The sequence below is a fragment of the Camelus dromedarius genome, chromosome 33 (assembly GCF_036321535.1).
Source record: "Camelus dromedarius isolate mCamDro1 chromosome 33, mCamDro1.pat, whole genome shotgun sequence".
Taxonomy (NCBI): Eukaryota; Metazoa; Chordata; class Mammalia; order Artiodactyla; family Camelidae; genus Camelus; species Camelus dromedarius.
In genome coordinates this window covers 16,714,477-16,858,655 of record NC_087468.1, presented here as the reverse complement: position 1 = coordinate 16,858,655, position 144,179 = coordinate 16,714,477, and positions in this window count along the sequence as shown.

Below are 144,179 nucleotides of genomic sequence, written 5' to 3'. Positions count from 1 at the left end.
AACTATTGTTTTATCTCAAATCTATTCCATCCAAGAGTCAACTACAGTTTTTTCCCACACACAAAGGATCTTGCTTAATGTCTGAGGGAAGAAAGAAAGGTCAGCTTTGAATTGGGAGAACATGTTGTTGAAACAACATATTTATTGTTAATCATTCATTATGTATGTGAGGCAGAGAGTATGAAGATTCAGAAGATAAAGTTTGTGCCCTCGAGAAATGTAGAACCTGCCAAGGGACAGATTAAAAATATGTCCCAGGCCATAAGCCGTTTTAAATGGCATAAGCAAGAAACAAGCTACCTTGGCGATGCACAGAGGAGGGCAGTCACATTGGGTAGAGGTGATGGGTATGGTTTCAGCGAAGGGCTGATATTTGAGATGAGCTTTCAAGGATGGGTAGAATTCTGAGATGTGGGCAGAAGTAATAAGTAGACATTCCAGGTGGGAGGGAGGGGACTGAGCCGAAGCAAGAAGACTGAGAGTGCTAAAAATGCCTCGGTGGAAAGGTTTTTTGTACTTTATACTTTTGAATCATGTTCTTTCAAAATGATTGGATCTAATAACCATATGGATATAGACAACCATATGGAAGGTGATGACTCAGCTAGGCCAAAGGATGTCCAGGGCAGCCTCTGGTTGGGAGGGAAAAATAATGAGTAGTTTGGGCAGGACTGGAACAAAAATTAGTCAGCAGAACATTTATGTGTGAAGGACAGTTATCCTTATCATCATCATTTCTTAGTGTACTGTTATAAATTGTTACCGATAAGTCCTGCTGCCTGTCTGGCATTTTACTAGGCTCTCAGATATAGAGGGATAAAGAGGCAGAGTGCCTGGCCTTAAAGAATTTTTCACCGTATCAAGGAGACATGACTAGCTAAAGAAATCAGTATCAAAGTAGAAACTCACGTCTAAGGCCGTTTACTACATTATTGATATTTAAATAAGCACTTTAGTTTTTCAGAACTCTTTTGCATGTATCATCCCATTTAACGTTGTTAAAGCCATGTAGAAAGAGCAAGAATTGCCAATCCAGTTTGTCCTGTGGGAGAAAGGGTTCTGACAAGGGAGTGGGCTAACAGAGTGCATTCCTGAGAACTGAGGCAAGGTGGTGTGATCTGGGAACCAGGACCTTTGGGAAATCACTGGAAGATTTCCAGACTTTTCTCTAACCAATGAAACTTGATGGTGTGCATTGACTAAATTGACTTAAGTGAATAAAATTTGGGAAAGCCATTTCACAGCAAGAGAAATTGAAGAGAGGGTAAGTTGTGGTAACTAAACAATGCTCTAAGACAGGGTCTGGCAAGCTAAGCATTTTTTGGTTTTGTTTGTTTATTTCCGTTTTTAAATGATTGAAAAAGATCCAAAGGAGAATAATATTTTGTGACACATTGAACTCAGGTGAAATTTAAATGTCAGCGTCCATAAATAAAATTTTATCAGAACACAATCACATTCAGAGTTTATGTACCGTCTATGGTGGCTTTCACATTGCAATGGCAAATTGAGTTGCAGTGCCAGAGGCCATGTGGCTCACAAAGTTTAAAATACTATCTGGCCCTTTACAGAAAAAGTTTGCCAGCCCTGATCTAAAGCAGAAATAGATGCCAGCATCTTGTCAGTGACTGTTTGGCCTCACACAGTGCAGGGGAGAAGCTATTAAAAATGTCTGGTGTCCAAAGTGATAGGACAGGAATGGAGAGTGTCTCAGTCTGCTCCAGCTGCGTAACAAAATACCATAGATGGGATGGCTGAAAGGACAGAACTTCATTTTCTCACAGTTCTAGAAGCTGGAAGTCCAAGATCAGAGTGCTGGCAGGGTTGTTTCAGGAAAGGCCTCTGTTCCTGGCTGGCTGAGAGACAAGTCTCGCCCTGTGTCCTCCCTTTGTGTGCTCAGAAGAAAGAGATCTCTTTAGTGTCTTCCTCTTCTGATAAGGACAGCAGTCCCATCAGGTCAGGGCCCCACCCTTGTGGCCTCATTTCATCTTAATTAGCTCCACTGAAGCTGTCTCTACAAATACAGTCATATTAGGGGTTAGAGACTGAGTATGTAAATTGGGGGGAGGTGGGGATTCCGTCCGTAACAGGGAGGAGGTGGGACAGGGCACATCCGGTGCAGCTCACATTTTCACTTTGAAGTCTTATAATAATAATAATAATAGTAGTAGTAGTAGTAGTAGTAGTAGTAGTAATAATAGAAGTTAATTCACATCCTTAATATGCATCATCTGCTTTTCCTCCCAAGAAGTGTTACTCAGTCCAAACCTGTTCCGCTCGCCGCATGACAGGCCAATAAATCGAGAGACGAGGTGTTGGGGCGAGGAATAACGACTTTATCCGGAAAGCTCGCCTGCCGAGAAGATGGCAGACTAACATCCTGGAGAAGCATCTTCCCCCAAGTCAGAACTCAGGCTCCTTTTATTCTAAAAAGGGGAGGGGGTGTTGTTGGTTGTTGCAAACTCCTTGGTGTCGGAGGTCCTGCAGACTTCCAACGAACAAATGTTATTTTCCATTCTGCAGCTTTTTATCTTGTTGTGAATGGGAAGGTGTTACACCCTTGAAGGTCAGAGCCTTGAGAGCAGGGCACCCTGTGTATTTCGGGCTGCAGACAACACTGTTTTACAAAACGTGCAGAACCAGCAAGACTCAGCACAGGGGAAACAGAACAGGGTTAAAGTCAGAGGAGCGGAGCTCATATGCAGTCAGATTTATCCTTTTCTATTACACATGTACTCTTTCTGTTTTCAGATGTGGAAACAGACAGACAGAGACATTAATTACATGCCTGTTGTCCCAGGACAGCACCTGAGTGACCCCGGCTGTCTGACCCTGGGTTAATGCTCAGCCGTTTACCTTTCCCGTCTGAGGATGTTTTTTATGGTTCTGTCTGTACCTCCCAGTCTGGGAGTTGATTACGTGCCAATCAGGCAAACAGGATTCATTTCCTGTTCCCTTTCTTCCTAATAGGTAGCCTTGGGCTTGTCTTTTACTTCAAAACAAGAGGGGCCCAATTTGGCTTTTTCTTTCCTTTAAACCAAGAGAGTCCTGTTAACTCCCACTGATTATTTTGAAAGGAGGAGAGGAGGCAATGCCGTGTACCAGAAGAGCTGTGACGTGGAAATGACCAGCCTGTATGGTGGAAGTGAAGAAGGAGGCAGTTTGATTTGATATATTTCACTAATGATGTTTACTGTATTCGCTTGTCCTCAATTACCCATCTTAATATTTGATTTAAAGAAGTGGTGGATTAAATTTCTTAATACCGAGTTGCCGAAACTAGTGAAAAAGAGAAGCGCTAACTCTTTCATGGGGTATTTTCAGTTCCTAATGAAAAAATTATTCACCTAAGTTGGGGAAAAGTTCTGACTATGAGATTGCAAGTGTAAGTAAGATAAAGGGGAAGGGAAGTTTTGTAGATACAGTGATCTTGCTGAAAATCCAGGAATGACAGAATGGAATGACTCTGTGTATAAAATAGTGATGTGAAGAGGGAATGTTGCCTGCCGCTCCAGTAAACAACAAATGTTTCCGTCCATCAAGCCATCAGCCACCCCCCCCCCAGCACAGTACACCCTGATGGTATCTCAGGATGGAGAAAAACAGGACACATTCTGTGCTCTGGATACTGGCCCTAGATCGTTAAAAATGCGTATGTAAGGAATGATTTCATTTGTGTCTTTTTTTTTTTTTTGATTCCACATAGGAGTGATGTAAGATGATATTTTTCTTTCTTTTTCTAACTTCCTTCACTTAGAATGACGATATTCATGCCCATCCATGAGGAATGATTTCTGTGAGCCCAGATTCTTGCATCTTCCCAGAATTGCAAAAGCACTAAAATCATTGACTTGAGATGTCTCGTTTTTGTGATTAGCAGTAATCGTTTGATGTTCAATTACACGTTGGTTGTTTTTCTTTTTTCCCCTAGCAAAAATTCTTCTATATCCTGGCTCCTCTCCCAGCCTCGGAGCTCTCTGGGAGGCTGTCTCCTGGGCTGTGGTCCTCAGTAAGGTACCCAAATGAAATGTAACTCACAACTTTTAGGTTGTGCATTTTCCTTCATTTGACAGTTATAATGTAAATAAACAAAAAAGCTAAAACTCATTCTGGAAAATTATAGAGCAGTAATTCATAATAAATAAGTTATTTTTTTTCGCAAATGAAGATAACTTCTCTCCACTTTTTCACTCTGTGAAGAACTGGAGTTCCTGGTAGGTGTCTAATGCATTCTTTTTGAAGTTTTAAGAGAAATCATTTTCTTTTTAGAGTTTAAAAGAAATGTGCAGTGAAATTAGCTCACCGTCTCTACACTCAGTTCAGACATCCTGGTCCAAATTCTAAGTCAGTTCATTAATTTTTATGAGCCAAAGAAATTGTACAGATTTTAACCTATAAAACATCCGTTTGATGTCAGGGAGCACAGGTGGAGAACTGCAGCTGTATTTTACTATTTTGAAATTGGCTCCACAAGCCAAACACAATTTTTTATTAAACAATATTTGTGGAGATTTTTCAGAAAATTTCCATGGGTTTTAAAAAACATTTCGATAAGATCTACCTCATTTTGTGCAATTTACATTAAAAAAAAAAACCTCTAAGATTTCTAAATGGTCTTTTAAAATGTATATGTGTATCTGTGTATTCCACGTAACTAGGGGCTTAATATATATTAATTTATCAGATTAGTTGGGCTCCAAACCATTGTTAACCTTAATGGACTTGGAAAACGGAAGTATTAATGGGAAAGGGAAATAGATTGGTTGAAATGCTTTTAGTTGCCAGTAAAAGAGATTATGACTCCAAACGTGTTAAGCAACAAAGAGAATTTGTTGGTCACTGAAATAATAAAGTTGGAATCGGGCTGGCTTTCCTCTGATGGCTGGCTTCCCAAGTGGTGGTATTTGCAGAATCTGTCTATGCACGTTACCAGGCCAGGAGAGAGAGACAGAGAGACAGAGGCGGAGAGAGAAAGAAGGAGAGAGATCTCTTCCCACAGCTCCTGACAATACCGTGCAGGGCTGTGCGCTGCTCTGATCCCTGCCTGTGGCCGGGGAACGTCCAGTTACACCCACCTCTGAACCAGGCACAGTGTAAAGGAGATGAAGTGATTTGACTGGCCTAGCAGAGCAGAATTCCTGCAGAACAGGGTGGGTGTGAAGACTGGGATACAGAAGAAGGGACCCGAGAGAAGACACAAGTAGAGGCAGGGGAGCAGGGCCCTGGAGAAATGGAAGATGTGTCCTGATCCTGGTCTCTGGGCTGGAGGCACGGGGACCCTGAAAGACTGAACAGCTCTGAAAAGCAAGCACGTTTGCTTTTCATTTTAGTTGTGCTCATGACGAGGTCCCATTTGGCACTAAAACTCACCGGCAGCCCAGTACGTACATCTGTCTTGAAAACACAGCCCTGAGAGGGTTGCACTTATTTTTAATGTGATAGGAACAGGTGCATCTTACCGTAAACCAAACTATTATGAAACAAAAAAACCCTCCATTTTCATAAAAGGCTATTAAAGGGTGACTTTTTAGTTTGGAAATGATATTCGCCTAATGAAACAGTCACCATTACAGTTCTGAAGAATTAGGTTTATGGTTAATAATGATAGCTGGCGTTTGTTGAGTGCTTAGTATGTCCAAGCCTATAGTATTTAATACATATTAGCGTTCCTTTATTTTACAAAGCTATTGCATTTGTTTATTTATTTAAGTTATTTTTTTATTGAAGCCTAGTCAGTTACAGTGTGTCCATTTCTGGTGTGTTAGTGTTCGTAATCTTCACAGCCGTCTGATGAAATGGGTACCTCTGTTGTGTCTCTCTGTTTGTTTTAGGTGTTTTGAAGGATGACTTACAAAATCACTCTTTGTTAATGTGCAGTCCTTTGAACTTAGGTAAATACATAAATTATATGATCACATTTCAGCCAACAGTTTCGTTACCCCCAAAACGTTCCTCTTGCCATTTTGGAATCAATACCCTCTCCTCGCCCACAGCCCATGGTAACCACTGACTTGTATCATGTCCTTATGCTTCTGCCTTCCCGTAATATCATGCGAAGGAGATACACATCCTTTTATTGTGTCTTTTTAAAAAAATTTTGCATAATGCAGTCAAGATTCATCCATGCTGTTGCAAATGTCCGTTCCTTTTTATTCTTGAGTGGTGCCGTGTTATATGCAGGTACCACAGTTTGTCCACTCACAGGTTAATGGGCTCTGGTTGTTTTTTGGTGATTACCAATAAAAATACAGTCAGTATTCACGTCAGATTTCTTTTTGTACAGATACATGTTACTGAGACACATGCTTCCATTTCTGTCGCGATATTACCTAGGAGTGAAATTGCTGGGTTAAATCAGAGGCGTCTGCTTCTTTTAAGAATATGGAACTGAGCATATTAGTGAAGTAACTGGCGTAGGTTCACAGAGTCATTAGCAGATCTCAGATTTGAACAAAAGCAGTCTAACCCAGATGACATGGTTTCAACATACTTGACTTAAATGTATCATTTTAAGAAATTATTAGGACAAATAAGATAACTGCTTATTTTTCTGAATCGATTACTCTTTTCCCCCTGATTTTATTATACGTTCAGGCGTGACTGGATGAAGGAAGACCGTCGGGGGTTCAGGGACCAGGGTTTGCTCCTTCGTTGCAGATTCTTTTCCAGTACTTTCCTTTTCTAGAGTTAATTGCCTTCCTGTAAAACAAATTTTTAAATCTTCCTTTCAAAATCTGGAATTAAACGTTTATTTTGTTTATATATGAGGTGAACATCTCAAGGGCAGAGCCTATGCAGGAGCGTGCACACACACACACACATGCACACACGCTCAACCTCTGTGAACTGTTCTTTGTCTCTACTTGGCCACTCCAAATTTGGAAACTACACCATGCTGGAATAATAAAGACAAAAAAAAATGTTAGATATCTTGGGATCCAAACCTCTTGCCGTAAAATAGGAAAAAGAAGTGCCTATTGCAAGGTTACTGAACAAGCCTGTAGCAAAACAGAAAACTGAAGATTCCTATATGCCTCTCAGATTCAACACACTCCAAAATTCTTTGGAATTCCAAAATTCCAAAAAAGCGACTTCTCTTATTAAATTCAACATAAGTAAATATAATAAATAATTGTTAGTATCTATTTAATATGCCTCAAGTGTTGGCTACTTTGAAAAAGAAGTCATCATCATCGTTAATTATTATAATCATCTGATAATTTTGAGTCAGGAACTCCACTGTCAGTATTACAACATCTATTATTTACACTTTCCTGAGTCTGTCATTTCTGGGGAGGGCGTTTTCAGCTTCGTATTAATTGCTGTCACAGTCCCTGAATCTCCTGATGTACGTTCTTATTTCCAATCACAACGCATCCATCCAAGCAATGGCCTGTCTGCTTATTTGCTGTTTAGCAGCCTACATCTACTCACCATGGTTAAAAGTTCTACTTTTCAACTGATTTTTCCCCCAGCTGTATTGAGATACAACATTGACATGTTATTGACATATAATACTGTGTAAGTTTGAGGTGTACAATGTAATGATTTGATACAACGGATCTATAAAACTTGCCTTAGGAAACGTTTTGGAGCTAAAAATTCCTGCAGTCAATTTCCAAACTTCAATTTTCAGTGCTGGTTTCCTCTTTCCTTTTTTTTTTTTTTCTTCTTATTCTCCCAGAACATATCTCTTCCTCCTGCAGTCAGCTTTTGGCACATGGTCACTATCGAAAGACGAATCACTGCTCAAGTTTTACCCGATGAAAAATTACTTGCTATCTTTGCCCTCACTCTTAAAGGGATTTCTATATTATTTAAGAATCATTAAACCAGCAAAAGACTTAAAATCCCCTTAAGCATTAAAAACTATACTAAATTTGCAAGTAAATTATGAGTAGGCTTGGCAAACGTTCCTCGAGTTAGAAATCCACATCACGAAGATCAGGGGACATTTGGCTTTTAAGAAAGGCTCGACTCCTGTTCACTCTGGGCGTCCACCTACTTATGCAGGATTCCTGGAGGCATTTGCACATCATTAGCTTATCTGCCTGTTTACCAGCAGCTTAAGCTGTTTCTTCTCCTTCATATAAGTGCATTTTAAAGGACCTACTCTAATATTGTTCTTTTTGAACAGCTGATGAACTAAACCACCTCTGGATGAATTAAGGCAGTAACGGTTCTTAACAATTTCTTTGTTCTTCACCTTTTGTTCATGGTTCTGTTAAAGGCAATGATAACAAAAAATAATAATAAATGCTTGTGATTTAGGGTTTAGCAAATAAGCAGGATTTGTTCTAGATTTGGGACCACTGTTTCAGTCAGTGGAAATTTCTACTAACTCCTGAAAGATAGTAACACCTTTTGTGGAGCTGAGTCACTGGCCAGACTAAACTTATTTCTGCCCACGGTCTTTTTTTTTTTTTTTTTTTTTTCTGTCTGGAGTGACACTTTCTCAGTTTATCTCCTCATTTTGGGTATAGGGCAGCACATTTTATGAGAAACAGGTGGCAGATGTCTTGAGCAGATTAGCGTTCAGCCTGCTGGGGCATTTGTTTTGCTCCTGGTGTGTCCTGAACTTCATTTACGTTTTACCGTGGACTCAGAACTTTGTATCTGTTTGTATCTGTGGATACAAAGTGTGTCTGGGGTCATTGCATTTCTCTGCTTATTGCCATAACTAAATTACAAAGCAACCAGTTAACTATCATATAATGTAAGATCTGCATGTGTGTTTAGCACTGAGAGAACCGTAATAAGTGACTTGCTAGCTAGCATGGAAGATCCTGTGACCTTCCACCACATCAATGTTGAACTATGAACAGCCATCCCTTACGTAATGCCTGATGGGTCTGTGATGGTTTCGTGATTACAGAGCACTTGCTACTCCTACTTATAATACTTAGGAGTATATTGAGTTAAATAACCTGCGTGTGCACCTGTTTGGTCACCATGCTAAACGATTTACAAGCAGCATCTAAATGTCAAATTTAGAATCAGTACATAACGTTATGTCTCAAAATAGAATCATAATGTATCATAATGCAATATTATTATCCCCATTATAAACCTGGGGAAATTGAAACCAAGTAAATGTTGAAAATTTTGTGTGATGCTCGTAGAGATGGTAATGGTGTTACTGGAAAAGATAGACGGACCCAGGTCTTAATGGACCTAAAGCCATCCTTTTGAGCATCGAGGTCACTAGAAGGACGCAGTGACTCCACAGTCTCCTTCCTAACGCTTTCTGTGAATCTTACTAAGTACCAACGTTGAAGATCTGATTGTATTTATTTATGTATTTGCTTACTTTTTGTTCTTCCACATCAGAAAACATCCTGGTGGGAATAAAGACGCGTCTGAAAAATAAAGGCGTCTATTACAGAAAGAAACAAAGACGTGTAAAGAACTCTGTTCATGCTACTTTGGCTCCACCGGATTCTTGTCCTTCTTAACTTAAACTGTCCTTTATTGTCATTTCCCCCCGGCTTGTGCATTTTGAATGTGGGACACTAAATCAGTCCTGGGCCCTGCACGGCATCTTGGTCCCTTTCCCATCTAGAAAATTAATCAGTGTTTTGCTATTCCATTTTCTTTTGACGCCACTTTTATGTTTTCTGCCTTACTCAGTGTGTTGTTGGTGCCCCTAAACCAGCTTCAGGTTCTATGATTTGCTAGAAGAACTCAGAACAGCTATTATAGTCCAGTGAAAGAATGCAGATTAAAATTGGTAAAATAAAGAGTTGCCTAGGGCGGAGTCCAGGAAAAGCCAGGTTCGCGTCTGCAGCTGTCTTCTCCCAGAGGAGCTGTGAGGACAGTGCCTGATTCTTCTAGCCGTGATGTGTGGACTTACTTATCTTTTATTCTGTGATAGTAAATTTTAACATGTGAACTTTTGCATATCTGATTTTGTCTAGCTCTCAGTATTTTTGTCTAGCTCTCAATCTGGTTCCTGTTTTCCTGTTTTGTTTTGAAATTTTTGACTGTGATGTGCCAATTTTTCTTAGAATTTTATGTGTGGGGGGTAGACCTTTTTTTTTTTTTTTGGCCATTTCCTCTTGCTAACCCAGGACGATATTTTATAAATACGGGTTTTCTCCAGTGATGTGGATAACGTAAAACTCTTACTACAGACTTGCCCTTAAGCTGGCTTGTTATGTGTCCTCTGTTCTCAGTGGGGAGTTCTTTTTGCCCCAAACCCTTCTTTTAGGTTTACCTCCTGGCCAGGTGTCAGAACTTATTCTTTGTTCAACCTGCCATCCAGATAGCAGCTCGAGTCTTCTGTATTTAGAAATCCACAAGGTTAACTTTCCAGCTGTATCGAGAATACATTATAAATACTTGATTCTTTTTATTTGTAATTTTCACAGTGAAGAACTGGGTCACTAGTGTCTTGCAGTGGTTTGTGTAACTGTGTGTGAGTTAGCAATATCCTTGTGTCTGTGGAAGTTAACATAATTTGTGTGCTTCAATCCATTGCTGCCATTTTCCTCTGGATATCTGCTTATCCCATCGTTGGCCAGTAGACATTTCTCTATGGTGGTACCTGAATGTCAAACAGGATCCTAATAGTCTTTGATAATTTTTTTTCTTTCTGGTACCACAAGGTATTCTCAGCTTATTTTAAATATTTTCTTCCCCAATCAAGAACCAACCGTTTCTCCAAGGAACCCATAAATTATCATGTAGAAACTAACAGTAGCCATTACCATCAAATCACTCATTGTTTTTAGATATTACTAGATACCTATTTTACTAGCTATTTTAGATACTATTAGTCCTAATATATTGCTAGATATTGCCATTTTGAATTTAATTTTGCTCTAAAATTTTGTAAATTATTTACATGGTTACAAAGGCAAATCTCCAAAGCAAAGTATATTCTAACAAATCAAGCTTCTAAAGATATGATCCTCACCTCTCCTGTTCATTTCCTTTCTTATTGGTAGTATGCATTTTGTTTTGGGTTTAAACTTCTTTTAACTTTTTAGATAAATTGAAATATAAAAATTCTTTTGGATAATTTTAGCCTTCCATACATATTTTGTACACATAGCTTTTTTTTTAATCCAGGAGTATATTCTGAATGTAATCCACTGCAATACATAGAGCTATTCTTTTAATTTTTGTTTAGTTACTTGCTACTCTGTGATATGATTTTGCTATAATTTATTCAATCAGACCACCATTGGTTAAAATTAGAGATATCTAGAAGGTTTTTCAGTGAAAAATATCGTTCAGTAATGCATGGTTTTTGCATAGTATATGGCACTTTATTTGGATTTGATACAATTATTCTGGACGCATAATCCATCATAATGCAAGAAATGGAAGTTTAAATGTGGTGATAGTGAATGCATCCATCACGCATGTGAGGAAACTGAGCCTCAGTGAAACTTGCCTAAGTCATATATGTCTATGAGTGACTGGGTTTAATGCTGGAACCCGAATCTGATTCTGTAGGACTTCAAAATTCATTCAGCTTAATTTCTAACACAATAAATAGCAGTTTCTAAAGCATGAGTGGAACCGGGTGACATTCCAGCAACCAGCCAGCGACAACCAGCTGGGACGATAAGGTGGCTGACTTTTCAGCTTTATTTGAGAGCAGTTGCTTATGCTTATTCCCGTGAGAGTTTCTAAGGCTAAACCCACAGCTTTGAACTTTGTGTGTAGACCAGTTCATTTTGTCCAGGGACCCAGAAACTGCATCAAAACCTTGTCCCATCAGGCACATGCCACATGGGTGTGACAGTGCACTTGGAGGAGTCAGGAAGAGCTTCGGGTTTTCTCTTGTCAAAACTCATCAGCATTCTTAGCTTCAGACGCACATCAGCATAATAAAAAATTAACTTGTTCTATAACCTCAGGCTCTGCTCTGCAGTGAAGACTCTTGAAAGGGGGAGATGAATTGAGATCTGCGTCGGAATTTGCTTCCTTAATATTTTGGCTCGCTTGGCCAGTTTACAGAGGAAACCTGTTCATCTATATGAAATGTCTTTCCTATCTCTGTCTGCCATTGGCATTATTTTAGTTGAACAGAAATAGAAATAAACCCAGGAACAGAACAATACAAGATCTTAGCTTCTTTTCTACATAGCTCCGTTAGAGAGCAGAAACATTTGAAATAGATTTTTGTCTTTTCTACGTCACAGTAGAAACTTCATTGACTGGGCGGTCTTAATGCCCCTCAGGCTGGTCTGCAATTTGCTGGTGTTACAGAACCACGCAGCAGTTTGCAATGGTCAGAAACTCTGACTGCTTTCACTAGAGCGCCGCCTCCCTCCTCTCTCTCTCTCTCTCTCTCATATTTGCTTCTGCAAATGCTTTTACCACTCGCTGCCAAGTGATGATGCAGTTAGGCATTCTTCAGAGTGCCGTTCTTCATGAAACTCTTTCCCCCACGCAAATGTCTTTTAAATAAGCCATTAAACGTTACAAAGTTTCAGTAGATGGCACCCACATAGTCGCATTGGGCAATTATATTCTTTATGTTCCCTTGCTGAAAGTTATTTGTCTACTTGACACAAAGGTCCATATGAGATAAAATGTAGAAATATCCCCACATTATGGCATGTGGAAACTGTTCGTTGATCTGATAAATGTCTGGCAAGTACTCACCAGAATTCAGAGGTTTTCTTGCTTCATATTTTAGCCTGTGATTTTAGGTCTTGAACCATTGTCTCCATCCTCCAGTTGTGACACACACACACACACACACACACACACACACGTGCACACACACGGAAGAGACAAGTACCACTAAACTATACAGCTCAGTTCCTGACCACGTCTCAGAGATGTAAAGAAAGCTTGACTCAGGAGGTTAATTTTAGCCTGACATGTAATGAATATGATTTAACCAAGTGAAATAAAGGAGGTTGCTTATAAGAAGCACCCAGTCACAAATAACACTGGATTCTGGCTGTAGCTGCACAATTTCCATTAAAAAAAAAAGATCATCTCTATTAAAATCTTTATCTACCTTGACACAGGTCATGACTGCACCATGAACAGTAATCCTTCTAACAACTAATGGTGGCTAACCTATTAATTAAAAATTACCAGCAAAAATGATGTCTGCCCTTAACGTGACAGCAGACTAGAACCCCGCTCTGGCCTCACAGCCCTCCCCGGTTTTCAGTGACAAGTAAATAACCTACCTTGGATAAAATAAAGCACAATCAGAAGATCAGAAGCTCTCGTCTCGTTTAATTAACAACGTGTTCTCAGCGTTTGCTGTCCCAGTTCGTGTGGGCTGCTCTAACAAAACGGCCCAGATGGGGTGGCTTATAAACAACAGAAATTTATTTCTCACGGCTCTGGAGGCTGGGAGTCCAAAATCAGGGTGCCGTCTTGTGAGCCACAGCTTTCTGCTTCATGGATGGCACCTGTGTCTTCACATGTGTCGAAGAGAAAGAGGGAGCTCTCAGGAGCCTCATTTGTAAAAGCACCAAATCCCGTTCATGAGGGTCCTACCCTCAAGGCTTAAGCACCCCTCAAAGATCCCGCCTACTGCCATCACATCTGGGGGTTCGGATTTCAAAGTATGAACTCTGTGGGGACACAGACATTCAAACCAGAACAGTCCGACCATAACATCTGCTCTGCAGAAAGAACCACCAAGCGGATGCCATGGCAAAGAAGCCAGAGAGAAGCAGATCTATCCAATTTAAAAAAAAAATCAGTTTTCAACCTGCAATTAGAGGTGGTCTGGTCGGGAAAAGCAGACAGGCAGCCTAAGTGATAACGTGCACGTTTCCAGTCAAACAAGGCGTATGTTGGGTCCTCACCTACGACGACCCAGGTAGTTACGCACTTTGGCAGGTGGAACTTGCACACGAGTGCCGTATTGTAGCACCGGCCCAGCCCTGGTGGGCTGCTGCATCCTCCTGGAAACGCTAGACGTTTTCAGCCGTGGTCTTTCCTTGGCTTGGTGCATGACGTCAGTTCCATCAGTTTCCCCAGCCTCTCACTCGCCCCAGCTGTTTTTACTACAGTGTTCAGTAAAGGAGCTTGGTTTTCTGTGGGCTCTGATGTTGCTTCATCTTGATCTGCTTTTCTTGATTTATGAACATCATGGTCTTGGAAAGTGCTTTCTGGACCAGTATCTCTGGCTCATGTGTCATCACTCTGAGAGCTTCTAGAAGAAGCACACATTATCTAGACACTAGACTAAGCAGATGGATTGCCTCCCATTTCTGGAAGTCAGAAACCCAAAATTGGGTTTATGGGACTAGAATCAGAGTTGTGTTGCTCTGGAGGCATTAAGAGGGAGTCTGTTCCCTTACCTTTTCCAGTTTCTAGAGGCCACCTGCATTCCTTGGCTTGTAGTGCCTACGTCCATCTTCAGAGACCATCCCTGTGACCTTGTGTCCCTCATCGTATGTTCTGACTCTGACTGTATGTCTTCCTCCTATAAGGACCCCTGTGATCATATTGTGATTACCCAGGTGATCTTCTCCATCTCAGGGACCTCAGCTGGTTCACACCTGCAAAGCGCTTTCTGCCATGCAAGGTGATAAATCCGTGGGTTCTGGAGATGAGACCCATTTAAGGATCTGCCTTCCAAGTAAGGACAAACGATAGTTTTACCAGAGGACTTGCCTCTTCACTAACATGGAAGATGTCATCCTAGCCTTCCAAAAATCCATTTCCTTGTTCACTGTTTTCACTCTGGGACTCAGGCTGGTGGAGCACATGCTGCCTGGAATATCACCCGTGGCCTTGGCGGACAAAAACAGAGCTCAGGGAAGTTTTATGAGGGAAATAAAGGTCTCGGAAGTGATGAACATGACTTCTGCTCAAAAATTATTGGCCATGACTAACCTTAGGGTGCCCGGAAGTGGGCTCTTCCATGTGTTCAGAAGGGAAAACCAAAAATAAATAGGAAACTTCAGCAATGATCGCCCCACAAACGTGTCTTATTTCCCAGCAGGTATGGCTGATTCAGAGTGCAGTGATTAGCCTCTTAATGAATGATTTCTCTCAATTTATCACAATTTTACAGGTTATACATTTTGGAAAACTGGCGTGGGTGTAAGTCTGGGGAGTCTGAACTAAAGAACAGTTCGTAGCCTGTTCTTTTATTGAGCATCAATGAGTCTCTTTTATGGTCTTTGTAACATAAGATTAGACTGAGCTGGCTTCAGAGGGCGCCATTTTTCCTGGGGTAACTCCCGAAGGTCTGCCACCTGTAGAAATTTAGGACCAGTACTGTGTTCATCTTGTGTGTCTTTATTTAGACTTTTTAGAGGGAGGTGTATGCAATTTATTGAACTTCAGAGGTGCAAAGAAAATTAAAGATATTAAGATGGCCAAGCCTAGAGTAAGGTCATAAGGGTCTAAGTTAACTTAATTAACTCAATGAAATTATTTTATTTCAATTAATAAAATACCAATATAAGCCATTATAAGGGTCTTCTGGCACTTTATGCCCCCAAAGCAGCTTGTTCACCTAGGGTCCCAGAAAGATACCAACAGAACAGTGGTTTAAAATAATTCATCAAGGTAGAAACGGGTCTCTGAAAGCCTTTCTCCTTACCCAACAGACAGATCTATTTTGCTTGGCAGATAAAAGACGGAAGGAGATGTGAGGAAGTACTTATCCCTCACTTCTCTCCTCTCCCTGGAAGAGAATATATATATTTTTTTCATTTGGAGGACTCTCTGTCCTCTGCACCCTGCCTCACTCAGGAAAAAAGAGGGGATGGGCAGGGCTCAGGTTTTCTAAGAACTCTTTCAGACCAACAGATCTTCAAGTCATAGGCTTTTTTTTTTTTTTTTAATTTAATCTTGTCTCTGTAGAAAATTGTCTGGAACAAATACTATTTTCTTCGTGTTTGCCTAAATATATTTTTCAGACATAGGAACAAATAGTAGAGCTAATATATTCAGGATATTTTTCAAGCAAATAACTGTTGATTTTTGTTGAATCCTGCCATTCTAGAAAGCTTTCATATCTGCTATCGCATTTTATTAATCTACTTTTTATTGATGGACAGGCTGAGAACAAAAGCAGGAATAACAAGAAAGAGATAAAGAGCCCTCCTTCCTGACCCTCTTCAGCTGAAACTCCTTGTTCTGCCTACCCTGCCTCTGGCAGGCTGATGACACTAGGGTTTAATTTAAAAAAAAAAAAAAATGCTGTTTGCTGAAAACCAGCTAAGGCAAAATCCCAATTTCTCCTTAAATAGTTTGGTTATAAGAGCAGGTGTTTGCCATTCTCTATCTGAATTCCTGTCTTCCTTATGATCCTTTTGAAAATGTTTAGTTTTTTTTATCAACTTGCAACAAAGTACATTCTCTTCCCTCTTCTCCATTTCTAATAATGATCTTTTTTTTTTTTTTTTCATAAAGGGAGAAAGAGTCCAGAACCTTCCTTCTATCTTACCCACCTCCTGCCTTGCCCGGGTAACAGTTATATTCAGCTTAATTACATTGTTCAATTTCCACTGAAACAGAGATTTAAAAAAACTAGCTGTCATTTGTATACAGTCAGAAAAAATGTGGTTTACTCAGTACAAAGCGAACGCTTCATATAACGAAGCACCGCACATCTTCCACCTCGTACGGGGCTTCTCCGCCTCCGCACCGCTGGTATTTTGTTCTGGGTAACTCATTGCTGTGAGAGGCTGTACCGTGCGTCGTGTGATGCTTAGCAACATCCCTGCCTTCGACCCGCTTGATGTCAGCACCATCATCCCAATTGTCACACCGTAAATGTCCCTAGATTTCCAAATATCCCTGGAGGAAGAGGGGCAAAATGACCCCTGGTTGAGACCCCTGACCCCATGGGTATTGTGTCCTTCCTTATTCTGGATAGCAAGCCAGACTCCTAACAGAATACTGTGTTATCTTGACCTCATTTGTAAATAAAAATCGTCCTAACGTTCCACCACTGCAGCAATGCCTTCAATTGAAATGTAACTAGCAAAGCCTGGTGCATGTGGGGAGGAGGTAAAGCTTTAATTGAGTGCTTGCATATGGATGACAAAATTAATTAAAATTGCAGTTGTGTGTCATTAAAATCTCTCTGATGTGTTGAATCACTGAGACCGTTCCTAAGGAGGGTGAGGGTGAGAGGTCTTTGCTAATAACCCTTCAGCATCCTCGCCACGCTTGGAGACTTGCTTTCGCTCCTTCCTCCTTGTCTGATTGTTCTCCTGGAGTTCATTAAACACTCTTCCGACGCCTCCATAAACACTCTTTGAGGTATTTTATTTATTTTAATAATCAGCTCATCATGTTTTCCTTGGGCACTCTCATGCTCCGCACCGTAGTAAGTTCTGGCTGCCCTCCTAATTTCCCCATCAATTATAGATTTAGCAGGCCTGCAATTTGTGACGCTAAAAATTCAGGGGAGGAAAAAAGAGAAGACCAGCAAAACTAACTATGTATATAAATATTCAGACGTGGAACCAGCTTGGAAAATCTGCAGACATCTAGAAAAAGCGTGACCAAAGACATTAAAGCCAAGGAGCTCCAGGTGCACCTGCCACCAGACAGACACTGTAGACAGATGTGTCCCAAACCAACAGCTGGAAAAGCAGGACCTGGACTCCCCCAACAGAGCGTTAGTAATTTAAGGATTTGGGGCTTGATCTCAGACTGACGTTACTATTCTAGGAATATTGATCATAAGGCGGAGAGGCGGGGAAGAGCTAACAGGGCTAAAAAAACACAGTTTTTACCATGGAGAAGTTTATAGTTCAGAGAATATGACAGATATTTGGCATTTAGCTTTCATAACCGGCGCTAACACATCAGCTTTATTTTAATTTGTGTCTGTGTTCAGTCCGTGCCCTGCCCCTTATTTGCATCATTCTAACCAGGATCTTTTTACACACACATTATTTTATTATATCCAGTCTTTTCTACAGAGTTCTTCTTTTCATCCAAGTGGCTTTCTCCTTTTTTTTTTTTTTTTGCTTGTAATTTCTATATTTACCTTTTAAGAACAAAATTTAAATATACTATGGAATTATCTTTACCATCACATATTTATAAAGCCAACTATTGCATGATGATCTTATTATGTTAGTAATGATAATACATCTAAATATTACTGAGAATGGACTATTTACCATACACTATTCTTTTCTTTGTGTATGTATTTTTATTGACATGTAGTCAGTTTATAATGTGTTAGTTTCTGGTTATCAGCACCATGCTTCAGTCATACATGAACATACATATATTTGTCTTCATATTCTTTTTCACCATAACTTACTACAAGATATTGAATATAGTTTCCTATGCTATACAGTGTAAACTTGTTTATCTGTTTTAGTATATTAGTTACTATCTGCAAATATCGAACTCCCAATTTCTCCCTTCCCACTCCCTTCCCTTCCCGTAACCATGTTTGTTTTTTATGCCTGTGAGTCTGTTTCTGTTTTGTAAATAAGTTAATTTGTCTTTTTTTTTTTAGCTTCCACATATGAGTGATAGTATATAGTATTTTTCTTTCTCTGTCTGGCTTACTTCACTTAGAATGACAATCTCCAGGTCCATCCATGTTGCTGCAAATGGCATTATTTTATTCTTTTTTATGGCTGAGTAGTATTCCATTGTATAAATATTCCACAACTTCTTTATCTAGTCACCTGTCGAGGGACAGTTAGGTTGTTTCCATGTCTTGGCTATTGTAAATAGTGCTACTATGAACATTGGGTGCAGGTGTCTTTTTGAGTTAGGGTTCCCTCTGGGTATATGCCCAGGAGTGGGCTTGCTGGATCAGAAACCATACACTATTCTTAATAGTTGCATGTATTACATTTTTAATCTTTTCAAAAATTCTAGGAAGTAATTATCTCTCAAATACAGATGGCAAATTAGGCAGAGAAATATTAATTAATTTGTACAAGAGTTAATAAGCAGTGGGGATGGAATTCAAATGCAGACAGTGTTCCTGAGTTAGGATGGAGTTAGGGCACATCCTGAGACCTTAACTGCATCACTGTAGGGATATTTCCAGTCCATGGATTATACATTCAGTCTTAAACCAGAATTTGGTAAGCCTAAAGTTACTTTTTCTAATAGTGAATTAGTACGTTCGTCTGACAGGAAGCGGAAGGTTAGAGCAGGATTTCCAGAGTTGGTGCTTTGTTTTATTGCATTTGATTTGCATATTAGAGGCGACGTGTATATACTTGAGGATGACGGGAAAGATAGCGACAGCAAAGCGTTCTTACCGTGCTTCACACTTGGCAAATCACTCACATGTCTAATCTCACTCAGTCTGCTTTCACTGTATTTACTGTACTTGGGCCACCCGTTTTGAAGAAAAAATTGAGGCCTCATCTCTGTGACTTCAACAAGATCACACCATTCTGGAATTCTACCACAGACTGTCGTCATTATGGGACTTTTGTGAGTCAATGCCTAATTCATGTCCCTCTGTTTTTTTAAAACTACTTACTCCCCAAACAAATCCATACGCACACACACGGACAGTAACACATTCACCTCTCCCCTCCACCCGTGTGCGCACACACACACACTCACCCCCGCCACACACACATATACACACATGCTTGCGTCTGACACACATTCCTGCTGGATACCTCTCTTTTCTCTTAGGTCCTCTGCATATGAGCAACACACTGGTAGGTCTTTCTCAGCCCACAGAAGAGCATTTAGCTTTCTGGGTGCCTGGGTCCTTCTTGTTTACTCCCACAAACCCTAGGAGGGGATCATGGAAAGTGGAATTGGGGTGATAGATTCTCTGTTAGCGATATTCAAAGATAAATGATCAAAATAATAGTCAAAATCATCTGAAAGTATATTTATTGTGGAAATATCTGAAACTTTCAGTCAATATATTTAGCCTTGGTTCCCTCAGGAGCCTTTCTTGGGGGAAAGAAGGGATGGAAGGCAAGGGAAGGAAAGAAGGGAATGGAAGGGAAGGGAAGGGAGGAGAAGGCACTCCCATATTGTCCATTGACATGTCCTGGCCGACAACTCAAGTGTTCTTAGACCATTACCCACTGGAATGCCAAGCTGCATTTTCTTGTAAGTTCCATTCCATTACGGGTTGTTGGATTAAACTGAAAGGGACTAAGTCAGGGCCAGCTCAGGCCTGGGATGAGGAGAGAACTAAAAGTCTGCAAACAGGACCTCAGAGAAATCCGTATTTTTTTTCCCAAAGCACGAAGGTGCTCTTCCAGTATCACCAAACCTCTCACAACAAAGTACTCGTCCAAGTCTCCTGCTGTTTTTTAGGATCATTGCTATCACTATTAAGCAAGATATTTACTATAAAAACACTGTATTTTCTTATAACGATAGATGTCTTAAAGAGGACCTGGGAAAGACGGCTGGAGTGAATGGGGGCATTTTCAAATTGAATGATTTTTCTTTTTGCTGTAAAGGGACCCTCATCTCTCTTAGCTACCCCACATTTGTCAAATATAACGTAACACATCACATTCTTCAAACAGATGGCCCAAGTGAAATGGTCTTAGGCCGTTGCCTAGCCATTCCTGCTCCTCTGGACTCGGCACAGAGACGTCGCTGTCCAGCAGCTGGAAGCTTCCCACCCACCTTTTCTTTCTTGCAGCTGGAGACGCGTCACCAGACCAGCTGCACCAGATTTTAACATCCTCAGACTTTTCCCACCAAGCTCTGGGCACACCAGAAATATTCCTACGTGTCATAATTAGATGTGTGAAAGTCAGGAAAATCTGAAATAGTGCCTGAGTATTGAATCGGAGACATAGGGCTGTTTTGTAATTTTAAAGGCTCTTCCAAAGGCGTTTGGTGAGACTTTGCATTATGTTTGTCAAGTGTTTGATAAGTTAAATACAGGGATATGCACTGAAATTGCCCAGGTTTGTGGAAGAGCTCGAGCCAGAAGTCTGAGATCCAGAAATCAGATAACAGAAGGCCAAGAGGGTCCTGGAGGATGCCTGAAGCCTAGGAGACAAAGAGACGGACTCAGGACTCACTCTGGACTCATAAGAGTGTCAAGATTGTTTGAGTCAGACGTCCCTGGTGTTGAAGACTGACTTGCCTGCACATTAACTTTAATACCACGACGTCCACTGGTCCCACGAGAACCCACAGGTGCCTCACCCTGGGGCCCTGCCTCAGGATGGGTGCTCCACATTGGGTGACCCCACCATGCGTCACTTTCTTACATTCCCTGAATCAGATCCAGATGTGCTGTTGATCTAACCACACATAACAAGGTTCAGCAGGATCCGGGTAACCGGGAGCTCTGTGGTTAAGCCCTGAGTGCCCTCTGCTTTCCTGCCGTCTTCCAGGACTGCTCTCCTTAGACATTTTCACCTGGTTATCGGTGGCACTTGAGGGCAACGGTGACAAACTCATGGCAGGCTGAGAGCCACCCCTCTCCACACTCATGGATTGTATCTTGAATTGATCGTCATATTTTATTTCTCCCTGAACATGGGTGTGGCTTTTCCTTCCAGGCAGAGGTTGCCAATGAATCAGAGATAACACAAAAGATTGAAAAAACAAATCAACAAACCCCAAACTGTAGTTTTCTGGGTCTGACTAAAGCAAAAGAAAGGAGGGAGTCCTGATAGAGATTTGATCTGCTAGTCCGTTCTCAATTTCTTGCCGGGAGCTCCTTCAGCAATGTTAAAAACCACACAACATTATTTTTACAAAATTATACGAAAGTATGCAAAAACAAAACAGTACAAAATTAGAGCTGTTGTATTGGCCCAGATGTGTAATGTAACACATGGCTGGATTATTTTGTTAAATCTCAATTTTATAACAAATTGGCGGGGAATGTCTAATTTTCTTTCCATTATCAACGAATAAATTGAAGCTAAAACACATTAGAATGTAGCAAAGTCCAAATGTGTACCCATGTCTCTTTGACTCAAGCATTTATACTATTTTCACTGTTTTAAAATAGCATCAGAAAATTGTGTCTCCTGAAATCCAGGACAGAAAGTAGTCTTGTGTTATTCTCATGCCATTGAAATATTTAGGAGACTACAGAACATGGTGAGAAACTGATTAATGTTTAATAATTACAAAATCGTATTAGAGCTTTATCTAAGGATGGAGATGATAATTTATCAGTGGAGTTAGGTCAAGCTCTTTCTTCCAGTATGTGGACAAACTTAGAGTTGCTGTTCTTATAATTTTCAAAGTCTGTTTCAAAGATTTCACGCACACACACACACACACACACACACACACACAAACACACATTGCCAGAAACTTAATACTTTGCCATTCGGAGCATGTAGAAAGGCACATATGTCTTCAACTTTATGGTAATAAAGCGGCAAAGTCTCACGTAGACAAGAAACCTCCCTGTTTCTCATTTAAAAGAAGTGTCGTCCAGATTGCATGGCTCGGTGACTGCAGTCCTCCTGGTGCTAACCTGAGACACCAGGCGGAGGCCACGGGGGCAGTCGACGAGGCTAGTGTTTGCGTTTGGGGTGAGGTTCTACCAGGATGCGGTTTCACTGTGTCATCCTTGCTCCCTGCCTGTTGGAGGAGAAAATGACCACGTGCTTGTCCTCATGGTCGAGTAACAGAACCGCCGCTGAAAAACTGACGGCAGCTAAGGAACAGAAAGGCAGCAGGGGAGCCGTGGTCTTACGGGCATCCCAAAGCCAGCCTCTGAGCGGCTTCCAGGCTGCCTTCCGCCGTGGGATGGCCGGAAGCGGGGGCCCTGCTGAGCATCAGAAGTTCTGCCGCGTCAGCCAGAAGCACCCTGCCTGCTGCAGCAGGTGTACCGCCGTTACCAAAGTGGCCCCTCAGTGGTTAGTGATGAATCCCACCTGTTCAAGCAAAGGCGTGTTGAGATTGTTACTTTGCGTTTGACAAACTTATTTTAAAAAAAATGCGTGCACATCGTCGGGAAAGGGGGGCATAGGGCACAGGCTGGTTTCAGGAACGGATTCCTCGGGCAGGAGTTGCAAGATGAGGTTGATATTATAGATGAGGTTGACACTAAGGATTATGTCACTCTGCAGCGTGACTTCAAAAAGTGTATTCCCTGAAATAAAAAAAGGAAACGAATCTAGTTTCACTGGTCACTTACACGAAAAACGCACAGCAGGGTCGGGTCATTTGGGAGGTATTTGCTCTGATGAGTGATTCAAAATCCAGCCTCTCTAGTATCTGTTTTCTTTCCCTTTTCTTACCATTGCTGTCCGCTCTGGTCAGACTCCTGGCTTCAGAGCTTAGCAGGGAAACAGGCAGTAATTTCTGTTGTCACGAACACCTCTGAATCCCTCAGGGAGTGTGTGTGTGGGTGTGTGTATGTGAATGTGATGTGTATGTGTATGTATGCCGGCCTCTTGTCTCTTTTCCAATCCTTGTGATCATAGAGAGGTGGTCCTTTGTCTGTTTTTGTTTGTTGTTTTCATCCAGTAAGTAAGATACCCACATCTCCCTTTTTGCAAACAACCCCCAGCCTCTGAGCCATTCTTTGAGCAACATTCACTCTCCTGGATTCGAGAATAGGAAAGCGTGTTCCTCCCTCTCTCTTCTCTCAGGAGAGTCAAAAAGCCAAAGGGATATTCAATCCTGCAAATACCTTTCAAAGCGTTTGGTGTGTGGTTGTACCAGGATGCGGGAGTTCTTTTCTTACTTATACCGGAGGTAGGTTAGGGGAGGTGACAGCCAGAGCGCCAATGAGCCAATGACAGCTTTTTCTTATTATGTCCCATGTGACGGACACATAGCTCTATGTAGAACACATCCCCTATTTCTAGCTTTGAAACCTTCACTGAAATATCAAAAGAAAAAAAAATCTCATTTAAAGTCCTGTTACGCTAGTTGAAAATCATCCATCCATCCTAAGATTTCCGTTTACTTTAGATTTTTCTCCTTGTGCACGACTGAGAGTTACTCCGATTAAGGTGCTTTGCATCTTCAGAGTCCTTTACAAACAGTCGTTAATTACAGCCACGCATGTAGTCAGGTGATGATTTGGGGTCTCTCAGGGGCTCCCTGATTTATGTTTTAAAGGACATGGTGACCAGCAGTCCTTCCTTCTACAGCAGCGTAAAGGGTGACTCTTGCCTAAGTCGGTGTGCCAGAGGAAAACGGGCTTGGGCGTCAAATATATAGGTTCTAATAGCCTTTGTTACCTTCTTTTTTCTTTCCTTCCCTCCCTCCCTTCCTTCCTTTCATCCTGTTCTCAGCTACACAGGATGACAGAGAACGGTTTGAGTTTCTCTCTCCCAGGAGTGAGGATGGTGTCTGTCTGTCTTACTTCACATTATCAGATGATAGTGAAGGCGATTTATGTCCTTTACGCACAGCCTGCAGACGTCGGGCCAGAAAGGGAATTCAAGGACTTCACAGCGACTTCTACACCCGGATATTTCCTAATTCTGTATATCCATTCTTTCAGAAAAATGACTAATTTTGCACCGTGAGTGTACTTGCAAGAACCATAGCTCTATCTCAGTTTATAACCAGCTAATCCCAAAGGCTTATAGGGGACCCTTTAAATTTGTCGGAGGCGGACTATAGATTGTTGATAATTCTAATGGAGATGATCTATTAGGGAATCTGATTATCTGATAAATGTTTCCAGAGTAATACGGTCACCCCTGAAAAGTCAGGGCACTCAACCAACTTAATGTGACAGACCCAGGGTGATGCCAGCACAACGGGCAGTCCACTATCATGATGGAAAATCAAATATTCATGTAAATCACTCTGTAAAAGGTTTATGAAACCTGCAGGGTGTTGCTGTTTGAATTGTAAATCACCTTGTCTAAAGTAAAGCGATCATGTGATTTAGTCATTAGTTGGTTACTTAAATCTGGGCGTCCTGAACCTACAGAAACCTTCTCCCGCTCGGTGTCAGTGACACTAAGACTCAGGGATACGTTTGGCACCTCTCTGCTCTGATCGTGACTCTTCTCCTGGAGTCCGACCTTGCCCAGCTTTGCCTGTCGCTGTGTTGCAGATCTGCTGGTCTGATGTGTGTCACGTTATAGGAAAACATTTAAGAGACATTAGAGTTTACTTTTGTGTGTGTGTGTGTGATGTAAGGGAGTGTTCTAGCTTCATTGCTTTACATGCTGCTGTCCAGTTTTCCCAGCACCATTTGCTGAAGAGACGGTCTTTATTCCAATGTATATTCTTGCCTCCTTTGTCGAAGATTAGTTGACCAAAAGTTTGTGGGTTCATTTCTGGGCTCTCTGTTCTGTTCCATTGGTCAATATGTCTGTTTTGGTACCAATACCATGCTGTCTTGATGACTGTAGCTCTATAGTATTGTCTGAAGTCTGGGAGAGTTATTCCTCCAGCCTCTTTCTTTCTCTTCAGTAATGCTTTGGCAATTCTAGGTCTTTGATGGTTCCATATGAATTTTATTATGATTTTTTCTAGTTCTGTGAAATATGTCCTGGGTAATTGGATAGGGATTGCATTAAATCTGTAGATTGCCTTGGGCAGTGTGACCATTTTAACAATATTGATTCTTCCAATCCAAGAGCATGGGATATCTTTCCATTTTTTAAAGTCTTCTTTAATTTCCTTCCATTCCAATATTCCATTGTATCTATACCACATCTGCTTTATCCAGTCATCTGTTGATGGACATTTGGGTTGTTTCCACGTCTAAGCGATTGTAAATAGTTGCTGCTGTGAACTTTGGGGAAATCCGTCTCCAGATTTCTCTCTTAGGTGACTGTGCCATTTTCAGTGGTGCCACCAAGAAAAGAGGCAAAGGCAAAAGGAATTTCAATTTTAGCAGGAAAGACGAGTTTAGCTTTAGAAATACTGAATGGAAAAGTTCATGCTGTTTCAGGGCGATGATCTCCAGCTGGCACCCTTGGGCACATCTGGGTATAATTTGGGCTTTGACGTTGTTGAACTTTACCCAGGCTCTGTGATCTTGAAAAACTGAGAAGGTTATGAAATCCTCCCACCCCCTTTCGTGCTTCCGGAAATCGCTGGGGGACATGGCGGGCTGCTGTCACGGGAGGTACAAGATTTTACCAAAGACAAAGAATGAAAATAGGAAAGGAGTTGATTAGGTGATGCTGCCACAGACAACAGTGGCCACATGGAGGAGAGGTGCCTGCGTGAGCCGGGGGGTCGGTTACTGAGGTCTTTAATTGGGGAGGGTTACATGAGAAACTGCGCAAGTTTTTCATTGGTTGTAGATGAGGTAAGAAGTTTAGGGGCCCTGAAGGGGCGGTGGGGTTATGACTCTCATGAGGTGGGACATGGGCTGAAACATACCAACCTGAGCTGCGGTGAGGTTAGGCATTGCTTAGGGCTGTTCCGTCGTGAGGGCAAACGAGCCCAGGAAAGAATGTGCTTTATCTGTTGAGGGATGGCAGGCAGACGCCTGAGAGCCCAGGAATGGGGGTGGCTGGACTTTAAGGGATGCCGGTTGGCCCCACAGGAATGGCTTACCTTCTCCACACGATGCTCCTGCCTCGTTCACCTGGAAGACCCGACAGGGACCTTCCAAATGCCCGTTATTTGCCTGATAAATGATTAAGCTGCTCATCCCTGTGGAGCAATCTGAAATAAATACAGAACAGACTTGGCTTCAGATCCTTCTCCCTCCAGGTCCCTGGGGGTTGGATCACCCTCAGCCGGACCCAGTGTATTCAACCTACATTAACCCATTTTAACCTAGCCTGCATTTAGCAGCTTCATCTGAGAACCGGGTGGCCTCGGGAGAAAACATTATCTAATCTACTCTTTAATTATGCCCCTCCTGTTTTATCTCACTTTCCCATACCCGCTTCTTTCTAGCCTTGTTTGCTCCTTCCTATAAAAGAAAAGCCCCTTTGCCTGTCCCTTGGAAAGCTTGCATATCCTGTGGTCATGGTGTTCTCTCTGCTGTAAAAGCCCCCATTGTCCCATCACAGTAGTCCTTCCCCCATTCCTTGTGATACTCCTGTTAAGTAAAGTCTCCTCTTAACAAGTCTGGATTTGTTTTTTATCTGACAGCGTAAATGACATACGAGCGATACAAGAGAATATGAAGAAAGAGGAGAGAATTTGGCCAAGCGTGTAACTCTGAATAACGTCAGTGTTTATAGGGTAGAAATGTTACTGGTGTTTCAATTTGTTTGGTCTCACTATGTATCGAGCACACGAACTTATGTTCAGTGACAGAACGAGGATAAGAAGTCCAGGAAACAGCTTGAAAAGGGAACATCTGAGGAAGACAAGGAAAACTGGAGGTGTCTGTATGCAAAACTGAAAGTGAGAGGTGTGTAGGCCTGGCCAAGTGCAAGGTTTAAGTCTCTTGACAGCTAGAAGGAAGAGAGGAGGGTCTGGAAGGAATTAGAAATACCTGACACCAAATATGTGTTGAAATGAGCATGTGCTACAGTGATGAACTCTCGTAAGGGTCCTCTCTGTTACTGGTGGGTAAGAGTGACGGCTTTGGAGTCAGATAGACCTGGCTTTAAATTGAGATCTGTGATTTTGAGTAATCCAGCACAGAAGTGGTAACAGTAGTAGCAATGATAATAACGTGTTAACTTGTACATAATATATTATCTATAAGGTTGATCAATGTACACTGAACACTTACTGTGTTCCAGAGAGGATACTAGAAGCAGGATCGTCTGTCTCATGTGGTGCCATAGCCATTACATGATGAAGCTATTCTCAGTACCCACATTTATCTATGAAGAAAATGTGGCAAAAAGTGGCTAAAAAAGATGTGCAAGCTCATGTGATGAATCTGGGATTGGAAGCCAATAGCTCCTGCCCTTTGACCTATGCCCCTAACTTCTCCATTGGATTGCTACCTTTATTAGTTAATTGAACTCCTTAAATGAGCATCTTTTTTTTTCCCCTTCTTATAGAAAACAGCTAATAATGTACCTGAAAGGCTTTTTGGAAGGATTAAATGAGGCAATAAAATAAAACAATTCACGCCCAGCACAAAATACGGTCTCAGTAAATGTTAGCTCTTCATCTTTTATAAGTGAGAACAACTAAGGCTCAGAAAGGGAAAGACACGCGCTCAAGGTCGCACAGGTAGCACGGAGAAGAATTAGGATTCAAAGCCACGTCTCTCACCCAGAGACTGTTCTTTTCCACCACAGCTTGCTGTCTCAAATGAGTGAGATAAATTGAATCTTGATTAATAAATGAAACAGCGCATGTGCTTTTATCATTCTGCTGCTTTCAGAAAGCACTTTCCACCAGTTCTCCTGTGGGAAGGGCAGTGGGACCAACAGGGCCTTATGTCTTAGCGATCGCTTCTCCGTCTGGCATGACTGAGTCAGGATGCAAGGCGTAGGAGGAAAATCAGTTCACTCTCAGCTGCTGCCTTTCCTTCCTCCTTACCCGTGTTTTACAACATCTGCTTGCTACTGTTTCTTTCACGCCCATGATTCTTAATCATTCCCCCCCCCTCCAGTTTAAAATTACATTCTTCTCTAGGGGTGTCCTCCTTGCTCATTGCTAAATAATGCAGGACACGACGTCTCACCACAGTCGACCTGTGTCCCTGGTGGGTGGACAAGGGCAGAGGAGAGGTGCCACACAGTCAGGTCAGACGAGATAGCAGACGCTCTCCGAAGCCGCTTCCATGAAAGGTCTGACTTGCTCTGGTCCTGGTCTGAAAGATTAAGGAGAGCAGGAGCCATCAGGGCTGGGAGCGAATTGCACATCCGTCTCCTGCAGAAGATGAAAGAATAAAACCAACCAGGCTGCAGAGAGACTTCTCAATATCAGAGGTGCCGTCTCAGAATAGATACAGAAGCTGGGCGCAGAGAATGAGATGGAAACACCCACTTGTGTGGGCTGATGGCGTCAAAGACGCAGCATTGAGTGGAACTGCCGATGAGGGTTGTAATTTTCCTATTTTGCGAGTCCATTAGAACATAAACCCTATGAAAGGTATTTTAAAAATTATTGTATGAAGGTGTGTGTGTGTGTGTGCATGTGAGAGAGAGAGACAGAGACACAGAAACGAAAGTATCTCATCCAGCTCGGTTGTACTTACTTAGTGTCTGTCTGCCTCGCTAGACTGCAAGTCGCACCGTGCTGGGGCTGCCACTTGTCTTGATCGCTGCTCTTTTTTTCAGGCAGCAGAGAAACGGGAGCACTGCCCCTGGAACACAGTAGGTGCTCCAAAAATGTTCACTGAAGGAGTGAATACGCTGAGGAATAAACGCATGAGGAAAGAAAAGACGAGGACTGAAGAGAAAGGGCTCATCCTTAGGAAGTCAGAGAACTATTGAAAGAGAGAAGAGGTTATGAGAGGAAGTTGTGGGTAAAAGACAATAGTTCACCCAGTTGCCCGCACTGGATGCAGACTTGCTTTCTTTAGAGAACCTTGGAGGGGGTGAAGCAGCCAAGGTGAAGAGGAGCAGAAAAGGTATGCAGGTTTCTTTTCTTTAAAAAAATGAAAGAAAGAGAGAGGGAGAGGGAGAGAGAGAGAGAAAGAAAGAAAAGGAAGGAAGGAAGGAAAGAAAAAGGAAGGAAGGAAGGAAAGAAGGAAGGAAGGAAGACAGAAAGAAGAGAGAGAAAAGAGGACACCAGTGAACTCATCTACAAAAGAAACAGACTCACAGGTATGGTGAACAGTCTTATGGTTACTGGGGAAAGGGGGTGGGAAGGGATAAATTTGAGAGTTTAAGATTTGCAAACTATATATAAAAATAGATTAAAAAAAACAAATTTCTTCTGCATAGCACGGGGGACCATATTCAGTATCTTGTGATGATAACCTTTAATGAAAAAGAATATGCAAAGGAATAAGTTTGTATCTACATGACTAGAGCGTTGTGCTGCACACCAGACACTGACACGTTGTAACTGACTGTACTTCAACAAAGGTGTCCAGGTTTCACCAACTGTCCCCGTGAAGGAGACAGCTGTGGGTTAAGTGAAGGATTCCCTGGTCTCCGCAGCGTGTCCCTCTGACCCGAGCAGCAGGCAGGACGCCCTGAGCCTCGCGTGGAGCTCAGGCAGAGCACCGGTCACTGGTTGTGCTGTTGTCCGCTTGTGTGTGTCTCTCCTGCTTGACGCCACACTTTCAGAAGCGAGGAGGCTATACTTACTTATTTGCCTTGGAATCTCTTAGAGGCCAGTCAGTGGCGGACACTCAGTCCGTGAATGAACAAATGGATCGAACAAGTAAGGAAATATGAAGAAAAACAAAGCACAAGTCACACTGTTATTTTTTTTCTCAAATACATTTTTCTCAAAATACTGACCAAAGGTTCTGTGAAGATGCAGAGAAGGAAGCACCGGGAACCCCTCTCCGCACCAAGACAACAATAACAGTGGCAGGATCTACCTGATGGAAATGTTTTCCAACCCAGGAGCCTATGGGAAGGCTTGCAGAGTCTAAGGGAAGGCTTGGATGGTGAGTGGTGCTCAGTGTTGGCCGACTTGAGCTCCTAGCTTGGTAGCAGTTACTCATCCCTCATCCTTAGCGCTGTGGCAGGTGGCCGTATACATGTTCCTGGCGCGGCTTGCAGAGGTCAGGGCGGGCAGGGAGGACCCTGTGCTTCACATTTCAGGGATCTGTGCTCTCATTACTAATTGCTATTTCTGACTGAGGACACAGAGGTGCGCATACATAGTGGTCGGCCACTGTCATTTACGACAGCCAAAAGGTGTTAACAACCCAAGTGCCTATCGGTGGATGAACGGACAAATACAACTAGGAGGTGCGTACGGTGGGATATTACTCAGATTTAAGGAGGCAGTACATTCTGAAGTGTGCTTTCACTTACATGTGCTTGAGGACATGATTCTTAAGTCAATTTAGCAAAAAGGATGCTGCATGACTCCAGTTGTGTGACATCCTCAGAGTCGTCAAGTTCAGAGACAGAAAGTCGAATGGTGGTTGCCAGGGGTTCCAGGAAGGGGACTGAGAAATGTAACTGTTCGATGAGTGTAGAGTTTCAGTTTTGTAAGATGAGAAGAGACCTGGAGATGAATGGGGGTGATGGTTGCACAATGTGAATGCGCTTAATGCCGCTGAGCTGTACACGTCAAACCGATTAAGATGGTAAATTTTACGTTATGTGTATTTTACCACAGTTTTAAAAATTAAAAAAAAAGGTATTTACTGAGGAAAACAATTCAGTGCACAGGAATATTTAAAATTTCATTACAGCTATATTTTATTAGATTCTTTTCTGAACTTCATGTTCTGTATTAGAATATTCTATATCTGTACATATTCTATGCTCCAGATACATGATAGTCTATGTTCCTCACATTAAAAAGAAATAATTACTGTTTCATTGGGCAGATAAGCTGGAATTGGAAGAGTAAGTCACCAAAAGCATGGGCAGGATGCAAACCAGGGCTGTGTCTGAGATCCACTTACAGAGAGAAGTGAGGCTCACGTGTTAAGCCAAGCTACTTGGTTGCTGCAAAACCACCACCCCCCCAGCCTTGCCTGCATCATGCTGCCACTTACAACCTGCATCATGCTGCCACTTACAACACTGAACAAAACAAAAACAACTCACTCCGGAGCAAAAGTGAGAGAGATAACAGGCAATATTCAGAGTCAAAATTAGCATCATCAGCTACTTAAGAAGAAGCAACAGAACACATGGGAGAACCACTACCATTCTCCAGGACAAAAACTGGGCGAACCTTTGGACTGGAAAGTCTGACAGTTGGGTGCCCAACAGCCATCCGCCACCAACCCACACAGCCTGGAACTTTGAGCAGTGTCGTCTTCTGAACATGAATGTCAATGATATCTCTGCATTAAGGCAAAAATGTCAGCTGGAAATAAATTGTTCACCTGGCTTGGATCCAAATGTCAGTGTGTTTACATGTTCTCTGCTTTGGGCTATGTCATTGGTGGCTTAGTGCGCGAGCTGACATATCCTTTGTTGGTCTTGCTGACACGCTAGATCAAGGTCCTGTGACTCTGGCGGTTTTAAATTATGCTTAGGAAATATTGGTGCCGGAAAACTAGGCTATTTGGACAAAGAATAGTTCCTTTAAAAAAAACAGAGTAAACTAATTAGGATTTTGCCTTAAAGACATTTATAAGATCAAGGTAGGACGATGCATTTTTGCCTCCAGCCAATTTGTCAAACTTATGAGACAGAAAAAAAAAAAAAAAACAGCAAATGAAACATTTCCCTGTATTTTTGGAATTTTAGGAGCTTGCTATGATAATGTGTAATCTTCACCCGGACTCTTCACTCAAAGCTTTAGGTCATTGGCCAGCTCTGCTTCCCATCTTCTTACCTCGCCAACCTCAACATCACACCATGAGAAAGAGAAAAGTAGGGGTGATTAAGTGTACCCAAGGAGTAAATGACAAATAAGCCATGAACAGAAGGAGAAACTGAGGGTAAGGGCAGTGAACCTAGTGATTGTGTGCCAGGTGGAGATTGGTTGAGTAGAGAAGAATGCAATGATATAAAAAGGAGATGGCAGATTGATGGATGGTTGGATAGATATAGATAGATGGATAGCTAGATAGAAAGAAAGATAGGCAGACAGACAGACAGACAATTTCTTGTAAGGAATTCGCTCATGTGATTACAGAGCCTGAGAAGTCCCGAGATCTGCAGTCGACAAGCTGGACCCCCAGGAGAGTCAGTGTGTAGTTCCAGTCTTGTCCAAAGCCCTGAGAACCAGGGAAACCAGTCATGTAAGTTCTAGTCCAAAAGCTGGCAGGCCCAAGACCCAAGAAAAGCCAGGGTTTCAGTCTGAGTCTGAGGACGGAAGATCGGAGTCTCAGTCCAGCAGGCAGGTGGAAGGACTTCCCTCTTATTCAGCCTCTCTGTTCTGTTCAGGTCTTCAGCTGATCAGATGGCGTTCCACCCACCTTAGGGAAGGCAGCGTGCTCTATTCTGTCTATGGACGTGAATATTAATCTCATCCAGTATCACCCTCATCGACACATTGAGATACTGTCTTAGTTTCTTAATTTTATCTTGAATTATTCTTGGGAGTCCTTAATTTGTCATTACGGCTTAAAATTCCAGACATCCTTTTAAATTCTTCTCTATAATTATCCCATTTTCTGGTGAACATTCCTATTTTCTGATGAAAGTATCCATCCTGTCCTTTATTTCCTCAAACCTAACAGCCGTTTGTTTTGCATGTCTGCACTTCTGTTACCTGGTTCCGCGGTGGGTCTTTTCTGAGATGCCCCAGTAGGCCCTCCACTCCCAATTTTTGTACCACCTGCTCCTCGAAGCTACCAAATGTTCTGCTCATCTTTTAACCCACTGTGTTCAGGTTTAGCATTTGCCTCCAGGGGAGAGGCAAAAGTTGGCAGTCATCTATGTTTCCCTCTCTCTTGCTTGATGCCCTACTTCATCAGAACTCTGGGTAGCTCCAATGCTTTCAAAAGTGTGCTTTAATTTTTGTCTCATTTTTCTAGTTGGGAGATTTGGGGCAGACCAACCTAAGTCTGCTCCTCCCGAAGATAGAAGCTCCTCCCTGTCATTTAAAGAGCTGATCCCTCTGCATCTGTAGTCTTAGCCAGATACGATTTTAAATCTTTCGTTTCAAAACAAAGCAAAAATATAATCGTATAAAAAAGGGAAGATACATTCGCAAAGGCAGCATTTTTTTTAAACTTCCCTACTGTTAACGTGTTATCTAATTAGAGAACTGTCACTTTGCATGATCTTACACATTGAGCTTTTTTCTCCTGGAAGCTAAAAACTGACCTTTGACAAAGCCACCACATTTCTTAGAACATTTTTAACTTAAAAATACAGAATGTTTTAAAGAGAGCTGTGGTGAAATGGTGAAGTTGGTTCTAATTTATCATATCAAAGAAAAACCTATAATTATTACTAGTTAGGTGGCCAAGATGGATGGGGCAGTTATGGAAAACTAGTGTCTCTACCACTGATGGACTGGAAGTTGTGAATGTTGATTTAAATAATGATTTCAAGAAAACAAAAGTCAATTTGTTCACTTCACTCAATCACTTTGTTAAATCTATCTGTGACAATCAAATATTCAGAAAGAAATGGACGTGTTCGCAGACACACAAGCGCATATATACAGTCTCAAGAAATTTTCTGAAGTACAAGGTGATAGGAACCCCAAATATATTTTTAATTAATCATGTTGTTAGCCTAATGGTGTTGACCACATCTGACTGCTAAATCTGCACCCTGAGTGATGACGGTGCCCTGCTAAGGCGCTCATGTGGCCGTGAATCATTAGCCAGCAATGAGTAATTCCAGACCTCAGCAGAATTCACAGCTGATCCAGGATTTCTTACAAATGCAAATATTTTCGGAGTCTGTGCCTTCAGCATTTTTCTATCTGTCACATAGTCACATCCTGGCCCACTATAGTTTCCAAAAATGGTTACAGAAACATTTCCCCTCCCCTGTTTCCTTTTGCCATGTGACATTGTAACTTCCCCGTTATCAATAGCTGAAGTTAATACCTTTACTCCCTACGATCTAAGGGTTTTGAAACGATAGAATAAGGAAGAAGTGGGGCTTTGGCATTCGTGCATAGAGCCAGCCCTTCACTGGCCTGGAAACTCCTGCTTCTTGCCTTTTGAAAAACTAGCAGCAATGCTGTGCAAACCCAGGCCCCACGGAGGGGCCCCGCGGGGGTGCTGTGTTGCTGGCTGCTCCTGAGTTTGACGGCGACAGCGAGCATCAGCTGGGAGGCAGCCGCGTGGCAGGTGCTGCAGGGGCAGACCGTCAGCTCGTGCCAGACACAGCTGCCAGGTGACCCCAGTCACTTAACAGACCCCAGCTGGACCCTGGACCCAGTAACCAACAGAGCCATGAAAGACAATAAGGTGTGTGTGTGTGTGTGTGTGTGTGTGTGTGTGTGTGTGTGTGTGTGTGTGTGTGTGTGTGTGTGTGTGTGTGTGTGTATCTATTTCCATTTTGAGACTCACAGATGTAGAAAACAAACCTATGGTACCAGGATGGAAAGGGGGTGGGAAGGGATAAATTAGGAGTTTGGGATTTGCAGATTCTAACTACTGTGTATCCCTTCTCACCCCCTTTCCCCACTGGTAACTGTAAGTTTGTTCTCTGTGTCTATGAGTCTGTTTCTATTTTGTAGATAAGTTAATTTGTGTCCTTTTTTTTTTCTTCAGTTTCCACATATAAGCAATATCATATGGTATTTTTCTTTCTCTTTCTGGTTACTTCACTTGGAATGACATTCTCCAGGTCCATTCATGTTCTGCAAATGGTATTATTTTATTCTTTTTATGGGTGAGTAATATTCCATTGTATAAATATAACACAGCTTCTTTATCTAGTCATCTGTCGATGGACGTCTGGGTTGGTTCCATGTCTAGTTTCTGTTGTACTGTTGTTTTTCCCTCCCCTTGTGTGTGGGCTGGACCTCTTGACTCATTTATTATGAAAAGAATGAAGCATAACTTAACAGTGTATAACACAGAGACAAGGCTGTAAAGAAGTACTGTGTCGCCTGTCTTGATTTCTCTCCCTCTCTCTCTGGGAAGATGAGCTTCCATGCTTTGAGGGCACTAAGGCAGCCCTTAGGAGAGACCATATAACAAAAACTCCAGCCTCCCAGCCGGCAGCCAGGGGAGCAAGCCCTCGGGGCAGGGGCTCCTCAATCCCCAGCTACATCTTGAGATGCCTGCAGCCCAGGAGACGGCTCATCTGAAACCTTATCAGAGACCCCAAGCCAGACACTCCCATCTCAGCCTCTCTCGAATTCCTGACTCCAGGAAGCTGTAAGATGATAAATGCATATTGTCTTAAGCCACTGCATTTTGGGATAATCTGTTCTGTACCAATCAATAATTCCGATTTCACATTTTTTCATGGCTTAAAAAAAAAAAAAAACCAGGAGGCTGAGGAGCATTTATCTTTGCATGCATATCTGTTTAGTACTCGCTCAGCAAGCAGAGTGAATTCGAAGGCAGCTAGATGTGACCTTTCAAATATTGTTCCATAGGGCTTAGTCGTTTGTACTAAAACTGGTATCTAACCATTATATTATAGCTATTTTCTTAATGCTCTATAAATAGTATTAAAGTTTCTACTCTACTCATTGCAACGTCTCAACCGCTATTTCTGCGTTTGAATACTTACTGTGTGAATCCCTAACACAGAGACGAAATAGCTAGTAAGCACTTTTTCAGCCCCTGTTTCGTAGCAGATTGGATTTAGAAATAGTTACAATTTTGTGCTCACTGTACCCTAGTCATTGCATAGAGTTCTGACTTCTTTGACTTTTTTGTAAAACTTAATTATTTTCAGTTTATCTCTAATTTTTAAAAAAAATTTAAATTAATTACCTCTAAGAATTTTCACCTAATTATATTCAGTGTATCCTCAGGTGTGTGCCTGGCTATGTAGCAAGGTGAACGAGTTTCCTGGAATCGTGGCATAGTAAAATAAGGATGCTCTGAATTGGAGATGGAGGCAAAATGACCTTGAACGTGGGCCATTTCCTCAGAAGGCAGAGTTAGAAGAAGCACTTAAGGGTTTCTATTGTGATTAATTAATTAGCGGTGGTAGTACTTACAGAAATTCCTCTGATCGTCTCGATGTGGCAGTGGTGAGGGCAATACTGGAAGGGCAGCAGAATGATAAATGAGAGTAGGAGTTCTCTTAAGGCTGTCACTCTTAGGTAACTTCCTGTAGTAGGTCAAAGGAGAGAAGGAAAGAGGAACGTGGGATGGCGATGAAACCTGGAAGCTGACATTTACGAAGCACTGGCTAAGTGCCCATCACTTTGAAAACCTTTTTACGTTATTTCAAGTTTCCTCATAGGAATCTAAGGAAGATAAAATTATCCCAAGTTTATGGGTGAGGAGGGAGAGTATTAGAAAGCCTAGGTGAAATGGACTAGTTCCCGCAATAAAAACGAACTCAATCTAAAACTGCGACGATTTACTCCAGGTTCTCCTCGTTTGAGTAGAGCTTGATGAGGAGGGCAGAAACCTGGCCGCAGGAAGAACCATCGAAGGTACTAGGAACATGTAACACAGGAAAGAGAAGGCTTGGCATGGGCAGAGTATCTGCAGGTGTCTGAATGATCATTGTTCTCAGCATAACGTAGGCACAATTAATCCCCCCCAACAGGAGGTTTCTAAGCTACTAAAACAATAATTCAATAAGCGGATTGAAAAAGTTTTCTTAAGAAGAGATGAGAAATGTGTGGTGGCTGATTCCAACTCTAGCTTCCACTCCTAAGCTTTGACAACCAAAGGACTTCACATAGGTCCCTGGCTTCCCACGTTAGTTAGATTCTTGCAGAGTAATCCACTTACCCAAGAAGAAACACAGAGATGGAGATTAAATTTCAGTGCACCACTGACAATACAAATTTATCCCTCCAAACTTTATGCTCCTCCCACCTGAAGTCTTTATTTCCTTTTCCTCCCAAATATCAGATGGTTTAGTTTGGTTCGTAATTATTCAATGTCTGTATCCCATCTTCTGATTTCTTTAAGTTATTCATCCTACCAGGGACAGAAATCTCACATCCATCCATTCCTTCACTCAATAGTTGTTTGTTTTTTATTTTTTTCGGTCAGCCTGGTCACAATATTTTTCTCTAAAGCTTTATGCATTAATAGATGGTTAAGAAAGATTCTTTGACCTTAAGGAACTCTCTGCCTAGAAAAAGAAACAGGCAAGTTAATAAAAAATTGCAATGCAGCACCGCAGATTCTATGATTGGTTAAAGTACAAGTGAGAAAAAGGAGCCGAGGCACCTAATTGAAATTCATATCATCAGGAAAGGCTTCAGAAGGAATTAGGACCTGAGCTGAATTGTAATAGGCATGTGAAGGGAAAAGCAGAGTATACTTTTCTTAAGACATTTAAGTGATAAAAGGAGTATGCATGTGGAAGTGACTTAAGAGCTGATCTGCCTTTTTTTTTCCTGCTGCGCATACGTTTCTGAGATGGGGAGGGTGACAGTAGGTTTTAGAGGAGTGATTCTCAACTGTGGGTGATTTTGCCACCCCCGTCCCCCACCGAGGAAACTTGTCAATGTTTGGAGACATTTCATGACTGGGGTAGGCATGCTGTCGGCATTTAGTGGGTGTACTTACCAAGAACGCTGCTAAACATCCTGCAGTACACGGGACGGGTCCTTGCCGACAAGAAACTGTCCAGCCTAAGATACTTACAGTGCCAAGGTCGAGAAACTCTGTCTTAGGTGCTTGGAAAAGTTTGAAGCCTGTGCTTTAGATCCAAATTATCCTTGCAGACTTTCAAGCCAGAGAGTAAGGTGGTGAGACGCCCCTCTGTGCCTTGCCTCGGGTCACCCCGAGCTCTGCTGTGGGGACAGCAGGCACTGCATATGCTCCAGCAAGCTTGCCATTTTTTATAAAGTGCCTTGGGTTTGCTCTGACCTTTCTGCATGGAAGACATCCTTACATTCCTAGTTCTCTTGGATTCTTCTTCTTTTATTTTTTTATCTAGGCAAATGCATTTCTTGATTAAGCACACGATCAAGTGTATCTTCTTCCGAAATTAATGGTTCTCTTGACCAGAGTACTCACTCATTTGTTAACGCTCTGAAGGGAAATGTGCATTTCTCAGACTCCATAAATCATATAAACAGGGTTTTGTATTCACCATTTAAATGGAGGTAAGTCATGATTTATCTGCAGCATTCTTGATTTGTACTACAAATATATGAACGTGAGTATATGTGTGTGTATATATATGTATATATATGTGTGTATGTGTATATATACATAGACACACATTGCCCCCAGTCATGACGTATATACATATATATACGCGCGTGTGTGTGTGTATATATATATGGATGTGGCCAGGACTGGTAGCTCCAGCATTTCCTCAGGGTCTCATTTCGTTGTGGTCTCACCTTCACCCTAATTAGCATTATTGTTGCTCCTGCAAGCATCATAACTTAGAATTCCAACATCTTTTAAAAACTGTGTGTCCAAACATTACAACAACACAGAGCCCGTCTAACGCAAGTCCTCTATTTCCTGAGTCTTTCCAACTTGATCAAAGTTGACATTAACCTTTGGTATTTCATTTACTTAGGAATGAAAATCAATTCGTATTTTGTTCTCTTTTGTCATCTTAGCACGGAGTTGCACTTAACCTTGGCACCGTCACTGTGTGTGAATGTGTCTAAGCGTACCCATACTTCCAGGTGCAGAATATCTCATTCAGGTCTTGTGTGCTTCTTTGTGTTCTGGTAAGATTTTTGAACTTCTCATTGATGATGAGGATGAAAATAAAAAGGTCAAGCATGCACTATAAAGTAGAAGAACATTCTTTGTCTGCAGAAGTGATTGCAGACGTAGCTAGCATATTCTGGGCGTTTCGTCTGAATGGTCTGGCGTATGCTGTGTGGCCTCTCCCTTAGTATGTTTTAAAGGTTCATCCATGTTATAACATGTATCAGTACTTCATTCCTTTTCAGACAAATAATATCTCGCCGTGTGAAGATAACACATTATTTTTCATCTGTTCATCAGTTGATGGACATTTGGGTTCGATCTGCCTTTTGGCCATTATGTACTGATTATGTGCTATTATGAACATTTGTGCACAAGGGTTGGTGTGTGTGTGTGAAAATATAGTTTCAGTTCTCTTGGGTATATAATAAGGGATAGAATTGCTAATTCCTATGGTAACTCTGTTTAATCTTTGGAGAAACTGCCAGGCTGTTTTCCAAAACACCTGCACCATTTTATGTTCCTCCTAGCAGTGCATGAGCCTTCCAGTTTTTCTAATATTCTCACCAAATCTTGAATGTAGCCATTGTAGTGTGTGCACAATATTATTTCTAAGGTGTATAATATCATTGAACATCTTTTCACATATTTATTTGGCATTGGTGTATCTCCTTTAGATGATCACTTACTTTGACGATACAGTCCAATGACTGGGGGCGATGTGTGTCTGTGTATAGTAGCCTTTCAATTAAAAAAAAGAAAGCTACTCTAATTTTTCCTGTTTCCTTAACTGTGATATTTATCTTCAATACTCACTTTAAGTCTTTAAGAGTCTTTTAAGCCTTTAGAGTTAATACTTTATCAGAAAGTACTTAACTTTCAGTAGCATGTGCTTTCACTTAAGCTCTGCTCAATGTAATGTGCTCAATTTTAAGATCTGTCAAAGTCTAGGCACTGAGGATACAAGGCTGAATAAGACAGGCACTGATTCTTGGTTTCCTGGGGCTTAATAATTAATTAACAATTAATAAACAGTAATTAAAGGCGGACATAAATATCAACTGCTCACTTCTACGTTTTGTTACAAAATCGTTCCTTCGTGAAGTTTCACGTTGCTGTCACAGATTGAGGTAAAACAGGAGCCGTTGTCATCCACGTTTGGCGCACTGCCACTCTGCACAAAAATCATTTGAAAACTTCAGCTCACCTCTTTTGAAATTAAACCTTCCAGAGAATGGCCGTACCTTGTATGATAGCAGTGATGGTTATTATTTACCATTTATTCACTATACACCTAGTATTGTGCTGAGCCCTTTACTTCAGCTTGTGCAGTTAATATTTACAAAGACCCTATAAGGTTGATATTTTTATACGAATTTTACTGTCGATGGAGTTGAGATGCAAAGAGACTAATTTATTCCTTAAAGCCACTTGGACCTTAAATGACATAAGTGTTCCCATCAGGCAATGTCTGTCTTTCTCCTCACAACCGAAATTAACTATTCCAGCACACCTCAAATTCAATATCTATCATACAGACTTTCTTAACAGTTTAATCCACAGAATTGTAAAATGTATTCATTCAATAAAGGCTTCACTGAGTCTTTTATTAGGTACCAGATGCCATTTATATGCTGTGAACAAGAAGGGAAATAAAGCATTGTGAGTGCCATGCTGGTAGAAGAGAGAAACTTGCGAGACGTGTGAAAATGGATATTTCTACCAGAATGAAGCAGAGGGTCACCTTAAGCTCCAGGAAAGCAAAAATCAGTGCCGCCTTATTCAGCCCTGTGTCATCAGTGCCCACCCAGTGCCTGGCACAGAGTGAGTGCAGTCAACTCATATTAACTCGAATTGAATAAAAAAAAAAATCCAGTGGTAAGAGAGGGGATTGATGCTGACGAGTTTGAATTCGGTACCCAAGGGTAGATTTGGGGTCATGCCAAGCAAAAATAGGGAAGGACACTCCATACACAAAAGAAAAGGCGGAGACTCAAAGGAACGATCGTGTTCTCCTGTGTAGTTGTGAACGGCTACAGGGGAAAAAAAGAAAGTTTGGACTGAATACCCGAGATGAGGCTTCCAAAGATGTCTTGGGTCAGTTCAGGAAAGGTCTAGTATGTCAGTCTTGGGGGTTTGGGTTTGGGTTTTATGCTAGAGGCTATGGTGAATTGCTGACGTGTTTTAGGCAGAAAACTTTGAAATATGGTGTTTATGATTTAACACATCATTCTAGCCATCCTGTAGAAGACAGGTGAAAACAGGAAAACCATTCTGGGAAACTGAACGGTGACTGTCCTAGTTCCGCGGCTGTGATAACATCCCGTGGGGTGGGCGGCTTCAGCGACAGGCTGTATTTCTCACAGTAGAGGAGGCTGAGAAACCCAGATCAAGGTGCTGGCAGGTAGTTCTCGTTGAGGACCCTCTTCCTGGCTTGAAGATGGTCACCTGTCTCACTGTGTCCTCAAACGGCAGAGGGGAAACTCTGGGATCTCCTCCTCTTGTGAGAGCACCAAGCCCATCATGGGGTCCACCTTCTTGACCTCATCTAAGCCTGGTTACCTCCCACAAGTCAGTCACGGAGGGGGGAGTTCCCCCGCCACCCCTACTGTGGCTGGACCAATAAAATTGACACAAAGCAGATTAACGGGAGAAAAGAAACAAACTTTGACAACCTTGAACTTAATCTAAGATTCAAACCTATAGGGCCAAACCTGCAGATTTTAGAGGGCAGAACCGTCCTAACTTACATAAAACATGACAGTGGGGGGAGGGTGTAGCTCAGCGATAGAGGGCGTGCTCAGCATGCACGAGGTCCTGGGTTCAATCCCCAGTCCCTCCATTAAATAAACAAACAAATAATTACCCCCCAAAATCTTCTCTTACAAAAAAAATACGTAAAGTTTTTTTTTTTCTTGAATAAAAGCGAGAGAAAATTTTGTTCCTTGAGAAAGATAGGGACATAGTATGACCTCCATCTAGAAGGGCTGTGCTCTGGCTTAACCTGTGGAATCCCATTTGAAAGAGTAGAAACTGTAATAATTAGAGACACTAGATTTGGTTACTTTTGACAACAGTGTACATAAAAAGTTTACTTTCACATGATTTCACCAAATCTGGCTATATTCTAACATGTTTAACTCTTAAAACTGATTGATTGTCAACAGTTTTGCTGTCATTTTCGAGAATTACACTCTTTTCCCATGATTATTGGAGATTTTATGTCTTTAGTTGAAATTTTCCAAATGTTATCTTGGCTTCTTTCTCTGTGGATATAAACCATTCTTTGTTTTTTTTTTATGAGCACTTTGTATATTTTTAGAGCAACATTTTCATATAATGGAAATATCTCTTCCTTATTTTTTTTTTAATGTGTCTTTTGACTTTGCTTCTATTTTGGACACATGAATTTGATGGTTTTCCTTGATGCTTTCTGGCTTTCATGACACACTTTAAAAAGCCCATACTAACTCTAGGATTATAAAAGCATTTCTGTAAAGCACTTACAATGCCTTTTTATTTTACATTGTTGTAAAGAAGGGTTGTAGTAAATCCAATTTAATATATTTCCTAAATGTTATGTCTATTTCTATCAAACCCAATTACTATAATTTATAATTCCATCCCAGGAGGCTATTTTCTGTTTTTGTTTGAGCCGCTCCTGTGTTCACTTCTTGAACCTCTTGCTGTCTTATAAAGATGACATCCATACTTGGTAATTATAATAGAACAATCGGCAAATCTAGTGATGGACACAAATGGAGCAAGGAAAGGAATCCTTTCTCAGACTGCATCCGGAGCAAAGACTCCCAGGAGGTGATGGATGACAATAATCATCAGTGCTTCATGGGGCAGCATCATTCACTTGCCAATTAGATGCACCAAGACCCAGAGGGACGATAGCTAGTTAATTAAAGTAACTCAGCTGACATCATGGCAACTACTGGAATAGCCTTTCCTAACATTCTGATAAAACGGCAAATTAGTTGTGCAGTATCAGAATGCAGGGAAGTGTGAGGCAAAATCTTATAAATGAAAAAAAAAAGGGGGAACAGTCGCTTTTGATTGACTCATATTAGAATCTTGCAGTTCCATCCATCAGATTAAGCTCAGCCAGCCATCACTCGTCAGCAGCCTTCACTTGTGTGAACAGTGACCATCTCCATGACAGCAGGAAAGCTGGCCTCTCTGTCGTTCATCGGGTACCTCATTTTAAGCTTCATTTGTTCTTATTGGTCAGGCTGGCAGCATTATACGCAGCAATAGCCATTCACAAGTTCTTCATATCTAGCTAATGAAATATTCTTTGACAAGTGAATAAAGAACATCTCTATAAGAAATCTCAACATTTTCCACTTTCTCTATGACCAGTCTTTTCTTGTATCACACTTACTTGGGTTTCTCCATTTCCTGTGTCTTTATGAAGCATTTTTTTGTTTATTTTATTTTTAAAATGTCCATTCTATTACTCCTTATGGTATCCTGATTGAATGGCAATTTGTGTATTCTTAATTTATGTAACATAGTATTTCTTTAATACCACTCATCCAGTGAGGAATGTGTATACACCCAAGAACTTGCTAGAACAGTAGCTGACTGTGGACTGGTGTTCTTCTCAGATTGCTGGCTGGTTCTTCCCAAGTGAACAAATGAGTGTATCACTGTGCATCTCCTGGCGAGATTCCGAGATCTGCTGTCTCGGGATCTGAACTTTGGCAAATCTTTCCATCAGAAACTTGGGTGAGGACACCCTTTAGAGGACAGTTGATTTTAATGATGGGAAGTAAGGTAAGGGTTATAATAAAGGCAAAACAGAGAATAAAGATGAGAAACATGGAGATGAACACTAGTAAATAGGAACAGTTGTTCTCAGGGAGATCATTTTTTAAAGGAGGCAAAACAGTACAGAACTGAAGAAATAGAAAGTGTTTACAAATTCATACAAAAAATTAAAAAAATGATAAAAGGACTGTGGGCTATCGTGGACTCCAAACCTGGACATTCTAGTTTTTGTCTCTGTGTTATTTGTAACCTCTGTTGGGGTAATTTCATCTGAATTGAAACCATACATGATATAATGCTAGAGAAACACTAAGTAGTTTAGAAAAAATATAGATGAGATAAGGATTTCTAGAACCAACATTGAAGAAATTTTTTCCCAACATAGTAGCTTTTGAGTAATATCTGGGAAAAGGGAAAAATGATGACCTGTATGTTCAAGTGTATACTTCAAGTTTTATTGTCCCTAAGTCAATTTTAGCCAGCCACTTCAAGGTTGCCTTTAGATATGTTACTGTAGTTTATCAACTCTACTACTCAATTAATTATAAGACCATTTGTTAAGAGTGAAGAAAAAAGTTTGTTAATTTAACAATAATTCAGTATCTTAAATATGTATCACACAAGCATCCTGTTGCTTTTAAATTTCTTCAGTCTATTCTAGGCTATCTGGCAGTTTCACTGACATTCGGTTGCACTGCTATTTGTGTGCAGTAATAGTTGTGTTAGTAATTCTTTGCATGTGTCTCAGACATAAGATTTAACTCTGTTTCATCTACTTGTGGGTGTCGCCTTTCCTCAGGTTCCACATAGTACTTGACAGTTGCTTTACAACCAATTGTGGAATTGCTACCATTCCTCCAGCCGCAAAAATTCATTTCATTCGTATCCAGTGCACATTGGCTGCTCTTTTCCTGAGCCCTTCTGCACAGTCAGAGACATTCCATGTTAAGAATGCCTCGTAGTGTCCTCTCTGTGATGCCACTAAAAAGGGCAGTTAAACTCAACACCCATGGTAACCAGGAAGCACACTGAATACTTGTGTTGAAAAACAAAATAAGGATGACTGAGTCTGGGTATGTGCAGGCACTGACCGCCGCTTCACGATTCCCGATTGGCTGACAAAGACTGTAAGACCCTGCTGATAATGAGACAGAAATCAATGGTGTGTGCGCTCCTTGTGAGAGAACGTGCATCTTAAAATCAGTGAAATCTAGTAGGTCATATTTTTCTTGCCACCTAATGCCATCTTCAGGGTGGGCTTCTTGCAGTTAGAAAAGTCGGTCTATAAAAAGAGAAAACATACAAATTCAAAAAAAATTAAAAGTAGATGTGTTTGTGCTGAGCTTGGTCAGAGAGTGTATTTGTGTAAATTGCAGGAGTGTCCATTGCTGAGGATATTGTCAAGATAACGTTAAGTCATTCCAAACTTCAGTCCCCGTCACATGAAGACTAACTAGCAACTTATCCATGGATAAACATCACCACCATGAAAATCCCAGAGCCTGGGGATGAGGCTGAAGCAGGCCTCTGGACCACCAGGATCAAGAAGGACCACATTAGAAGGGTAAAGGGGTGGCTACACCCTGACTGCATCGCCCCTCCACCAGGTCAACACAGAGAGGCACCGAGAGGGCCCCCTCAGTCCTGTGGTTTCTCCAGTGGGCAAAGAGAGCCCCAGGTGGACACACGGCTCCTCCAGTGTTACAGGAAGCTTCCTGGGAGACCCCTTCAGGTCTTGCTTTATGGCGATCACTGGGGGAACCTGTAGGGCCTGACTGGGGGATCAGTAAGAGGCAGAGAGGGTGTAGGACTTACAGCAACCAGCACTCAGATATTGGCAGACAGTGTACCTGTTTGCAGTGTCACATAAGCAGAGATTCCAGCCAGCAGCTCTGCCCGTTTCCAGGGTGGCGCTGTCTGGCCAGGGAGCTCACTTGGCACTTCTGTCCGATTTGGGTCCCCGGTCAGTGGGCCGTACCGGCTGGAGCACATCCTACCGCTCTGCCTGGACACGAAGCAGCTTTTCAGCCCTGCCAAACTGCTGAGCATGGCTGTCACTCCTGCCCGTTCAGAAAGCTTGGCCAGAGGTTCCAGGCAGCTTCAGAGTCCCTCCTCTACAGCCTCATTCAGGCCGGGGGCCAGACTTGCAGACTTGCCCAACTGTAGGGCGTTGACTCTGGCCGCACGTAGCCGCTGAGCCTGAACAGGGGCCCCAGGCAGCCGGGAGGCCCGCCCTGTGGCTCTGCCCGGCCACGTAGCCCAGCCTGCAGTGTCCCCCAGCACACATGCCTGACTGTTTGCTGAATGCAGCCTGTGGCCTCACTCAGGAGGAATCCCAGCCAGTGGCCCTACCTCGTCACAGAGCCGTCTCTGTACCCACCCAAGCGCAGGACGCAATGAGAGGCCCTCCCCAGCCAGAGCACCTGTTCCGGGACCTTGTGCAGCAGCAGGGCACAGCCCATGACCCGTCCGATCATGAAGCCCAGCCTGCACTCCCACGTCCAACTTCAGGATAGAGTCTTTGTCCGCACTTGGACACGGCGTCCAGGTAGCAGCATGGTCTGGTAAAGGAACACACCCCAAGGCCCATCTGACCAGGGGCAGCGGCAGAGCCAAGCTGCAGCCCTCCCTCTGCGACAGCAGCGTTGGCATCTCCCTGGCAGGGAAAATGACCCCTGGGCTTGCCTGACCAGAGGTGAGGTTGCTCCATCCAACTACTGACCCCACCAGAATGTGGGGTACAGATGGCCTGATCAGAGAGCCCACTCAGTAACCCCATTTGAACATGGATTCCAGGCAGCAGGCCCGCCCCAGCGTGGAGCCCAGCACGTCCCTGCACTCAGAGCCTGGGCCCTGGCCTCAAGCACCTTGAGACCCCAGAGCAAGCCTGACGTGACCACAGACGCTGCCAGCTGCCTGTTCAGTACCCCAAGCCGAACTGCCTGGCGGATGTCCTTCCCTGCCGAAGCAAATCTGTAAGGTTTGGAAGAAGAAGCCACTTAATCAAATGGACAGATGAGCAACGCAGGGAGTCAAGGATTGTGCAAAATCTGGTAAATATCACACAATCCAAGGAAACCAGGAAAGCTCCAATGACTGACTCTAGAGATAGGGAGATGTGTGGACTGGCTGACAAAGAACTTAGAAGTCTCCTCCTGAAGTCCAGTGAGCTACAACGACACACAGAAAACGAAACAAAATTAAGAACATAATGCGTGAAAAAATGGGAAGTTTGACAGAGAAATAGAGACCTTCAAAAATAAAAGGCGGAGATTTAAGGGCTGGAGAGCATGATGACTGAATGGAAGAATTCAGTACAGAGCTTCAATATCAGACTCCACCAGACAGAAGAATCAGTGATCTAGAAGGTAGAACGTTTGAAATTATTCGAACAGAGGAACAAATTAAAAAAAATGAAACAGAAAAATGCCTATGGATGATGGGTGACTAACAAAAGAAACAATATACTATTTTGGGACTCAGGGAAGGGGAAGAGAAAGAAAGTCAACGAGAAACAATAGTGGCTGAAAATTTTCCAACCTGGGGAGATACAGACATTCAGACTCCTGAGACCCACAGATGAATGGATGAAGGAAATGTGATATATTATATATATTTATATGTGATTATATGTCAGATGTATTTATATACTATTCAGCAATGAAAAAGGAAATCCTCCCGTTTGTGACGATACAGATGTACCTGGAGGGCACTGTGCTATGTGCAGTAAGTCAGACAGAAAAGCAAATACTGCATGATCTCACGTATACGTGGAATCTAAATAAATGAACTCACAGAAGCAGAGCAGTAGATTGGGGGTTGCCAGGGGGAGGGGGACGTGGAGGTGGGGGAAATGGGTGAAGGTGTCAAAGGGGACAGGCTCTTCCAGTTACAGGACAAATAATTTCTGGGTATGCAATATGCAGCATGGTTATTATAGTTAGCAATACTGTTTGCATATTTGAAAATTGCTAAGAGAATAAATGCAAAATGTTCTCAACACACACACAATTTTAACTACATGGGTGATGGACGTATTAACTAACCTTATTGTGATAATCAGTTTTCTGTGCTACATGTATACACATATATATAAAATTAGATTGTACACTTCAGACTTAGGCAGTGCTAAATGTCAATTATATCACAGTTCAAGTGATAAAAAAATAAAGTACAGGGATGTCTAAATTCAGCTGGTTTGTGACATTTGATTGCGGTTTATTTCCTGTTTTCCCCCCGCAGCTCCCAGGCCCTGATGGTTATCTTCACTGTTTGTCTTTGATAGATGGAAAGATTGGTCGTGGATTGTCAAGCTGCAGCCCTATTCCCCCAATGTTTTTGTACAGTTGGATAGCTCGGAATGGTTTTTACATGCCTACATTTGTTCATGGTTGAAAAAAGGCAACATAAGATATATATTTTTTGATGTATAAATTTTATAAACTTCAAATTTTAGTGTCCCAATGAAGTTTTATTGGAACAAAGCCTCATGCGTTGCTTATGTACTGTCTGCAAATGCCTTTGCACCGACAGAGCAGAGCTGACTTGCTGTCATAAAGGGCACATGGCCCTCAAACCTTAACCCAGTCCTTTCCAGAAAAAACGTTTATGGATATCTGCTGTATGTCAGTGTCTTATGACCTTTATTGATTTGGGCCAGATAACATTGTATATGGACGATAGTTAAAACTTTTAAAAATTTTTCTATTTTCAAATTAGAAGCACTCCTTTCCAAATTTTTCCGTGGTTGTGTTCGACTTTGTTCGTTTCCGTATAGTGAAATACACCAACGTGGTCTTTCTCCTCTTCCTTGGAGCTCATCACTTGTAATTTTCTAAATAGGCTCAAATTACCATGCTCACTTCCTCTTTGACCCAAGAGATATTTAGGAGAGCTTTCTGGATATATCAGAGAGTATGATTTTTTTTTTCTTTTACTTTTTTATTCTTTCTTATTAATCTGACGTATTTTGCGTTGAATTTAGGAAACGTGATCCTTTTTTGAAAAGAACTCAGGAATTTGAAAAGAATTGCCGTTTTTAGTATGCATAAAGTTAAGCTTATATATTTATCATATGCATTATATGCCTTCTATCCTTACTTAAATTTTGCTTAATTCACCTCTCAAAAGTGGAGGGTATTGTCTTAATATTCGGAATAAATTTACTTTAATAACTGAAGTTGACATATATCGATCATTTTTTAAATCCAATCTCCATAAATTTCGGGAGCCCCTAAACTCTACCAGATAAAGAAGAAGAAAGCCCCTGCTCTCATGAAGCTCTCATGATGGGGAATATTTTATGGAACTCAAAACAATGCAAGAGAAAAGCAAAACAAAAAATAATTTTATTTTACTGCTTCTACATACTAAGAAGAATAAGTGACGCATTAAAGGAATATTTTATTCTATTTGGAAAGCCAGCACCTTTTCCCCCTGTGTTTCTGTTTCAGATGGAGTTTAGTATGTGGTTTCCTAGGATATGTGCGTGCTGGGGTGGCAGTGATAGCTGAGTGAGAAACACAGGCAGGAGAAAAGCACGGGTGTGAAGACCTTGAATGAGGAGGGAGCCGGAAACTGCAAGTGGACGGAGGTACATAGGGTTGGAGCGAAAGAAAGAGGAGGGAACGACAGGAGGCATGCAAGTCTGGTCCTCTGCCCGGAGGACAGACTGAGGATTCTGGATGGTTGCCTGAGAGCAAGGGAAGGATTTCAGGCAAGGGACGACATGACCCTATTTTTAATTTTCCCCATTTCACACATACCCCTTTCCTTTGGTGGGCAGTGTGGTTTGGAGACGTTGGGCAAGATTGGATATAGGAAGAAGACTCAGGACTCTGAGTCAACCACTCTTTGCAAATGGGAGGTATCTCTTGCTTCTGTTTGTGAGCTTGAAACCTACTCATTGTAAAGGCGATGTTACCATCTCTTTCTTTCTCTGTGGACCCTTAGTGAGTTTGCCCTGAGTCTTCTGTGCACTTGTCTGTGTCTCCAGATTCATCATGGTTTCTTTAAAAAAAAATGTATTGGTTTTGGGCTACACTTTTATTTTATGTAAATAGTATTGTGTTATTTAAGCTCATTGTGTTCTGCTGCTTCTAACTGCTGCTTAACTCCACGTGACGTTCATCCATCCCATTTTACATCTGTACTGTCCTAATCGTGTACAACCAGAGTATTTCAGACTCCCCCCCACTCACAAATAACGCCACCGTTGTCATAGTCATGCCTGTCCTTCCGTGGAGCTGTGTGAGCTTTTTCCTGTGATAAGATATAGACATATACCATATGTGTCCATCTCCAGACCGTCTGCTTTGACTGACCTTCCACAAAACATAAATGAGGATTCCTATTTAGTCACAGTTCACCCAGATTTTGTATTACTCAGTTTCTAATTTTTAGAATATATTTGGTATAAATGCTATCTAAAAAATTAACTATAAAATTTTCAAACATTCCTTAAGAAGAAGAGTAAAATGGATCCCCTCAGTTAATAGTTATTACATTTGCTTTATTTCATTTATTTTTTTTAAATCATTTTGCTGAAGTTTTAATCCAGATCTTACAGTATGCTGATTTGCTTTTGCCGCTGTAACAAATTACCAGAAATTTACAGGCGTAAAATAGCACAGGTGTATTATGTTACTTTTCTGGAGGTTGGAGGTCCAAACTGAGTCTCACTGGGACAAAATCAAGGGGTTGGCAGAATTGTATTCATTGCTGGATGTTCTAAGGAGAATTGATTTTCTTGCCTTTTCCTGCTTCGGTAGGTTACTCCCACTCCTTGGCTTCTGGTCCCTTTCCATCTTCAAAGCCAGCTGTGTCTGGCTGAGTCTTTCCCGTGCCACATCACTGATGCTGAAAGTTCCACTTCTCTCTTTTTCATTTAAAGCATCCTTGTGATTACAGTGGGTTCGTCCAGACAATACAGGACCATTTCCTTATTGTAAAGTCATCTACTTATCAACCGTAATTCTAAGTGCAACCTTAATCTCGCTTTTGCGGTTTAACATGCGATATTCAGAGGGTCCAGGGACTAGGACATGGACATCTTTGAGGGGTCATTGCTCTCATGGCTGCCCTTGGGTAGCATCCATCAGCAATTCATTTCTGAAGATTAAGGACACCTGGTTACATGGCCACCGTGCAGAATCATGCCTAACTAGCGTTACTGCAGTTTGTTTGTTTGTTTTTTTTTTAATCAGGATCCAAACAAGGGTCTATTTATTGAATTCCATTGTTGATGTATCACTTAAGCATTTGCCACACTCACTTTTATTTTGTTTTCCGAACAGTTGATTCCTTAGAAGCATCCAGTCCATCGTCCTGCAGAATATCCAACTTGATGGCTTTATTCTAACGTTGCCTTATTTTGAGGTATTCACTGTATTATAAACCTCCAGCTAGATCTAAAGGCCAGAAGAGATTCAAGGTCAGTGCGTGTGGCGACAATACCTGTCCGTTTCTCCTGTGTGTTTCGCAATGTGTCGCATCAGAAGGCTCATAGTGTCTCCTTGCTCTGTTGTACTGACGTGAGCTTTCAACAGCCATTCTTAATGATGTGATTTGCCTATTGCCAACAGCCATGGGATTCCATTACTTCCACTCTGCCACTGCTGGAAATCTTGGTGGATTTTTAAAGCATCATCCACCTAGTTATTATCTGTGGGGTATGTTTTTTTCAACCACATGAAGTGTGGCCATCATTCAATCAGGCCGTTCTGTCATTCTCTTAATTTGGCCTCATCTGCACTATATGTTTAAAAGGCTTATCTGAAGTCTCTGTCTCATGGATGGTGCCCTTCCCCACTTCTCAGTACTGTTATGGAATCTTCTGTTTATTTATATGCTGTGTTTGACATTTCAATAGGAATTTTTGAGGAAGACTAAGTTGAATACTGATGTCAGTGTTTTTTATTATTAAAGATTTTATTTGTTAGGGACACCTATGATGTGCTTCTGATTTTAGTGTCTACTGATTAACAGAAAATACAGAAAAAATGACAGTATGATTTTAGTAACTTAAATATGTTTGAAACAATCAAAGCAGAGAATTCATTCACATTTAAAAAATAATCGTTCAACTATATAATAGGTATATGTTGTTAATATTCTGATAATGCATGTGGATTTATGAACTCCCTGTAATTTATGACCTCTCCCCAGGAGACTATGGACTTTAGAGTAGAAACAATGACTTTAAGGAATATGATTTTCAGTTTGGAATTTCAATGGGACTTATTATCTGAATTAATTCTTAATCCCTAGGCTACGGAAGTGCAATTGAATATTAGCCCTTTAATGTTGAAACGATTCCTAGAATGAATTGCCTTTTCAACAGCTTAATGTTACCCTAGGGGTGTAAATTATGTACCATGGTTTCCCCAGTTATCCATATTTTATCCAGAAATGGTGTTGTATTTATTTCATTATTTAATATTTATATTTTTGACTATATATCTTTACATTTAGTCATATAACGTGTTTGTTGTTGTATGTTGGGTATATCACAGTAAGAAAAATAGATGCCATTATGTGTCTTGCATGTAGAGTTTGCGGTCAGTTCTGAGAAGATGGGTCTGATTTTCATGCCATTAACCAGGATAAGACAGGGATATTTTCGGCATTGAGAGCAAGTTCTCCTATTTGGGATAAGGATAGAGAGAGCTTTTATATTAGATCTGATTCAATTCTCTGTGAGTCATAGAAAGCACAGTGACAAACAACAACAGCAACAAAGGATTATTTTTTTGTCATCTGGGAGGGATCAGTTTAGTTGCTGGTAAGGCTGTCGCCCACTTTTGGGGCTGAAATGATCAGGGTCCAATCAGGGAAGCAGAAATACTCTCAGTACGTAATAGGAATTAGATATTGTGTAATTTTGGAAAGAGCTGGCAAGTCAAAGTCCAGGAGGGTGTTGAGGGACGGTAAGGTTTATCTCTGACCAGTCAATCTTGAGAAGCCAGGAATGTCCAGAGGCTACGACGGTCTCACAGGGCAGGTCTACAGAAAACTTCGCTCCTCTCTGCTCCCTTCTCTGTGGGTCTGCGGCCAGGCTTCTCCTGGAAGGCCTGGAGCTGCCGCTGGCTCACAGGGTCAGCAGTTGGAAAGAAGGTCTGGACACAGAGCAGAGGAGGGCGGGGTCGAGAATGCACCGGCCCCTCTGCGTCTGCATGACACAGTGTCTGACCTTGATGACTGTCAGAGAAACGTGGCCGCTGCCTGAATTCCATCCCCCAAATGTCTTACGGATCCTTCTGTTAGAAAACTCTCTCCGAGAACCTTCCAGAGAAGCTGATTCTGGAAAGTTAAACTAAGTTGATCTAGTCCAACTACCAGAGGTAAACAAACAGACAAAACCAGCCAGGTGCTCACAACCAAAGCAGACAGGAAGGGTTCCAACTCATTTGGAAAATAAGGCATCACTTAAGTGGGTGGGTCACGTGGGTACAATGCTGGGAGAGAACTTTCAGAAGGAAGATTAACGAGGTAAAGGGGCAAACATTCTGTAAGATATTAGCACCAAGGAGGGGGTATTGAGTATATTTTAGAGGCAAAATATAGATAAAATACTGAGTATTGGGATAGCATTGTAAATCACTCTAGAAGATTTAGTTAGTGACTTCTGGTTTGCCTTTCCCTTTTAATCTTTATTTCACATTATTAAGAAAAAAACGTGACAGCCTGAATTCAGGACTCTTTGGCCTTTTTCAGGCAGGTCTGCTCTCTGGACGAGTTTAGGGAGTGAGCACTGAAGTGTGTCCTGGGCGGTGACGGACTGTGTGTTCCTAATGCGTTTGGCAAGTGCTCCGAGGGAGATTACTTTTCTCTTACTCGGACGGATACCACTGTGTTCTCCCTAAATAAAATGCCTATATCCCATCATTTCTGTGTGAGAGAGAGGACGGTCAGTGTTGGATAAGAAGCAAACATTGTTGAGATTTATCAAGATGAGAATTGAGCAGTGAAGAGACACACATTGATGCAAATGTTTCCAGGAGCTCAGCTGAAATTTACATTCAGAGACCCAGTTGGCTCTATTCAAATCTATCCAAGGATGTTGCATCATTAGAAAAAGTGCCTGTGGCGCTTAGGAGAGGGAGAAGGGAGTTTGCAATCCAAGAACTAGAGCTGGAAAAAGAAAAAAAAAAAAAAAAAAAAGGCAAGTTATCATAGGAAATGCCATTAAAAGAAAATGCCCTCCAGTAAAGCTGTGTTGCTCCCACAGCCACCTGGCGGGGTTCTATGTTGTACTTTCTTTCTTTCTTTCTTTTTTTTTAACAATATAACATTTTTTATTGATTTATAATCATTTTACAATGTTGTGTCAAATTCCAGTGTAGAGCACAATTTTTCAGTTATACATGAACATATATATATTCATTGTCACATTTTTTTCTCTGTGAGCTACCATAAGATCTTGTGTATATTTCCCTGTGCTGTACAGTAGAATCTTGTTTATCTATCCTACAATTTTGAAATCCCAGTCCGTCCCTTCCCACCCCCCACCCCCTTGGCAACCACAAGTTTGTATTCTATGTCTATGAGTCTATTTCTGTTTTGTGTTTATGCTTTGGGTTTTTTTAGATTCCGCATATGAGCGATCTCATATGGTGTTTTCCTTTCTCTTTCTGGCTTACTTCACTTAGAATGACATTCTCCAGGAACATCCATGTTGCTGCAAATGGTGTTATGTTGTCAGTTTTTACGGCTGAATAGTATTCCATTGTATAAATATACCACCTGTTCTTTATCCTGTCATCCGTTGATGGACATTTAGGCTGTTTCCATGTCTTGGCTATTGTAAATAGTGCTGCTATGAACATTGGGGTGTGGGTGTCATCCTGAAGTAGGGTTCCTTCTTGATATATGCCCAGGAGTGGGATTCCTGGGTCATATGGTAAGTCTACTCCTAGTCTTTTGAGGAATCTCCATACTGTTTTCCACAGTGGCTGCACCAGACTGCATCCCCACCAGCAGTGAAGGAGGGTTCCCTTTTCTCCATATTGTACTTTCTGAAGAGTATCCGGCAGGGTAGACACGAATTAAGTAGACGCAGCTCCTACTTAGGACTGTTCTGAAAATATATCTAATTTAAACACTAATAAGTTTGATGCCAGAGAGTTCTAGTAGTCTCACGATATCTTCTCCCTCAACTAGACTTCAGACTTTTTTGTTTTGGAGAGGGTAACACTAAGCCAAATCTCTCTTTATTTTCCATCACAGGGTCTAGGACGATTTCATAACACTCTTAAATAAATTAGTAAACATCCTTCCTAAGAAAAACAGAGAATTCAAGTGAAGAAAAACAAAAACAGCTGAACATTTAACCTGTGGACAAAGCCAGTTTGAATCAAAACCAATTGGTATTTATTGAGCACATACTATGACCTGAGCTTTTATGCAGAGCAGTTTCATACACTTTCTCGTTCAGCTAATTAAATAGAGTTTCACTTGAAATAAACTATCTGCATTCAAAATAGCCTGGAATAGAGGTAAATTTAGAGTTTATGAAACAGACCAAATTCTTAGAAGCTTGTACCTTCTGGAAAGGAATGTTTCTTATTTATCTGAAAATAAGTTCTTATAGTAGAGCCTCCTTGAGGAGATGTCAGAGAATGTACTGAAACAGAAAGAGGAGACCCAGGGAGAATGTGTAGACAAACGACACAGTAATTATGCCACTCGGATTATGATGTCAGACATGCAGCCCTGCTCCTTCAATTCCATTTGCTCATTGTGGTCTAAGCACCAAGTGAAAATTGAATTTCTGTTTAATTTGTATCTCTCAGAGAGCCAACCTGTTTCTAAATCCTGCCAAAAAGCACTCATTTGCAAGTAATAGTGCCCACATCTTTTTTGTTTCTTGGCTTCCAGGTCTCCTGATCACAGTCTTAAAAGTTATTTTAATGTAACTTTTTGTCATGCTGTATGCTTCCTTTAAATCCACTCTGGTTCCCCAAGAGTCAGCACTTCTAAGTCCTCGGGCAATATATTTTCCAGAAGGAGTGCAATAGCCAACTTTTTCTAGCGCTTTTGTGAGTTTCTCAGGACTATAAACTCATTATGATGGAGTAAGTGAGCCCCTGCATCTCGTGTCCGTGGACACCCCACCAAAATATAGATGTGCTGATTGACACATAATACAGAGGCTTTCTGTCCCAAATAGCCACCCAGAGGAGCGAATGTGCACTGAGGTTTATTGCTCAGCATTATGTGAGATGAAAGGGGTAGGTGTGTATAATTAAAAAGCTGCCTGTGTCACTGACCCTGGGGTCGGGAGGCTAGCTTAAAAAAAAATTCAGACAATTGAGTATTTTGTGACCTTGTCTGCCTGCCAAAATAGGATTTAAAAAAAAAAACAAAAACCTGCTGAGCTGGGAACAGAAAAACAAATCTCAGGTGCAGTGATTTCTCTCTGGCACAGAAGGATCAATGCAGGGCAATTTGAGGGAGGTGGAACGGCCACTTTTTCAATTTTGTCCATCTTTCTGTTGAGGAACCAGTTTCAGAGGAGACTGTCAATTTAAGAAGAGTGAAAATCCGAGGTCTGGCTCCTTTTGACCGTGGTATGTCTTAGCGGAGTAGCCCCGGGCACAGGCTTAGGGGCCATTCTATGTGGGTTCAAATTCCAGCTCCATCCCTTCCTCGTTGTGTAAAATAGGGAAGATACGTGGACTCTCTGATTTCATTTTCCTTGTGTTTAAACTGGGCTGATAATGGCACCTGCCTCCTAGGACTGTCTTGAGGAGGAAATGAATTCATATATGGAAAGGGCTTAATAAAGTGTCAGGCACATAGTAATGCCTTATGCATTAGCTGTGATTAGTCAGTGTGGACCCAGCTCACCCTGGGAAATTTTGTTCCTCAGACATTCAGAGTCATCTTTTGCTCTCCTACTTTCCCCGTGAAAACTTTCTCTCAAGTCCTTCTGCACGTGACAGGGAGAAAACCAAGTAAAGGGTTAGTACTTCTCGGCACCATAAGGGGCAGGCCCTTAGATTAAGTCACTGGAATATCCTTTCAAATGTAATTATGATATTTCCTTATATATGTTTGATGAGATACCCTTTACAGGTGAGGAAACTCGGGTTTGGAGAAGGGAGGTTTTCTCAGACAAGATGACAGAGCCAAGCATGGAGCAGAACCCAGCGCTTAGGGCAAGTCTGTTTAAATGCGAAGCCCACAGTCTTTCCAAAAATAGAGTGTTCTGTCTTATTTTTCTCTCAAAAAGCCTCTATAATTTATAAAATACTTTTTACAAAATTATCTTATTGGTGCCAGCAAGAAATCTAGGTGACAGTCTAAAATACGTCACCTTATAAATGACACGAAGAAGGTTAACTGAGAGAGAAAGTGACACTGCTCACCTTATACAGATGGTAAATGTTAGAAACAGATGCCAGAAGAGTCTGTCTTAATACTTCTTCTGATGGTTTCCACCCAAGTGATTTATAATGACAAGCAACATTCAAGTACAAACTTTTCTGGAAGAATGTCCGTTTTCAGCCAATAGCTAATGGTCATGGCATAAAAGTCCAATAGAGAAATTTCAGCCAGCTACTGTGTAAGAAGGAGGGTCCTGGGACCACACCTAATAGGTCACACAGCCTACGCCCTAGCTCACCTCTCTGTTCACTCGCCCTGTGAGCCACATTTAGGATGAATCCCCTTCAACAAAAGTAAAGACTGTTTCAGCAGATACTGCAGTGGACAAATGGTAGACTTGAAAGAACTAGGAATTCCGGGTCCACTCTGACATTCTAGACAGAGAACTGCAGAATACTGGGGCACAGTTGGCATTTTGACTTCTTTTTTGTTTCAAGTTTTAAAGTTTCCCACTTAGGTCTGTAAGTGTGATGATAGAAATTATTTTATCTCTTGCATGGATGAGGGACTCATGATAAGTGCCAAGGTTCATTTTTTCCAAAAGAAAGGCCTTGTTTTGCATGTCTTGATGACATAATCAAGCAAAGGCAGCATCTATGTGGAAGCACGTTAAAAGACAGCTGGCAACCAAGGCAGGCTTCTCTAAAATAGAATAAATGTCCACATAGAAGCTAGACTTGTGGTTGTGAAAGAACATCAAAATTTTGGAAGTCTACTAGAAGCCCCATTTATCAGAGCATCTCAGCGAGCGCTATTGGCAAATCCACCTCTCAGAATAAGGGAACAGACAGACTGCCGATTTGGATCTAATTTGTGTTAATGAAAGTAAATACTAGGAGTGAGGGGAGGTGATTATTATGTCAATGCTATGGGCTGAGTATTAGTGCTCCCTCCCAAATTTGTAGGTTGAAGCCCAAATCCCCATCCCCAATGTAGTTGTACTGGAGGTGGGACCTCTTGGAGGTAACCAGATCATGCAAGCGAGGTGGGAAGCCCCATGAAAAGACTGGCAGGGCCACTATCTTGCTTTTGTGCTTCTGTAAAACAGCTTGCTTCTAGGAAAATGGAACTTACCCCTAAGATTCTTTTGGTCCCCTAAGCTCACTCCTGATTGGTCCATTTTTAACATCGTATTTGCATAAAGCTCACTCCTGATTGGTCCATTTCTATCACCGCTGCTTGGTCCATTTCTAAAAAGCTCATTCCTGATTGGTCTACTTTGTTACATCCTATTTGCATATGATGTTGCAAAGTCTAGACTGGCAGCCTATAAAAGCCTGTGTAAACCTACAGACAGGGTCCAGAGCTTGAAGTGTTAACTCCTCAGGGCTCGCCGGTGTAATAAACCCGAGCTCTCCAACCCTCCGAATGTCTCCTGGTCTCTTGCTGGGATTCAGGTTGCTGAAACACTGAGCTGTAAGACACTTCGCTGTAACAAAAGCAGAGCCCTTATGAATGGGATTAGTCCCCTTTTAAGAAGAGACATGAGAAAAGTAATTGCTCTCTGCTCTTTACCGCATGAGAACACAGGAGAAGACAGCCTCCTGCAAACCAGCAATCATGCTCTTACCAGACACTGAATTGGCTGGAACCTTGATCTTGGACTTTGCATCCTCCAGAACTTTGAGAAATAAATGTCTACAGTTTAAGCCACCCAGTCTGCGGTAGTTTGTTACAGTACAGTTGTTTGAATGGACTAACACAACCACCTTGAAGTTCTCAGGAGCAAAATATGAAAGAACATAAGGATAAAAGTAAACAGAGGTGATTAAGGCATAGTTCACATGTGCTTTATTGTACGGAAGTAAAATCATAAATAAACATAAAATCTCATGGCTCTCATCATGATCACCAGCTGTTTATTGAACATCTAGTTTGTACAGGAGATTTTTAAGATATTAGTACAAACAAAAACATGAAAAAGTGCAGGATATAAGTCTTTTTTCTCCCATTTTGCAGTTAAGGAATCTAAAACTCACAAAGGTGGAAGAACATGTCCAGGTTTATACGCATCAGAGCTGGGAACTGAACCCGGATACCTACGAAAGCCCTGATATTTGTACTGTGACGGTGAATGAGCTTCTCAAATGGAAGACTGACTAAGGATATTAAAAGCACTAAAGAATGAAATGTGCACCATATACTAGCAGATTATCCCAGGGGAAATTGTCCGAAGTACACATGAAGTGCTGTGGCATCTCTGAAAAGTATGAGATGGATTTTATTCAGGGAAGGAAGTGTAGGTAAAGAATGCCAGACCCTGGATTAAAAGTATGGCTAGAATGAACTGAAGTTCATAAAATACTACCAACATAATTCATGAAAGTTTTATTTGTTTGTTTGCTTTTTTTTGCTTTGTTTTGATTAATAAAAAGTAGGACGAGATAGGCCTGTTGTTTGGAAAAAAAGATTCAGTGATGTAGCATGAATAGAATAAATTGAGAAGGCAGAATGATTGAACCCCAACTTGAACTCCAACCTTATTTTAATCTTCTTTTGCAAGAGGAATATCCTGATAGTTCAAAAGGGAAGAAAAATATGATAAATAGTACATTTAAATTCAAAGAAATTTGAATATTATAGGAAAATTCCAACTTGATTTTCGTACACAGATTCAGACAAAAGTTCACCATACTGCTAAATGAATTTAAAGACAGGAAGCTGAAAATACTGCTTCTGTTTAGAAGTGATGGGGAAAAAAGTCAAATATGACAATGTATTTTATTTCAAAGCTTATAGAAATAGAAAACAGTCAAAAACAGGGTATTTATTTTGGAAAAGAGAAGATAAAGTGGAAACAAAAATAATTTCTCACAAACACCTGAAGGACGGTTGTGTGAAGGACACAATGCATTTAAAATGATTTTGTCAGATAGGAGAAAAGTAAAGGGGGATGGATGGAATTTTTAGGAAAGAATAGTTTGCAAAGGCTTTACTCGGAGAGAACGTGGAAGAGTTTCCACACTAAAATGGTCATCTGTTATAAAGTGTGACTCCATGTGTTTGCTGGGGACTTGCTCTTTTTTGCTTTCTATTCTTCCAAGTTTTCTTCCCTCTGTAAACAAGACTTGGGGAAAGTTGGTTTTTGAAACAAAATAATCAGGGAAGGCATGATTGATGAGTAGCATTTAATTACTTATTTGATGCAATGTAGCAGCCTTGAAGAGGAGAGCTAGAAACCAGGAGGCAGTTATTTCCAACAAAGCATAGAGGGTGTGCAAAGGCCCTGATGTCGGAGGGGGTCCCACTTGCTTAGGGAATAGCGTGAAGGCTAGAGAGTAATGACCGAAGGTGGGGGGGGGGTGCTGAAACAATGGGAAGACAAGGTTGTAGAAGGCTGTGCCATGATTGGAAGGCATTGGCTTTCCCATTGATTGGGATGAGAAGCCATTGAAAAATATTTGAAGAAGGGGGGAAGGTATAGTTCAGTGGTTGAGTGTATGCTTAGCATGCATGGAGTCCTGGGTTCCATCCCCAGTACAGCACCTCCATTAGGTAAAAACACTAAATACATAAACCGGATTACCTCCCTCACCCAAAAACAAACAAACAAAAAATATTTGAAGAGGGAAGTGGCTTGAACCAAGAGATTGTTCCCAGCTTTACTGAAGTATAATTTATAAGTTAAAATAATATATATTTAAACCACATAACTTAATGTTTATATATACATATATATATATATATATGTTTTTTTTTGTGTGTGTGTGTGTACATATACACATTGTGAAACAATCTGAAAACAAAGAATCACCTTATTAGACTATGGCAGCTGTCTGGGTGAGAGGTTATAATTATTTGGACCAGGAAGAAAGCATTGGAGGTATGAAAAGTGGTAAAATTTTGAGTATTTCACTAACAACCAACAAGATTTACTAAAAAATGGATGAAGGCTATAAGATAAAAAGAAGGACAAAAGAGGACTCCCAGAGTTTTGGTTTAAACAATGGGAAAGCTGGAGGGACAGAAAAATCACAGGAGAAACAGCCTTGAGAGAGCCAAGGAATGTGTAAGTCAAGTACGTAACATGGTGTTAGATTGGAAAGACCTATTGAAAGGGCAGGTAATTTTGGCAGCTGGTAATTTGATTCCTGAATCCAGGAAGAGGGCCTCAGAAGGGGATGCGAGTTGGGAAGTATTGGAGAATATATGACACTTAAATCAGTACAGCTAAGTGAAATCTCAAGGGAGTGAGCATAAACGGAGAAGAGGTCTGAAGGTGCACCAGAACATAGAGATTGGGAGACAAGGAGAGTGAGCCACAGGTGAGGTGGGAGGACCAGGAGAGTCTGGTGTTCTTAAGAAGCTGCCTGGAAACAGCATTTCAGGAAAGTGAGGGTGATCCCTGCGGAGAGGTCAATGCAGATGAAGACTGAGAATCGGCTGGCGGACTCTGGAAACGGTTATCAGTGGTGATCGTGGTAAAGTGCACTTTAGCAGAGTGGTTCACACAGCAGTGTTACAGGGGAGAGTTTAACAGAGTAAGAATCTGACACTGGAGCCACTGAGCATAGACAGACCATGAGAGGCAAACTGTTTTGCTACAACGAAGAGAGATGGGATTGTAAATAGAGATGCGGCGCCAACAGAGCTTTCATTTTATTTGTCTTTTAAAATTATTATTATTACTTCATTCTTTTGATTCAGTATTTATTTGGGATGGAGAAATTACGCAACGTTGGCATGCTGGTGAGTGTGGTCCAGTGGAAAGGAAAAGGGAGGAACTGGAGCAAAGTCCTCATTAGGAGAGTGGGGAGAGGGTGTCACGAACAGAAGGAGAGTTACCCTTAAAATGTTTCTGAACAGGATGCCCATAGTTCAGGAGGGGGACGATATGGGTGCAGGTGAGGGGTGAGTGGGTGAATGTGGTTATGCTAACCAGGTAGCTGTGTCCTTGAAAACTCAAGCAGGATCAGTTTAAATTATTTATTATTATTTCTTTTGTCTTTTGATTTCTGCTGCCAGACTCAACACATGCTCAAGTAGTAACCAGGTCATCTTTCTAAACTACCTCTAACTCCAAACGAGGACAAGGGCCTGTGACATTCTTTTTATTGTACGGGAAGATTTTCTGATGACCACAGCAGCACAACAAATAAATGGATAAACAAAAAGCAATATGTTTACACAGTGATTCAAATAATGAGGTCTTAGCATGGAAATAGTCAAGAAGATAAATGGAACAGAATTGACAGTGTACCAGGCAAGACCAAGTACATGTGAAAAGTTCAGTATGTGGTGAAGCCAGGATTTCAAATTTTGGGGAAAAGAATGTGGTACTTTTAATATGGAGTGTAGGTGACTAACTTACTCTTTGGAACCAAAAAACAAATTTAGATCCTTAAGTGACTTTTTTTTAAACTTTAAACAAAATTCAGATTGATTAAAAGTAAATGAACAACATAAAAAGAGATGAGAGACAAAGAGAAAGAGAACTTAATTGAAAAAAAAAATAGCCTATTTATAGAAGGCAGTGTGGAAGATGCTGTGAACAATTTTATTAAATCAGTATCCTATACATTTAAAAATAAGATCTAAAATAAAAATTAGCAGGTCACCATGTGTAGCTGTTTCTCCTGCTTTTTACCTCATATTTATAAATTGTATGCATGTGTTCCTTTTACTTGTTTCATCAAATACAGATGCTTACCTGTTTGCTTTCTTTTATAGTAGAAGAGACTTGCCTCTTGTATCTACTTGTATAAACCACAGTTTCCCGCCCATCCTCACAACACATGGTGATTTTTTTTTCTCCCACATGTGATATTTTGTCTTGAAAACATTCCTGGGAGAGCCAGATGTTTAAGCAGACCTTGTTAATTGTGGACAGCATGTGGGAAAATAGCTTCTCATTGAAGAAGCCCTGAATATTTGCATTACAAGGTCTTTTCCCGGAGCAATTCAGGCTTCCACAGAAGAACCTCCCAATCTGGCGTCTGGGGGTTGCATGGTTGCCTGAGTGCTCAAAGCAGAGGATGGAGAGGAGGTCTGGGAGCCACCAGCTTTCAGAGCTCACCTACCTCCCACAGGCTTCTTCTCGCTTTGAAGCTCACCTTTGTTCATCGCTGGGCTGGAGGCTCCTGAGTTCAGAGAATTTCCAGATCAGATTCCCTTGAGAATAAACTTATTTTTCCTCCTGCTTCCTTTTTGAGGCTTAAGGCTTGGAGTATATTTCTGTTTGGGGCCATGTATATGAGGTCTTAGGTACCTCGTCCTTCTTGTCCTCAAAGCTTCAGGTTTTCTCCATTGCCAAGAATTTTAGTGTGACGTTTCCTCTGCCTTGCTAAGTCAGTTATCCCAATTTAGCTGATTTCAGTCTTCCAAAAATTACTTAAATGATCGTTTGCTTCCCCTTTTTTGTTGTTCTCTTTGTCTTCGTTCAGTGAGAGTCTTTTTAGCAGGGTTTGAGGCGAGGGAGATGATAAAAGTTGTGGGACATCCACAATTGTAAACCAAATGGATCACACATTCTCTAAGTATGACACTAAAGGATAATTCTGTAAAGTAAAAGAGTCAGAGAATGCGTTCATCCGAAATTAAAGTCATTTATGAATTTTGAAAAGTAAATAATAAAGTTGAAAAGAAAGAGACATAAAGACAGATCTCATAACTTACATGATAGAAAAAATGTTACAGATGCTGATTGTGTCCACTAAGAAAATATAAGGACCCTAGTAAGATAATAAAAATGGTCACAATGTTTCAGTAGGCAGTTCCCAGAAGAAAAAATGACTGATTGATGTATAAAAATTGGTCAGATAATTGAAGAGAGGCAAATCTATGGAACATGATTCCATATTTATCTATCACTTTTGCTTAGGTGAGATGTTTGATAATCTCTAGTGTAAGCAAGCTTGGAAAATGTGAATTGGCTCTGTGTATGTGGAGAAGTAAATGGTAACGCTGATCAGAATCTGAAATGCCCGAACACTTTAATCCAGCAAATCCATTGCTACAAAGCATTCTTCAGGTATTTACATGAAAGCAAGCAAAACTGGATGTACAAGGTTATTATTTGCAACATTTTGATTGCGACAAAATAAATGCCAAAAAGACTAAAGGGAATGATTATAAATATTATAATCTACCTCCACAATTCAAAAGAAGGAGGAACATCCATATGTACCAATACAGAAAATTTCTAGGATTTTAAGAAAAATGAGGAAGTCATATGGTGTATAGTATGCACCAATTTGTTCAAAGTAATGCACATTTATACATACATGAATAAGCATTAAAATTACTGGATGATTCATAAGAAGTTATTATAAGTTGCTGAGAAATGGAACTGGGGAAGAGAAGTGTGGTAGTAAATTTTGCTTTTCACTTTATGTCCTTTTTACACTTGTAAATAGCATATGACTTAAACTTACAGATTGTTTTAAAATTATTATTTAAATAATGTGGAATGTGTCTGTGATATTTTGCTAACAAAAATAATTCTATAATCATGAACCCATTGTTTTAAAAACTATGTGCATAGTTGAAAGTGGTAAAAAAAATTAGCAGATATGTGTATGTTATAAATATAGAGAAAGAAACGTACAAAAAATGTTTTACTCAATTTAGGTACCTCTATTTTCCTAAATTATTTGATTTGCTATATAAACACACACACACACACACACACACACACACACACACACACACAAAGAAAATGATTTAAAAATTTAAAAAGGGAAGGGCGGAAAAGAGAGGGAAGAAGAGGAAGGAGCATGTTTCCTTCCGCCAATAATGGTAAATAAGAATTCTCTGCACTGGAGGAGGGAGCTGAAGTAAATAACCCGTGAAATGTGAATATACTTACATGGCTGTGCCCCTTTTCTTGAATTACTGTATCCTCTCATAGATCCTCTCACTCTAGGACCCATCCCAAGGTCTGTGGTATGGTAAACACGGAACTCCAAAACCACCTCCACTGACTGCCTCTGCGATCTCTTCTGCTCACCATCTCTGGAATGCTCCATCTGGACCACGAGTTATGGGGCAGCAAGGCACAGTTCTGCTTTGCATTCTTCTGCCTTTATTCAATGTTGCTATGGCCTGAAATGATTCTTTCCCTCTTCTTCCAGTGGCCTCCACTCTGCCCTGTCTCACTGCTGAGATCCTTTCCCCCATTTCAAACTCCGCGAAGTCCTCACTTTTGGTAGAATCCTCACTTGCATAAATCCACTTCTCATGAGTAGGAGGAAAGTTGACTGCCGCCTACCGCTTCTTGAAATGCAAATGTGCATTTTGAATGTTCCTTGGCATGACTTTTCTAGCAGAGCATAATCTTCATGAAATTAGGGGCTATGTTTATTCATCATTGTATTCAAATTTTTAGCACACTGTTAGGTAACAGGCAGGTATTTTGAAATGTTAGCACATTTAATAGAATATAATTTAATGATTATTAATATCCCATATAAATAGATTCATGAACTCAGATTTATATCTTCATTTCCACAGATATATACATAAATAGTACTCTTTTTTCAGCTTATTAGCTTATGTTTTCATTTCCTTCCCTGCAAATAAAACAATCTCAGTGGGGAATTTAATATGAGCCACTTAGGACAATTTCAACTGAATGGTATATTAAATCCTCAGAAACCTGACTGTAAAATGTAACAATATTGGGTCCTATCATTTGTGCTCCTGCAGCCAACTTTAACTAGCATGCCGGAACTACTTCTGATCATTTCTTTTTACTGAGCAATAGCATCTCTTAAAATGCTTCAGATTCTATCTGAAATTAAATGTGCGATATTAAATACAGTCCTTCTGGGACATGAAAGCATTTTACTTAATTTCTGTGCTTATCACACTAGGAAAATCCTCAACACATGGCAGAAGGAGATGCAGCCACAGAATATACCAAAGAATGAATAAATTTTTTATTGCAGGGAGTATGAAAAATACACACAAGCCAGGCCAAGTTAGAATGCATAGAAGATGAGTGGAGGGTTGGGAGGCTAGATGGAAAGCCAGTAAATTCTGGCTGGATAAGCACATTTCCTACCTCGAAAATAGAAGGTGAAGATAAGAAAGGATTCTTTCCAAGTACCAGCAGTGAAAACAGTGAATAAACTAATTGCCTTCCAATTAAGAGGATGAAGGGAGATGCAAAATAAAAAAAAAATATTTTTGTCTTAAAGGAGGAATTTAGCTCTCCTAGCAGTGATCTGCTTGCACTTAAAAGATTTCAGAATGTTGAGATTATTTGTCTGCATCTCTTCAAAAGCAGATAGATTAAAATGAGACGGTTTTAACAGGCTGAAACATGGGAGATGGCATCAAAGTCTGTCTTGAAGAACTCTTCTCTAAATCTTAATGCAAATGAGAAATTACTTTCTCCCCGAAGCTCCAATGAAGTTATTCTGGATTGGTAAAAACCAACAAATCCTAATTGGTTCCAGATATTAGAATTCACTTGGCAAGCAATATTTCTCATTATAAAGCAACAGACAAAAAATGTCTAAACGTTGACTGTATTCTAGCCACTTATTTTTATTTTTTTTCCTCATTTAAATATCTGTCCCTTCCTTGTAGTAGTTATCAACCAGTAGTTTAATAATTATGGTTGTTTGTATAATGACTTACATATCTCTCTACAGATACTGTGAAATTCTTGAGGGTAGGTAACAATTACTCATCTATAATAGAGATAGATTATGGATATTTTATGAGCATTGAGATGTGTGTTGGGACTCTACTTGGGTCAACAGGTGTGGCAAGGACATGAATGACAAGTTAAGTCTCGATGTACCTACAGGCAGTTCTTGTTCTACACATGCTCAAATTTGAGTTACCAGTGTCATTAAATAAAACCAGTCTTCGAACATCACAGTTCAGACTTCAGTTATCAAGGCATATGAACTGCAAGTCATTACACAAAGTGCAAAGTTTTCTTCTAGTTCTTCAGTCTATAAAGCACTACTTAAAGAACAGATAAGCATCGTGTTCAGACTTACCACGTAACTTCTTTTCGAGGCCGTTGGTTATTGGGCTCTGTACATCTGATACTCTGTTCACACACCTGCAAACATGTAGCTGTGTTGTGTCCTTGTCTCCTACTTATAAACCCACATGCTGTTTTACAAAAATGGATAATTAAGTGGGGGAACAGGACAATGAAATGCAGTGCGGCCAAGCTGAGAGTGGTAACGTTGTAAGCGAAATTCCAATCTAATATAAATGCAGTTATAGAAGAAATCAGTAACCAGGGAATTTTGACCCCGCTGCTCTTGGAGAAAATTCAGATATTCAGTCAGAAGAACTTAGTGAAGATGACCCTGTTGACTTGAATGAAGTGGTTGTGACAAGAAGGATGAAGATGTCCCAGAAGAAGGGACACTGGCACACAAAACAGAATTAAAAAAACCCTTCACATTACAGAAGCTCTTAAATATATTTCATGACATTGAGAGCACAAATAATAAAATGCTGGAAACGAACCCAACTTAGGGAGGCGCGTGACAATTCGCCACATCATGGACAAGTTAATCCACACCAGACGTTATACAGTTCTCTTTGTATATAAGTTGTAGAGAATTAAAACATTATTTTTTATTTTAAATTACAGTGTACTAAATGAATATTAGTTTTACTGTTTTAAAAATTCCTTTATATATTTAGAACTGACAGTAAGAGAGTTTATAATGTTTTGGCAAACATTTTAAAGGTCACAAGGTATTTTTTTTCCTATTGATGAAGATGACTTTGTGTGTTTTCACTTAGCATGTGCATTTTATGGTCTGGCACTGCTGTAGAAGTGAAAACTGCCTGTGTATCTTGTTATTATCAGACGTCTCTGGACAAAAATATGCTACACCATTAAAATTAAATAGAAAATATCGGTAGTCTTCCAAATGAACCACTAGTAATTAATTTGTTTAAGATTGGAAGACTATAGGATTTTATACTTTGAAATAACATTTGTTGTTATATAAAACAACTAGAAATCGGGAGAAAATTCTTTAGATAGCATTTCAGAGGAAAAATATAATTTTATTATTTATATTTATATTACATTTACTATATTGCTACAAATTTAATTAAGAAACCTATCCTCGTGATTTTGTTGTTATTGTTTTAAATTTCCATTTTGAACTGGTTTTGTCAGTCAACGAGACACTTTCTAGTAAACATACAGTAAAGATGGCTTTGAAATGCCCAGATCCTTCTTGGTCTGTCTGTCTCGCCCATCACATTACAATTGTCCTTTGCCTCCATCACTGTCTCCACCTCCTCCACAACCACGACCTTGTAGATCAGATCCGTATTCACCAGACCAAGACTGAGATCTAAGCTGCTTACCACAACAGTGCGGTACAACTCCTGAGCAGTTCTATAGACAATGCCTTCACGTGCAGGAATTTACAGCAGTCTCTGGGGGTATACTTTTCCATTTAATATTTTATAAACAATGACTGTGTGTGTGTGTGTGTGTGTTTGAGGAGAGTGAAAAGTGGAGATTATGGGATGGTCATAACTGGGGCTCTGTTGACGACAGCAACGCTACAATGATACTAAAAAGATGTGCAGTGGCAACAACAGATAGCACTGACTGAGAATTCAACATGTTCCTGGCAATATTCTTAACAAGTGAGTGGCTTATTTAATGTTCCCAATGACTGTGTGAGGTGAGGACTATTAATAACCTAAGTGGAAAAACAGGGAGCTTAAGTTAGTTCCCCCAGATCACACAGGTAGAAAGTTTGGTAGCCAGAATCAAGAGTCAAGATTTTTATCTCCAGAAAAAACGTATCCAGTGACCAGCACACTGCACTTTACGTGAAGATTCAGAAATGGGGCCAAACACGTGGTTTACTTTAGCTACAGCTTTATTCCAACTAAGGATGGGAAAGGAGCGATGGGAAACGAACATCTTCATTTTGAATAAACGGGTGGGTAGCAGTAGAGGAAAATAAACGAACATTTAGGATTCAAGAATTGAGTGTTGGCACGGTAGCTGAAGGTCTCACTCTTTTTGCCTGAGTATTTTAAGACAGTCTTCGCAGAATTCAACACATACAGGCAGGTCAGGAGATTCAAGTCATCCTTATGGACTAAAAAGTTATACACGTTCCAGTAGTTTCGGGCATATTTCAGTGGCAGATATATGAGAGTTGGACAATTTAAAAAAAATCTAAATAACCCATGGTCTTGCCCAAGTTCTTGGAGTTTAATATCGGGGTACACAAAGCCAGTGAAGATCATGGGGTGCATTGCATATGGCATTTGGTTCCATCTCAGTCCAGTCAAGCTTACAAATGTGTCAAGATGCCTGCTTGAGATTTTGTCCTGAGTTTCTCCAAAACAAACAAACAAACAAAAAAAAAAAAAACGAAAAAACTGCCTTTCTCAGCCTGTTTGGTTTGATTGATTGACAATCGTTCCAAGTGAAGTAAGCCAGAAAGAGAAAAAAATACGATATGAGACCGCTCATATGTGGAATCTAAAAAGAAAAAACAAAAACAAAAAAAACAAAGCATAAATACAAAACAGAAATAGACTCATAGACATAGAATACAGACTTGTGGTTGCCAAGGAGGCAGAGGGTGGGAAGGGATAGACTGGGATTTCAAAATTGTAGAGTAGATAAACAAGATTATACCGTATAGCACAGGGGAATATACGCAAGATCTTACGGTAGCTCACAGAGAAAGGAATGTGACAATGAATATATATATGTTCATGTATAACTGAAAAATTGTGCTCTACACTGGAATTTGACACAACATTGTAAAATGATTATAAATCAATAAAAAATGTTAAAAAAAACAATCGCTCATCAATTCCATATGCCTATTTCAAAGAATCCTGCCATTATGGGATTTCACAGTAGGAAGTACTTTACAGTGAGGGGTTCTGCTTTCAAACTCTACTTTCTCTCATACTTAATTAAAAGACCAAAATGTGTAGATTGTAGACTTCACCAGCATCATTTGCTAAATACACTGCTAAGATGATTTCGTCTTGCAAAGAATCAAGAATCGGGCAGATTATTGACACTTGGGTCTCTTGGAAATGATCACAGTTAACCTACCCAGAAGCCTAATAGAATGTCTTATGCGTGGGGAAATTGAGCGAGCATCAACAAAAATAGTTGTTAAGTAAACATGAAGGTCAGTGGATAAATAGCCACTGAGGGGGGAAAAATGTATATAGTTTCTTCCTCCGTCTTTGCTGTAAAAAAAGCCTTTGCATCTATCAAAGTTAGTTCGTTTTGAAGCTTGAAATTGAGAGGAAAGTGCAGTTCAAGAAGCACTAAAAGAACACTCTGTACTCTCCTTGAACTTCTGCGCCCCAGTCTCTACATAGATTTTCATTTTGTCCTCAGTCCTTGGAGATTGCTTTTGAGGAATGATATGGGCTCCCTCTGGTGACTCATTTCACACCTAAACATCCCCGTGGAGTTAATTAGGAGGACTTAGTTCCTGGATCGTGAGCTTGTCTCATGTAGAAAAGGATATGAGGTTATAGGCCTAGAGGGAAGATTAAAAAAAAAAAAAATCCAGAGTTTAGCGCTGGTTCTCAGTCGAATGCACAGAAGAACTGACTTGATCGCATTCAATTCCCCAACTGTGCGCTACCTTTTAAAAAAGTTTATTGGACCTACTGCTATTTAGAATGAGAATATCTCGACATTTTCAGGCAAAATACTTCTTAAATTTAGAGAAAATTAAAATATTTTAAAACAATGTAAGTGGGCATTTTGTTTGCTTTTTCCCCCAATGTGTTGATGCACATAGAAGTGGGATAGGGCCAGGGGAAGTGAGAAATTGGGGCTATGCGTGAAGGGTGTACTCAAATCTACTCCCTCTAAGCTGGACCACTCTTCATTAGCTTACAGGAGCCTGGGTAAGGGCTCCCTGCCGGTATGATGGGGGCAGATCTCACGCTCCTTATTCAGCCCACCCTTCTGTTTATTTTTTTTTTTCTTCCTATTTTTATTATCTCTCTTTCATCGTAAGAAATAAAATGTGTTCTAAGACATACAGTTCAAGCGCTGAACCACATTCTGGGCCCTGGTTTATTCCTCTCGACTCAGAAATCATCATCGTTTCAAAGTTTCTGTGCATCCTTTCCATTCAGCTGTTCTATTTTCGACGCGCGTGTGTCCACATAAACGATCTTGAAACTGAATGTTGTTTGTGCCTGTTTACCTACCTCTGTTGTGTCGTTTAGTTTCAGTTACCTCTGTTGGTGTCATTCTGTCTGTATCTTCCTGCAGCTGCTGCCTTTTGCCACCGGAGATTTTAGATTCCTGCACGTTGACGTGTGCAAATATAATTTATTTCCTTTACCTGCTATCAGCTATCGTACTCCAACATCATTTATTTATTCAGACCATTCATAATTGCCATTTAGGCTTGCTTTTTTTTTTCGGTCAACCTAAAGGTTCGGAGCAGTTCAAGGCCTTTTCCTTTTCTACATTTATGAGGGTTTCTCAAGAACACGCACCATGGAGTTGGATTGATGTGTCTCCATGCATGCACATCTGTAACTATTAACTAATACAAAATTGTTCTTCAAAGCCATTTTTTCTGTTTACTTTCCCACCACTTCTTATTTATGAGACCATTGCTCCCAGTGAAAATGTTCCACTGTTTAATTTCTACCATTGCGTTTATTTGTTTGCTTATTGTTTTTTTGGTGGGGGAAGGTAATTAAGTTTACTTATTTTTGGAGGAGGTGCCGGGGATTGAACTCGGGACCTCGTACATGCTGAGCATATGCTCTACCACTTGAGCTACATCCTTCTCCCCCAGTTTCTACCATTGCATTTGATGTCTGCCATTCTCTGTAATACTTTTAAAAGTGATTTTCACCAATGGCTTCATTTATGAACAGTCTACCACTGTCACACAGGTCCCCTAGTCACAGTCCTTTTCTACACAACAATATGAGTCAAAATAAATAACGTTCTTGTTCCTATGTGCCCGGACATAGTAAAGGAAGAGATATTAACATTCACGTCACTACTGCTTCTGGAAAAATATCCCAGTGCCAGGTTTTAATGTCCCTTCTCCTTTTGAAGTTCACATCAGCTGGTTAAACCAGTTAGTTATCTTTTCTTTCAATATCATCTAACTCCAAGTCATTTCCCTTTATTTTGTAAGACATTTTTCTTTGGGTCTTTTAGTTTTCTTCTGTATGCTTCCTCCATTCCTTGACAAGAGATAATAGTAATGTTCCTGTGAAGGGCTTTTATACTTCAGTGACCTTCAGCACAGGAGGACAGGAATCCTCCTCCATCCCAAACACATTTCCCTTTGAATTTTTATCTGTAACTAGATTTAACCCAGATAGACATCCTCTTTTATTTACACAACACCAGGACCACTTCATCTAAATGCTATTTTTTAGAAAAAAAGACAGCCATGACACACATCATTTAAATTTTTTAAGTATTCATTTCAAGTGAGCTTTATTGCTTCTCAGAAAGCCTACTCATTCTCCGTAGTCTTTTTGTGTTGTATCGATAATATCTGAATCTTTATGAGTGTTTCAGCTATCAGTGGAAGCAAAACATAGTAAGCAAACTGTAGTGGCTTTCAGTGACAACGATGTACCCTTTTATTGTAATCCTGTGGGTGGTTCTGCGCCACATTTCTCTTTGAAGTCACTTGAGCAGCTCTATTCAGATAGGAACTCAGCTGGTGCTGGAATTTCCAAGATGGCAGATGGCCTCTCATCCTTCAAGGTCTCCTCCTTTCTGTGCCGCCTGTCATTATTCCATATTCTTGTCTGAACTTCTTTGCAGAGTGGTGGCTGGCTTCCAGGACAGGGTTCTACAATGACAAGTCTCAATGTGCAATTATTCCTCCAGCCTCTTCTTTCATTGCCGTGCTAATGTCCCATCTATCAAAGCCAACTTATGGTTACCAGGGAGGTAAGGGGGTAGGACAGGATATATTGGTAATTTGAAATTTGCAGAAATTAACTACTATATATAAAATAAAACAAATTTCTACTGTGTAGCACATGGAACTATATTTAATGTTTTGTAGTAACCTATAATGAAAAAGAATATGAAAACCAATATATGTATGTGTATGTATGACTGAAATATTATGCTGTACACCAGACATTGGCACAATGTTGTAGCTGACTATATTTCAATTTAAAAAAAGCCAACTGTGTGGCCAGAGCTAAGGTAGGACAGGATTACATAAGCACCTGAGTACTAGACGGCATGGTTCAGAGAGGGCTGTTGATGTAAAGCCTGTCATAATTAGAATTTCAAAATAAACATCAGATTTCAACAAATTGAATTTAAGTAATTTTGCCTTGGGTAATGGAGAGGGTACATGGGGAATAGGGGTCAGGCAGTGCTCCAGAATTATTTTAAACAAAAAATATTGGTTTCCAGTAATTATCTTCTGGGGCCCAATTACCACTTTAATACATCAAATCAGTAACTTCAGTTGAATTTTGTTCCCTGATGCATTAACAACTGAGTTTTGCAGAACTAATTGGTTTTCTGAGTGTATTCTCTGCTAATGTGATTATTTCCAGACACCAAACCATTTCTCCTCTTCTCCTCATCTTGCCCAACACAGTAAACATACACATGCACACACACCTGAAATTAAAATTTAAAAACAAGCTAAAACCCTACTAGAATTGATTACATATTTTATTAGACTCCTTTCTGATATTTTTTCCTCATTTTTAAAATTCTGGCATTTAAAAACAGTTGAATGATACACAATAAGTTTCTACTGTATGGCACAGGGAACTATGTATTTGATACCTTGTAGTACCCTATAATGAAAAAGAATATGAAAACAAATATATGTGTGTGTATGTATGACTGAATCATTAATGCTGTACACCAGACATTGACACAACATTGTAAACTGACTCTACTTCCATAAAAAAAGAGTAGTTGAATGGCTTTCGTAAATGAACACTGTCTTAGGTGCTGAGGGGATACCAAAGAAGATATGAGATGTCGTTCTTTAATTTGAATAATCCTTTTAAATTCAGACATTTCTTTGTATGCGTTACGGCTTTGTTGAAACCTCAGTCATATGAAGAGGTTTCATGAGCGCTCTCATATCCGTGTTCTGGATGAACAAATTGAGGCTCAGAAAAAGGAAGTGATTATTCACAGTGTGCACCTAGAAGGGGATGGCGTTCAGACTGGAACCATGATTGTTTTGAGTTGAATTCCAGCGCTGCTTTGCGATGGAATAAATGTGAGCTGCAGGGTTTTATAGATCTGGGTCTAAATTTTGACACTGACACTTGGACAAACTCCATTAACCTGTGAAAATGCTGATTCTGTGTTTTAAACATTATAATAGTGGTATTTATACAGTTTGTATGGTTGCGTTCATATTAATCTACCACATTAAGCTGTCATTTTGAGGACGTAACTGCTGCCCTGGAAGCCTGGCAGGCTAGCTAAGGAGTTTAGTTATGATCATCGAAACCAACAGCATTAGGGGATACAAAAGTGTTAAGAAGAAGAACAGATAGTACAAAACATGGTTCAGTGTTCAGCTGTGCAGCAGTGAAGGAAGCTCACTGAAGAGGAAGGGCAGAGAGGGCTGATGTAGTCAGAGAGGACTTGATAGAAAAGGTGGCACTTGAACTTGGCCTTAAATCTATGAGACTCATTTGTCGCTGGTGTCCTTTGCCTCCAGCCTCAGCAGAGGTCACATCATTTCCTCTGTGTTGACTGTTCGCAGAGGCGAAGACCATGATCAATCACATCTCAACCATGAAGGTTTGACCCTTTTGCCACATTGAGTAGGCATCCCATTGATCTGCCAGGCATTACTCCAGATCACCCTCCTCCCCGCCTTCCTCCTTCTCCGCTGTACAAGTGTCTGTTCTGCCCTTCCAAGGTCTAAGTGCCCATTTCCAGCATCATCTTGCCTGGGTTCCCTGGACCTAAGAAAGCCCCAGGTTCTTTATGATAAGCACTTGCATTAGAAAATGTGCTCTCCAAAAATATAAACGCTGCCCCGCTAACTACCTGAGGTAAAAGAACAATCATGAAATTTAATAAAGAAGAAATGAAATGTTCCATTGGAGACCAAAATTGCTTTACAGCTGTACAATAAAATAAAACACAAGCCAGTTGCCCTCAGCAATGGACTATTATTCACACACAGCAAAACAGGAAGTGGCCCTCAGGGTTGCTTGAGCAGAAATGTCGGAGTGATGAGAGTTTTTTTTTTTTTTTTCTTTCCTTTTAACCTCTGAGGAACTATGGGAGGAGAGTAGAAAGATCCACATGCAAGCAAAACGTAAAAAATACTTCCTGTCCTGGTCGACCATCTTTCTCATATTTTATTCTGACAAACTGGTACTGGCTTGAATGGGATGTGTACCTTCTTTATTCTGTTAGATAACGCAGCCAATGAGGGATAGAAATTCACATTTTCCTTCAGAAAGGATGCAAATGATTTTCCATCAGTATTGGGATAGGACATTAATTCTAGATCCCTGAAAAAGCCGACAAGTGGCCAAACTGAATCCTTTACTTCAAAGTCTTCCCTGGTACCTAAGGCGATGTCGAGCTAATGATGGTCCTCAAGATCGTTCGTTGAATAAACAGAAGATGTTTATGCAGAGAGAGATGACAGTCTGACTAGCAGATGAAGAGGAACTGTGGAGGATTTTTCTTGAAGCTTTTTTGTTCAGGGAAGCACGTCAACATTTACTGAGCCAGTGTGTTTATCTGGGAAGGCTGAGGAGGAGAGCAGATGGAAAGTCAGTCTCTGTCTTTCTTCTGTCTATTCTGCTTGTTAACTATTTCTTCAAAATTAACATCCCGTTTCCTCACCTTAGACCAGTTCTTTGACTGTTTTTGTTTTGCGGGAAAGGTAGAAAAGAGGAAGTTGATAAAAAAAAAAAAAAAGATCTGTAATTGACTCATTCTGGCTTCTCTCTGTTAACACCAAAAATCTGGTGTGCTGTCTCAGTGAATCACACATATTTGGCCACCATCATTCTGGTCCTACATGCATGAGAGGTCAAACTGGAACAGAATATTTATCGGACTTACCAACTGTCCCTTATTTGGCAGGGTTTTTTCCCCCTTTCATCTTTCCTAGCCTCTGATCAAATCTCTTGCCCTGATCGGATCAAGTAATAGTGTGTGTTCTCTCTTTCCCTAAGTCCCTACACTATTATGTGACAAATAATCTGCTGAAAAATGACTAAGAGTTTAAATCAGAGGTGGCTAGTATCCCAAAGTCTTTATGAAATTTGTACATATGGACCATATGTGGATTCTCAGAGATTGGACCCACGCCACATGGAAGCCATTTTGGGAAAGATCGAAAATGGAGGTGAGGAAGCCATGGGCATTCTTTTTTGTGTACACACACACACACACACACACATATATATATTATTGAAGTGTAGTCAGTTTACCATGTTGTGACAATTTCTGTGTACCATTCTGCAATGCTCCTTGGATTCCTTTGTGATCTATATACCATAGATTTCCACGTAAGGTTTCAAAGGAAGAAAAGTATTGATTAAACAATCACTGAAAACCACCACTTTCTAAAATCTACTAAATTGGTGGGTAAGAAAACACAAGAGGATTGCTTCCCCTAAAGACAGTCATTTTCATAGTCACACAAGTCATTTGTAGGCAGTGGCTCCATTATTCTCCAGATCAACCTTTTGTCATTGGCAGTGCAGTGATTGGAGGGGAATGAAGAGCCAATCGGGAATATTCTGAGGCGGGAGCAAAAGCATCAAACCAACGGCATCCCCAAGAAAAACCCAGCAGGCATCTCTCCTTTTATTGTGCTTCACAGATACTGGGGTTTTTTTTGTTTGTTTTTAATACAAATTGAGGGTTTGTGGCAATCCTGCATTGAGCAAATCTGTCGGCACCATTTTTCCAACAGCATTTGCTCACTTGTGTTTCTGTGTCACATTTTGGTACTTCTTGCAATGTTCCAGACTTTTCCATTATCATTGTATCTTTTACGGTGATCTGTGATCAGTGATCTGTGCTCTTACTATTGCAAGAAAAGATTGCAACTCACTGAAGGCTGTTAGCATTTTTTAACAGTGAAGGATCTTTAAATTAAGATATGTACTTCTTTTAGACATCTTGGGTTGCACACTTAATAAAGTATGGTATAGTGTAAACACAATGTTTTGAAAAACGTAACTTTTATATACACTGGGAAACCAAAACATCTGGGTGAATAAAATCATTGCAGGGGTCTAGAGCTGACCCTGCAGGATCTCCGAGTTACGGTTATGGTGAATCGTGTTTCTGCACCCTGGGGAAGAGGCACCACTTGAAGTGTCCATGCTGCACCTGCGCCTGAGGCAGAGAGGAGAGGGAATCAGTCCCCAGTCCTTTTTCTAACATAGTCACACTCCTGCCCTTGAGGAAACATAAGGGTTAAACCTTGCCAATAGCCAAACTGATCTGTTCCAAAGCACTTTGTTCTTTTCTGCCCATAAATTCAGTCTAGGTTCCCTTCCTGTTCGTCTGATTTTCACGACATTTTAAACCTCTTTTCTTTCTTTACCATATCCAGTCGTGCCTTCCTGAGGGTGTCAGTGGACCAGCCAGACACCTGCGGGTTTCTCTGCTTCGTCAGTTTCCTCTGCAGTTTAAACGGCTCTTCCACTGTCCTGTCAAAAGCCAGCCGGTGTCCCGAAGTTTCTAGCAGCATTTCTGTTCATCTTCTAACTTGCATTTCTCCAAATATGGGTCTTCTCCTCAGTCCTTCAGACTTGATCCCTGTCTCAATTTATTGTTAAAGTCAACCACCTTAGTTTCTTGAAGTGAAGAACAAATTAGTGATGAAGCAAGTTTAAGACGATTGCACCCACATTTCTCCCTATTAAACAGGGAGGGTCAAACATGTTACTCATCACTCTTTGCAGCATCACCAGCCCTGTCCTTGGTAGTAGAAAACTCACTACAGGCAGAAATGTTAGCTCTCCTTCTGAGATAGATGGGGGAAAAGAAAAGAGAGCAGAAAGTAGGATGTTGACAATGGAATCGGGAGTGATGGTAAAAATATAAAATAATACTAATTTGAAAGGATGAGTGAGACAAAATGGAAGAGAAAGAAAAGAGGGTACAGGAAGGGATGTAAGGCAGTAATTTTAAAAAAGGCTCCACAAGATAGGAAGATAGGAAGCAACATTTATTTAGGTGTTTTGTCTGTTAAACACAAAACTAGACGCTGTCCTTGTTTTTCTGACTTGACAGGTGTAATTAATCAAACAAAAATAAAGAAGCAAACACAAAGAACAGAACGTAAAGGGCCCTGAAGTTGGAGAGGTTTGGACCAATTGAGAAATTAGAGAACCAGAAAGTACCAAAACCTGAATTCCAGACTCCTTTATCAGATCCTAAAACAGAGATTTTTCCAAAAGATGAGAAGGAAAAGAAAGGATGTTCACTAGAAAGGGGAGGGTGATTTTATTGCTAAAGAGAGTGACTTTTTAAATTGGCCCACACTCTACGGCTTTTTCACTAACTTTTTGCGAACATAATATTAATGTTTCATTATCAATGAATGACTTTTATACTTAAAGTAAGAATTGGCATTTAAAAAAAATTTTAAGAGATTTATACTAGTCTCTTTTAAAGAAAATATTTAAAGATGGATTCTTAAATGTGAATGGATGTGAGGGGAACCGGAATTCCTAGCCCCCCCAGATATGATCCCTCGTATAAATAGAGAAACTTGAATCCTGTCTTAAAGTGATTTGAACTAAGAAGATGGCTCATAGATAAACAATAAGGTCCTACTGTACAGCACAGGGAACTATATTCAAAACCTTGTAATAGCCTATAGCAAAAAAGAATATGAAAAAATATATATATATACACAGCTGAGTCACCATGTTGTACAGCAGAAATTAACACAACATTGTAAATTGACTATACTTAAAAAAAATAGATGGTTCTTAACACTCAGAGTGAAAAGAAAAAATCTGGTTTTAATCAAAAGCAGCATGGATATGAACTTTTGTTAACTCATCAGATGGGGAATAAAATGACCTGTTATTAGTAAACATAGTAATTTATCCATCCTTTTAAGTGAAACTGAATTGAGTCTTTGTTTAGGAATGGAAAGGTGGAGTCTAGGTCATAGAATATGATCTGTGAGTGTCGACTAATGTCCTGGAGAAACATGGGAAAGAGATGTGAGGTCCTAAGAGGTAGACATGAAGTTGGCTGCAGAACAGGGCAAGGTGTGAGTCTGCAAAGCTGAAAACTGGGCTTTCCACCTGGGGTGGGACAGTCATTGGAAAACGAATCTAGCTTCAAATACTAGAGGGTCATCTCACAAGACTCACAGACCAGAAGATCGGGGAACATGGGGGAATAACTTGCACTGAGTAAGAAAATCTTGGTACGGAGTGCCAGTGCGTTCAACTGAGTCCTTAAGCACCCCCGACCCCCGATCCCCGATCCCAAACTCGAGCAGCGCCGGAGGGGAGCCTGTGAGCCCTGGGCGCCAGGCAGTGGCTGGAGAAGTCCATGACCTCCTCCACAGTCTCACCAAGAGTGGGATCCTGTCTTGTTTAAGCCTAATGATTAAACACAAAACCTCCTCAACGTCAAAGACACTTCTCATCCAATTAAATTGCCCACAAAGTCAGTGCATTCACTCTGCAGTCTTTGTCTCCAGCCGTAGTTTCTGGAAACAGAAGAATAGAGGTGTTTCTTCTACTAGAAATAAAGAAAGAATAAAACATGCAAGATGTCGTGTGTGACTGTGCCACTAAAAAGACTTTATTATCTGGATTTTTCTAATACCTCTGGAAACATCACCAGAGATAAAAGGTCTTTAACTTTTATTTTTACTTACAAGGAATAAAAAGTTTTCATTCATTCAGGAAAAAAAAACAAACAACATTTGGGCTCCTCTTGATGTTAACTCAACTCTGGATCAAATAAATATTAATTATTTTAATTTTGCTACTTACGGTTCAGAGGTCAAAGTCCCTATAAAATATCCTCTGTCGATAAAGAGTCTTTGGTTCTTTTCCTCCCCCTTACATTCTGTAACTCAGGAGAATAATTTATCTTATTATGTACTGCTATTATCGTAGCATATGTCTCAGGTCAGTTATTACTTGACAGCTTATAAGTGAGCCCTCCTGGTTTTATTTTTTATGAAAATGTCATATGTGCAAGTTCTGTTTCACAGAATGAGTAGATGAAGAGGTGGTAAATTGCATGATGAGTCTTCACTTTGTTACAAAGGGCCTCGCCTGGGATTCATCATGTAATGATTTTCTTTACTGTCATTGTTTATTCACACACAGATAAATAAAGAAGCCGCCATGAAGGGCTGAGAGGCTAAGATAATTACATCTAAGCTGTATGACATGTAATCCATCCACAATGAAGATGAGGCATCCTGAATAGAAATTTTGTCTCTGGTGAAATAGTCCAGTTGAACCACCACTTGATTTATATAAACCCCCCCCCCCCATTTTATTCCCCCCTGGAATGTATCTGACTGCTGAAGTAAAACCCACTTGCCTGTGACATGAACATCAGCTCACAGTGTGACCATAAACGTGCTAGCTAAATGTGTAGGGGATTCCTAACTGACCTCCCGCCTCCCTGATCCCTTGCACACATGTCCCTTAGTTGGAATAAAGCATGAAGACTACGGTATATCCACAAAGATTTTTCATTTTGAGTGTCAGACACTCAACTCAGAAACTCAAGCGTATCTCTTCGTTTCCTCACCCTGTTAGAACGTGAGCTTAGCACGGTAGGGGCATTTCCCACACTTCCTGGAACATCCTGGCGTCAGTGAGGTTGCTCCCTGGCTATGTGTGATGTGTTACTGTGTATTACTTGACATACTGTATTTGTTGAAGGTGGAGTGAGTGAACCACCTTGAGACCAGTTTAAATGATGCTAGTGTGCATTATGACACAGGATCCCAAACAATGCCGTGGAGCTTCTTCCCGGCCCCTTCAGTATCTTGACTCTGCTTGGTCTTGCCATGTATTCTTGTGTACTCACATCTCTTTCAATGATGGCTTAGTCCCCCAGAGAGAAGGAAAGATGGCCGCTGGCGACCCAAGCATGTTCGCTTTTATTTGTGGTTTAGTGAGTGATTATCCGACAGAGTGGAAGGACTCTAAATAGCCCCTTTGTTTCCCGTACCAGCACTTACTGCCAGGAAGCGGACGAGGCCATGTGATTGGCAGGTGGTGCCATCAGGAAGAACCACATGCCATGAGAAAAGACAGCTTTCCAGGGGTAAGCAGAGAAAACCAAAATAAGCTCCCACATCCCTTATTTCTAGTTAGTGTACCAAAGTTAAGTCAAAGCAAGCGTTACTTCTTGTCATAAGAACACGACTTACATTATGTCTAGATCCCTGTTCTGAGTAATAGCAGGCTCCGTCAACCTAGTGTCTTACTTCCCACGTGGACTGCTTCTCTTCGGGCCTTTTCCTCTGTCTTCAATCTCTGACATTTCAGGGCAGGGAAAAACCCTTCGTTAATTTCTCACTTTGAAGTAAATCCTCAGCTGAAAGGCGACTCATAATTTTAACCATGGAAATGGGGGAAAGCGTCATTCTCTTGACATGAGTGTCTCTCCTTTGAAGCCTGAAATACTAGGAAGAGCCAGTCTTGCAGATGAAGTGGGAAGCAGGCTGCGGGAGAATTCCTTCTTGCAGGGTGAGGGGAGAGGAGAGGGGACAGGAGGGGATCTTTTTTGTTCCATTCAGGCCTTAAACTCATTGTGCGAGGCCCACCCACATTAGGGAGGGCAGTCTGCTTTCTCAGATTCTACCAGTTTCCATGTTAATCTCATCCAAAACACCCTCACAGAAACATCCAGAATAGTGTTTGACCAAGTATCTAGATGCCCTGTGGCCCAGCCATGTTGACATTCATGCGTATCTCCTTAAACCATACTTGATCTCCAAGTAGAGACAATAGTAACACAGTAAAACAAAGTCATCCTTCTACCTAACATAATAAAACTATCCTGTGCTCAGCCAAGAACATCCAAACCTTTTCCACAGAAGAGGATACAAAGTTCTTGAGTGGCCTTCGCTCTTTTCTTTGATATCCCATAACTTAAATATCCTGATACAAAGTCATTATTTCTAATGTTACTTGTTAAGGGAATGAGAGAGGGAAGAGAACAAAGACCTTACACACACACACACACACACACACACACACACACACACACACACACACACACACACACACACACACAAACAAACACATAGAACAAAACAGGGAGGAAATATTTCTGATGATGACAATTCCAGACCATGTTTCTAACACTGGCCATGGGACCATAGCTGGTCCTGATGACCACTTTCTTCCACTATCCTTTCTGTATTCCCTTTGCTTTCACCAAGAATATGAGTTGTTTGTGGCTCCCTAGTTTGTAGGGTTATCCAGACCTTCATTGTTTCTGCCTGGATTCAGTTGTTAAATAGTTTACTGTAGACGTTAATCACAGGGCAGTACCAAGAGATGCTTTAAGGGACCGCTTTATTTCTAGACATACTCTTCCTTACTTCTGTTGTGGGACAGAGTTCGATTTCTTCTTGGTGGTCCAGATCACTCACCCCAGCAATAACCCCCTTGTTAACTCAGGGTTGTGAGGAGCCTTATGTGCTGGGCGGTCTTTCAGTCAGTGGATTCATTCTTGTGCCTTCTGATGGGAGCATTCCTCTCTCTGAAATTAAGATGGTCCAGTCCACCAGAGAACAAAGTCATGGGGACAGGAGGAGAAACTTCTACCAGTGGGTTTCTAGGGATGGTGGTGAATGTTACCACTGTCACGTTTACCCCTTGATTCCTGAACCTGTGAATCCCGGCTGTGGAAGAAATTGCAGCAAATACTAGACACTAGTTCAGAACATATACAGGCCCCTGGAGGCCTGGCCCCAGTCCCACAAAGTTTGCCACCTGTTGGCACTGTATTGACACTGTTCAGTAAATGCATCTTCAAAAGGTCATTCCACCGCTCTGTCCAGCCAGCTGCCTCAGGATGGTGGGGAGGATGGTAAGACCAGTGGATACCATGAGAATGTATGGGTCAACTTATGCATTTGATTGTTAAAATACTCCTCTGTTAAGGTCACCCCTTTGTTGGACATCCACATGGAGCACGAATATTCTCGTATTATTTGCCTAGTCAGAGCAGTCAATCCTTATAACTCTTCACCAGACTTCCATGTCACTAACTTCCCAGTCATGTCCCTTCCAAGTCACTGGGCATCCAGCCAAAGTATTGACCACAGTCCAAGAATGTCTATGTGATCACACCTCTGGTCATTTCTCCCTCCAAGAGAAATGAACACCCAGGTAGACACACGGAAGTTCTGTCCATTGGGAGGATTTCTCTTCATCGTTGTGTTTCACGGATGTCCTAGAACTGGACTGCCATGCTGCGCTGTCCGCTTCGGGGTGGTGGCTGTGTATGGAGAACCATCCAGAAACTGGGCTCAAGTTTTCTCTTCCTGTGTCAGCTGATCAAAGGGAACTCCCGATGAGGCCCTCGGTGCAGGTTGAGGGAGAGAAAGTCGTGTGGCAGGAGTGGGGACCAGGGGCACTGGGGCCACATCTTCATGTAAGTGACCAGGGGCTACTTGGGCCCAACCTCATAACCCACTTCCGTTTGATAATGGAAAGCCACCGAGCGTGAGCAAATTTGGGGCGTAGTGGGTCAGGAGACACCCAGTACGTGTTAGGCATGGTAACTTGGTGGCTCATGGTTAAGTGTTCAGTCTTTCCTAAGGGCCAGGAGCAGCTCAAAAGCTGTTTCTCAAAAAGAGGAGTCATCCACAGAGAATGATAGAGCTTTGCTTCAAAATTCTAAACTTCTGCTGTGATTCAGCTGTGCAGGCCTGCGGAAGTCACTAAATCTCCTCCTGTCCTACACTGACACCTCATGAACCATTGGATCTGCTGGATTGTGTGGCCGTCCACCTTGCACAATAGCCTGGACCTGTTGCAGAGCATTCTCCTGTGCTGGGACTCACTCAACACCAGTAGCTTTTTGGGTCACTCAGGAAATGGGCTGGAATAATACTCAGATGAGGGATATGTTACCTCCAAGATCCAAAGAGCCTCAATGGGCATTGTGTCTCTTTTTTTGGGGGGGGTGTAAGGGGCCAGATCCAATAACTTAACTTGTACCTTAGAAGAGATATTTTAACCTGTCCCACACGACTGCATCCCTAGAAATTTCCCCGAGGTGGAAAGCTCCTGAATTTTTGTTAGATTTATTTTCCGTCCTCTGACAATTGCATATCTTAAAAATACATCACAATAACTGCTGTTTCTCGCTCACTATGTCCAGTCAACATCGTAACGTCAATGTAATGGACCAGTGTGAGATCTTGTGTAAGGGGAATGCAAAAGGTCCCTGCTAACTAAATTATGACACAGGGCTGGAGGGTCAATACACCCCTACAGTAGGGCAGCGAAGCTGTAATTCCCGTCTTGCCAGCTGAAAGCTCACTGCTTCTGGTGGACCTCACTGACGGGTAGAAAAGAAATTTTCCAGATCAATGGCTGTGCACCCAGTTCTGGGGCATGTGTTCATCTTCCAGAGCAATGAAACCACCTTTGGTGTAGCAGCTGCGTTTGGAGTTCCTGCTTGGTTAAACTCGTGATCATCCACTGCCATTATCCGCGATCACACTGTCTCCTGCACAGGGCAGGTAGGTGAGCTGCATGGGGGCATCGTAGGAATCGCCCACCCCTACCTCGTTGAAGTCCTTGATGGTGGCGCTGATTTTTACAATCACTTGAAGAATGTTCTCTTGCTGTTGGTTTACTGCTTCCCTAAGTAGATGTAATTCTAATGGTTTCCCCTTGGCCTTTCCCATCCTGTTAGCCTTTGCTGCACAGGTCAGTTACCTAATGTGAGGATTCTGCCAGCTGTTGAGTGTATCTGTTCCAATTATGCATTCTGTACCTGGGGGAATAACCACAGGATGGGCTTGGGGATCCGCTGGTCCCATTCTGACATGGATCTAAGCTAAAACTTGACTGACCACCTGGCCTCCATGAGCTTCTACTCTGACTTGTGGACCACGGTGACATTTTGAGTCTCCCAGGATAGTGCCACTTCAGACCTCCCAAACTGGCTCACAAATGTTCTGATCATTTCCTTTTCTCTAATGCACAGTTACCTATGAAGGCCAGAGATCCCTTTGTGGGAAGGCTGAGAGAAAGAACTTGGCTGAATAAATTATACCCTGAGCACACCCTCTCTCAGAAGCCCCCGAATTACCCCAAATGGTGCAAAATTATTCATGCATCCTCTTTTCGGCTTTACATCCAGACCCCACAGCTGTCTGTCCTCTGAGCTCACCTTCGATCACTAGAACTGAGATTATTTCTTATTTAAATTATTCTCAAAGTACTTTAATATCTTAAATAGCCTTGTTTTTTTCTTTCATTTTAGTTTATTTAAAATATTTTTAACATTTTTTATTGATTTATAATCATTTTACAATGTTGTGTCAAATTCCAGTGTTCAGCACAATTTTTCAGTCATTCATGGACATATACACACTCACTGTCACATTGTTTCCTCTGTGAGTTATCATAACATTTTGTATATATTTCCCTGTGCTATAAAGTATAATCTTGTTTATCTATTCTACAATTTTGAAAGCCCAGTCTATCCCTTCCCACCCTCCACCCCCCTGGCAACCACAAGTCTGTATTCTCTGTCTATGAGTCTATTTCTGTCCTGTATTTACGCTTTGTTTTTGTTTGTTTGTTTTGTTTTTGTTTTTGTTTTTTAGATTCCACGTATGAGCGATCTCATATGGTATTTGTTTAGCTGAACAATGCTATAGCTGAGAAAAGTGCTTTGACATAATTTATTCCAGTTAATAAATGCAGTATGTTGGTAAAGCAGCTTCTCTAGACATTAGCATTAGCTTGAGGAAAAGACCTGGAGCTCTTACATGACCTCAGCATTACTCCACACAAAGAATATAAGGAGATGGGATCTGCTGAGGCACTAATATCATTGTTTATTTGGGTTATTACCCTATTGCTCAACATTTCTAAATTAGACCACAGTGATAAAGTTATAAGCAGTGTTAACAATGAGAACGTCACTTATAAAACTAGTTTGTTGGCTTCAAAGCAGATAAAAATCTTATGGAATAGGTTGGATTAATTTTCTTAGAGCCAAATTTTAAAATTTCCTTTATGTTAGAATTTTTTAATGAGATGAAGTGGAATTTTTAAAAATTAATAGATCATTACAAAGGAAGATCAGAGTTACCAATAAATTATTTTACAAAAACCCTTAGGAAGAAAGCAGTATTTGTACAGACGCTTACTGTGACGTTGTGATCGTCTTATTCGTATAAAGAAGAGAGATATGTGAACATGATTTGCTTTATTAGCAAACTCTAGTCTTTGCATTATTCATTCAAATGTGTTGTAAACAAATGGAATATGCTGTTTCTATGCCTCCTCTGCCTTGAAGTAATAAATGTAGGAAAGAGAGCTGCTTTAGTACAGTTTAAGCTAATAGAAAAACACATTCTAAACAGTGCAGAAGCAATTCGCACATTTAAATTTAATCAAATAAAATATAACGACCCGGAGAATGTTATTAGAGTAGTCCACTGAAATCAAAGAATAAAAGAACTGGGTGAAATTTCAAGATCATATAGTCCATCCCCTGATACTTTGCAAATGATGTAATAATCTCCAAAGGCAAGCAGCATGCTCAAGGTCGCAGAAGAACTAAATAGCAAAGTCAAATTCCCAGATTCCTTTCAGTGGGAAACAGATAGTGGGGAACCACCACAATTTCCTGTTAAATTGCAAGTTCTTGGTCTCATCCTTGTAAATTGTGTTGGAAAGAACGTATAATTTAGCTTGTATCCAGCTCACGGAAAGGCTGGTATATGTATAACCACAAATTTAAGTATTCAAAATAAGAATACAGCAATGACCAAAGCGATGGCTGTGTTCTCTGGAAGAGCAAATGTTTGGAATAGGCATGATTCATGAAGTCACTAATAGGACAGCCAGTTGAGGAAATAAATGACATGTTCACCCAATTACTGCATGAAAGGGCATGAAGAGATAACTTCATGCTTGTTGGCCTATTGTATGTCCAGCACTGTCCATATCACTTAAGCCTTACAATAAAAGTTTATCTTCGTTTTACAAATTAACAATTCATTGTTTGCACTTGTTTCAAACAATTGAAATGTATGTATGTTTTGCTGCTTGCTCAAAGTCAAACATCTGGTAAATAATAGAGGATTTGAATGTGTTTTTTCTCTGATTAGAAGCTTGATCTTAAATTGTTACGGTTGTTGAAGTTTGGAGATTAAAATAACTTGAAATAAGAAAGGAGGATATTTTATATATTTTTTGTGAAATCTATGGAGTTTTAACTGATAACAAATAAGCAACTCTCATGAATATTAAAATATATCTTCATGCTTGATCCGTACAAAATTTTAGCTTGTCTTTATTATTAATGTTGTTGTTACTATTTCAATACTTACATCATCTTAAGCAGAACAATAATTTTAAAAATTCACCCAAATTCTTCAATGAGCGTTTTTGATAGTTTTAGTTATTTAAGTTTCTTCATTTATATATTTTCTTCTTCTAGCTAGCTTCTAGATGTTTATTATTATTCATCAACTTAATTTTTTAAAGAGGTTTCAGTTACCCTAATAAGGAGTGGATTATTCTTCCAGAGAATGGCTGCTAAAATTGACATTTTTAAAGATTTTTTTCTAGTAGCAGCACTTTTCGTTTCATATCACCATGTGAATAATCACGTGCATATATATCTGTAGGTATATCTATATATCTATCTTCAATCGATCGATTGATCGATCGATCTATGTATCTATACCTTAAACTGCCTCCAATATTCACATGTTTCATGGTTTTCTTTTGGTAGATATTGGTAGTGCTCACTAATATTTTCAATTATCTTGATCTTAATATTTCATTTTGCATGTGTATACATATACGACATTAAAAAAAGTTGAAGTATGGCTGGTTTACAATGTGTCAATGTCTGGTGTACAGCATATAGCTTCAATCATACATATACATCCATATATTCGTTTTCATATTCTTTTTTATTATAGGCTACTACAAGATATTGAATATATTTCCCTGTGCTATACAGTAGAAACTTGTTGTTTATTTATTTTATATATATTGGTCAGTATCTGCAAACCCCAAACTCCCAACTTTTTCCTCCACCTCCTTTCCACCTGGTAACCATAAGATTGTTTTGTATGTCTGTGAGTCTGTTTCTGTTTTATAAATAAATTCATTTGTGACAATTTTTTTAGATTCCACATATAAGTGATATCATATGGTGTTTTTCTTTCTCTTTCTGGCTTACTTCACTTGGTGACCGTCTCCAGGTCCATCCATGTTGCTGCAAATGGCATTATTTTATTCTTTTTTATGGCTGAGCAATATTCCACTGTCTTTCTATATACCACATCTTCTTTATCCAGTCATCTGTCAGTGGACATTTAGGTTGTTTCAATGCCTTGGCTGTTGTAAATAATTCGGCTATGAATATTGTGGTGCTCTTTAAATTAGAGTTTCTTCTGGATATATTCCCAGGAATGGGATTACTGGATTATATGATAAATCTATTTTCAGTTTTTTAAGGAATCTCTGTACTGTTTTCCACAAACTACATTCCAACCAACAGTATAGGAGGGTTCCCTTTTCTCTACACCCTTTCCAGCACTTATTATTTGTAGACTTTTTAATGTTGGCCATTCTGACTGGTGTGAGGTGATACCTCATTGTACTTTTGATTTGCATTTCTCAGCAATTTTAATTAAAGAGATGTTTTAATTAAAGTATAGGGAAAATTATACTCTGTAAGCCATGACTCTCACAGAGAACTCCCAGCTCTGAGAGTCCGTATCTTACCACCACCATACACTGTTGGATCCAAGACTGTAGAACTCAGGGTAGAAACTGAAAGAACACACAAGGCTTCTCTCAGCCCTAGGCACTTGAAAAGAGGTTTCATCAGTCTCTTTATTTTCTTTCCTTCTTCCCTTTCTCCCTTCTTCTTTCCCCTTCCCTCCCTCTGCCTCCCTCCTTTCTTCCTCTCTCTTTCTTCTTTTCTCTTTTTCGTATTTCTTTCATAACAGGTCATGAATGTTTACTCAAGCAACGTTCTAGATATTGGATATATAGCAGTGAACAAACTGCATCTTACATCATGGGGGAGTGAGACATAAATACACATCAAAATAATTCAAATATACAAACATATGCTGAGAATCACCTATATTGTAGGGTTTATAATTGTTGATGTATTGTTCTACGTCAAATTAAAATTGGAAAACCTTACATTAGAGTAAATTGGATTATTCATAAGTATTTAATGGAGAATTTTTAATGGGATGCATTTTGACATAATGGAGTTAGAACCAATTTGCCAAATAATTTAAACAAAATAATGCACTCTACAGTCAAACATCATAGGTCACCTGAAATGACCTGAATTGTCTGTCTACATTGATCAGAATAATTAAACTTTAAATGAAGCATTAGAGCTTTGTTTTCTTTTAAGCTAGATGACCAGAAGTATGCTGTAAATTGGAACTGATTTTAACTCTGTCTCAGATATTTTTCCTAGTCTTCAGTATGTAGTTCAAATAAATAAGTGAATGAAAAAGTAATGCAACCTTATAATTCACATATACACTCAGGATCTTCTGGGCAAAAAGTATTGTGAGCAAGAAAATGTTCTATTTTTAATTATTTTGGTCCACTGAATGACAACACTGATTACAGACACCAATCTTAAAACCAAAGTTGTTCGTTTAACTCTGCCTTCTGAAATTTGTAACATTACGATAGTTCTTAAGGAAAAGGTAAATAAAAACATATTCAAGGTATTCCAGGCTGCGAAATTCTTGTGCAGAATTGATATTTATTCCATACCTCATGAGAGTTCGTGACATGCAACAAGGAGTAGAAAAATTATTTATGCATTTTAATTTTTTCAGAGCTTGCTCCAAACAGGACTTCTCAATACTTCCGGTGTTACCTTAGAGAAAAACAAATATTTTAAGAACCACATCTGATTGCATTTATGTTTCTACAGAAACAAAATATCGACCACAGTGGCAGAATTTACTTTGTTTTTGAATGTACAAAAAATTAAATATGAGATTTAAAACAAACCAAATTAATCAACCAGTATTGTACCTCAATAATTGTATCTCTTTCCTAGTAGATGGTAGATTTTATTAGCTTATATCTTTTTCCATGTGCCTGCTACTATCTTTGGAACATAAGGTGCTCAATGTGTCTCTTTTGATGCAGAAAACTGGGTAGACAAGAGCTTATGTCAGCCATGCCACTCTTAGTGGGAAAGAAATAGAGGAGCATCTGGTCCACCAAAACACAACGAATGGGAAGACTAGAGGTGGTACACACTAGCTTTCCTGGATTTCCAGTTTTTTCTCAAGGCCTGACTTGTTATATTTACTTGAAAATGGTAGTAGAAAGCAAGCACATTTATACACACAAAGTACAACTTAACCGGATAGAAGAGCACCTTATTATTTTTTAAAAACAATCTCTTTATCAACTAATGATAGGCTTGGGCAAACATCTCGTTTTTTTTAGTCAATAAACTTTTTGCAAACCTAACCTGCAAAAATACATATTGGACAACGTACACTCCGTTGTGTTTGCTACAGCGATACGATAGTTTGGAAGGTGAGTAAAATGAAGGTCCTTCATAGTCTTCATAAACCCATCATATATAAGGGTGAGAGATAAATGAAGGAGGTACCTGAAGGAGTTCATGAGTTTATATCTTGCAGGGAGATTGGATTTTATTTTGAAAGCACTGTGGAAGTTATAACAAGAGAGTTAAAATGACTTTCAAAGCTTGAATGCTGTCTTTATTTATATACTGCTTTCCCCAAGTAATGGAATTTGGCACAAGGCAAAAAAAAGAGAGTTTTTCCAGTACACTTGTTTTTGGAATATGTAGCAATTGTTGTCTATTAGTGTGATCAGGAATAGGAATGCAAATGAAGCATCAAGGGCATAGTCATCAAAAAGTGTTAGTACAGTGATGGAGAGATTTGGAGAAAAGACTCAATAAAATCCAAATCATGACTGAAAGAAACCAAGCATAAAGGATGGGCAAAAACAGATACTACCCTTTTAATTACCTTTTATCACTTGAATCTCCTTTACTTTGGCTTTAGTGGAAAGCATATAAAAGCAGTCTTTGTGTGGCTCGATATTTCTGTAAGAATTAATGATCAATTTTAATTAAGCCGTGTTAATATTTGCAGTTGGCTTGCTCTGACCCTTTTAATGTCTGAATAATCAATAACAGTGCACGTTAACTAGCCAGTTTGTTTGAACAATATATTTTTCCTTCACCCAACTTTATCTTGTCCACTTACAGAAATTACTTTCATATATAAAGTTCATAAAATAAATTAGAATTACCTCTCCCAGCCTCTTTCTTTTTTTCTCTTTTCCATCTGCCACACAGACACATATACACTAACACACATGCATATATATCCACTGACCAGCTTAGTCTTGCCCAAGTCACAGTTGGTTTTCAAAGATTCAGAATATTTTTATTTCTTAAGAAAGAAAGCTCATGAATATATTTTTTAAACCTATTCAGCTACACATGGACCAAAAAGAACCTCTGAAATCATGCCCAATTATTTTTTTTAAAAAATAGATTTTTTAATCATAACTTTTGTTACCTGTTTAGTGGAAAATTTAGCCAGTTGACCCGCAAACACGTGGATGTGGTCCATGTGGATTAACCTGGAAAGCAGATTTATTCATGGCATCACAGAGGACAAGTTCTGACAAATGATGAAGGCACTTCCATGTGACAATTCAAAAGTATATTCAGAAGTGAAGTTGGTGAGAGAGATTAGAATTTGAACCGTTGTTGTGATTCAGTTAATGCTTTTTCCATTGATTTCAGCATCACCACTTCACCGAACCCGTCTTTGTTTCTCTCACTTCCGAGAGTGTAAGACCATAATCTCCCAAACTACCCCTGTGGAAAGAGAGGACGGAGTTCTGGGCCAAGATTCATCATCCTTCAAGGCTATTAGGCACAGTGGTTGAAGCCTTGTTTCCGGCACTGGAAGCCAGTATGAGCTGCAATATGTCAGGGGCATGAAGTATCTTAAATGCAGCCAAGCTCTCTCTTGTGAATTTTCAGTCCAAAAATAGTGGGAAGAGAAGGCAGCTTAGTCAGACAGCTCAGAGGCCAATGTGGGATACCAGAAAAGACAGGCATTTTGAAGCTGGAGTAGAAATTGGATTACAGCATTTTTTGAGAAACCAGATCTCCCTTCCTCATAAGTTAGAATGTGCTGATGGATCTGCTTCTTCCTTCTTATCGCAGGTTGAGGTAGCAAGTTTAACTCTCTTGACTCTAGAGATTGGTGTAGGGATGGGTGTGCAACCCAAGCAGATCCAAGCAGAGTCCTGTCTACATATTCTCTTAATGTCAACAGGGCACATGATCCCTGTTTTCTGGTGTTACTATGCTAGAAACGCATTAAACTAAGAAGAAGTAAGTGTGTGACTGGAGGGAATGACTTCCAGCGCACAAAGAGAAAGAAAGCTACGGCAGAGGAACAGAATCACGTCAGCTGCAGAGGGAGCGGTGTCTGGAGTCAGATACACTGACATTCCTTCAGTTACGTGTGCCCTTTTGTAGACTAGTTTTGAACTCACTTTTGTTCCATGCCTCTGGATTTATGCATGCTGGAAAACAGGCAGATTCTAAGAAATGCTGCATGATTTGGGAATCATGAGGACCCTTGTCTTAGTAGTCTTCATTTCTCACCTTCTGAGCACTCTAGATAAACTATAGCAGCAGGTGGATTTTAGAATGCAAACATACGTATTTCCTAAGACTTTTTTAGAGATTTTGCCACAGGAGGAAACCCATGACTGCCTAGATTAGAACCCAGTACGATGTCAGCTCAGGGAAGCACACTGGGAGACAGCTACCTTGCTGCACAGGGGAGACCGTGTTGTAGTGTTTCCATGGCAAAGTAGATAAAACCGAAGGTCATCTTTTGGAAAACAGAGTTTTCAGGACCCTGGAAGATAGGCTCCCTAAAGGTCAGCTTAAAAGCAGTATTTGAGATAAAAAAAAAATACATATATATATATATATATATATATATATATATATATATATATATATATATGGACACAGCGCGCATCCTAGCAAGGCGACAAGGTGATGGCTGCTGTAGTTTACGTGGCGGGTCTGAAAGAAACGCTCCCTTTCCTGCCTCCCCTGAGTTTGCGTTGCGCACCAGTTTTTCAGCCATCTTAAGTGTCTCTTTGCTGACTTTCTACCTATCCGTAATGGTTTTCCCAGCGCTTTTCTGTCATCTGCTCACTGGCCAATCCCTAGCCAGTATCAGCTGTTTTAGAACCTGTTACAGAATCATCATTCCTCTAGGTATCAGTCACCATATTGTCTTTTGGTGCGTAACAAAGCGCCCCACCACGTAGCAGTTTAAAACAACCGTTATTTACTAGATCACGTTATTTTGAGCTGGCAACTTGGGTGATTCTTAACATAGGTCTCTTCTGGGCTCATATATGAAGCTGAAGTTCTCTGGCAGGTGAGCAAGGGCTAGACAGTCTAGAACAATCCGGTGGGTGGTATTTTCCAAAAGCAGCCACACCGATGCATGCTCCCATCTTTTATGCCATTATTACCGTGCAGTATTGGCACGCCTTTCTTGTGACCTGGAGTTCACATCCCCTCCACTTGAGTCTGGAAGGATCTGTCCCAGACACACGATTTTCGAGGCTGGGTTAAGAATGTCTGTGCGGTATGGACCTAGCTCTGTTTCTTGAGATGCCTGTTCTTCAAGCAACCAAGTATGCTGGGGGGGGGAGTCCAGCCTGGACCCTAGAGGGAAACCGCACTAAGAGTCTCCCATGGAGAGGAACTGACACAGCCAATCAGCAGTCAGCATCAGCCACCCAAGGGGTGTGAGTCTTCAGAGGCCTTTAGCCTTGAAACCGCCCCAGCTGACTGGTGAAGTGGAGGCGAGCTGTGCCTGCCAAGCCATGCTCAAACGCCATATTTTGAGGGAAAAAATGAAGTAAATGTTGTTTTAAGTCACTTTTGGGGTGTTTTTTAATGAAATGACCAAAGCAGATGGCCTCAGTCGTACGCCCGGCAGTTGGCAGCCTGTTGACTGGAGAGCTTCAGATCTTCTCAGGGTGTTTTCTCAGAGTAGAGGCTAGCTCAGCTCATTCGCATTTTGGTTCCACGTTTCCAAGCACAGAGAAAGAAAGTAAACCTTAAATGCCTGGCTGCTTTTTTGTTTGTTTGTTTGTTTCTTAAGTCACAGCTTGGGTCACACCTACAGATGTCCCACTGACCAAAACACCCTATCTCCACATTTACACCAGGCCAGAGGGCCCTGGCTGTGGGCTCTGCGGGATGTAGCATGCATTCCGAAGGTGTACGACCTCTGGCACCAAGTCAGATGTGACATGGTTACAACTAGTCTCCTTTCTGTGTAAGCTCCACAAAGTTCCTGAGATCCTCACCTAGGAGTAGCTATGAATTCGGGAATTTCCAGCGGATGTAATCAGTGCAGGCAGCTTAAATGTGACATGGAATAAAGACCGAGATTTTCAGGACAAAATCAAACTGTAAGTCGCCATGTAGAATAGGTCTAAGGAAGTCTCACGGGAAGTGCAGCTTCTTGGTGTTTTTCGTGCCCACAAGGCTCACAGGGGATGCATCCTGGAGCAGGACGTCACGGATGCCGCTCTGAGACTTGAACTAAGACACAACGTGACGCTTCTCTTTTTAGTGCTGCCTTGCCTGGGAGCCAGGGAAGCTGCTTCCAACTTACAGAACAAGGGACTTGGAAAACCCCCTCTGGAGGCCAAAACCTCAGGTGTGAGTGCAGATGCCCCTCCCCGGAGTAAGGAAGTTCACACAGAGCTGGGCATTTGTGACGTTAAAACATCCTTCAACTGCAAAGACAGTCACGGAACGTGGCTTACAACAGCCTAGGCTGTTTTCACTGGAGTATTTTAAAAACAGAGGTTTTGAAGTAGGTATTTACAGCTGTGAGTGAGTGAGTCTGATTTCTATGGGGACGAGAGCTGTACTTTGCAGGGCTGAATTCAGGATGGTGGTCCGTTCACCAAGAGAGATCTGGTGAGATAGCGTTCTGCCAAAGGAGGATGAGGAAGGGGCAGTTGGTTTGAGAAAAAGGTAGGGGAAATAAAAGCTCTGAAGCAGAGGATGACCATAGATAGAGGGATTTTGTGAAACATCCCAATAATATTTCCTGAGCATTCAGAGCATAATCAAAGGATAATATTATGTCAGACTGCCTTCATTCAAAAATGAAATGACCATTTTTGTAGGACACCATATTTCGAATATTCTAAATGGTTAATCTTAACCATTAAGGGGAAAAGATATAAAGTGATATGAAGTGTTTCCTCCGTCTCAGCTGCGTGAAGAACAGCAGTCTCCAGCATCTGGGGAGCTTTGCTCTTCTGTTTTTAATGTTTCTGGTGTGTTCGTGGGGGTTGCTGCGCAGATCCTTAGTTTAATCTACCTGTAATACGTACTCCATAATGTTCAGTCCTTAGCCAAACCACGTTTGTATTACCCATCTAATCCAAATGAATGCAAAATAATTCCCATTAATTAAACAAATAAACCAAGGTCTTGACAGCTGCCAAACGTTCTGGCAGTATTCCCACAGTAGGAACTTGGTGCACCGCAGAGCCTGGTAAGCAGGTCTTAGCATGACATAAATTGTCACTGCATGGCGCCGAAAAAAAATGTCACGATGACAGGTATGGGGAAAAAAAGACTTGGTGGTAATGGAAGACAGATTCATAATAAGGAGCAAAGAGGTTTTGATTAGAAATCCATTCCGTCTCTGCACGACACACACACATACACTTGTATAAACCTATAGAATCTGAATATAAAATGAATGCATTGTGTTCAGAATCAGTCTGATTGGTACCAACCCACGAGCTCCTGGAACTTACAGGAACACAATTGATGGAGGCTGTTCTGCATTGAAGTTTTTGACACCTTACTGGGAAATTCAATGGCCTGTCATCAGAGGAGGAAAAACATAGTTGCTCTTTTAGAACTTCTGTAGGAATTTGGAGAAGGCCCAGGTGATTTGTTTCTTGTAAGACATGACCACATGGAAACAAACATAAACATGTATATGTTTGGGCAGCAAATGCTTTTGGAAGTAAAAATCAGCTGTAATTAAAAAGTGCTGAACTTCATTTTATGAAATCCACGGGGTGTTTCTACAAATGGGAAATTTCCATATGTGGTTGTCATGGAAACAAGAAAGCATCATGCTTTTTTTCCTATTCTGGATGCTGGTATTAAAATTAATGGGCCTTATCATGGGTCTTTGATTGTCTTCCAGTCTTGAGTGTGTTTGATTTCATCATCACACATTGTAAGAAAGCTGCATCAGAAAAAATTACTTACATCTTCAGATGGAATGTCCTTAAAGAATGAATACACTGTGCTTCATTAACAATAGAATCCTTGAACTACGAGTGGCCTTTCTGTCTTTTCAGCAATACGAGACAGCAACATAGAGCACTGAAGAATATGTTTTTTAAAAAATCCTAAGAATTCCAACTCCAGCATCTGAATCTGTTTGGAAAAATAACCATGGCAGATCGTGTTCAGTATCCCAACTACAAGCCTCTGGACGTTTCTCAAACTCTCTCCTGTTAGATACAGTCCATAGACCTTGGTGTATTTTGATCAACATTTATAGGAACTCCTGTTCTGTTCTTTGCATGGAGCGTACACTGGTGATACAGAAATGGCCCAAGTACCCATCAGGGCTGTCACTCTACAGTGGGGACACCAAACTCATTTACTGCTACAGGTCTCCCTCAACTTATGACAGAGTTACATCCTAGTAAATCCATTGCAAGTCAAATGTGCATCAAATCAACTAACCTACCAACACTCATAGCTTAGCCGAGCCTCCCTTAAAGGTGCTCAGAACACTTACATCAGCCAATAGTTGGGAAATCATCTGACATGAAGCCTATTTTAGGATGAAGTGTTCAAAACCTCATGTTCTTTATCAAATACTGCACTGAGTGGAAACCACTATGGTGGTGCGCGTGCAGCGTGGCTGGACGTGTATGGGTTGTTTATCCTCGTGATCACGTGGCCGACTGGGACTTCTGGCTCGCCGCCACTGCCCAGCACCACTAGAAAGTGTGGCTCAGAATATCACGAGGCTGGGAAAGATCAAAATTCGAAGTCTGGAACATGGTTTGTATTGAATGGATATCACTTTTGCATCATTGTAACGTGTAAAAATTTCAAGTCAAACCATCAGGGTGTGTCTGTGTTGTTTAAACACACACTTAGACACACATGTGAACCCAACTGAAGTACAATGTTTTCAACCTAACTTTAGTGGAAAGGGAATACAAAGCTTCAGTGGTCATGTTCCTGAGTTTCATCTGGGTGTATCAGAAATGAATCCAAGGCGTATTAATGCTTTCCAGCTATAAAAAGAACTATTTACATACTGCATTTTACAGCTTCAATTTGTTTGGGAGAAATAAGATAGTGCAAACAATGATGGATACATTCTTAAATAGAATAACTTCATCTCTCTTTCCCTGTATGACCCTTCTCAGTTTCTCCTTATACATTTATGGCCACTTTATATTTGTCTTTATGAATATTCCCCTCTCTCCTCCAAAGTACTTGCTAGCAGAATTTCTAGTTTCGTTCGAGAAGTTCGTTAGGAATTAAAATAGGCATGAAGTTCAATACAACATTTTGTTAACTGTGGAGTGAGGTAAAGCAAATGTTCTTTCACATTCTTACAGTTTGATTAAGTCAAAAATACTGAGGTTGAAATTGGAATTTAAACATATTTGAGTTTTAGATAAACTCATTTCAGTTAAGAAAAAGGACCTAACAAATGAACCAAGAGATCATATCTCGGGAGCAAACTGTAAGTTTATTAACAGAAACTCTCTCTTTCTCTGTTCTGGTTTTCCATTTACTGTCTTTGTGCCCTTGATTCACACATAAAAATTTTCCCTTGCTCTTTGCAAGTGGATCAGAGCCCTTTATTTTTTCCTTGCAAGATGGCACCATGTGAAGGTCTGTCTATAGACAGTGATGGGCTGACCTGGCAGGAGGAAGGAATTTGCGTCCTGGCTTAGGGGCCCTCTCACCGGTCTGCGCACCTCCTCAGCACCTGACTGGGCTGTGCGCGGTGGCCAGGGGCTGCTGCCAGTGCTGTCCTCCGGGCCAACTCGTGGCATAGTGCTTCCGGTGAGGCACTGCCCCGTGAAGAACGTTCTTAACATCTTAGAGGGCAGGTTTCCAGCAAGTTAACACTTCATTACTCCAACCTCCTGTTGGAATTAATAATTCCTTATATTAAATTTCTTCTGTTCAAATTATTATATAGTTTACCTTTCTAATTGGGACCCAGAATGATAAACTCCTCGTGATGTAATTGTAGACAACTCTGGCTCGGAATGATCAATTTGTCTTAGAGAAGGGCTGAGTCAGTACCCCCCAGACAAAGCCGTCCATCATGTCTTTATGTAGAGGCCTCATATGTTCATTCTGTCTTTCTCAGGCAAGTCCGTTCTTCAGGCTTCTGTGTTGGCCCCGGGCATTACAGCCCAACCTGAGTCCACCACTGGCCCTTGACCCAGAGGTCCTGGAAACCCAGAGTTTCTCTGGAGTTGTGACTTTGCTTTGCAGGGTCTGCTACTAGGCAGTTATTGCTGCTTCCATCATTCACGGAAGTATCACTGTTTTTTTCCATAAGAAAACTGTTTTATGAAATAATAAAAGAAAAGAATAATTAATGTGTAAGAAACTATAATTTACCCTACGTGGTAGCAAGTTGGAAAATACTTGCCAAAAGGGAATTATGAGAGTAAACTGAAAGCAAATATCGGAGTCATATGAACAGCAAATGAGGCCTGGGAATCGATTAAACAGCTGTGCGCTGTTTCCCAGTCGACGCTCAGCTACCCTGAGAGCCAGAGCAGTCGGGAGTTCAGAGAAATACCACATGGAGGGCGAGAAGTGTGATGTAAGGCGATGACGATTAAGGGGAAGAGTGGGCTACTAAAGAATCCTCTCCGCTGTGACCCTCAAAACCTTACACTCAAGCCTTCTCCCTCGAATGGGTAACTTACATGCCTCCATCCTCAAGGCCAGGGTGACGCGTAACTGAGAACCAGTCATCCACAGAACAGAGGAATTCAAGCAATCTTGGCCTAGGAGTCAGGCAAATAATAAATATGAAACAGACGTCTGTAGTCACAGCCCATGACATAAGAGTGATTGCTTATCCCACAAAACCCGCGTAGCACCGTGAACCTACATTTACTTCCCTAAGCATGAGACAAGTCCACGATGCCATTAGCCAGAGACAGGCTGCCCAGAGAAGAAGGCTGGAACAGCCACTGTGTCCTTATTTGTTATATTCTTTGCCCTCTCCATGGTCTCTCTGTGTTGATCTGTCAGAGTAAAATTAAAATGGACAATATCTCATTTGAATTGTATTTCTTCCAGTTTATCTCTGTGGAGTTAAAGTGTAAGGTATTGGCCACCCACAGCGCTTTGAGGTGTTCCAGGCCTAGGCGTGAATCGCGGCTTGGTCATCTACTAGCTTCTTGAACTTGTTCAAGTCAGGAAACTTCGCTTCGCACTGCCTTTGTATTTGTAAAATAAAATAGTACAACCTACTTCTAGTTTTTGTTGCCTGGATTTAAATCAAAGCATTTGTAAAACGTTTAATGTGGTTTAGTGTTGTCTGTGTCACACAGGTGCAGCAAATGACCTCTGTTACTGTCAGTAGTATTGGTAGTTAAGATTGCTTCATTTATTTACATGATTTTTTTTATTATACACAGAATTGTGATGGATGCTCTAGAGAATGCATGAAATTAATTAAAATCACTTTACTTCTCCAGATTCTGTATTGCAAAATCTAGCTGCACACTTAGAAACTATAAACACATTTATAAATGGGATGTTAGCATATCCCCGAGGGACTGCCTCTCCAACGTCAGTCATTTCACTGTAGTTTTGCATGAAATTGGGTAACAGTAAATTCAAGATTTAACTCTAGAATGAATACGTGATGTGGATTTTGTTGTGGATTCATTTCAAATATAATTCTGCTGTAAAATTCAAAATGAATCAGTTGTCACATAGAAGGATCTGCACAAATCTGTGGGAGCTATTTGTAATGGTTAGGTTAAAAGACGTAGTATTTGGTTAAATCATGGTGCAGGGAAAGTTAAGAAAAATAATTTACCGGTTGTAGTTAGGCACTTGAGGGGTACTGCCATGTAGAGGTTAAGCACAAAAGAGGCAGACGTACATAATGTCAGTGAGAGAGTTCATATTATATGATGTCATGGAAACCAGAAGCAAGCACTTCAAATAAAGTAGAATTAAGCAGAAGTCAACAGAAAGCACAAGAAAAGATTGGAATCAAGAAAAAGGTATGTCACACATGTTGGTGAGGATGTGGAGACACTGGACCACTTCTGAACTGTTAGTGGGAAGGTACAATGGTACAGCCACTGTGGAAAACAATATAGTGGTTCTTCAAAAAATTAAAAATAAGAATTAGCATATGATCCAGCAGTCCCACTTCTGCACATATACCCAGAAGAACGGAGAGCAGGGTCTTGAAGAGGTGTTTGTACCACCATGTTCATAGCAGCATTATTCTCAATAGCTAAAAAAAAAAAAAAAAAACCATGAAAGCAACATGAACATACATTTAGGGACAAATAGATAAGCAAAATGTGATATATACACCCAATGGATTGTTTTTCAACATTTAAAAAGAAGGAAATGCTGAGAGGCATTCAAAATGGTGATGTAGGAAGACCCACCTCCTCTCACGGACACGCCAAATGTACACCTGCCGACAGAGCAATTCTTCCTGAAGAACTGAGGGCTGAGTGAGCAGCTTCCGCACAGAGAGGGACCACACGGAAATGGATGGGGACAATTGAGGCATGGTATTCAGAGAAATGCCACCCTGGCACGTTGACCTGTAGGGGGAGAGATACCACTGAGGGGCCCAATGCAGACTTGCCTGCCCAGGGACACAGCAAAAAAGAAAGATGGAAGGGAGGGAGGGAGAAAGGAAGGAAGGAAGGGAGGGAGGGAGGAAGGAAGAAAAGGAAGGAAGGAAGGAAGGAAGGAAGGAAGGAAGGAAGGAAGGAAGGAAGGAAGGAAGGAAGGAAAGAAAAAAAGTTATATATATATGTCTCAGTTTAAGGGCACCTACACTATAAGGAAAGGAAATTCAATTGCTTGCCTTAGGGCATCTGCCCTCTGGGCAGGGAAATGCTGGAACTCTCTCTGGGGTCAAAAGCACTGGTGAGCATGACTGAGCCCCCTGGGATCCCACTCCGTCCAGATCTGCACCATCTCTAGCCAGCCTGCCCAAACTGGCCAGTGTATGTGGTCCGCACAAGGGATGCTCTCACACAAGGCCACTCTTTCAAGATGAGGAGAGGTAGCTGTTTTGCCTCATTCATCGAAACAAACACACGAAGTCAAACAAAATAAGGAGACAGAGTCATAAGTTCTAAACGAAAGAATAAGATAAAACCCCAGGGTGAAAAAAATAATCTAAGATGGAGATAAGTAATTTACCTGGTGGAATAGTGAAGATGACTCAAATCAATGGAAGAATACGCCATGTTCATGGATCAGAAGAATCATTATGGTTAAAATGTCCATAGTCTCGAACGCAATCTAGAGATTTAATGCAATCCCTATGAAATACCAACAGCAGTTTTCACAAAACTGGAACAAATAACTTGTAAAATTTATACATACTATCAAAAACCTTGACTAGCTAAAGCAATCGTTAGAAAGAAAAACGATGTGTCACACTTCCAGACTTGAGACTATGCTACAGATTTATAGTAATAAAATAGCATTGCACCAGCACACACACACACACACACACACACGAAAAAAACAAATACACAGAACAATGGAATAGAATAGAGAGCCTAGAAATAAACCCAAGCTTATATTTTCATTTAATCTCTGATGAAAGAAGCAAGAATATACAACTAGGAAGAGACAGTCTGTTCAACAAATGGTGTTTGGAAAACTGAACAGCATGCAAAAGAATAAAACCATTTGACCATTTTCTTACACTACATACAAAACCAAACTCAAAATGGATTAAAGGATTAAATGCAAGAACTGAAACCATAAAACTCCTGGAAGAAAGCATATGCTGTAATCTCTTTGACATCACTCTTAGCAGTGCTTCCTTGGATATGTCTCATTAGCAAGGGCAACAAAAGCAAAAATAAACAAATCGGGCCACATCAAACTAAAAAGCTTTTGCACAGCAAAAGAAGCCACCAATAAAACAAAGATGACCTATTGAATTAGAGAAGATATTTGCAAATGATATATCTGATAAGAGATTAATAGGGCTAATATCCAAACTATAAGGGGAAAAAAAAAACTGAGACAACCCAATAAAAAACAACCAACCTAGTTTTAAGAAGTATGTAGAGGACCTGAACAGGCATTTTCCCAAGGAAGACATACTGATGGCCAATAGGACCATGAAATGATGCTCCACATCACTAGTCATGAAGGAAATAAATGCAAACTTGATCCACAATGAGACAGCACCTCACACCTGTTAGAATGAATATTATCAAAAAGACAACAGACAAGTGTTGGCCAGGATGTGGAGAAAATGGAACCCTTAACACTGTGGGGGGAGCTGTAAACTGGTGCAGCCACTTTGGAAGACAGCATGGAGATTCCTCTAAACCTAAAATTAGAAATTCCATGGGATCCAGCGAATCCACTTCTGGGTATTTATTTGAAGAAAATGAAAACATGAATTCAAAAAGATGCATGTGCCCCTGTGTTCACGGCAGCACGAGTTTACAATAGGTGAGAGAGACTCAGCCATAAAAAGGATGAAGCCTTGCCATTTGCAGCACCATGATGGGCATGAGGGTATTTGCTAAGCTAAGTAAGTTATAGAAAAACAAATGCTGTCTGATTTCATCTATGTGTGGAGTCTGAAAAACAAAACAAATGAACCAACGAAACAGAAACAGACTCATAGATACAGAGAACAAATGGTGGTTGCCCAAGGAAGGAGGTGAGTGAGGTTAAGAGGTTCAAACTTGTAGCTATAAAATAAATAAGTCACAGGAGTGTAAGATGCATCATACGGGATATAGTCAGTAACACTGTAGCCGCTATATAGTGTGACACATGGTCGCTAGACTGCTGCTTAATGTGGTGATCGTTTCATAATGTATCAAAATGTCAAATCACGATGCTGTTCGCCTGAAACTAATATTGTTATTGTATGCTAATTATCATTCAATCAAAAAATTAAGGGAAGGAATTTTTGACGTATACTACAAAGTAGGTGAACCCTGAGGACAATACACTAAGTGAAATAAACCAATTACAAAAAGATAAACATTGTAAGAGCTCACCTAAATGGGGTACTTCGAGTTAGTCAAAATCATGTAGACAGAAAGTAGAATTGTGGTTACCAGAGTCCGAGGGGTGGAGTGGAGTGGGGGTTATGGTCTAGTTTTAGTTTTACAAGATGAAAAAAGTTACAGAGATGGATGAGGGCATTGGTGGCACAACATTTATAAATGTATTTCACGCCATTGAACTGTATGTGTAAATATGGTTAAGATGGTAAATTTTACGTTACATGTATTTTGTCACAATAAATTTTTAAGGAAATAAGATTTTTCTGATTACCCTATTGAGATAATTCTCTAAAGAGTCAAGAAATAACTTGGTGTGCACTAAAGTAGGCAGTGGATATATATAGATCACGCATCCTGGGATATTGCAGTGGAGGAAAGAAAAAATGCACGGACTGCTTGAGGTAGCACTGACTTGGGTTCTATGCAAATTGAGAAGATCCCAGAATGCTTAAAGTTTTGGGTTGAGAGATGTAACCAAGTTGTAAAGAAATAAGTGGAAAAAAAATCGCTGGATGCCACTGAAGGAAAACTATGCACTGTTAACAGAAACTTTTTCTAGGTTATTTAATTCTAGTATTTCATTCGTTTGAGCTATTTTATAATTTTCAGGTTGTAGATAGCTGATAGGAATTAAAAATAACTTTATATATATGTATGTATATATATAGAGAGAGAGAGAGAGAGAGAGGGAGGGAGGGAGGGAGAGAGAGGGGGTCGGGGGGGCGAGGGAGAGTTTATGGAAATAAATTACTTCCAGTGAAAGTTCTGTTGACTTCCCCTTCTCCTATGTGGAAGAATGCAGTTTTGCTTCAATTTGTACATCATTTCAGTATTTCTGACCTAAAAATGTGACTTTGTTTAGAACCTTTTTTTTAACTGGTTGCAGTACCTTACCGATCACCTCTTTAATAGTGAATTAAATAAAATCTTTAGCACATATTTATTTTATATCTGCATAAATATTATGATTTTATCTTTTTGGACAATGTTTCTTTAGTAAAAGAGGACCGCAAATCATAACAATAAGGAAAAGGATGATGAAGGACTACCCGCATGAACACACTCCCTTGACTGCAAACCAGACCCTTACACGGAATCCTTGCAGCTTTTTAACCTGGTGAATTTTAAATAACACCATTGTCCCAAAGCCCTCTTTGTATATTCTTACCCTTGAAACCTAAAACCCACTCTAAAAAGCAATGTTATCTTTCTTTGCACTGAACTCCCAAATTGGAATATTGAGAACTGGCAGACTTAAAGATGTTTATAAGAATTAAATATATGCCGCCCCAAATTTTAGCTCTTTAGTTCTCTCCAAGAGAGAACATGGAGATGAAAATGAGACATACACATTTTTTTGTGATCATTTAATCAAACTAAACATCTCTTGCCTCTGGATGAGAACTCCAAGAAAATTACATGAAATCTCCTTTGCTAAATCATCATCGGAAAATTTTGAAATAAGAGAGGATTGCGTGAGGCTGGGAAAATACTGTTTTTGATTTAAACATTGTAAGATTGCTCCTCCCATCTGTAAATGGTGCTGGTTCACTTAAATGTAGAAGTTGCAGGACTGCATTCCTATTTTAATTCTCTAGGTTACTTTTGAGATGGTAATACATTGGTAGAAAAAAAATACATAGATAAAGTTTGTTAGAATTAATTACGTGATGTCTTTTCCTCATTTCATCCAGAAGACTGCATTGCCTTTCTAAAATAGCATTCATTTATTTTGTGGAAGTTGAACAAAAATTCGAAATGTTCCGTTATTTATTTGGATCCGTGAATATGAAATACACTTTTATCTGTCTCTCTGTTCACTGGATCGAAGTCTCAGTGGGGGAAATGCTCTCCAGTCCTTTTGGACTGAGAGTGTTCATCAGAGAAGTAGGGAAAGATGCTTTATGAAGAGGGACTAAAGCCTTCTGGTATATACATGAGGCTCAAAGAATGAAATGGTCTACGTGTATGCACTGCTAATGCACTCAGTGGTTTGTTCAGCTTCAGTTTAATAAATATGAATATTATATTTACACAGCATACACTGACACTATCTTATGTGTCACATGCTAAGAATGACAGTGACAAGTAGAATACGTCCAAACTAGATGAATTTAAATGCAAGCCGTGTTACCATAGGACAGTTGTTGAAATATCAAACATAAAACTCTCCCAGAAAATCAGAGTTGGAAAAGCAGTGATTGTGTCTCCAAGAGAGTTTACGTTTTAATGCAGTAAATTCAAATCATGTTTAGTATTTATTTAAAAGGAGTGTTTTAAAGAGGTTCCGCACATGACCTCAAACACCGATAGAAGGTCGGTGCTTTCCCTTGTGAACAGCTGGGATGGCACGTCCTTTTTTTTTAATTGGAGTATAGTTTAATATATATTTAGTTATGTATAGTGTGAACTTATGAGCATAGACACACGTATGTAGTTATGCACTCGTAACACATAGCATACGTACTTACGAATACATTAAACACCAAGACAATAGAATACAGGCAAGTTGAGGTTGTACTGGTTTTTTAAGAGGCTTGGCAGTGCAGAGCATGTGAACAGTCAACTCCGGGATGATCGCTGGCTGGCAACACGCACATAAATCTGGATGCGCAATTAATTTTGACTTTTCGTTGTAATGACTACAAGTGTTAAAATTTCTAATTCACAAAGATACAATATTACGAGCAGAATTAAACTTTTCATAGCTCACTTCACAAGAGTGGGACGAGCTTCCCCCGGGCCGTTTGAAGCTTCCATTGTGGTGAATCTTTGGTCCTACGACCAGCCTGTTCCTCTTTGGTTCAGTTCGCATCTTCAGCATAGTTTATATCAGAAAAAGAAGGACTGCGAGTCTCTAATTCAACGTGAGTGCCATCAGACAGAGATACATTCGGAAAAACTTCTGAAGAGCTTTCAGCTGTTTCTGGATTTACCGTTTCAGAGAAACTGACAGAATTTTGTATGTCAGCTCCGTCTTGGAAAAGCAAATTCTCCAGCTTGTCAGTCTGGAAGTTTGTAAGGACACTGGCCTTCGCTTTTCTCTTCTCTATCTGTAGCTTCTAATGCCGAGTCTCCGTTTTCTGACTGCTCGACAAGCCAGGGAGGATAAATAAAGGAGGCTTCCAGGGCCTCTGGTTTTCTCTCGCATTCGTTTCTATGATGGGATCTTTGATTTAGGACCAGGATCTAACAGAGAGGCTGTGCTGCGCGGGCTTCGTCGGTTGTGCAGCTTTGACAAGGGGCCAGTCCCCTGTGGGAAGATACCAGCCAGCAGCTGTCTCGCTCAGCAAGGAGACAAAACTCAGGAGCCAGAGCCACGCGGACAACGGGACACAGGGGCTGGGGTTGCAGCCAGCCGTCGCTGGGAGCCTGACTATCCAGCAGTCAAGCTCTGATGACATCTCAGATCCCTGTTAACCCTGAGATTACCCTGCGAGACCTTCCAGGTTGTCTGGGGTGGCAAGACCTAAAGGAGAAAATAAAAGAAATCCTAACAGGAAATAAGAGAAACCTTGATGTGGTCGGAGAGCAATTTCAGTGGGAGTGATAAAACAACAAAACTCAGAGGACACTGGTGGTCATCAGAGACCAGACCGTTTGAATTTATGAATTCAGGACTGTTTCAGTCCCCATTAACTTCCATTGCCTCCATGAGACATTTAGCAATACTTTGGTACAAAACTGAAGCCTTTATTTCTGTTGTTGCATTTTGCAATTGTTTTTGAGCCTCTCTCTCTCTCTCTATATATATATATATATGTCTTGTTTTTTTCTGACATTCTTCTGTGTTTTACCCTTGTATTTCAAGGAGGGCATAGCTAAGACTACTGACTCTGACTCAGATTTGTGTTCACATCTGACCTCTACCACTGTCTAATTCTGTGGTACTTTTCCCAGCATTTGAATATTTTTTGGCTTGAACTAGATGTCTCAAATTCTTTTTTTTTTTTTTTTTTTGCCCGTCTAGACATGGACTAAGCATTTTAGAAGAACTTCTCTTTGCTTTTACTTCTTACCTTGTCACAAGACTGCAGTCCGAAAAATGTTGAAGAAATACTCTGTCTCCAAATTCAGTTGAAAAAGCCAGGAAATCGTTTATCTTCTTTTTCACATTAACTTTGGTTTTGCAAGTGTTGAGCAAATGTTTATGGAAAAGATTTATTTTTAGCTTTATTAGAACCGCATTGTCACCGATGCCACCTAACATAGATGCAGCTTTAAATAAACATTTAAATGTAATTTAAGCATGACACAGGTACTAAAAATAACTGCTTAATAATGCATGTAACTCGCAAAACTTGATAAATGACGGTTCTGCATGTGATTAATTATGGGAAAGTATAAAACATATAATAATTTTAAAATATCCTTTGTGTTCTGTTAGAATGGAGCTGATTTTTTGTGGTTGAATGGCAACAGGGTTCTGCATACCGGGCCTCTACCCCCAGCTCTGTTCCTTATTGGAAACACAACCTAAATCATTTAAGTTGATTTAACTTAAGTTAACCTCAAGTTAACTTGAGCCTCAAGTTTCTCATCAAGTTTCTCTGCTGAACCTGACTTTTCAATTAAATAAAATAATTTACATGAAATGTTGTTATAAAAATTAAACCACTATTCATATAGATTCACCTGCATGGATGGGTTTTTAAATTCATGCCTAGAAGGCTGTATTTATTTCACCATAAGCTAAACTGCAGAATACATGAAAATAGGGGAACAGCGCCCAGTGGAGAGCACTGGCATGTGGAATCACTGTATTTTTTTTCTTTTCATATGGAAGGACTTCTTTTAGAGCACAATCTTAGATAATGGGATAAATGAGATTATAAAACAATGTGCCAATTACACAGGCTGTGTAATTATACTCGGAACAGGTCACGCTTTGGGTTTCAATTTCTCTTTAAAGAACAACTACACACAGATATTGAGATTGCCATTAGTAACAGATTATTCTTAAGGCAAATATGTTTTTCTGGAAGGACTAAAGAACAGATGAGAAAGAGGAGAGATGTCATACTCTTGGATGAATTGCACTGATACATGACTTCCAGATAACAGCATTTTGATTATATGCTGATAGAAATCTTCCTATGATCCTTTATGTAGGGTAATGAGTTAATTTTTTTTAGAAAATAAATATATATACATTAAAAAATGTAAAAAAAAAAAAAAGAATTGTAAGGGAAATATGCTCTACTGGATAATAAAATGTTTTGGAGCAATGGTATATTTACCAAAACTGTTGCTGGCATAAGAATGAACACATTAGTGGAACAGAGTAAAACAACCAAGCAGGGAGGGTATAGCTTAGTGGTAGAGTGCATGCCTAGCATGCTCAAGGTCCTGGGTTCAATCCCCAGACCCTCCACTAGAAAAGTAAATAAATAAATCCTCCACAAAAATTTTTTTTAATTTTTTAAAATAAAAAAATAATAATATAAATTATAAAATAATAATAAATAATAATATAAATAATAAAAAAATAAAAATAAAACCAACCAGAATGAGAATCTAGTATTACAATGAGCAGCATGATGGTGAAATTTAAAAACAGTGGCTAAACAAGTCTAAATATGACACAGGGTGTTGAGACAAAGTTATTATTTAGGTTCACAAAAATGGAAATGTTTATATCAGAGCATAGAACAACAATACCTACCAGTAGATTAAGGAGTTAAAAATGAAGATAAAATGTAAGAAGCAGATATAAAACTAGACAACAATCAATTGGCAAGTAAATTACAAATAATGCGATTAATACAATATAACAATTTACGTATCTTACATAGAAACAGTAAACGTCATGCAATCAAAATAAGACATTTAAAAGAATATTAACTAAAACATGTTTGTCACACATTTGACAGCCAGTTATCTTTGATAATAGACATTTTATTTTTGTGTATTTTTATGGGAAACTTCAGTAAAAAAAAAAGCACAGGTTAATGTAGAAACAACAGAAAAAGTAATTTTTTTTCTAAAGGGGGGAGGAAGGAAGGAAAGAAAGATGAAGAAAGGAAGGCAACTGACCAGAAATTACTGATAAAGTTAAAATTTTTATTTTCACCTGTAAATCTAATACACTTTTTCTAACTCTATCTGAATTTTTGTTTAACTCTTTTAAGTCTTAATTTTTAATATACATTTTTTTTAGATGAAATTCTGTTTTTGCCTTTTTAATGTGGTCAATGTTTAAAGATAATCATTGGTGTTGGAAGGAAAGAGAACCAGGGCTATTATCCTCTTCTGTTTGGGAGACTATGTTGGTACAAACTTTCAAGGAAAGGTGCTATTTGAACATGTATATAAAGATATTTATAAAAAGTGTAACTTTGACCCAGCAATTTTGATTTAAGAATACATTTATGTTATGTAACATATAAGGTTTATTCAGTTTTTACTTCTAACACATAAAAATAGGAAACAACTTAAATGTTAGATGTACAAGGACTTGGATTACTTTTGATGCTACATCTATGAGAAATTAGATCTTTATATGTGGTAGGAAAGTAATAATGCTGTTGAAGAATACGCTAAGCAAGGGGATTGAATTAATTTTTTACAAGATGTCAAAGTAAAACTAACTTACATTCACAGATAGAGCGAGGGTAGGAAGATAATTTATACTTTTTTAAAAAATTTCTGTGATTTTTTAGGTTTTAGGTTTTTTTTTTTTTTTTTTTTTAGTTTTTAGTTTTTTTGTTTCTTTTTGTGGGGGTAGGTAATTGGTATGAATTAAGTGTTCCTGTGTGTTACCCATAAGTTAATGATAAAAAATTAACTGTATTGGTGCTTATGTAAAATTTAGTAAAGGGACTGTTTAATTGGAGCTCTAACAATGTTTTGATTAAACTTTTTACCCTCTGGTGAATTTTGCCATATCAATAATTAAAACCTTTACCATAGATAGAATCCCACGATGAGATATGCATTATAAAAAAATATATTCTAGGCAAGAGGAAATCAGCTGATGAAAATTCTGTATCAAATCCATCTATCTGATATGCATTCCCATAGCAACAAATGAGTCTAGCCTGTCTGTTGTTGGCATCATAGTCTTAGAAATATTTACAACTGTGACATTTTCCTTCATCAAACGATGCTAATCATAGTCATCATGGCGAAATTCATATGGCTCCAGTTCTTTGCGGACTGCAACGTGGGTGCATGAGTTACCGATTGTTATTCTCATAAAAAGTCCTGTGAAGCAGTCAGGGTTGCTGTAGATCCCCACTCTGCAGATGAAATAAACGAGGCTCAGAATATTTAACCAGCATCCAAGCCACACAGGTAATAAGTGGCAGAAATGACACCATCCTGCCCTTTTTGATCTAGTTCTGACCCCATTAATCGTGCAGCCCTTTTGAAGAGAAAGTATAGGAGAATTCATCAGTTTCTGCTTTATGATAATAAAACTGCACATGCTGTGTGTGTGCGCGCGCGCGTGTGTGTGGGCGAAGCTGTCGCCCTTACGTAGTTATAAAGTAGCTTAATTCAGTGTTTTGCAAATTTAAATGAGCATGCAGGCACTAGGGGACTTGGTCAAAATGAGTGCTTTATTCAGACGTTCTGGGATGAAGTATCAGAATTCCCACTTCTAGCAAGCTCTCTGCCTGTTCATGGGCCCCACTTTAAAAAGCAAGATCTTAATTCTAATTGTGCTTTTTTCAAGGATGTCAAAAGTAGCAAGGAAAAAAAATCTGCAGTCTGACCATTCGTGCTTTTCTCTCATTCACCACAATGAAAGGCAATCTTTATATTCCAATCAAAACACCTCAAAGGCATATTTAAATATTTAATTTAATTTTTACCTATAAGCAATGTCAAATCTCAAGAACATTATTAAAGGTATAGAAACCCCTCGGTAAATCATAATTACTTAAGATGTAATTATGTTCACATTTTTCACATTTGCCCTCATGGCTTATATATAAGATTTTTACCTGTTGGTTTTTACCTAGAAACTACACCTACTTGATTTTTTCCCCTCTATCTCATGAGAGTAAAGGTGACAGTTTTTCTTTAAAATTATTTTGGTACTGGAGTTGATACTTAAGTACATAGTTCCTGTCTCCAGGAGAAAGGAGTGTGTCAATTTTTTTCCCTGTCGTGGGTGAGCTTAGCTTGAGATCCTGACCGTTACATTTGGATCATGTGACTTTCAAGTCCCTTTTTCAAAATGAAAGTTTGTAATACATGGAACATTTTTATGCAGGAAACTTCCTTTGTACCGAAAGGCATTTTTATTTTCTGCTTAACTTCCCTGACAGAATTGTGTTATTTTGGTTTTCTAATAAATGTTTAAATTTTAGAATAGTTTTAGATTTATGAAAAAAGATTGTAAAGATAAAACAGAAAGTTCTTATATACACCACATTAAATTTCCTGTGCTGACAATTTACATTAGTGTGGTGGATTTGTCACAATGAATGAATTAACATTGAGGTATCATTGTTCACTAAATTCTGTACTTTATTTGGATTTCCTTAGTTTGGGGTATTTAAAATCCTTTTTGATTTCCGACATCTCATTCGGAAAACCACATTACATTGAGTCTTTCTGTCTCCTTAGGCTACTGTTGGTTGTCACACTTCCTCGAAATGTCCGTGTTTTAGATGAACTTGAAGTTTCTGAGAATTAACCGACATTTGTAGAGAATTACCAGCAGTTATGCTTAATCAGATGAATGAGGTTTGTCTCTTTTTTTTTCTCATAATTAGACCGTTACAGGTTATCATGGTATATTTTTATGACCATTGTAAAGTTATTTTAAACCAAACCACGATTGACTTAAATATGTATTTATATTTTATAATAATGAGGTCTCTATATGACTCTGACAATGAAATACACAAGTGTGACGGTTCTTCAAGTCTCTCACAGAACGGTGTTAGATCAAGTCAACAGTGCAGATCACTGCTGACCACCCGGATGCCAGCACCCGTAAATCCAGCAGACGGCCTCCGTCTCTGTTGCAGTTGGGATGCTACCGGCATTACCAAATTACGGTGCAGGCGTTAAGCCAACGAAGACAGCTTTTGATGCCTGTGTTGAAACTTCGAATGAGATGTAATTCCCCAGGGTTCCGGGTGTAAAAGCTGCGTTCTCTCTTCACAGCTGCTTTTCCTCCTTCGTGTGTGTGTGTGTGTGTGTGTGTGTGTGTGTGTATGCTTGTTTTTGTTTTATTTTGCTCTTTTTCTGTTGCTTGATTAAAAGGTTGGAAGGGATAGGGAAAAATTAGTTAGAAAAAGGCTGATTGATATACTGTGGCATTTGGATATACTTCTCATGTAAAAGTATACGTTCCTATATTTTTACATGGATTAGTGATGGGTTTCAGTAGTCCTGGTGACTCCTGATTTGCCCCAGAAGCAGAAAGTGTCCCATGTGTTGCCAGTGATTAGGCTCTTGTCTTGCTGCAGAAAAAATTCAGAGACAGGGAGATTAAGAAAGTAAAGTGAGGATTTATTAAGGGATGGACAGGACACTCTCCAGGGGAGAGCGGGCAGGCTCAGGGGAGCCGCCGCCCTGAGTTTCTTTGGCAAGTTGGTTACGCAGGGTATAAAAATGAGTGGGCGGGATATTCACTGGGAAGGGAAGGGTTTAGGGTCTTATTCCCTGATTTTCATCCCAATGCCACCTTTCGGAAGGGAGGAGGGATTTTTGTCCTTATTTAGTCTGGATCAGAAGTGCCATGGCATCAGTGCAGGATGGGTACTTCTGATCTGCAAGGCTGATTTTATTGAAATGAGGGCATAATGAGCAAAAGGTCACATTCGGACCCTGGAGATTCCTGCCTTTTCCCACCTTTCTTTGTCAGACTCTAGGCCACTTGTCACCCAAAAATGTGTGACCGCTTATCAGCCCAGAGGTTCCTGCTCTTTTTTCTCTCCATCCACAGACCCGTTATTTACATGATGTGTGGTTTCCTGCATTCGGCCTGTGCCCCTCCTTTCAGCTCAGTTCCTGCCGTGTGGCCTGTGTCCCCCTCTCTGCTCACATCTAGCTGCCTGCTGCTCCAGCACTTGTAGTTGCTCACTTAACTGTGTCTTATCTTTGAGCCAAATAAAGTAAGGCTTGATAGTGTATTATTGCTAATCATGAATCCCAATCATGAATATGTATTGTGTCAGCCAGCTGCTCCCACACATGCTAGCTAGGGCAATCCGAGGGATATTTGAATCCGTGGTTCCTATAGCAACTGAGCAATTGTATCAGAAAGGGCATCTTCCACGTGGGCCGCTGCTCTGGTTCTCTCGAGTCAGTCTTGGAGGTTTGGTGTCGAGGCAGCTCCTTTGGCCCTTCAAGGAATCATGTTAGTTACCTAATACCCTATAGCTTTCCGTCAGCTATAGCTGAAATTATGCTGCATGAGAACCCACGCTCCTCTGCGGCATTCAACAATAAGCGTGGATCCTTCACGTTTCTCCGGGTCAGTGGGGGTTTTGCTGATTTGGACTGGGCTTAGCCTGATGGCTCTTCCCCAGGGGAATCACATCCTTGGAGGAGCAGCAGAGAGGCTGAGGCCGGCTTTTCTCACGCTAATTGCAAAGGGTAGGGGGAGACTAACTTTACTCACACAACTATGATTCTAGCCAAGGCCTGCTTTACATCTGTGAACGAAAAATGCTGCAAACCACATCAGTAAACAAAGAACGCTGGAGCCATCAAGTCCTGCCCCAGTGAAGACCAGCCTGCAGCCCGGCCTCTGCAGCCAGTCACGATGGTGCCCCCTGAGGGGACTCAGAACAAGAACGGACAGGGCACTGGCCCTAGACAGCTCGGTGCTTGTCAAAGGAATGAATTCGATGAGCCCAAATGCTTGCTTCCTCCCATACACAGAAAAGCACTAAAGTCTTTAACTTGAGATGCCTGGTTTTCTTTAGATAACAAGTCATCTTTTATTGTTCCAACTCCCTGGTCTTTGTTGCAAAGCACCTATATATCCTGGCTCCTCCCCTACCTCTTGGGAGCAGCCCCTCAGAGCCATCTGAGAGGCTGTCATCCCGGCTCGAGACTTCCGACCAAATAAAACATAACTCTCAATGTTCAGGCTGCACATTTATTCCAGTTGACACATGTAATGACATCCCATTGGCCAAAGCAAGTCGCATAATGTGCAACATCAAGGCGTGCGAAATTGTTGGGGGAGAAGAGGTTCTTGCCTCGCGCAGGAAAGAATTCAAGACCAAGGCATGGTAAAGTGAGCGCACGTTTACTTAGAGAGACACGCTCCATGGACAGTGGGGTCCTTCTCACCCAGAAGGGAGCGCGGCTTAGGAGATGCACACTCCGTAGGCAGAATGCGGGCCATCTCAGAAGGATGAAAGGGAGAGAGATGGCGAGGCGTGGCGCTATTCAGTTTCAAGCAAAAGTAGACACACACGCCATAGACAGAGTGTGAGCTGTCTCAGAAGGCAAGAGAGAGAGCGACCAGGAGGTGCGGCGTTGTCAGGTTTTGCAGGCTTGGTCATTCCATATGCTCATGAGTAGGGGCATTATTGCAGCTACTCTGGGGAAGGGGCAGGGATTTCCAGGAATCGGGCCCCCACCCACTCGTTGACCTTTTATGGTCAGCCGAGGAACTGTCATTTTGCCTGTGTCTGTCCCATGAGGCTCAGGGTCTACTGAAGTCAGATCTTCCGCCATCCTGGTTCTAGGCAGTCCTGTCCTCAGTGGCCATGTCCTTCCTTCAGTGGTTGTGAGCTGCCCCCCCCTCCTGTCTCAAACTTAACTATAGATTATTATACTTAACTATAGATTATTACAAATGTACTATAGTTAACGTGGCAGAAAGTGAGGCTGCCCAACCCGGTTACGAAGCAGGGAGTGGATGGCTAAGAACATGTTCCAGTCCGTCGTACTGTGTAAATCTCTTTGTACAAAAACAGCTAAGCAGTTAAGTCATATGCATTAGAGCACTGATAATAAAGTTTGTTTGTCTTTTTTGTAAATTCAATATATCTTAAGGTCCTTTGTGTGTTAACTCCATTCTCATCGCTTTGTGTGCCAGGCAGTATACTTTCTCAGGTAGAAAACAGAGTGGAATTAACATCCAGAGCAGAGGCAGTGAACTTGGAAATGCATTGTATGTACAGAACGTACTCGTGAGCCCCTCAGTCAGACCCCCTGCGTAATTGCTTCAGGTGGGCGCAGGCTTAGATGCTAAGGCCCTCTGTGTGATGATTTGAACGATTAATCCCTGACAGTTGTCGCCAAAACTTTGGGCTGCGATGTTAGTTTTCCCCAGCCAGAATCTCATCTGGCTTTGGCTGTTCCACACCTGTTTGACTGGAACGCTCCCAGGATACCATGCAGTCGGGAACACACTGATTAAGGCAGGCTAACTGAGCAGTTCAATGACAAAGACCATTTAAGTGTTAGTTTTTACCCCTTTTAGAGGTTGAGGACCGCCACTGTTGACACTGTATCTTGTGTGTCATGAGATGAGGGGCAGAGTCGCGAGGTGGGAGCAATTACTTTGAGGAAAAATGGTACTGTCTTTCCTCTCTGGAACAGTATGTAAAAGTGTGTGAGCAGAGTGGCAAAGGAAAATACTATGAAGGGGATAAACGATATTAAAAATAGTGAGATTGTGTTTTGCTCCTAAGAAGTACTCAGATGTGACATTCATCATCTTTCCTTCTCTATTTCTGTTTCTGAGCTTTTTTTTGTTTCCAATTTTAAAAAGACACTCTACAGCGCGACAAAGGCTGCTCAGTGTCAAGACGCATAAATCTCCAAGGGCTTTAGTTTTTTGGATCTCAGCAGTTAGTTTCAGCAAATTATTTTGGTTCTTCAAAGGAAAACTGAAGTTATTTATCTGAATAATACTTATATACTAAAATTATTGATTAGTTTGTCCTTTACATTCAGTTTTGTGGTCTTTTTTTAATGTACTTTAAATTTTTTTTTATTATTTTGAAGGTTTAAAAACATTTTTCTGCAGAATCATATTTTACTTTTCTGTGTCCTTTTCCCGACTTCTCTTTCATGTGCTCTCAATGAGTAGAAATGAACAACATGTGTCTCTGTTTCCTACTTAACTGTAGATTATTACATACATTTTTGAATTACCAATGTTTGGGGTTCTTTGCCTGTCTGATCTACAAAACAGTTTTGGCAGATCACTTTTTATCATCAGTTTATCTCTAGGAAGTATTGTCCCCTCCTGGGCTGTGATATCTTACATAACACTGATGCACAAAATTAAAAGAAAAAAAATATACATATAATTGCTTCTTTAGAAGTATCTAAAATTACATCAGTTTTGTAAACTTGATAAATTAAGGTTTAGAATCCAAATCAAAATTGTGTAGAATTAAAAATTCAGAAAAAAAACCCCATTAACCCTTTAAACAGTTTGGTCTTCTCATTATAAATGGAATTTCAGTTACTGTATTTTGGACCCCCTAGCGTAGAATATCAGGCACATATCAAACTATTCATCATCTCTTTAAAAACTTTACTTCTAGGATTTTAATTATTTTAATCAATTTATTTTTATTATTTTGATATTAATAAAGCTATGTGACAGAGATTGTTTTATGAGATGATTACTGTTCATAATTTTTGCGTAAAGTTTGTCCTTAAATTATTGAAATGCTTTACGTAAAGTGCATAAATAGTACTGTAAGGAAGTAGCTTTATATTTGAAGAAAGTATTAGAGGTGAGTAATGTTGTTTAGCTATGTTTTGTGTGCCTATATTTGCCCTGTTTTGGAACATTTTCCATTTATCTCGTCAGTTCTTTGCACCTTCCACCAAGACTTGGTAACATGGAGACATTGGTCAGTGGTACTGCTCCTGGCCCTGCTTATCCGTGTCAAAGGTGAAATAAAGGGAATTCAGAGGAAATAAATCATAAGCATATGAGTCTCCCCTTTTTTGATCACTATTCCCATTCAAACTGAGATCCTGGAATTGTTTCCAGATTTTCTCTTTCTGAAGAGTTAAGCATTTAGGCAAAGTCTCAAACCAAACCCTCATCAAAGTCTCAAATGCTTTGATTTTATGGTTCAATTTAAATACAGAATACGTATCATGAAAAGCAAAATGAATTACAGTGAAAGAGAAGTAGCTGCTAACAGGAGAACAGATATTAAAGAAACAGGTGGTGATCAGCTAACAGCGTCCACCATTTACACAGAAATCCTTCAAAGCAAACTCTTACCAGACTGGGTTGTGGTTCCTCAAGGGTAACCACTGGGTTTCTGCATCTATTCCTGAATCATGTTTTCTTCCTATCATTCTCTGATAGGACCCCCTAACCCCAGTCACTGGGTTGGAATCCAGATGGACCAACATATTTTTTGGTATTCATCAGACACATTTATATCTTTCCTATTTTTGTGATGGAGAGAGAAGTAAATATTTTTCATAGAGCAATGCTTTAGGAATCAGTGCTGCTTCTTCCCAGATTTAATTATCCATATCCATTTTTTTTAAAGGCAAACCTAAGGGAAAGAATTAATAAATAGGAAGATGTTATGGTTTGTCTAATTAAAATCCGTGTCTCATGCTAATAAAAGTTTACTGCAAATATGTACGGGCATTAGGTAACTGTAGAGGCAATGTACTAACTGAATTAATAAGGCCTATTTCATCCTGTCCGCCCAGCTTCCGTGGGGCTAGGATGTCCTACTTAGACCCTCCCATGATTTGGTAAGAATGCCTGGCCAGTTCTGCAAGCGCTCAGCTAGCCAGAGAGTGAACCTTCCCTCTCCCTGCTGGGATCATGGTTTGCGCATCAGTTTTCTCTGCCCGAAAGCAATCACCTAAGCCGGTGGTTATGTGAGACGAGGGTAAAAGGGAAAAGCCATAAAAAGTAATGAGCCTACCGGATGCCCAAGCCTTCAGACCATAATTTCTGAGCACAAGAGAATTGAAGTCGAGTTTGGTGCTGGCTGAGGTGAGGCTGGATTGCAGTGTATGCTGGCGTTTGGGGTGTTTCTGCCGTGTGCGGACTACCACTGAAAATGCTCTTACCTCTTCCTCCAACGTCAAAAGCAAAACTTGACAAAGACAAAGCAAAAGGCGTCATTAGGAGAGCTAATGGTGTGTAAGTGAGAGGTCTTTTGGATATAAATAATAGAAAACCTTTTCCGGCTGGCTCCGGCAGTAACAGCGGCTTTGGTAACTGAAAACTCCAGTTGTAGAAATTAAGTAAAAGTTGATGCAGAGTTGAGGCAAGGTTCAAAACGTCACCCTTTCTCTCTTTCCCCTCCCCTCCTCCTTTTCTCTCCCTCCTTCCTCACACCTCTCTCCTTCCCTCTCTCCCTCCTTTTTCTAAGCCCTTCTCTCTGACTTCCATGTGCTTGCTTTACCAGGAGAAGGCTGCTGGATCGCCTTGCGAGTTGTCCACCAGCAGCCTCCGGGAGTTATGCAATCACGTGCTTTCTCTTTCCCAGCAGTCCTTTCTGAACAGTTGGGAAGTTTCTCTTTTCAAAAGACTACACCCGCGGGCAAGTCACAAGCTATGAACCAACGGACTGGCTTTTCCCTTCCCAGGGGGTGAAACAGGCATGGCATGACGTCCTAACGATGGAAGCCTGAATTCCCGAAGGCAAACCAAAGTACAGTGATTAACCTGAAACGGGAAAGGGTACTAAATGGTCAAAAATAGCCAATGCCCACCAGAAACTGGAAGGCAAACAGCTTTTTAAATTAAAATCATAAAGAGTTTGTTCCCAAACATAACAAATACATTAAAAATCAATTACAATAACACATTAAGGTGACCTAAAATATTTGGAAATTGAACAACACACTTCTAAATAATCCATAGATCAAAGAAAAAAAAATTTTTAAATGGAAAATATTTTAACTAAATAAAAACTCAAATACAACCTTTTAAAATCTGTAGGGTATAGCAAAAACAGTGGTTAGAGGGAAACAGATTTAACTGCTTGAATTGCAGAAAGATAAATACATTTATTTTAAATGGGCTAAGATTCTAACTTAAGAAACTAAGAAAAAAGAAGCGTAGTTTATGCAAGGTAGGTAAAAGAAACTAAATAACAAAGAGCAGGGTCATATGGTAAGTCTATTCCTAGTCTTTTGAGGAATCTCCATACTGTTTCCCACAGTGGCTGCACCAAACTGCATTCCCACCAGCAGTGCAGGAGGGTTCCCTTTTCTACACAGCCTCTCCAGCATTTATCGTTTGTGGACTTTTGAATGATGGCCGTTCTGACTGGTGTGAGGTGATACCTCATTGTAGTTTTGATTTGCATTTCTCTCATAATTAGCGATCTTGAGCATTTTTTTCATGTTCCTTTTGGCCATTTGTACGTCTTCATTGGAGAACTGCTTGTTTAGGTCTTCAGCCCAGTTTTGGGTTGGGTCGTTTGTTACAGCGTGTGTGTGTGCATGACTGGAACATTATGCTTACACCAGAAATTGACACAGGAGTGCAAACTGACTGCACAACAATAAGGAGCAGTAATTAAGGAAGTACTAAACAAAGACAGACAGGAAAAAAAATCCAAATGTTCTTTGTGTGAGTCTCTTTGGATTGCATTCTAGAACTTGTGAAACTACGAGTGGCCTGTTGTAGGCCCTCTGGATAACCTTACATCGCTCTAAATGATGCTTTTGGTTTTGTTTTAGCAAACCAGTAACCCAATCAGCCTGAAATTGCAAACTCTGTCCTGTCCAAGGTGAGTGGCAACTTAGATGTCAGCTCACTTATTTTGATGCCCAGTCAAGCTGTTTGTATAATATTCCATGCAGGGAAGTTCAGGGATGAAGAAGAGCTTAGGCAGGTTTTTTTCTTTTTAATTGAAGTATAGTTGATTTACAGTGTTGTGTTAGATTCTGGTGTACAGCATAGTGTGTGTGTGTGTGTATATATATTCCTTTTCCTAAATTTTTTCATTATAGGCCATTACAAGGTATTGAATATAGTGTCCTGTGCTACACAGTAGGACCTTGTTGTTTATCTGTTTTATGTTTGGTAGTTGGTATCTGCAAATCTTCAGCTCCCAATTTATCCCTCCTCATCCCTTTTGCCCCTGGTAACCATAAATTTGTTTTCTATGTCTTTGAGTCTGTCTCTGTTTAGTAAATCAACTCATTTTTTTTCACACAAAACCTGGGCACTCCTTCACTTTCCAGCAGCTGTGGTCCCCAGGCTCTGTCTACCGTAGGCTAGAAAGTTGGTATGTTTCCCTTGGAATTTCAGCCACGCACCATACTCACCTTTGGCCTGTTGTCCAATTGATGTCAAAGGACAAGGAATTTAACTGCCCTAGCTCCTTACAAAACTCCAGACCCTTCCAAATGTGAATGCAGTGGCTTATTCTCTAGACTCTTTGCACAGTGTTTTAAATTTTTATAGAGAGTTTGTTTTCGTATGTGTGGGACTGTCAGTCTTTCCACTGGCAACTTCATCTGCCATACCAGAGGTGGAACTCACACTTAGTAATCTTACACATTTTTCTGTATAAATCCCTTTCACAACTTTCATTAGATTCATTCCTAGGACGAATCCTAGACACTTGATCATTTTAATTCAAGAATAAGTTACATAAAGCGAAAGACATCACTCACTCTCCATCTCCAAGAATGCCAGATTGTTGGTAACCATGGCTTCCGTTGTATGCATCTCAAGAGCAGAGTCCCTGTCTTATATAGAACTATACAGTAAGTGAAGGTTTGTTGCTTGGCACACAGTAAGTGCCCGTTAGGTATTTTTGAACTAAAATACATTACAGATTCTGATGTAATTAATTGGGGATTTTCTCTCATGAGTTACCTGTCTTTGGATCCACCCAATAATAACACTGGAATAGGGCACAGAATTCATAGCTACCCACTTCCCCTTTCCTCGCTCTGCTTGATTTATTTTCAACCTAGAGTTCATAACAGAATCACCCATGATGATGTTAAATAATACCGATGTCACTCTGCACCCCAGCCCGGCGACACTGGAAGTGGAATTCAAGTCCTGATTGTTCAGAAACTCTCCCCAGATAATTCTAATGTGCACTCGGGTTCTGGACTTTGGTTCTTTGTAAAGCCAACCACACAGATCTGTCTTGTTTAAAGAGTCTAAGAGGACAAACTGTGACAAAATAGCTGGATGATGAAGACAAAAGCAACCCGGAGCAATTTTCTACTTTTCCAGAATTTTGTATTTTTGACACGTATGGATCCTATTTTTCTACCTTCTGACTCATCCCTACAGAAGGTACATTTGAAGGCCTATTGGAATTTAGTCTAATATTTACGTATAATAGAGGGATGAGGAAGTGTAAATAGAAGACAAGAGTTAGATTGTAGAGGGTTCCATATCCCAGGTCGTATTTTCAGACCAGACTCCACTGGGAAGTCAGTGAAAGATTCTGGTCAGAATAATGACACGCATGCGCCCACACACACACACACATGCACACACACACACACATGCACACACGCGCACACACACACACACAGGTCTGGAGTTGAATAGATAGGCAGCGGTTTACAAGGTTGATCAGAGAAAGCCTAGCGATGGTGTTATTGCCAACAAACGTGGCACTCTGGGCCATTAGATTTATTAACACGGGTGAAGCCTGTTTCAAACATTTTTAGACCAAAAAGCTTTCCAAGTTGCCCAGAGGATGAGAGTAACATGTATGCTTCTGGGATTTGAATATTATTCTGTGTGCTCATTGTACACTGTCTCAGCCCAGACAGCGTCCTGACCACCCCCTTCTCCCCTGAGAGTAGCCTCTGACACCTCTCTTCCCTCTTTCAGGAGCTGAAAGGCAGCTTAATCTCCGGGGATGAATCTCAAGGGTGGAAACACTCTAAAGTAGCTGAAGACTTGTCTGTGTGTAGTGAAGTCGTATTAGAACACAATTCACCCTCTCCTTTCTTAGTTAAAAACATTACTGTGCGAGGATCAATAACCTGAATCCTGCAGATGGAATAAGAAAATCTGTTCAGCAAAATCACGCCTTGATTATGTCACCAAAGACATTGCCTGTCTTGGTTAAAGACATGTTTTGTCAGGATGCGTGAAACCTTTTCAGCTGTTGCTTTAGGTTTTAGATAAGGTCTCATCTTGTCAAATCTGACTCTGTGGATACTGTCTTTTCAAGTTTTCTCTTTCAAAAAATATAATAATAATAATCTATTTAGCACTTAAAATTTTGACTTAACTTTTCTTGCTTGAAATCCTGCCACCTGCTTGCATGCCCCACCTGAACTCCTGCCTCCAAATGCACGCACAGCTATGCCTACCTGGGGGTAAGAGTGACTACTGAAATTTTATCATTGCAAATAAAGTGGACAAAACTTATAACCAAAGGGTGAATGAGAACTGGACCATAAGAATGATTATAACAAAAAGGATTAAACCTCAGGTCTTCTGTCCTGATCTTACGTTATTCATACCACAAAATGCTGATAGTTTTTACTGTACGCTTTACTCTTTTATTATTGAAAAGTGTTTCAGTTAAATTAAAGAGGCAATTTTTCATCACAAACAAGCACTTCTCTTACTTGTAAAAAATGCGCTCATTTAGTAGAAGGTACACTGGTTATCTTCCTTTCATCACCATCATGGGATGCAGTTCAAATGTCTTCTGTCAGTGATACCAGTACGGATGAGCTGAGGCTTCATAAAGTCCACATGCAATTTTGAAAGGCTAATGACTTGGAATACATCACTACAATCAAAGTGCTGAGCATACCTGCCACCTCCAAAAATGTTCCTGTGTGTGTGTGTGTGTGTGTGTGTGTGTGTGTGTTTTTTCCATAGTGTTGGTCTTGAGGTAAGAGGCCTGGTCTTCTGTAGTACCGTCTTGCAGGCAGCCTTTGGCTGAGATCTGTGGACATCAGGGTGGTTGCAAGGCTGGTCTCTATGGCATCTGGACAGAGGCTGTTCGTCAGAGAAGGGACAATTGTGAATTATCAGCCAACACTCAGGGCAGTGCACAGGCCTGGCCAGTAATGGAGACCAGGGCAGCACCCAGACAGTATCCCCTAAAACCATGTAGGCAAATGCTTCCTTCTTTGGTACATTTGATTTGTCCTTGCCTGTCTGCCCACCTCTGCTTTGAATTCTGTCACTTGAGTTCATGGCAAGGGAGGGAGAGAAAGGATCTAGCATTGCTGGTTAGTGATTGGCACCAAGCTATGATTTCCCATATCTCAACACTTCTCTTAGACATGGCCACCATATCGCTGTGGTGTCACCACAAAGGCCGTGCTGAAATTCCCATTTTAGGATCTTGTACACAGGTGATCAGCTGGTTGGAGTTCATTCAGTTGGATACCTTTAGCTCCTTACTCAGAATTTTTACAGTGCTTTATTTGTTCCTCACTAGCCCTCAGAATGGTCCAGTTCATCAGCCGGAGAGGGGTGATTTTAACTGAAATAAGCTCACCATTGTGCTATTTTGGTCATCGTTCCATATGCCCACAATGCTTTATTTGGTGATCGACCACTGAATGCACTTTCATGGCCAATTTCACTGACCGTGATACAATATAATAATAATAAATAACCAAGCCAAGGAATCGGCTCCTCCCCTTTTCAAGTGGGTTGAGGATGGAGTGTGAAATGAGAAATTTTATGATAAGCACACATGAAATGCAGTTTATAAAGGAATACCTAAATCTCGATTAGAGGTCTCAGCCTTCAGAGAATTGCATCTCACACTTCGTAACAGTTGTAGCATTTAGAGGAGGGAGGGACACATCAAGTGTCTGAAATTTATATACAAGCAAATGTTTTACTAGTTTGAATACCCTTGGGATTAAAACAACAACAACAACAACAACAACAACAACAACAACAACAACAACAAAATCTCTTCTCCCTTAGAGTCTATGGAAGCACACAACATACAGGGAAAATATAATGTAACTGGAATTTCCTCTAAGACTGAAGATGGAGGACTGCGTGTGTGGACCTTCCTGGAATTTCTCCAGGAAAACAGCTCACACACCTAAAATACAAGGACAAGGGAAATTAAGCAGACCTTTTGTTTATATTCCTTGGGACTTGGTGCCTTTATATTCCAGGACTTGGTGCCTTGTAACTAAGAGCTTCTTACTGATTAATTGCTGCAAGTTGCCCCATTAGATAAATATTTTAACTGTGGAGTGGCAAAAATAGTGTAGGAATGGTATTTTGGTTCTGGATATATTTCTTTCTCAAGGGACTTGACATTCTTAATTCATTTAGGAATGGTTTTGATAGGCTTAGTGCAAAGCAAATGGCAGCGGAACAGGATTCCCGAGCAACACGGGAACCCTCTCCTCTTCTTGTCCAAAGCTGGCACGACCCTGGGATGGCGGAGATGGAGGATCACACACAGGGGTCTGCAGGGCTGCGTCAGTCTCCATCTGGCTCTCACATTTCTCTCTCTCTTCATCTTCCTATAATAATAATAATAGTAATAGTAATAATAATAATAATAGTAATAAAAATAATAAAACAATAATAACAACAGCTAATACTTACTGAGACATTATATTGCAAGGCACTGGCTAAGCATTTTATAGATAGATACATTTTATAGATCGCTCAGTTAAGAACTTCAGTGGGAGGACTTTTGCCTCCTTTCACAGATGAGAGGACACATGTTCAAAGTGACTGAATGGCCTGAATATACTCATACAGCGAATGAAGGCCAAAGTCATAATTCTGAACTGGCTCCAGAGACCTGAACCTCGCTATGCGATGCGTTTCTCCATTCCTGCTTGTTGCTGCATCTCTGAGTCTTAGTTAAAATTCCCTCTGTTAGAGACACTAATTGAGTTCCTTCTGGCGCTGTGGCTGGGAGTGAGCGTTATTCATTTCGTAATTGAACGTCAAATACTGGGCACCTCGGATTCCTCGTAAACCATATTCCTAAGAGTGGTGCATCCCTGTGTGGAATCTCTTCAAAATCGTCTTCAAAAACCATAGCAACTTAGAGCACTCACTGACATCTCCCCAGTGTCTCTGGGTAGTGACAGTGAAAATGCACCTGCGAACTTACAGAAGGATGGCCTGCGCTTCCTATCCTGTTGACGATGTCACATGGGGGATTTTGCCAGTTAACTAGCTGCATCCCCTTAGGCTCTAAGATGAGGAAAGACAGACTTTATTAAACATCCAGTGATAAGTGTGTGTGGAGGGGTGGGGTAGATAATGAGGAGCCTGTTCGGATGTTGCCAAGAGGGTCCACGAGGCCAGAACTGGATGGGGGGTCGGTGCACAAGGCCTGACGTGTGATGGAGGTCCACCAACACTGACCACCGCTGTGCCGCTGAGCATACCTGTGGGACTGGATGGATTTCTGCATGGGTTACTTTCTTCTAGAGAGCGAGATCCTCATATTGACATCATACCAGCAAATAGCACTGCTACCACATGGAACGCCCCACGTAATTGATAGCACTAGTCAAGCCTCCATGATTTAGGGAACAGCAGAAGGACCCACAGAGCTATGGAAGATCAATTCGTGCTGTCGCTCATTACCTTCATCTCTGGTGTATGTGGTCACGAGAGTAAGCTCTGTTTCCCATGTGTTTGAAGCATTGATCCATGCATGGGAAATCCCATACGGAAATGTTTTTTCCCCCACTGCAAAGAAAATCTATTGGGTTAATTGATTATGCAGAAATCACTTAAAAGCTTTCCCAACAGAAGACCCCGTGACCAACCGAGTGAATCAGACATCAAATGTAAAAATTACCTGACAACCAAAATTGTTCCAGTCATCTACAAGTTCTTACCTAGTCTGACCCCACTATACCCCTTGCCTTTGGCTCTTCCTTCTCTCCTAGTAACCCTCCCCTTGCTCTGCTTCCACTGTGCCATCTCTCTGTGCCTCAAGCAGGCGTGTGCAGCACCTCAGGACCTTTGTGCCTGCTCTTCCTTCTGCCTACAAGTGTCTCCTTCATCTTCTTATACTTCCTCCGGTCTTTCCTCCAATGTCATCTTCTCAGAGCGGCTTTCCTTAATCACTCCCTTGATTATTTCAGCACCTCTCCACTAGCCTGAACACTTGAATTCCCCTTCCCTACGTTATTTTTCCTCTCTGACATTTATTAGTATTGAACTATTTATTTTTCCTATTTATCCATCACTAAAATATAAGCTCCATGAATGTAGAGATTTCTGCTTCCGTGGTTCATTGCTAAATTCTCATTGCTTATAATAGTTCCTCTTCTCTGTCATGTAGAGACAGTCAATCAATATTATGGATACAGAAACGCATGCAAAGAATTGATCCTCCTCTAAAAAAATCTATCTATCTGTCTATGTGTCTAACTATCTATCAATCTGATCTGTTCTTTCCCTCTAGACCAGTCATGGTCTGACCAATAAAACTTTCTTTAATGATACAGGTGCTTGTATCTGCACTGCCCAACATGGTGGTCACAGGCCACAGGTCACATGGAACACTGGAATGTGGTTAATGCCACTGACACACTAAATTTTTAATTAAAAAAAATTTTTTTGATATTTTATTAACTTAAATAATAGTAGCCAAGTGGAAACAGTTACCGCTTTTGTCATTACTTACAGGTTCCAAACTGGGGGTTACGGTGTGGTTCTGCAAACACTGATACAAATTTTAAAGAGCTCTGAAAAGCTGTTTCCAGCTGCTTATCAAAACAAAGGCAGAATGGTAACACGCAGTGCTGGAATTGATGGACTAATGTGGTTCCTTTCTTAAGCCAAGCTCCAACCCCCCCAGGGTTTTATCTTCACCCTTTCATCTGCCTGGAACGTTCTTCATCCGGGTCTAGGTCACTTCTTTCAACATCCATCTCTCTTCTCAATGGCCATTTTCTCAAACCAGTCTTCCCTGCCACACTCCCTACTACGGCAGTTGTTAGCATTTTTCAACGTCTGCATTATATTTTTTTATTTATTTGCTTTATGTATTTACTGCGAGGCTTGCTCCGCTGTGTTGGAAGAGCCAAGAGAAAAGGGGCTTCATCTTTCATATTGATTACTGTGTCCTCAGTATCAAGAATAATGACGAGTACATAGAGGGAGCTCAATGCCTCCTTGAGGGACAAATAAAAGATACGATGCTTTTGCTTTCTCAGGATCTGCAGTTGTGACCAGAGGTGGGACTGAACAGACTGACTGTGGACTTATTTTATAGATCATTCTATTCAAGGCCCTTGAGTGATAGTGTCAGAGCAGGCAGACAGCTAGATACGAGCAGAGAAAGGGGGGCGCAGGCCAAATGGCAGGAACTAAGCAGAAAGGCGGGGTCCAGGCCAAATGCAGGAAACCACACATCATGTGAGCTCCAGGGGTCCCTGGGCAGAGAAAGAAAAGCAGGAACCTCTGGGCTGATAAGTGGTCACACCTTTGGGGATGATGAGTGGCCCTGAGGCCAACAAAGAAAGGTGGGAAAAGGCAGGAATCTCCAGTGTCCAAATGTGACCTTTTGCTCATTATGCCCTCATTTCAATAAAACTAGCCTTGCAGATCAGAAGTACCCATTATGCACCGACACTTCTGATCCAGACTAAATAAGGACAAAAATTCCTTCCCCCACTTCGAAGGTGGCATTGGGATGAAAATCATGGAATATGACCCCAAACCCTTCCCTCCTTAGTGAATATTCAGCCCATTCATTTTTACACCCTGTGTAACCAACTTGCCAAAGAAACTCAGGGCGGCCGCTCCCCTGAGCCTGCCTGCTCTCCCCTTGACAGTGTCCTGTCCACCCCTTAATAAATCCCCACTTTACTTTCTCAACCTGGGCATCTCCTCTCTGAAATCTTTCTGGGACGGAACAAGAACCTGGAAACCGGTTACATCTACCTGCAACAATGGGACAGTTATTCTCCTTTGTCATTTGCTTGAAAAAATGTGTGTGTGTGCGTGTGCGTGTGCGCATAGCTCTATAGCACCGGATTGTTGGGAGATTTGTTTGCTTTTCCAAATTTGCTGATACGTTCCCATGTGACCAGTGTTCCAATCAAATCACCCTCAGGGCCTCAAAGTCCTCTTCAGCCGCATGTGGTGATAGATAAGCCTTAAGAATCCTTTCAGCGGAAGTGTTCTGACTCCTTGGCCATTACCCCATTATTCTTCACCAGAACCAGGGTCTGTGATGGGAGCTAATTGCTGAGGAGCTCAGGAAGCCTGCAGGCAGTGCTCACATTGTGAAAAGGCAAATGAGACGTTTGCTCTGGGGGCGGAATTGAAGAGGTACTCCTTACTCAGTAATCAAGATAAATAATATTGTAATGCAATATTTTACAACTTAGAGTCAGTCGCCATATTATTCTGCGCCTGCGTAGGGGAACAATTAGACTCATTTTGGGTGTCTATAAAATTAATATTACTTTCATCATCGATTTTTGTATTAATTGTCACTTTTTAAAAATAGTGCATTGAAGTTAGAATTGCTATACTTAGCAAAGGAAAACATAGGACAGACAGGTAAATTTTAACATTAGATTCACAGCAAGGACAATTTTGGTATAAATTTTGTATGTAGTGTTTGAATTTTGGATGAACTATTACATGAAGTATACTTGTAATTTAAAAAATGATTGTTTTTCCTAGAATTCAAATTTAAATGCTTCTCTTCTATTTTATCTGGCAACCCTAACTAAAATACTCTTTGTCTTGATTATAGATTTTTGGCACTCCTTTAATTTTGCAACCCCCTACATTTTGTACCTGGGGAGAGTCTATATTCCCTCCCTGGAAAAAACAAACAAACAAGCAAATATAAAACAGTTAACAAGTTGGATAACAAAGTGAAGACTCCTTGACAGCAAGCAAACACTAAGGTTACCTACCTGATTGCCTGATGGCAAATTTTATTTATTTGACAATACTGAGACGGGCAAGTTAGTCCTGCGTTTAGCTAACTAACCAGAGGTCAAATAATTATTTTTATCTGAAAAAAAAGTATTTTAAGAAAAACAAACATACAAAAAGATCTTGAAAGTAATTATTCCTCTCTTTTGAGGATTAAAGAAAAATTGTTCTAATCGCATTGTCACATCCAACATCATGTGAAACGACTCAGATAGTAAGTAAGTCCCTCCTCGTTTATAATAAGCTCTCTGCTGTCTTCTAATGTAATTTGAGCAGAGTCAGCAAGATGACTGTCAGATGTTAACACATGAGACATTTTTAGCAAATGGAGAAGGAAAGTAACATTTAGAAATTCCAACGTAATCACATACAGTGAGGCATACTTGTTTACCTGTGTTTATTTTTTCTTCTTCTTCTTCTTTATTTTTGTTTTTACATTTGTTCCTGTTATTTTAAAAGTTTCTGGATATGAATGCATTAACATACCTTGAAGTGATATTTTGTCAGGGAAAAAGCATGCCGTGAGATGTTAACTGCACAACATTAAGGAAAAACATCTGTAAACAGCACATGGGAAATACTGTCGGCTGATCATTTCACTATAAGCTGCAGGAAAAGAGGGTTTTAAGATAGAAAAAGCATCATTATAAATATTTAGTTACTTTGCTTGAGGCATGAAAAAATGAATACAGTAGGTGTAGAGAATTCAAGTGACGGCATCGCATTTTCTTAAGGCGACCATAAACAGGTGCAAGTTAAGGCAGATTATTGACTTCACAGTTATTTGATGGGAAGGATACATGTCAAGAAGGTGATGGTGATTCCACACTCTGAGTTTTGGAGTTATAAAGGCCTGTTTTGTATGGTTTTGTGCCTGCGTGTGGGTGTGTGAGAGAGAGAAAAAGAGTGGGAGAGAGAAGCAGAGACACAGAATCATTTTAGGCTTTTGGATTTGCTTAAACGGGAGTGGTAGCCACAGTGACAGTGAACACTTTTACCTCTACCAAGATGATCACTCTTTTACCTCTGTTAATAATGATCTCTCGCTATGTCTGAGGCCTGGAATGAAAGAGTGGACATCATCTCATGTGCAATGAAAAAGAAACAACGAAAGTAATGAAGTGCACCTTTCTTTTACACAGCTCTAGGGTCCTTCCCTCTCTCCAAAAAAAAATCCATGTTCACTTGGAACCTCAGAATGTGACCTTATCTGGAAATAGTCTTTGCAGATGTAATTAGCTCAGTATCTTGAGATGATATCATTTCATATTTAGGGTGTGTCCTAAATCCAATGACTGATATCCTCATAAGAAGAGGAGCGCACTTCTGCATATATATCCAGAGGGAACTCTAATTCAAGAAGATACATGCACCCCAGTGTTCACAGCAGCACTATATACAATAGTCAAGACATGGAAGCAACCTAAATGTTCATCGACCGATGACTGGACAAAGAAGTTGTGATATATTTATACAATGGAATACTACTCAGCCATAAAAAAGAAAATAATGCTATTTGCAGCAATCAATGGACCTATAGATTGTCATTCTAAGTGAAGTAAGCCAGAAAGATAAAGAAAAATACCATATGATAGTACTCATATGTGGAATAAGAAAGAAAGAAAGAAGGAAAGAAAGAAGGAAAGAAAGAAAGGAAGGAAGGAAGGAAGGAAGGAAGAAAGAAGGAAAGAAAGAAAGAAAGAAAGAAAGAAAGAAAGAAAGAAAGAAAGAAAGAAAGAAAGAAAGAAAGGAAGGAAGAAAGAAAGAGAAAGAAAGAAAGAAAGAAAGAAAGAAAGAAAGAAAGAAAGAAAGAAAGAAAGAAAGAAAGAAAGAAAGAAAGAAAGAAAGAAAGGAGAAAGACACTATGAACTCATTTACAAAACAGAAACAGACTTGCAGACATAGTAAGTAATCTTATGGTTACTGGGGAAAGGGGGTGGGAAGGGATAAATAAAATGTTAGCCACTATATATAAAATAGATTTAAAAAAGTTTCTTCCATATAGCACAGGAAACTATGTTCAATATCTTATAATAACCTTTAATGAAAATGAATATGAAAATGAATATATATATGTATATGCATGACGGGGACATTTCGCTGTATACCAGAAATTGACACAGTGTAACTGACTATACTTCAATTAAAAAAAAAAAAAAAAAGACGGGCGGATACTAAGAGACGTAGAGAAGAACACAATGTGAAGGTGAAGCTGAAGGTGAAGATTGGAATGATGCATCTACAAGTCAAGGAAAAGCAAAAATTGCGAACACACGCCTGAAGCTAAGACAGGGGCATGGGATGGTTTCTCCCTCAGAGACTCCAGAAGGAACCAGCCCTGCAGACAACTCCATTTTTTACTTCTGGCCACCTCTATTGTGAGGGAATGCATGTCTTTTGTTTTAAGCTGCCCAGTTTGTGGCAATTTGTCCAAGTAGTCCGAGAAAACTTCTATCACAACTAATAAACTAGCAGTCATTCTGTAAGCACATACGGAGGGCGGATGCACTTTAGGGCATTGCTTCAAGCCAGAATGTTTATGTGAACTACCTGAACATCGTGTTATCTGCAGAGTTCCTTTCACTGGGTCTCACTCAGGAAGGTTCAGAGCCAACACAGACGTAACGAGCAATGAGGTGACACCTATTAGCTGGTTCTAGAATGACCTTTTTTAGTGCCAAAGCCATAAGAGGCCACAACAAAGAATTGTAACTCATGAAACTCATTCAGATGACGCTTGCCGTCTATGCAGAAAGGTAAATCATACTAACGTGAGAAGTTATGAGTAGTTGAAACGGTCCATGATACATAGCCCATTATCAAAGAAAATAAATATTAAAACAACTTTAGAAAATCAAGTTATCAGCGCGAGTTGGAGTAACCATAGACAACCTTGATAAAAGGATGACAAGTTTGGGGGAGGAATTTCAGACAAAGAAGATGAGAAACAGTAAGATTAGACCAGTTAGTGCAAGTGATGGTAGACAACACTGGAGAAGCATATGAAAAAGACACAAAGCAGTGTACTATGATGATACAATCACCATTTAACTACTGTACTTGTCAGAAGTTTACAGTAACCAAAATCTAATGAAAATGTGGCTGCATTTGCACATATTTATAGGGTGCAGTACTCTCTTGCAGTTTATAGCATACATAACAGAAGGCAGAATATAATGTTCTATAAATAAAATTATTACTGCTATATAAAAACACCGAGCAGTGTGAGAGGCTCTGGATTTGTTAGGATGGGAGCAATGTATGCTGTTTGTTTTGTTTCTTCTTTATTTTATTTCTACTATTATTTTTATTGTTCTCAATTCTGGGACTACTATTTCAATAGCCAGTGCCTTTGGGTCTTGTACTGAAATATAGAATTCAGATGCCAATTTAGTTCACAGACTCATGGGGGATTTTCCAGATGTTATGATGCCTGCCATGGAACACTAACGATGCCTTCAGCATATTCCAAGGGATGTATTTTGACCAAAAGTTACATAAGTAACAAAACACATTTCTTGGAGTAGTATTTTACAGTCCTTTTACAATTTCTACTCTTAGCAGCATTGCCATGACAAACAGCAGGAGCATTATCAGGAGAAAGTGAAAAAGAACTTGATTCTAAATTTATTCTTGGAGTTTTTGAGTCCTGGTGAATTTTCAGCAGCATATAATAGACCAACATTATCAGTGAACATATTTCTGTTGGAGCTGAGTTGCATCCTCTGCTTTGGTTAGCACCAATAGTACTACCCCATACTACATCAAACAGAGAAAGAGCAGTGACAAGTTCTGTGTAAAAGTTAGGTGTGAGTTGTCACTGTTCGGAAGAAAAAAAAAAAAAGATGGCACCCTTTAATAGATAAAGAAATATAGGTTGATAGAGGATAATTCACATATACAATATTAACATATCACTCTTACTTTAGACTGTGCCCCCCACCCCAAATTCATAAATTGATACTTAAGCCCCAATGTGATAGTCTTTGGAGATGAGAGGCCTTTGGAAGGTAGTTAAGTCATGAGGATGGGGCCCTCACGAGTGGGATTGGTGCCCTTACAGAAGAGACCCCTGAAAGTTCCCTTGCCCTCTCCACTATGGGAGAATACAGCAAGGTGGCAGCCTATGAACCAGGAAACAGGGCCTCACCAGACACCAAAACTGCAGGAGCTTTATCTTAAGACCCCCCAGGCTCCAGAAGTGTGAGAAATAAATGTTTGTTATTTAAATCCCTCAATCTGTGATAACTTTGCTGTAACAGCCCAAACTGAGACAGCTCCACACCCCCTTCACTGAATAGGGCTCTGCATAGATTTCTGTTTTCAACGGTAGTTTTTCTCCTCCAGGAGATGTTATTACTGCTCGTAACAAGTGAAAATTTGAAATTTGTATTTCAAACAGGAGACAGTTATGCCTCATCAATGCATGTGTAAATAAAATAATAAACAGCCAATGAAAAATGTGAGTTTTTCATCGAGTTACAGATGTCTGAATATTCAGAACAGCCTGACAAGTTGATTAAATGCAAGGCAAAGTCATGTCATCTGAAGATTGATCAGCGCCACAAGCTCTCCAAAGGAGTTTGTATGTTTTTTAGCATTTTTGAATCCTTCCAAATGCACGCAAATAGTTGGTTTGAAAATGAGATCCTACCTTTTGTGAGTACACACTAAAATATTTATGTTTGAAATGACATGATGCCTAGCGTGTAATTTGCTTCTGATAATAAAGGCAAAGGAGAAGTAGATGGAGGTAGAGATGGAGTGTGCTATTATTTCTCATTTTTAAGTTATGTTCAAATTGTTTATAATAGAAAAGGAAAATATTATTTACAAACTCCCTCAATTTAGCATCTCCTGTCTATACATTGTACTCCTAGCAAAATTCTTAGCACATTTTATTGCTGGTGTTTGTCTCTCATGCTAGACTATGGGTTTCTCAGTAGAAAGAACCGTGTTTCTTTTGCTCACCACGGTAACCACAGAAGTTAGCACAATGACTGGCAGACTTTGGGGGCTTATCAACTATTCATTGTGTAAGTACATCTATGAATAAGTGAATATGACCACAACGATTTTTGATAGTTTCCTGTGAATTTTAGAATTGAAAACACTCGGTCACGGGTCAGTAGGATGATGGCCTTTAATGATGCTGTGAGGAACCGCCTCACTTCTCCTATTTGCCAACGTTATATCAGAGACCACATCAAATGTGACTCGTTGAAACTGAAATAAACCAACAGTTGATTCTGTCTGTACCCCCTTAGGGAAGCAATTCCAAAAAGCCTCTTCTTTCTTGTCTGTTTATTTTATATTATAGCAAATATTACATTTTCAGACCATAGGATCCTGCCTCTTAAAACATTAAACATTCTTTGCCTTACACAGACAATAAAACCTGATTAAATCGTCTGCGTTCTATCTAGGGTAGTTTGTTACTTTCTCCCTTCAAAGTCTACTTAACCAGTTCTAAAATCCTACCAGCCAAATCCAAGCAGGAGATTTTAAATATGATCTCTCTCTTTTTCTTTCTGTGTGTGTGTCTGTGTGTGTCTGTGTGTGTGTGTGTGTGTGTGTGTGTGTGAGTGCGTTTGGTGTTAAAAGAAATGGAACCTTTCCTAACTTTGAGGCACAAGAACACAACAATAATTATTTGAATCAGATCTAAGTCAGATTCTTTAAGCAGATTAATATTTTCAAGAAAGAGACTTGTTTTCCTTTGGCTCATATCTGAGATCTTCAGCCTGGAGTGAATAAGAATTTTACCACATGTACAACTAGAACAGAGAAATGGGGACGAGAGTGAGTGTCACGTCAAGGCTTCCTCCTACTGTCCAATTCTGGGTCTATAGTTTCCTGTTTAAGGATTATTAAAATAGGGTGTATGTGTGATGTAGCTTTTAAGTGTGTCGGAGAGAATAAAATGTGAAAGAATATGGCTATGAATTGTTAATCAGGAAAGCATCAATCAGGGTAGAGTGATGAGAAGCAACACATGGAAGCTCTGTTTTTTTTCATTTTTCAGTTTTATTAGGTAGAATTGTTACAGTTTGCACACATACAATATATTGCATGTAAAGACATGTACACAATTTACTGCACGTATTTTTTAAAATTTACATACATGTACATTTCGTTGTTTCTAAGAACGTTTAGAGCTTTAGCTTTTTGAACTCACATAGTTATCAAAGGAATAAAGCCAACCACAAAATAAGAATTAATACAATAATATACATACACGCCAGCTGTTAACAGCAACATCATTTATAATTGCCAAGATATGGAAACATCCTAAGTGCACGTCAATCGATGAATGGATAAAGAAGATGCAGCTTATATATGTAATGGAATACAATTCACCCATAAGAAAGAAGGGTATTTTGCCATTTGTGGCCCTTCATTCACTTTTTTCTTTTTTGCATTTCCAAAACCAGAATTTTGTAACAGGCATAAACATTTCCATTGCACCAAAAACAACAAATACCTAGAAGTAAACTTAACCAAGGAGGCTCCCTGTACCCTGAAAACTGTAAAACATTGATGAAGGAAATTGAAGATGACACAAAGAAATGGAAAGATATCATGTGCTCTTGGATTAGAAGAATCAACATTATCAAAATGGCTGTAGCACCCAAAGCAATCTACAGATCCAATGCAACCCCTGTCGAAATACTCACATTGTTCTTCACAGAACTAGAACAGACAATTCCAAAATTTACGTGGAACCATGAAAGACCCTGAACTGCCAAAGCAATCTTCTGTAGGTCTTTTTCTTTTCCTTTCTTCTTTTTGATCTCTTTTCTTATGATTTGATGACTAGAGAAGTTCCTTTAACATTTGTTGTAGCGCTGGTTTGGTGGTGCTGAGTTCTTTTAGCTTTTGTCTGTGAAGCTTTTGATTTCTCTATAAAGTCTGAGCGAGAGCCTCACTGGGTAGCGTCTTCTTGGTTGTAGGTTTCCCTTTCATCACTTTAAATATATCGTGCCGCTCCCTTCTGGACTGTAGAGTTTCTCCTGAAAAATCAGCTGATAACCTTATGGGAGCTCCCTTGTATGTTATTTCTTGATTTTCTCTTGCTAATTTTAATATTTCCCCCTTATCCTTAATTTTTGTCAGTTTGATTACTCTGTGCCTTGGTGTGTTCCTCTTTGGGCTGATCCTGTGTGGAACTCTCTGCACTTCCTGGACTTGAGTGACTGCCTCCTTTCCCAAGTTGGAGAAGTTTTTGGTTATTATCTCTCCAAAGAGTTTCTCAAGTCCTTTCTCTCTCTCTTCTCTTTCTGGGACCCCTATAATGCCAATGTTAGTGCACTTCATGTTGTCCCAGAGTTCTCTTAAACTATCCTCAGTTCTTCTCTTTCTTTATCCTTTTTTCTGTTCTGAAGTAGTGATTTCCACTAATCTGTCTTCTAGCTCACTGATCCGTTCTTCTGCCTCATTTAGTCTATTCTTGGTTCCTTCTCGTGTGTTATTCATTTCAGTGATTTTATTCTTCAACTCTGGTTGGGTATTCTTTATATTTTTCAGCTCTTTGCTAAAAACTTTGTTCTGTGCGTTTATACTCCTCTTGAGTTCTTTGAACATCTTCGCCATCATTATGTTAAACTCTTTCTCAGATAAATTGCCCATCTCCTCATCACTTATTTCTTCTTCTGGGATTTTATCTTGTGCCTTGGCCTGGGAGATATTCCCCTGCTGCCTCATCTTGTCTGCCTTTCTATTTGTATGTTTAGGTAGGTTAGTTACATTTCTCGACCTTGGAGAGGTGGCCCTCTGTGGGAGACGTCCTATATGTGCCAGCAGTACACTCCTCTTTTGTCACCCAAGGTCCAGGGTCCAGCCAGTCCCAGTGTAGAGTCTGGCCTGTGTGTGTGGATTCCTTCCACAGGCTTTGGGATGGTTATTTTCTTATTTCTGGTATCAGCCCCTGGTGGATGAGGCTGGACTAGAGGCTTATGCAGGTTTCCTGGCAGGAGGAGCCGGTGCCTGCCCACTGCGGGTGGAGCTTGGTCCTGGACCTCAGGTGGGTAGGGCTGTGTCTGGAGGCATTTGTGGCTCAAGAAGTCTGGCAGGTGTGGCTGTGTTCCCACCTAGTATGTTCTTTGGCCTGAGGCTTCTCTACAGGCTGTTGGGTGGGGCTGGTCTTGGTGCTAATGGTCCAATTATGATGTCAGCCTCCAGAAAAGCTCAGGTAGATGAACACTCCTGGAATGTCCATCACCAGCTTTTATGTCCCCTGGGTGAGCCGCAGCTGTCCCCTATGTCCCCGGGAGGCCTTCCAAATCCAGCAGGCAGGCCTGTCCCAGGCTCCTATGAAATCACTGCCTCTGCCCTTGGACCTGGCACACTTGGGTTTCGGTGTACGCTTTCCAAGAGAATGGAGTCTCTGTTTCCCCCAGTCCCATGGGGCTCCTGAAGCTAAGCCCTGCTGGCCTTTAAAACTAGATGTCCTGGGGTCTCCTCCTCCTCCCAGTGCCGGAACCCGGGCTGGGGAGCCTCACATGGCGCTTAGAATTCTCGCTTCTGTGGGAGGGTCTGTGCAACTTAACTATCCTTCAGCTTGTGGGTCGCCCACCTGGCTGGGGCCCAATTCTATCTCGAGCACGCCCCTCCTACTGTCCTGCTGTGGTTCCGTCTTTATGTTTCCAATTGAAGAAGATCTTTTGTGCTGGGCTCCAGTCTTTTTTCAGATGGTTGTTTAGCAGTCAGTTGTGGTTTCATTGTCATCTCGAGGAGAGGCGAGCTCGTGGAGCTCATGGTCCTACCACTCTGCCATCTGCAGAGCAATTCGGAGGCTTTGTAAATTTGATTGCGTATATATTGCAAGAGTATGCTATTTTTTTTAAATTTTGTATCGAAGTATAGTTGATTTACAATATTAGTTTCAGGTGTACAGCAACTAATTTTTGCAGACCATTTGCAAGACACCCTAAGTCAGGAAAGAGGTAGCTTGGGTTTTTGGTTAAAAAGCAATGCTTAATGTTTGAAGTTTGTTTCAGTATCGTTTACATGCTTGTGGTGAGAGTTCTATTGTTTTCTAATTAGATACTCTGTTATTAAGTAAACACCATCGTTTGTGTATTGGTTTTGCTTTGCTTTTTTTGTTTGTTTTAAGGTTGCCTTAAACTATCTTTCCAGGATTTACTTACCTAATATTTCTCTTTTTAAAAAACAAAGTTTTTGCTCCATAATCTACATTGAAATATTTTTTATGGAGAAGGAATGATTTATTATTTTATAAGAAGTTTTATTCATGTAACAAGGCTAGCTGTTATCACTTAACTTTGAAAAGAACAGAAGATCAACACAGATGAGAAACGGGGTGCTGGCCTCTGAATGTGTGATTCTGTGTCTCTCCAATTAAGAAAACCACATTGAGGAATAGAATAAAAAATAACAAGCAGGTTGTTATTTCTTCAACTGAATTGAAGCCTTATTTTTTTTTTCCCAATCATTTTCTTAGAGGGCAATTATTGCTACTTCTTACAAAAGATCCTTTTGTTAGAAAAAGAAGGGAACTGATTTTTCTTTTATTCCCAATAGAATATAGAGGCAGCAGAATAAAAGCACAGTCATAATGAGAACAATCCTGAATTCTTTCAGAGTAATTATAACACCCTAAAATTGTTATTAATCAAGGACAAAATGTGTTGAGATATATTTCCATGTTAATTTTGGCATCTAGAAATCAACTAAAAACCCACTAGATTAGACCATAGAAATCCCCTATGGAGACAAATTACACAGTTGTTGGTTATCTCTATTAAACTCAGGACCATAGGTCTGTTAATTGCTTATAATCAAGAGAAAAAGTCTTCACAGCATTCTATAAAGAACACGGTCAAATCTCAAGTCTGGTTCTGCTAACTTGATAATGTAAACCTAAAGTTTGTTCATTCTCTTCTCTTTTCAGCCATTATTTAATGAAACTAACCTCAGTGGGATATCTTATCACCAAAGCTTAATTGCTTTGAGATTTATAGGGATGCATTTAGAAATAGCTAACTCCAAGGAATGAATAAATTCCTGGGAATAGCATAATTACTATTGGTGTATTTATTTTCTTTAAAACCTGCAGCATGTGTTGAAAACTACATATGCAAGCCAAATATTTATCCAAATGCAAAGTCTAGTTAATATAATTCAGGTTAAACAATGATGCCATGTTTAGAAATTATGTGTGTCGAAAGTTGCAGTTTATCTGCACAGTGAGTTTATCTCCTGATGGAAATCACTTGGGGATTTTCTTAAATATTCAAATCTGAAAACTGCCTGGAGATTGTGATACAATGCAGTTGTTATCAATCTTCATATTTATGTGTCAGAAAGAATTCCACAGGTCACTTTCAGTTCAGACAAAGTCACCTAGACCCATTTTTCCCTGTCGCTCCCCATTAAATACAACTATAAACCCTGAAAATAGAGAAGGTGACAACTGGAGAGCCCTGAAATGAGATGAGATGGAGAACTGGTTTGGGATCCTGGCACTGGAGGAATAGTATGGCCGTAGGTTTCTTGTATCCATCCCACCAAATAGAGGATGGCCACTCAGAGCCAGCACTTCCTGACTTTCAGTGAAACAGCAGAAGACAGCACAGGGACTTTCTTTCCTGCCATGGATTGAACTAAATCCCTCTGAAAACGTTAGATGAGCCCTACTCCAGGTAAGATTTGGAGGCTTGGTGGAGAATGGGAATGTCTCTCCCCATCTCTGAGCTTGAGACTATCCCCAAACTGAGAAACAAACAGACAGACAAACAAACAAAAGACAGGTGGGGCGTGGGGAAGAACAGAACAGAATATCCAAGTGTTATGGGACAATTAAAAAAGGTGTGACAGGCCTGTAATGGGAATCCCAGGAGGAGAAGAGAGAGAAAGGAATAGAAGAAATATTTGGAACAATGATGACCGAGAGTTTCCCCAGTTTAATGTCAAACACCCAACTACAGATCCAGGAAGCTCAGAAAACACCAAGCAGGAAAATGCAGGAAAAACTACACCTCCATTTGACACTGCAGAACATCGAAAATAAAGTACTGAAAGAAACCAGAGGGAATTCACAGATAAGAATGACATCTGACTTCTCCGAAATGACGCCAGGCAAGAAGAGAGCGGAGTGAAATCCCTAAAGTGTTGAGAGAAAAAAACACCACCAGCCAAATTCTGGATGTGAAATTATCCCTCAAAAGTTAAGGAGAAATAAAGTCTTTCTCAGATAAGCATAATTTGAGGAACGTTGTTGCCTGTAGACCTGCCTTGCAAGAAATGTTTAAAAAGAGTTCTTTAGGGAGAAGGGGAATGAAACTCAGATCTACATGAGGAGAGGAAGAGAATCAAAGGAGGTATAAGTGAAGGTAAAATAAAAACTTCATTTTTGTAAATCCAGAATACAGACCTCGTTAGAAGTCCCCAGTGATCTACATTTAAGCTTCTGTTCTCCCTTGTCTGAAATGCGCTCCTGTTTCTTCCCTTTTGTCTGTGCTCTGGCGTTAGTCAGGGTTCTCCAGAGAGAAGGAAACATTGCAGATTGATAGCTATTTCCTTATATATATTTTCTATGCATATATGTATATAATGTATATAGCACATGATATAATGGTTACTTATTATATTGCTATAGTAGGATATATAGAGAGAGCGAGCTATATATATAATACATAATGTCCCCTTCTCTATCTCTCAGGCAGGATTTGATGATGCAGTATTGAGACAAAGTTATTCTTCTCTAGGAAACCTCACGTGTCGCTTTGTGTCCGTAAGGTCTTAATTGATAGGATGAGGCCCACACAGTATGGAAGGTAATCTCCTTTGCTGAAAAGCCCCTGATTGTGAATGTCAACCTCATCTGTACAACACCTTCGCGTGATACCTGGATGAGCATTTGATCACATCACTGGGTGCTCTCACTCTGCTTGGTTACAGGCCCTCGCTCTCCTCCAAAATCCGAGTCCTCAGAGTCTATGCATGTGATCTGGTTTGGAAATAGGGTCTTTGCGGATGTAACCAACTTACGTGAGATCGTAATGGGTTAGGGTGGGCCCTAAATCCAACATGCCTCTTATCCTTATAAGAAGACGGAAATTTAGACACAGAAGGAGAGGTGCACAGGCATGCAGAGTACAGATTTTCACGTGAAGGTGGAAACAGGGATTGGGGTTTTTGCTTGTTGCCACCAGCCAAGGGATGCCTGGGGCTACCAGACTTGGAAAGAGGTGGTGAAGGGGCCTCCATTCAGGTTTCAGAGGGAGCCAGAATTGACTGACACCTTGATTTTGAATATTTAAGTTCCAGAAGTGTCATATAATGCATCTATGTTGTTTTAAACCACACAGTTTTGTTTTGTTTTGTTTTAATTGACCATGCTATTTCTCATAGTCCCCTTTTTTTCAAAATCCTTAACATGTTATCTCAATCACGTTCAATCTATCATATATATATATATATATATATATATATAATTTATAATTATTACCCTTTCAAATTTATATCATTTGAATTTAAGATCACAGTTAAACCTCTTTATTTCTAACTGCAGTCAGTTAATATCTGTCATTATTTACAATACAGGCAGAGGATGATTTGGCTCTGAATTTTCACAGCCTTACAGTCCAAAAAGGTGCTATGTAATTGAAAGTATGATGTAAATTCTGTGTTTTTCAGCCACTTAACTTTTTATTTTCTCTCAGTTGCTACTTCCTGAAAATTCAATATTCAATATTTCTCTGGAATCACAAAATTACCTAAGTCCTGACCTTGTCTCTGATTACAACTCACCAGTTCAGTCATACATACAATAAAACTCTGTTCCGTGATAACTTTGTACCTAAAAATCTTGAATGAAATAAATGAAATCCTGATTATCTCTTCTTCCTCTCTTTCTGAAAAGATAATGATTTACCCTCAAAAGATCTTAAATGTGAATGATGAGTTGAAGAGGAAAGTTATTGTCAAATCCTACCTCACATATGAGCTTGTATTTTGTCTATGTTCAGCATCAGCCTTACAACGTTGAGGGAAGTCATTTCTCTGAAGGCATTTTTATTTGCTGACATAACTGGTGGTGACAGTGCCTTTTAGCTGTGAGCAAAAAAAGCAGCGTGTCAATTGAAAGCTAATTTTCTAAGGATTTGGAGCAGGGCGAGGAGAGGGTTGAGGGTGGTGTAGATCATCTGGAATCCTTTTTACCTCCCAGCTCCATGCTGTTGGCCTGATCGGTGCAGAAGACTGACACATTGGTTTCAGGAGGGCCATCCTTGATACAAGTGTTACTTGAGTTGATACTGTTGTTGTGAGTGGTGATTTTTCTTTATTGTTTATTTTATACATTTTTACATAAAGAGTCAGTCAACTTGTTTGAACTGAGTCTTCCCAGGAAAGTAGAGTTAAGCTGTAGCAATCCATTACTTAGATACTGCAATGTTCAGAGAAGTAACAGGGTGGAAAATGAAAAGTGAAACCAAAAAATATTACAATAAGGATAGATTCAGGAATAGAGACAGGAGCAAGCAATTTGTGTAGAGAATAACTGCTATGAAAAGCACTGAGTCCTCAAAAGACTAAAAATAGATTTACCGTATGATCCAGCAATCCTACTCCTGGGCATATGTCTAGAGGGAACCTTGATCCAAAAAGATACATGCACCCCAATGTTCACAGCAGCACTGTTTACAACAGCCAATACATGGAAGCAACCTAAATGTCCATCAACAGATGACTGAATAAAGAAGCTGTGGTATATTTATATGATGGAGTACCACTGAGCCATAAAAAGAATAAACTGATGCCATTTGCAGCAACACGGATGGACATGGAGATTGTCACTGTAACTGAAGTAAGCCAGAAAGAGAAAGAAAAATACCATATGATATCACTTGTATGTGGAATCTAAAAAAAAAAGCTAAACAAACTTATTTAAATCAAAACTGCAGTGAGGTATCACCTCACACCAGTCAGAATGGCCATCATTCAAAAGTTCACAAGTGACAAATGCTGGAGAGGCTGTGGAGAAAAGGGGGACCCTCCTACACTGCTGGTGGGAATGCAGTTTGGTGCAGCCACTGTGGAAAACAGTATGGAGATTCCTCAAAAGACTAGGAATAGACTTACCATGTGACCCAGGAATCCCACTCCTGGGCATATATCCAGAAGGAACCCTACTTCAAAAAGACACCTGCACCCCAATGTTCATAGAAGCACTATTTACAATAGCCAAGACATGGAAACAGCTTAAATGTCCATCAACAGATGACTGGATAAAGAAGATGTGGTATATTTATATGATGGAATACTACTCAGCCATAAAAACCGACAACATAACACCATTTGCAGCAACATGGATGTCCCTAGAGAATGTCATTCTAAGTGAAGTAAGCCAGAAAGAGAAAGAAAACTACCATATGATAACACTTATATGTGGAATCTAAAAAAAAAAAAAAACAAAAAACAGATAAACGAACTTACTTACAAAACAGAAACAGACTCACAAACATAGAAAACACATTTATGGTTACCAGTGGGAAAGGGGGTGAGAAGGGATAAATTGAGAGTTCTAGACTT